This window comes from Triplophysa dalaica, chromosome 8, assembly GCF_015846415.1.
Source record: "Triplophysa dalaica isolate WHDGS20190420 chromosome 8, ASM1584641v1, whole genome shotgun sequence".
Taxonomy (NCBI): domain Eukaryota; kingdom Metazoa; phylum Chordata; class Actinopteri; order Cypriniformes; family Nemacheilidae; genus Triplophysa; species Triplophysa dalaica.
The window spans coordinates 5,185,914-5,307,809 of NC_079549.1; the positions used below are offsets into that span (position 1 = coordinate 5,185,914).

At 38.8% G+C, this 121,896-nt stretch overlaps 2 protein-coding genes across 2 annotated transcripts; one reads left to right on the forward strand and one right to left on the reverse strand.

The window, feature by feature from the left end:
- The first annotated feature begins 46,351 nt into the window (after positions 1-46,351).
- st6gal2a (ST6 beta-galactosamide alpha-2,6-sialyltranferase 2a) lies at positions 46,352-93,942 on the forward strand. The gene is made up of 7 exons (XM_056754522.1): positions 46,352-46,756; positions 74,222-74,277; positions 76,807-77,772; positions 82,068-82,165; positions 83,522-83,623; positions 85,708-85,882; positions 91,135-93,942. Exons 3-7 carry the CDS (start codon positions 76,875-76,877, stop codon positions 91,380-91,382), a joined length of 1,521 nt encoding a protein of 506 aa, XP_056610500.1. The 5' UTR covers positions 46,352-46,756; positions 74,222-74,277; positions 76,807-76,874; the 3' UTR covers positions 91,383-93,942.
- On the reverse strand, positions 86,588-111,468 carry tmtops2b (teleost multiple tissue opsin 2b). Its single transcript, XM_056754524.1, has 4 exons — positions 110,679-111,468; positions 103,381-103,706; positions 94,590-94,823; positions 86,588-89,735 (listed from the first exon to the last, which is right to left on the reverse strand). The coding sequence occupies exons 1-4, from the start codon at positions 111,022-111,024 to the stop codon at positions 89,520-89,522; spliced, it is 1,122 nt and encodes a 373-aa protein (XP_056610502.1). The 5' UTR covers positions 111,025-111,468; the 3' UTR covers positions 86,588-89,519.
- Between the last annotated feature and the right edge of the window lie 10,428 nt (positions 111,469-121,896).

Consider the following 121,896-nt stretch of genomic DNA (forward strand, 5'->3'; position numbering starts at 1 on the left):
ACAGGACGACCACGCCTAGGTAGTGTACTATGAATGTTTACATGTTGTGTTCAATAAAAACATGAAAACGTATAATGTTTGTGCGGTATTAGTTTAAGCAGATTGTGTTTCTCTATTGTTGTGACTTAGATGAAGATCAGAACACATTTTATGACCAATTTATGAAGAAATCCAAGTAAGCCCAAAGGGTTCACATACTTTTTCTTTCAACTGTATTGTACAGAATTTGTACATGTTTATAAAATGCAGTTAAAATGTGAATATATAGACATAGAATGTAAATTTACATTTGTTTAAATTCGAATATACAATCACCTGAACAACAGGCCAAGTTCTTTATGGCACCCCAGCTTGAATTTGACCTATTTTATTAAAGTGTATGGTTTACACAAAACTGTAATAAAAAAATGTTGGTTTAAAGATTTAAGAAGGGCAAATACTTTTTTGGTGTTGGACAGAGACTTTGTATCTCCAAAACCGCTATACTTTTACGGTGAAAAAAAACAGTAAAATGTATTAAACACTGTGTTGACAAGGTTGAAAAGCACTTTGAAATACTTTTCATTGAATCAGTATTCGCAAAACCCACAGACTTACATTAAGGGTGACCAACAGTAATTAAAAAAAGTTATTCAAAATGCTAAAACAGATAGTTATATATATGAACCATTTAAAGCAGTTGTAAAAGTGATATACAGATGCATGAAATGCATCCAGAGTCAAGCTAATATATTACTTGTTGGGAACATTTTTTATTGCAACTACTATAAAATTAATAGATATTCCTATGTGACTCTGTATATATTTAGAATTACTGTTTTTCTGGTATTAAATTTATAAATTTGATCTACAGTATGTGATTGTTATTGATGGCCCGAGGCAGAGGCTGGTGCTGGATTTGATTAGCAAGTTATGATACTTGACATTGATTAGTGCATATTTGGTTTCTACATTGTTAAAAATAAAGTTTGGGCTGTATGGTTTACCCAGAATCATTCTGTCGATGAAAAGGTTCTTGCATGGAAAAATAGGTATAAGAACCAGTGACTAACAGGATCTTTAGGGAACCAAAAATCCTTCTTCTATGTCATGGTGCATGGTACTAAAACAAGACTAATAACTTCTTTTACATTTGTTTTCTAGACTCTTCTCCTTACAGCCTTTGACAAATTGTGTATAGTTTTGTTTTCCACATTTGTTAGTCACTTTGCATTAAAACAACTCAGAATGATTAAAAATGCAAATTTAAATGCAAAAATACTGAAATCACAACCTTAAATTTATAAAACACTGTGTTGTCAAAATTGAAAAGCTCTTTGAAATACTTTTCATTGAATAAATATGTGCTAAACCCGCAGAATAATATAAATGGTGAACAACAGTTATTAAAAAAGTTATTCAAAATGCTAAAACAGATAGTTATAAATTAACAATTTAAAGGTGTTGTAAAAGTGACATATAGATGCATGAAATGCATCCAGTGTAAAGCTAATAAATTATATTACTTGGTGGTAACACCATTTATTGCAGCTATTATAAAATGTATAGATATTCATATGTGACTATGTAAATATTTAAAAACCATCCGTGTCTTTTTAATATGGCTAGTGCTGCCATTTTACAAAGATAATAAGCATTGAAAAACTTACAGTGGGAAAATAACTAAAACACCCTATATTTCTGGTGATCTGGAGATTTTAGCGGCACCTAGCAGTGAGGTTGCGAATTTTAACCAACGGCTCACTTCCCCCCTCTCTTTCGAAGCTTTACGGTAGCTGGCACAGGACTAAAATGTCGTCACATTTTCGTTACCTTGCCAACTCAGATAACATATTTATAAAATGCGCTCTGTGGAGTAGTTTGACCGTTTTAGGGCTACTGTAGAAACAATATGGGGAATTCCATGTAAGGGGACCTGTGCTGAATGTAGATAGACATAGCTCACTCTATGGTAATAAAAACATAACGCTTCATTATGTTAGGTCCTTATAAATCTCTGAACACATGTATATTATATTGCATTTCAGTCAATAGATCACAGGAAAACACAGGAAAACCCGCTGCAAAGAAACCACTTTCTTCTTTTGGACCATTTTATTAATATAGTGGAGTAAAAAGTATGATATTTGTCTTTACAGAAGTTAAAGTTAAAGTACTCAGTACTTTACAGATACTCAAACGTGTACTTGAGTACAGTACTCAGGACCTTTAATTCAGCACCTTTCATAAACATTTTATCAGTAAGCAACATTTTTTCTTAAAAATGATCCATAAGTGAAGAGTTCATTTACAAAATTTTTTATATCTTTCTTTGATTTGAAAATTATCACGACTGATGTGCAGGTACAGCTGCAGTACAAGGAATGTGATGGAGGACATATTGAGGCAGAGAACACTATTACAATCTGTCAAACAGCTACACCAAACCCAGAGCGATTGGGCTATAGATAGAGAGAGTGTGTGTGTTGTAAGGGTCTGCTATTGTTTTACACGTCACAAAAATAAAACAGTCCCGGGGGCTGACACTTCAGAGCTTCATCAATGCCGGGTGGGTGGAGAATCCTACACTTGGTCTCTATCCCTCAGGCTGTGCAAAAGGAGGAGGAGACATTTCAATCTGCTTGTTTGTGGTAATTGGAAAGCCAAATGGGTCTTGTAAATTCTTTAAGATGCCTTTAAGATGCCTGCTGCTTTCTGAGGGAAGAGAATATAGAGTAGACAAGACTGAGTCCTTGTAAGCAAAGTGTAGATTGTGTGGTTTCAATGGAGATCTGCAGTAGAATTACAGTTTTTCTGGAATTACTTTTATAATTTGATCTACAGGAGATTGTTATTGGTGGCCCGAGGCAAAGGTTGGTGCTGGATTTAAAATTCAGGTAGTGATACTTTGCATATGGTTTCTGTGTCTACATTGTTAAAAACAAAGGTTTGTTTGGCCGTATGGTTTACACAGAATCTTTCTGTGGCTGATCAGTGTTTTTACATGGAAAAATAAAGTATAAGAACCAGTGACTAACAAGATCTTTAGGGGACCAACAATCCTTCTTCTATGTCATGGTGCATGGTACTAACACAAGGCTAATGTCTTCTCTGTATTTTAGTTCTGACTTTTAATATATTAGTAAAGCAACACTGCAGAATTTATAGTTTTAAATAGTTTTTCCTTACAGCCTTTGACAAATATGGACAAACGTATGGTTTTGTTTTCCACATTTGTTAGTCACTTTGCATTAAAACAACTCAGAATGATTAAATGTAAATTTAAATGCAAAAACACTTTTTCTGTATAACCATAACTTTACCAGACAACAAGGCCATAACTAGCGCAGGATGCAGGAGGGGCAGGAAGCTCCCGGCGGTTGGGCTGTTTTATGATGTTTTACATAGGGTTGCATCATAGTTGGGACAATTACAGAGCCAAACCTTAATGTTAGATTGTGGAGAGATGTAGAGAGAGAGAGAGAGAGAGAGAGAGAGAGAGAGAGAGAGAGAGAGAGAGAGAGAGAGAGAGATACTTATCTGATCCATAATTCCATGCCTGTCATGCAAACTTTCAGTTTGAAGATTCAAAAAGTTTTATCTAAACGTTAGTCTAAACTGCTGTGTTTTACAGCAGAATTGTCGGCATGGAAATCCCATGAAAATCATGGGTAGATACATTTATAAGCAGATGTTCCTATACTGGTCAGCAGAACCACAATTTTAACAAACAACAACGCCATAACTAGAAACGGATGCAGGAGGGGCAGGGATCTCCAGGCGCTTGGGCTCTTTTATGCTGTTTTACAAAGGTTGGATCATAGTTGTCTGCAATTACAGAACCAAACCTTAAAATTATAACTTTGCCTAGCCATGCATTCATCTCATAACACATTATAATTGAGAGAGAGAGCACTGCGGTGTTAGAAATAAAGGGTGTCAGAAAGGCACTGAAGGTGAGAGAATTCAGAGTAGATTCCAGAACACCCTTGCGTCATTATCACTCACTAAATCCCTTTAATTATCAGATACACAGCACCTGATGTTTTTAAACCAGAAGCACTGAAACATCTAATAAATTGCTGCTGTGATTCCGGACATGATCATGACTGAGCATAAAAACACACTTTTGGGGTTTGTGTAAAATGTCACAAAACTACACCAATTTAATAGTGCCACAATGAATAGATCCTATATTATGAAAATCTGAAAATAATGATATAATCTTACGGTGTCCCCAGGAAGTATCATCACACAGATGTATTGATGACATTAATGCAATGAAAAACACTTTATTAAAATCATGATAAAGAGCAACTAGAGAGCATCTTAGCAAATCATTGTTTAATGATTAATAGCTTAACATTACATTAATACTGTACTTAAAATGTAAGCTTCAATTAAGCCAAGATTTGAATATTTCTTTTCTCACACAGTGTAATGTAATGACGTTCAAACCCCCAATGTGCAACACAATGTCATAATAACTTGCCATGGTTCCATAACAAACCTTTAACGTCCAATTAATTGTGCTCAAAGGATTCTTTTTAGTGAAAATATGTTCTAATGACTATAAAAATTAACAAAGAAACAGGTCTTTAAGAAAACTTTCTCTAAATACAGCCGTGGTAAAAGAAAGAATCCATTTCAAAATCCGTTTTTTATTTTATGTTAAGGTAAAATATGTTTACCAACTTTCAAATATATATATAAATAAAAAACTGGAGAAACAGGCCAAAATAACACAAAAGATGCTCTTTTTTTTCAGACCTCAAACACTGCAAGGAAAGCAAGTTAATATTTACGTTTAAGCGATACAACAGTAATATTTGTAATTTTTGGGGGAAACAAATTCAAATGAAATACATTTGAGTTTTTATGTAACCTTGATTTGAATCACAATTTTCATGTGTCGTTTCATCCATTTTTCACATTGCTGTTGAATGACTTTGGATGTCACTCCTGATGGTTTTATATTAAATTATTTATTTATTTATTTTGAGGTGGAAAAATTACTTGCTTAGAACATTTATTCATGGACTTTAAATATAATTGAATGTTCAAAGAATGGTCATATACAGAGAAGACCATAACATCACAGGGACACTTGCATGTTTGGTATCATTTCACCACAGTAACTAGCCACTGAACAACTCTAGGCTTGTAGAATTTTCTCAGTGGAAATTGTGGTCTCTTTCTCCCTTTTTCTTTTCTGTCATATGGTAACTCCATGTAACGTAAGTACCTTTATCAGAAACAGCCCAATCCATTTCAGTTCATATTATGTGATGTTCACCAGTTACTTGTGTCATTTGATTTAGCAACAGCAGATCCTAAATGTATGTGTAAGTCATTTCACATACAAGAAGGTTTTTGGAAAACTTGGTTGGTCTAGTTATTGTTGCATATTGAGCTGTAAAACCAGTTTGCAATCATGATATTATGGGCATACAGTATAGCCTATTATCGCAGATGTGTGGATATACATAAATATGAAACATTTTCACATTCTCTTATTATTTCGTTTGAAAACAAAATTAAAAAAATAATCTCAGCACCAGGAAGAGATTTGCTGACGTTTATCTGGGAGTTTATTGGGAGGCTTTCTGCTCAGAACTGTTCAACTCCTAGTGATGGTTTAGACCAAGCACTCATCTCGTTTTAAGCCATATCACTTAACCTTTGCCCATCTATGTGTCTCTCACTCTCCTCCAGATGTTGAGCGATTAGGAATGATGCTGAGCGATTTAACTAATGCTTCCTCTGGTTTAGAAGCATGGCACAACTCAAATTTATCCACGCTGATCAACAAACAAAATTGAATAAAAGAATGAAACTATAACTGAGAAATTATTTTTAGATGGTTGGATGTTCTTATCGCCTTTCGAAAAACAATCTTTCAAAATGGATCTCCTCTGGACGTTATTTTCCGTACATTTTACTTTCCATTTATTTCAGTGTTTTAATTATAAATGGCTTTTAGATCATTTTTTTGAAATGGTCACACTACACTATTCCATTCAGAGATAAAACATGTGAAGCATGTCATGTTCTCACTAACAGACAAGACCCAGGAGTCCAGATCCTGACAACAAGGACAAAACCAAAGTCAGGACCCAACCATCATGCTCTATAACTCAAGACACGATACTCCCACAAACCTGTCACAAGAGACTACACACTGCAGGGCTGACAGGATCATGACATCTCACACAGTGCTCTCCTCTGTTTTATCATGTTCTATGTGGGAGCATGGAATCTGGATTCTTCAAGACTGGCATTAGTTGGAATCTTGACATATGCTCCAAGAGTTGCGTTTGTTCGCGTTCCAGTATGGTGTTGAGATCAATAATCATGTGTCTTGGTTCAGTGTAAACAAAGCACACAGACGTAAACAGTAACAGAGTTAAATTCCATGAGAAATTACTATGGAGAGTCAATGGGGGCAAATTTTGAAGTGAACTAATACAACTGAAATGTGAGCTACTCAGTGTATTCAGTAGGTTGCTTCAGAGGCATAAGGTATACGACAATAAAAGAATGCACAAGTGTCATAAAGAAAAATGTACTTTTAATACTTGAGTACTTTTAAAAGCAAAAGCTATTTGCACTCTCCCTGATTGGATTTCCAAATGTACACATGTGAAGCTGAAAATGAAGTCCAGGATTTATTCTTCCCAATGGCATAAACTTCAGGAGAAAGCCGAGTTTGCAGAGATTAAACCGACAGATTTCACCTGTGATGAATTTTGTGTCTTACGCTGTAGGACATACTGAACATCTCAGACATATAGAGTTTAATGAGGAACCTGCTTTAAGACAGTGTGGAAGACCCTATACCAAAAAGCATTTTGGTGAGTCCTGCGAAAAGGCGAAAGAGAACTGTAGACTTTGTATACGTGTGGGAAACTCTCGCTTACTTTATGGCGATAACCATAATGGCTTGAAATCTGCAGGGGTCATATACCCAATTATAGGACAAAATTATTGGCCTTCATTTTGGAGGGACAGACTCTATCAGCCTCTCCATCAGTAGCAATATTTTCTTCTTCCCTGTTTCCCAACATTCTGTCTGCTCAGCCCAATACATTTCCGTTACTTGCTCTCTCTCGATCTCTCTCTCTCAAACATAAGCCTCAGCAGTTTTTTGGACAGCATATATACTGAGGACAAAAAATTAATGGTTAGTAATTACACTTTCACTGGATGGACTGTAGCCATTTTTTATCACTATGGCATCTGATCCTGTACTTTTAAAGAGCTCATATACATTTTTCTATAATAATATCAAAAACATTAAAATATATACATGATTTTGCAATAGGTCCACTAATTGTGGTAAAAATGATATTATCATGTTTTTGCAACCCAACCGGTCACAATAGTTTCCAACTTTCTCTGACCTTTTCCCCTTGAAAGTTTTACTGTTGTAAAGTAAAAAAGCAATGTGGGGTTTTAGCGACATCTAGGGGTCAGGTTGCGAATTGCAACCAACAACTTCCCCCCTTCCCCCCTTCGGGGTACTACGTCGGGTCTCACACAACAAAGATGTTGTTATGTTTTCCGTTCTTTGCCAAATGAGATAACGTATTTATGAATAGCGCTCTGTAGAGCAGTTTGTTCGTTTAGGGCTACTGTAGAAACAACATGGCAAATTCCATATAGGGGGACCTTGGTGTATGTATATAGAAATAACTCATAATAAGATAATAAAAACATTACACTTCATTACTAACGCTTCATGTAAGGTCTTTATAAACCACTGAATAAATAGTTATGAATATCATATTGCATTTCTGTTAATAGATCCTCAAATAATTACAAACTGGACCTAAGCCTCCTACACAAACTATTCCCTTTGCTGCGTTTTATCGACAAGCTGTATGGTTTGCCTGCTTGTGTTATCCTACTGAGCAAAACATGTTTCTAGATCACAATATTTGAATCCTGAACAGCCCTTTCAATTAACCATGTACATTTAGGGCCCTATTTTAACGATCTGAAACGCAAGTGTCAAAGCGCGAAGCGCAAGTAACTTTGTGGGCGGGTCTCGGCGCTGTTGCTATTTTCCCGGCGGGATAAATGGCTCTTGCGCCCGGCTCTTCGTGGCAAACCACAATGAATCCGTCATCTCATGTGTTAATATTTTTTTAGTTTAACAATTTATGATTTGCAAAAATAACTGTTGCATCTGTGTAGATTACATGAGCAAAGTGTATGCGCGTTGTGCACGCTATACATTATGGTCAAGCATGCGCCCTTAAAATAGCATAATGAACAACGCGCAACGCGCCACTGACTTTAGACTAGGTTTTTTCTGGTCAGTGGCGCAATTGTTTAATGGAACAGCAAAATAGCACCAGGGATTGTTTGCGCCGGAACACGCCTCCTTTTTTGCGCTGAACCGCCCCGGGAGCGCAAGTTCATTCACTAGTTTAGCGACGTGCTTCTGTGGAGGGAAAAGCGCGCTCTGCGCGGGTGCAAAATAGGAATGACACATGCGTCGGTGTACAAAGTCAATTGCGCTGGGTGCAAGATAGGGCCCTTAGGGTTCATATAGGATTAGAACTGGGTTACTGTAGAGGCCTTTACTATAAGTAAACGTTGTGACGCGTTTTGTGGGCGGAGCTTAGATGGAGGCAGAAAGATGGAACTGCATTACTAATGCTAGGTAGCACGTTTTTTTGCCTGCTTCTTGAAAGTGACTAAAAAAATCCATTTAAATTTAAACACATAAGGTCACTGACTGTCAAAAAGTTTAACGCAAGAACCTGGCCAGGGACGAACTGACAGGACTACATCCAGTTAAGTGGCCTGGCATCTGTCGTTACACCTACCAGACAGAGATACCAAGCGTGCATAGTAAAGATGAACTGAGAGCGTATACATCTATAATGTTAGATGCCTGCGTGTATTAATAGCGGTAGAGATTAGCAAATTCATTAAAGTTATTTGAACACAAACCTGACACATAACATGAGCCTTCTTGCTGTTCCCTCTCCCTTTATACTAATGCCCCATTTTCTGATTTAGGCATACTTGAGATATTTTGAGACACATACCCAAATCATTGTCCACACCAAATCATTGTCTTGAGTGTTATAACGTGAAACGCGAGCATTTTGGATGACCGTTTGTGTTCAGTCCGCTCGTTTTATTTTGTTTAACTACAGCTGTCGTCAGTGTTTTGGTTTGGCAATGGAAGCCGGTAGTGTTAAAATATAAAATTGGAGACTGTGTTCTCTCGATGGTGGCACTAAACAACACAACAAGAGGATATTTTAAACTCGTTATGTAGCCGAATCTGTGCTGGTCTGTACTGGCCGCCTCCAGTTTTCTCTTTGTTGTGCCTCCAGCTAATGCCGCGACGAAAGCATTGACCAGGTTTTATATCGAGTCCAATAAGTTTTAACATTATGTTTGCAAAGGCAGAATGACACAGTGACAAGTTCACAAAATAAAATGTGCCGAACTGAACTGCACAATTTTTGTAGTGAAATCGGAATGAAATGTTTAGGTACTTTCCTGCTCATTGTGAATGCTGACTTTCCCATTTTTTACCCTTATGATTCATAAAAACACCATAGATCCTGCTTCCTCTTTATTGTCTGTCTGATTGGGTCACTGTTCTGAACCAAACAGACATTGTTAACATGCAAAAGGGAGTGGTCATGCATTCACATCTAACTGAGATCTTAAAAATGCAGAACAAGCTCATTTTTCAGCTCAGCTTTAAAGATGTGCTAAATTTTGACCTGGTAGGAATAAATAATAAATGTGTTGCTGCGATCAGTTAAATTTAAGACTATGGCAGAATTTGCTGATTATGAGTTTTACTTCTGTGTTGTAAACCCAAACAGCTCTTGTTACGTTTTATTCACTTTTAAGTGTTTTTGCACTAACTGTAATTGCACAGTTTTAACCTTTTCACCAAGCCTGACTACGTCAGACTTCCTATTTCCGCTCAATTTCTTTTCTGTTTGCTTTTGGCAGAGTTTGGTATTATCAGGCTACCTTTCACCTGCATGTGTTCTGTTTTTGCGGTCCTTCAAATGCTGGTATGTGTCATGGCCTGCTGTCTCCGGCTTCGAGGAAGAGAGAAACAGACAGTGCCTCGCCAGCCCTTTTTTTGCTGCATCAGGAAATATCACAAAGACATTACTCCAATACACATGCATTTTAAAGGGTTAGTTCACTCAGAAATGACAAGTCTGTCATCGTTTAGTTTCCTTTACTTACTCTCATGTTGCTTTCAGACCCATATGACTTTCTTTGTTACTATGGAACATGATATTTATAAAGCGCAAAGAACGATGACCTAAGCTTCAGACACAAAAGCACCATTAAAGTATCAGGAAAATGATTTATTGTATATAGATTATGTGCTGTATTTAGAGTCTGCTGATGTCGAACAGTAGCTTTTATGAGGAATGCTGATGTGTCCAATGGAAGAACTAATGTAATATGGGTGAAAATGAAAAATAACAATAATAGTAAATAAAAATGAATTACTTTAAAGGTATAGGTTACCCCTAAATTAAAATACTTTTATTATTTACTCACTCTCATGTCCTTTCAAACCGGTTGGATTTTCTTCTGCCGAACATAGAAGTAGATATTTTGAAGAATGTTGGTAACCAAACAAGATTGGCCCTCTCTGACTTTTATTGTATGGACAAAAAAACAAAAATTGAAATTGTGCTGTATTGCACAGAAGTCATGTAAAGGTTTTGAATGACATAAAGTTTTATAAATGATGAATGTTTGGGTGAACTGGTTTATGTTTGGACTATCAAAAAATCACACATAGCCAAGACATCTGTCTTGACATACACAAATAAACATTTGGGTATGACCTTCCTGCTTTGCATGGTCTTTTAATGCGTGTGTGTGTGGACGTGTGTGTGTGTGCGTGTGTGTGTGTGTGTGTGTGCTTGTGTGTGTCCAGACAGTAGATGATTTCAGGACCCAGTGAAATTCCAAACAGGAAGCTTGGGGTGGAGGGCATCTTCCATGTGAACAGTCACAAACAGTCTCTTCCCAATACAACTACAACTGACCTATACATTTTGTTGGTGGAAATTAAATTATGACTTTTTGTGATCAGAGCCATTTGCTGTTCCCAATGAGGTTACATAGAGATATTATTTCTCAGATTGGATGACCTCAGGGGTCAGACTGCAGTCAGTATTGTACGCTAAATGGTTGTGTGTACCAATTGTCTTGAAATGTGACAGAAAAGTCTGTGTTTTGAAATAGTGCTGTGCCATGATAAATATCATTGCCATACAATCTATGCAAACACAGTTCCTTTCTGTGCAAATTAGATATAGGCCTATAGATTTACATTAGCAATTAGTCATTTAGCAGATCCTTTCATCCAAAGCGACTTACAAAGAGTTTAGGGAGCAATAAGCGATTTGTCATACAGTAGCAATAATACAACAGGTGCCAATACAAAGTTACTGGTTCCAACAAAAGCTAAGACCCTTACCTGTTGAGAGATAGAGAGAGGGTTATTTTTTTTCATTTGTCTGTCAAGTAAACACAGTAGAGATGGGTTTTAGGTCATTTTTTTAATGTTGCGAGAGATGTGGTTGACCAGACCGAGTTAGGAAGAATGTTCCACAAGGAAGGAGTTGTGAAGGAAAATGAGCAGGGAAGCGAATTACTGCCCTTATGAGAAGGAAATACAAGACACCATTGGTTTGCTGAACGCAGGGATCTTGATGGGGTGTAGGAATGTATGAGGATATGAAAGTATGCCGAACCAGACCCTGTGATAGTCCTGTAGACAAGCATTAGTCACTTGATTCTGATACGGGCTTCAACGGGTAGCTAGTGGAGAGAGATGAAAATAGGTGTCACATGAGTGCTTTTGGGCTGTTGGAAGACGAGGCGTTCTGCTGGGTTCTGAACCAGTTGGAGCAGTTTAAAGCCATTGTAGGAAGACCAGCAAGGAGTGCATTGCAGTAGTCCAACCTTACCAGGGCCTGGACAACGAATGTGGCACATGCTCAGTGAGATAGGGTCTGACATTTCTCATGAATAACCTTACTTGAATAAAGCATACCGACATGACTGTATTTTCTTTGCAATGTGATCATTGAAGGACAGCTGTTCATCAAATATGACAGCGGAGTGATTTTGGTATTGCCAAGTTCGTGATGAGGTCGTGTTCCACCGTGGGGCGTGCCAGTAATACAAGTAGTTCTGTCTTGGCTGGGTTAAGCTGGCGGTGATGCTCTTTCATCCAAGCTGAGATGTCTTCAAGGAATGCTGTAATGCAAGCTGCTACAGTGGTGTCGTCTGGGTGAAACAAGATGCATATCTGGGTGACATCAGCATAACAGTTATACCAGAAGCCATGTGCCCGTATGATGGGTCCCAAAGATGTGGTGTAGATGGAAAAAAGCAGTGGTCCAAGCACCGATCCCTGAGAGACCACAGTGAACATGTGGTGAGCAGGGGACACCGAGCCCCTCCATGAAACCCTGAAGGATCTGCCGGAGAGGTAGGATTTGAACCAACGGAGAGGAGAGCCTGAGATTCCTAGAGATGACAGGATTGCTAACAGTATCCGGTGATTGACAATGCCAAACGCTGCAGATAGGTCTAGAAGAATCAGGACCGAGGATGTAGATTCCGCCTTGGCTAGCCGGAGTGCTTCTATGACCGATAGCAGTACAGTCTCAGTGGAGTTGTTTGTTTTGAAGCCAGACTGCTTGTCATCCAGTAGTTTGTTCTGGGATATGTAGGAAGACACCTGGCTTTCAAGTATTTTCATTGTGCGAAGCCGGAAAAAACTCTATGGTTTGATTGTCGGACAAATGGCGAATAGCAGGGGGGGCATATAATAGCGCCGTTATGATTGGTCCGGTCGCCTTTCAATCAAACTCCACTTGAAGGGTCAATTATTCAGTAAATTGTATTTTTGAATGTTTGTCACTGGCAACTTCTTAATGCAATCTTTTGTTTTAATTATTACAATGATTTAAATCCAAATGTTGATTTTGTCTCCATGTAAGTTAAATTCAGGTAAATTGGCATACTTTTTTACTATGAGATAACTATCAAAAAGTCACATCAATGAACCTTATTTCTTTATTTACATAGTATTTTTTTAATTTTCATTCATTTGTATAATTTTATATAATTATTAATTTATCTATTAATCAACAAAATATACTTCAAATGCTTATACTCACTTTTATTACACTTTTCATGCTTTATACATACTTTATATTTATCAGACTATACAGACTTTATCATTATCATGTACCTTAGTGACGTAAATTGGTACCTTATGAAAATTCCAGTTCATACTTTAATCTTCCTACATGATTCCATTTAGATTTTTTAAAGTCTGCCGCCTCCGTCGAATGTCCTGCTGCCTCAGACTCTCCCCAAAATTATGTTGGGTGTCTTCACAGGAAACATCAATGACGTACATCATTGTAATGTCTTTTGCTGTGTAGTTGGGATGGTTGAATCAACGTTTACTGTACACAGCGAGATTGCCAGTAGAAACGCACATTGCTTTCAGAACGACTCACACATGAATTACTCATTTGAACTGTTTCATTTTCAGTCACTAGCATAGACTGTATAAAATATGGACGTAGTGTCTGTGACGTCACCCGTAGGTGTGATTTATTATCATTGAAGGTTTAAAACAAAATTACAGGGGGGACAACGAACATCACAAATACTCCGCAAAGCCATAAAAATCAATAAAACATATCAACATAGTTATAAAAATGAAATAAAATCAAGATACAACAGACCCAAGAATGTTACATGTTATAGACTTATCCATAGGTTTGTGAAGATTACAAATGTTACAAGATAACATCTTGTCATCGCGCGTCACTGACATGAACGTGTGGTGAGACATGGACAGACGACCCAGGTCCAGACAGGGGGTAAGGGGTTATCAAGACTTTAATAATAAAATAAAACAAAGGCAAATCAAAAACCCACAAGGGGTAAAACAAGAACAAGGGTATAACAGGACACGAGAACAGGAACAAGGACTAACTACACCTAACAAGACTAAAGATAAAATTTACCATTTTATAAAATTAACTAGAAAAGACAGAGACAGGAACTAACCCACATGAAACAAATGACAATGAACCAGCACAGGACAGAAAACACAGGGGCATTAAGCAATGGGACAAATCAGGAGGGGACAGCTCTGGTGCATGAAATCATAATGAGAACTAACAAGGAAACAAGAGGGCAGGAACAAAGACGAGAGCGGAGAGAGAGTATGGCGAGCCATAAGTGCAAAAATAGTCCCTCTCCGCATAAAACATGGGGTTCTGTCATGATCCCACCACTAGGTCAAGAGAAACATGAAATGATGCGGCAAAGTCATGACAGTCACTCCCGGATAATCAAAAATGGGCAAAAAGGCGGGACGTGGTTAGGGCTGAGGCGCCTGGTTTGCTGAAACCACTTGTCACTCTAGTGGCCAAGCACCAAATCTGTAAAATAAAGGCTTGATAAAAGTTAAACAGGTGAGTTATAAAAACATGGGGATGGCCTCATTTTGAGCAGGTAATACCCTGATTGTTGTGTTTATTTTTAACACTAACAGGAGTTATGCTCCTAATTGTGTTCTATACAGAGCTATACAATGACATTGAGTTTCATTGCAATATATTTTACATGCAAATCAATCAAATATTTCCCATTACATGATTTTTTTAGAGCACCTATAATTAGAATATACCACCCACTATATGATAATATACCTTTAGTGATTTTCAACAACATGCTTGACTTTAAAACTCAGATTTTACACCATTCGTATCATACAAATGAGTCATTTGACATGACACGTTGAAAAATGTAAAATAAACCCATGAACAACAGCAGAAAGTGCAAGTGTTACCCATATTTTACAAAGAGGTCTTTTCTACATTAAATATACAGAAGTCATGATGTAGTGCTCTTTTCCCCTTTAAAAAGTTGATATGCTTTGTTTCGCTATCATCTCTATGTAAAATAATCTGGTTAGTCATATTTAATTATTATTTGAATTTTTCCATAGAAGTGAAATGACAAGAACTTCAAGCCTATCTCTTCTCTGTGTTTGTATTAGAATGCTTGATCCCAGTTTGTATGTAGAGGTCCCAGTTAACACAGACAGATATAAGTAGAAACATTTTCACTCTAATGTCTGCCAAATTAATAAATGTAAACGTAATTTCATCTTTGTTTTAAGTCCTTGAGTGCAAATTTTAGATCTACACTGCTCTCTAAAATTGCTAGGTTATTTTCAACCCAGTGTTGGGGCAAAAAGGGACGAACCAAGCCGTTGGTTTAAATTACTCCCAGATAATGATAAGATTTGATCCAACAAGGAGTTAAAAAAAAACCCAGCATAGGTTAATACAACCCAATGAATGGGTTCATCCCTTTTTGATCAAAAGCATTTTTATGATGTTGAAAATAATCTTCATTGTTAAGTTTGCCTTTGTGTTGATGTTTTTACTAAACCATGACTAAATTGAATACTATTGAGTTGAAGGATTTCATTAAAACACCCTGCAGCAAAAAGAGCATGTGTCTTTTATTTCAAGTTTGTGTGTGTGTGTGTTTATTAGCAATACATTTTTAAATTCACCCGTATATTTTGTAATGAGTTACTTTCATGTCACTACAAACCAGTGTAACATTCTTGCTTTCTTGAAATAGTTAAAGCTTAATAGAATGTTTTTCGTACAATGATGGTGGGTGGTAATGATTAACAGATGACATGCATAATGAGCACCATTAAAAACATCACAAAGAGTGTATAGTAACATATGAATGTTAATCAATTAACATAGGTTCGGGAGCAGGACCACACCTCTCTCTACCAATACATCCAGTCACCTCTCGCAATATCTTACTTATACCGACAATACCCTTTAGCACGGTTCATCTCAACAATTAGAATTTTCAAAAACTATAGTATAAGTATACTGTCAGGATCCTAGTCTTTGTCATGGTCTTGTGTGTGTTTTGTCTTTTCGTGGAGAATCGTTCTATCATCCTCCACGTGTTTGGTGTCTACGTCACTGGCCCCGCCCCCTGTGTCTCCTCATCAGGCTTTCCCCTCACCGGGTTTCCATCACCTCATCACCCACACTCCTGTAGCTTGTCCCCATTAGTACTCTCCCCTGGTTTCTCATTATTGTTGTCTTATTATTGTTTTCCGCTGATAGTTCCCCTCTATTTAAATCCCTCTTGTGCTCTCGTCCAGCGTCAGACCATTGCGTGTTATATGCCAGTTCTGATTGCCTCAGTCTAGCGTGTCTAGCACTGTTAAAGTCTTGTTAAATTATCTTAGTTACTCTATAGTTCCGCTTCTCGAATTCGTCACAGCTCCAGTGTTTTTGTCTCGTTATTATTTCTAGCTATACCTCCTAGTGTTCTCTGGCGCTCCGGATCTCCGTTCTTCCCACTACCAGCACCTCTCCACTAAAGGCGTCAGGCGGGGCTGGATTCATCCGGCGGGTCGAGACTCCTCCCCGCTGAGCGTTTGCTCCTGGAGGACTCAAGAGATCCAGTTCGGATTATTCTCAGATTCTTACCGTGAGTGCCGGTGGGTAGAGGCTTCTCCCCACGCACTCACGAAGAGACACAGTCCTAGATTCTCCTCTTCTTTCTTTGTGGACTGTACCAAATAAACAGATTTCCAGCAATTGAGTCTCCGACCCTCTGTTTTCACTACAAGTCATGACAGAACGGTCTGACCATAATAGAGACTCAGTGGAAATGGACCCGTTACGCAATGCCTTACAGCAGCAAGGAGTCGCCCTTGGACAGCAGGTTACTCGGCTCAACACCACCGCCAGGATGTGGGGATTCTCGCAACCCAGGTTACTGACCTCACCAATCTCGTTACCGCGCTTCGCAGGGAACTCGCGGGGAGCCGGATTTCTTCCAACGCCTCCGCCCGAGGAGATTCTGTCCATGCAGAGCCTCACGTCAATAGCCCCCCGGTTTATGACGGAAATCCTAACGCCTGCCGTCCTTTTCTTTCCCAGTGTGAACTGGTGTTTTCCCTTCAACCACGCCGTTACGCCTCAGAGGAAGTTAGGGTGGCATTTGTTTTAACCCTATTGACAGGCCGTGCACGTGAATGGGGAACAGCTGTGTGGGATTCTCAAGCGCCCTGTTGCTACTCTTTTGCGACCTTTTGTGCTGAGATGACGAGACTTTTCGACAGAACTGTTCAAGGAGAGCAGGCAGCCACTCAACTCTCACGCCTCACTCAGGGTCGTAATTCGATCACAGACTATTCTATAAGGTTCCAAACCCTGGCGGCCGCTTGCTCATGGAACGAGGAGGCGTTGCGTGCTCGTTTTCTGGACGGAGTGAATTCCTCGATTGCTGACGAGATCGCTACTCTCGAAACACCACATGATTTGAATGCACTCACCAACCTTTGTCTTCACGTTGAGACCCGTATGAACAATCGCCGGCGCCGGCAGCCTTCACCCACCTCTTGGCGAGCCCGAGATGCCAGCGCTTCCACTAAAGCCACCAGAGCTGCAGAGGAGGAGCCTATATGCTTCTATTGCGGGAAGTCCGGTCACCAAGTGGTTCAGTGCCCGTTAAAAGATCCCGCCCACCCGTAGAGTGGAGAGTCCGGGTGGGCGCCATTTCTGTATCCTCTCCTGTTTCCCGTCCTGTAGTTCTGTTTCGCATCCTGTTCGACGGACGTAGTCATGTGGGCAGGCTCTTCTCGACTCGGGTGCTGAAGGAAGCTTTCTTGATGCCGCCACTGCAACCCGCAACCAAGCTTCTCGCTCATCCCATCCGTGTCCAGACACTAGGAGGCCTTTGCTTTGCTACTATAACCCAAATCACCCCTCACGTAAGGCTTTTTATTTCGAAAAATCATTATGAGTGTATTGAGCTGTACATCCTCGATTCACCCAATACTTCCCTCATTTTGGGGCATCCTTGGTTGTTGCAGCACAATCCTCAAATTGATTGGGTTAAAAATTCTGTATTGGCCTGGAGCACATCTTGTCACGTGCCTTGTCTTGGTTCGGCTCTGAGTCCCGTCTCTGTGTCTCCTGTGTTGCAGGTCAAGGCCATTGATCTGTCTGGGGTGCCGGAAGAATATCACGATCTTCGCGCCGTGTTCAGCAAGTCACGAGCCGCCTCCCTTCCTCCGCATCGTCCCTACAACTGCCCCATAGATCTCCTCCCAGGCACTTCTCCGCCCAAGGGGCATCTTTACTCTCTGTCCGCTCCTAAAAGAGAGGCCATGGACACATATATTAATGAATGTTTACAGAGTAAGCTCATTCGCCATTCCTCCTCCCCGGCCGGTGCTGGGTTCTTCTTCGTTCAGAAGAAGGACGGCTCCCTGCGTCCCTGTATTGATTACCGAGGTTTGAATGAGATTACTATTAAGAATAAATTCCCCTTGCCTCTCATGTCTACCGCCTTCGAACTTTTGCAGGGAGCCCAGGTCTTTACTAAACTAGACCTTCGTAATGCTTATCACCTGGTCCGCATCCGGGAGGGGGATGAGTGGAAGACGGCATTTAACACTCCTTCGGGGCACTATGAGTATTTGGTCCTCCCGTTCGGTTTGACCAATGCTCCTGCCGTTTTCCAGGGCCTCATAAACGCCGTGTTGGGAGACATGATTAACCGATTTGTCTTTGTGTACCTGGATGATATCCTTATTTTTTCCCCCTCTCTCCAGGAACACACCCGACACGTCAGGGAGATTCTTCAGCGACTATCAGAGAATCAACTTTTTTTCCCTGACACCCGTAAAGCCCTCCAGCGGTTCCTGAATTTCGCCAACTTCTACCGGCGATTTATCCGGGGTTTCGGCCAAATAGCCGTACCACTCACCGCATTAACCTCCACCAAGATCCCGTTCAGGTGGAATTCCCAGGTGGAATAGCCTTTGATAATCTTAAGCCCGCTTTGTCTCTGCTCCTGTGCTTTGTTTTCCAGAACCCGAACGACAGTTTATTGTTGAGGTCGATGCATCCGATGTTGGGATAGGTGCAGTTTTGTCTCAGCGCTCTAGTCAGGATGGGAAGGTGCACCCCTGCGCTTTCTATTCTCATCGCCTCAGCCCTGCTGAACGGAACTATGACATTGGTAACCGAGAGCTGTTGGCGGTTCGCCTGGCTTTGGGTGAGTGGCGTCACTGGTTGGAGGAAGCAGTGCTGCCTTTCTTGGTCTGGACGGATCACAAGAATCTCGAATACATCCGTTCAGCCAAGAGACTCAACTCGTGACAAGCCCGTTGGGCACTCTTTTTCGGACCGTTTAATTTCACCCTCTCATACCGACTGTGTTCCAAGAATGTCAAGCCTGACGCTCTCTCTCGTCTCTTCGAGGTCTCCGAGGGGGCTGCCGTCTGGGATCTCGAGGGACGGGTAGAGCAGGCCGGTCGAGGGGTGCAAGTACCGAAGGAGTGTCCAGGGGGCAGGCTGTTTGTCTCTGTTGCACTGCGTCCCGAGGTCCTGCGGTGGGGTCACTCTTTCAGGTTGGTCAGCCATCCAGGTGACCGGGGAACCCTGGCTTCCATCCGCCAGCGGTTTTGGTGGCCATCTGTGGTCTCAGGTGTTAGTCAGTTTGTGTTGGCTTGCCCGATCTGCGCCCAATGTAAAACCTCTAACCACCCTCCCACTGGTCTGCTTCGCCCACTTCCCATTCCCTCCCGCCCATGGTCACATATTGCCTTAGATTTCGTCACTGGCCTACCTCCCTCTGGCGGCAACACCGTAATTCTCACGGTGGTGGACCGTTTCTCCAAGGCGGTTCATTTCCGCTCGGGGGCCATCCCAACTGAGGGTGGACCACGTCTTTAGAGTAACTAATTTACAGTAACTAATGTGTGTCCATTTAGTCTTGCCTAATTATTTCACTGCAGAAGGTGTAACCAGTAAGACTACAAAAGGACCATCCCATCTTGGTTCTAAGCCTGAATGCTGCAGCTTCTTTACATAGACCAGTTGCCCTGGCACAACACTATGCCTCCCCTCTTGGGGCATTTTCCAAGCTTCCTGAACCTGTTTTGAGCCTTTTGTATAGCCCCTGTCAAAGTCATGCAGTACATTAAAAGTGAATCCGACATCAAATGCACATCAGTGTCAGCAAGATCCTCGACATTTTCATTAGCTTTTCGTTTCCATCTGCTAATCTCATTCCAGTCAACCTTTTGCTGTTGTGCTTTGCTGCACTACATCTTAAGCCTTTTCCATCCTTCTATCTCTGATCTAGGGTTTGCCATGCCCTCATCATACAAAACATCACCAAGTGCTTTCTTCACATTCCTTATATCTGCGGCTGACAGATCTTTTCTCACATCCCCAACCTTCTTTGACCATTTAAACACGTCTTTGGCGTTTGCAGGCACATAGTTGTAATGGACTTCATCACGACCCTGAATCTCACTATCCATTAACACGTTTCCGTCCTTTGTTTTCTGAATATAAACTTCAGTTTTCTTTTGGCCTCTTTTAACATCAACCCTCAAGTGTCTGAGTCTTGCCTTTGCTCCCTAAAATTCATCAGAATCAGTGTCTCTGTCATAATCAGTATCACAGGATTTAAGGATTTTCCGTTCTCTTACAGAAGGAGATTTTTGCTTCTCGTTCCCATTTTTACCCTGTTCAAATTGAATTTCGAACTCCTTACACCCGTCCTGTAGAGTTATTATTTCTACAGTCATAACTTCCTTCTATACGTTACAGTTTTCCACCTGGGATTTTAAATCATCACACCTATCTTGTAATCCCCTCAGTTTGCTTTCCATAACATCTTTCTCCCTGTTATGGTTATCTTGGTCTATTTTCATTTCCCATTTCCTGCATTTAGACAAGGTAACAAGAGTCCAAGGAACCTGCCTTGAATCTCTTTTCCTCATTCTCTCCATTTTTTCCATACTGCTCTAATGTCATTAGGCTCCCAAATGCCACCTTTCTGAGTTTTGATCTTAAATTTTTCAACTATTACTGCCTCTGTTTGTTTAGTGTCAAAACATTCAGATAATTTATCTGACAATTCCCCAGCTATTTTGTGTAGTTTAATCTCTGCATCACCCTTAGTTTCAGACATCTTATCGTCTATAGTTTTGTTTTCTGACATTGCCATACCCATAATGAACAATTAGAATCAATCCCCTAACACACACAGTGTTAAACAACGGTACCGATTTACTTTTGATTCTTTAGAACAGCAGGCAGGAGACGAAGTGATGTTAAATAGACAGAGAAATGATTTATTGAATAATCTCTGTTGTGCGTTGATGCTCAGTCAAGCTCTGTCAAACTTCGTCTGACTAGAAACAGATTAAATATAATGTTTATAATCATTCAAGATTACAGTATCAAAACACTGTCTCATGACATTATTATGAACCTTGAGATGGAGACCAACGGATACTCATATCAGTATAAGACACAATACAACTCCCAATGAGGTTAAACAACAGGAAAGTAAGGAACAAATAATATGAATAGAAGTGAATATTAATAATAAATGAATGAATACATATGATGAATATTGTAATAAATGGGATAAATGAAATAGAATAATAAAATGAAATAAACAAGAAACAAGTGTATGTTTCTATCCAGATCTATCATTATTTTTGCAAAGTTCCCTTTAGGTGCTGTGTACAAATTCAATCCATCATCTGAAAAGTCTGACATTTACAATTTCGCAAAGAGAGGGTGATACAATTGTTTGTCGGGTCGAGATTCACGTCAGACTATGTAAAATGTGTGGCCTCATATTCCACATCATCTATTTTCACTGATGACAGGCAGGAAAATTAAATATTAAAATATGTTAATATGAACAGATTTGCAGCAGTCTCCAAGCAGCATCTCCTTTACTTCATTCCATATTGAGATGATGCTTGCGAATTTATGCTGCATACAAATCATCCACTACAAACTGAAATTACTTGAAAAGTGAAAATGTTGAGCAGAAGTGACCCAGTTCTTTTTGACCTGAATGAAACAGGTTTCAGAAATAAACATTTGTACACAATGATGCCAGTGCAATTGCTCCATAGGTTTATATCTCTACCAAACTGTTGATATGATTATTACTGTAGAGAGAAAGTATAACATTTCAATGGTATTGATAAAAAATTAAAGTCCTCATTGTATTGTGGTATCATCTATTTTAAATAATCCCGCCCATTTACAGCACAACGAAAATAAACTCTGATTGTTTGGATTACATGAGAACACTGTAAATGATGTACAGTAAAACAGTACGATTTGTAAAATTACCAATTACCAGCATATGTACCACTATACCAAATCACAGTATATCATGATTATAATGTATATTAAATGGGAGGTCTGATGGAATTTCACTTCTTTAAATTTAGTTAGTGAACTGTTCGAGCATAAACAACATCTGCCATAAGTAAGATATTTCTTTAATAGAAATCACTTTTTAAAGAATACAATGAACTGCTCGTTGAGACTACAACATACGTTTTCCTGGGTAATGGACATCATGAATTCCAAACTTCACATAGACCAATCACAAGAGACTGGCTCAGCATCAGATCAATCGAAGCGTTTCGGAAGGAAGGACTTTAAAGAATCAGGAACTCAACAGCCGGACCACACCGGGGTTGGTAATCGTGCACATTTATCGTCGACATTTAATGGCTCGAAAATAAACAAAGGACGTCAATGTGAGTGTGCACACCGACGTGCAAGACAGCAGGCGTAAAATAATCATTAAAAAAAAACGTCTCAGGCCATTATTTTTGTTTTATGCAGCGCGTTAAAAACTGGCCTACCAATTTTATTGGCGGTTTTGTTCATGTGCCTGGAGCTACTGAAGTTACAGTAAAACAAGACTTGGGGGTGCTCAAGCACAAAACGGTCTTGCTGAGCACACATTGACGAAGAGCGAGCAAGATGAATTCTTCTGTGTGACAAGCGACTGTCAGAAGCATGAAGTTGCGCAGCGTTACTTTGTGTGCCGGAGTATTTCTGGTTTTCATTAAGTGCCATCTATGAATGAATTTGCACGTTCACTCGGCTAATCAGCAGTGAAAATGGCTTGGGTATGAACGTTGAAAAACGTGAATATCGTCAAGGTGTGTACAAGTCTTTAGAATCGAGATGACAGTGTTTAACACAGATAAAATATATAATATATAAAGCTTTTTTTTTGAAACATGAACAACTATTGTTTATCACATCATAAACATAATAAAGATATCACTTTAAATCAATTAATTTTTCATTATCAGAGACATTAGCTTTGTGTTTTACAAAAGAAAGCCATATGGGCTTTGAACAAACCTTTCCTTTATCCGACAGCTCTCCTCTTCTCATCATATATATCTTGATCTCTTTGATCACTTACCAAAAAATCTGCAAAGGCACAAGTCCCTGTATGATCTCTGTTCTAGCTGTTTAAATAGGACATTGAGTTTGGGAAAATGTTATCTCAAGGACGTTCCGTCTTTTGAACACCCTGTGTGAGCCTGGCACCTTCCCGAAGAGCAGTCAATGAAACGGGGTGAGCTCCATTCTCTGGCCCCTCACACACGGATGAGCAAACACAGAGCCTCTTATCCCCCTGCTGTCTCACTTTCTGTAATGGAGCCTAAAGGGGAAAATCTTTTACTGGAAGGCAGTCAGGTGGATAATAGATAAGAAACATCCGCTGCGTCTGGGGATCTGTGCTAAACATGTTAGCCTTATTACACACAGAGGACAAGGTCTAACGGGTCAAACATTCATTCAATCAGTCGTTCCCTATGCCTATATAAGTTTATGTACCATACACATGTTGTTTGGTGTCATTTTTTGCATTGTCAAATAGAGAGTTGACAGAAGGTGCAAAAACCTTATTGTTTAACCCGTAACCCAGTTTAAACAGGTATCATTTGCACTCTGTGCCATCTTGAAATTATATTGTGATTAATTAAAAAAATAGGCCTGCTATGCATATAAGAAAGTGCCCTATAGACAGAACTGACACATACTGTGATCAACCAAATGTATAGCCCCCGGTTCACAGTCGATAGTCAAGCTGTCTCGTGTTTTGTTGAGTTTGTGCCTGTACCTCACCTACAAAATGTACCCAGTGAATCGGTAGCTAAGTCAACGTGACTGTGCATAGAAATAAACTACCACCACCATTTCTACACTTGCAGCGCAGCTTACAGTAAATGTGTTTATGTACATAAATAGGATGTTTAGCTTAAGCTCTGTAGATTTAATTGGATTGCTTGACCTTGCATTACTCAGATTAACTAGAGTCACTTCAGGTAGCTGCAAAGACACGGCTTGACTAATCTAAGAACAAGGTCAGACCTGTAGACGGTTTGTTTTGTTCCCAAACAGGGATTACAAGATTTTTACAGTGTTGCTTTCACATGGCAATTTCTAAATATTTCTAAATTAACCAAAATTTGTCATCTCTCACTGGTCACAGTACTCCAAGTATCAGAAATGATCATCCTGATAGTACTCAAGTCTTGGATTTCTTTGTAGCTGCAATTCTATGCAAATGTCAACCTAGAGATGAACCAAAGGTTTTGACTATACTGATAGGTCAGATGTCAACATATGGTGTTTAAAATAAAAATGTGGAGTCTCTGTATTTTGTTTTTAAAGCATAGTTTTTCATAGTCCAGTAAGAGAATTGTCACATCCATAAGGCTCCATGTTCCTCTTAAATAAGTACATTAAATAAAGGATAATTGTTCGATGAAGAGATTTGTTTTGTTTTGGTTCTGGATTGAACAGTTCAATTCACGAAACAATCTTGTATTTACTGTATATTGCCTCACAAAGAATGTTTTTGTCACATCCATAACGCATGAATTAATCTCTCTTTTAAAAGACATAATTTATGCTTATGGCCTTTTTCTTTTAGATTGATGTCTAGACTATAAATGAGCCAGGTGTGAAAACACTCGAAAGCTCCAGAGAGAGAAAGAAAGTGGGAATCACTATTGGAATATTGTAGTTATAAAAGGACAGCATAAGATGTGAATTTTCCATACCATATTCTATCATCTATTTCTATTATCATATGTAATGTGGTCAGCCTGGATTTTAGCTCACATGTTATTGCAATTAACATTTCTAACCTCGGTTGTAAAAACTAAACTGTAATACTTTGTTTTGTTTTGCAGCAGGTTTGCTAGAAACTTACAGCATATTTAGTTACTTTCCTATTAGTACTTTTTTTCAATTTGAGTTAAACTTTGACTTTTGAGATTCAAAAGAGACTTGTAATAGCACAGCAACATTGCAAAATATAATATTCTTCCTGACATCGTATCTACAACAGACGCGAACGATGCCCCACAAAAAAAGGAGATTAGAGACGCTTTAGAACCCACTATAATTTAATGTTAATATATTCGCGTCCGGTGTAAGCATAAATGAACAGTGACTAGGCCTGTTTCAGGAAAAAAATGTTTTAAACACATGAAAAATGCATATTGCATTGTAAGAACATGGTTACATTTCAATTGAATTTAAAACGTATATTTTTGATGTGCCAATACAATAGCCATAGTTTTACAAAAATAGCTCCTGCATACTAATTATCCAGACTCATATAATATAACCACAGCAATAGAAACAGAGCAAAGTTAAAGAGATTACCAAAATGTAATGGGCTCGAGCGCTAGGCTGGGAAGTAAATTTTCAAGTGGAAAAGGAGGTGGACTTTGTTGGTCCATGAGGGACGAAAATCCCTGAGATGACAAAACTGGGAGATTATCAACAGTTCTTAGCACGCTCAGCCAGTCAGTGGGAGGGCCACCAAATAGGCACTGGAGACCAGCGTACGTTAAGGACAATCTGTGGTGGGGAAGACAGCAAGTCTCCACCGAAGGGAAAGTCCCAAATTCAATGTCCACTCAAGGTAAGAATCCAAAAGACAAGGCACTCTTGAAAAGGTACATTCCACTTTGTTGAAACACTTGTTGCACGGTAAGAATCCAGAGGGCAGAAAAATACTTCCGCAACAGGAATACTTCCTCTAGGCCGATAACACACAAGACACCAGAAATATAGCTCTAGCGCAAGTTCTGCCGGGAAGACTCAATCTTGCATCATTCACTATCAATCAATACCTAACCAATCACCTTTCAACATGGAACTTAAAAGATCAGCACTTTCCCCTTCTTTGCGTTCGCAGACGAAACAGAAGTGATTCGCAGTAATCCAACAGCGACAGACTTCCGCAAAGTCACAGTCCGCTAATGCATTCGGTGAGAATACAGATTTCGATGAGGAATTCATCCCTCCGTCTCCCGTCAACGTGAGGCGTAGTTCGAGAATCCAATGTCGCATTTCTCCATGGGCTCAGTGGCCGTTGGAACTGATCTCCAGCAAATTTGATGCAGCGGGCATTCCAGCCGATCCCGATCTATCCAGGGATGATCTGCTTCTGCTGGCCTTCAACAACTTGGGCGTCCCTCCCGCTACGGCGACGGATCACTGATGACATCAGCGCTACCAACCCAGCCCAAACAAGCCGGTAGGAAGCGAACCGGCAAATCCTTACCACCTTGTCAATCCAGAAGGTGCCCGCAGCCCACAAGCATCTGCTCTCCCCCGCACGCATCCTGTGACATCAATGATCAGCTGCTCCCGGTTGTTCAATCCATTTCCGCCACCGTCCAAGGCCTATGATAGAAAATGGCGGATTTCGAGACGGCTCTCAGCAACCCAGGATCTACCTTCCGGAAACGCTTTTACCCCTTACCTGTAGTACAAAATCCAGCATGCAATCTGTCCAATCTGTGTATGAAAAATAGATATAAAGCTAATTACAATTTAAAATCAAGCTAGTTCATACCCTTGCAGAGACGACCTCTATTTCTCACTTGCTTTGTGTCAGAAAATAAAGCCTATAATCAATAGACACTCAAAAACATAACATACGAAAAAGAGGAGGATAAAATAAAGAAAAAATGAATCAATGGATACTTTGTGCACGTACATTTACATTACATTTAGCAGACGCTTTTATTCAATGCGACTTACAAAGAGTTCAGGGAGCAATAACACAATAGGTGCAAATAGTTTACTAGTTTCAACATAACCTAGACCACTACCTGTCGAAAGAAAGAGAGGGTTCGTTTTTTTTCATTCATCTGTCAAGTATTCACAGAAGAGATGGGTTTTAAGTAGTTTTTTGAATGTTGTGAGAGATGTGGTTGACCGGACCAAATTCTGAAGATTTTTCCACCAGGAAGGAGTTGTGAAGGATAATAAGCGGGAAAGCGATTAACTGCCCTTATGAGAAGGAAATACAAGACGCTGCTCGTTTGCTGAACGCAGGGTTCTTGATGGGCATGTAGAAGTGTAGTAGGATGTGAAACTACGCCTGTGAAGATCCAGTGATAGTCCTGTAGGAAAGCATTAGTGACTTGAATATTACCAGGGCCTTGACAAGGAGTTGTGCCGCATGCTCAGTGAGATATGTTCTAACCTTTCTAATGTTGAATAAGGCATTTTGGCATTACCCCGTTGTCTTTGCAATGTGATGATTGAAGGACAGCTGCTCATCAAATATGACTCAGAGGTTCCTGGCTGTTTCGGAAGGAGTGATTGTGGTATTGCCAAGTTGGATGGTGAGATCGTGTTGAAACTGTGGGGTGTGCCGGAAACACAAGTAGTTCTGTCTTGGCAGGGTTCAGCTGGAGGTAATCCAGTCATCCAAGCTGAGATGTCTTCTAGGCAGGCTGTAATGCGAGCTCCTACAGTGCTATCATCTGGGTGAAATGAGATGTAGATCTGGTTGTCGTCAGCAGAACAGTGATATGAGAAGCCGTAACCCAACGATGTTGTGTTGATGGAAAAAAGCAGCGGTCCAAGCACCAATCCCTGAGGGACCCCAGTGATCAGCCCCTCCATGACACCCTGGAAGATCTGCCAGTAGGGTTACCGGCAGCGGAGAGGAGAGCCAGAGATTCCTAGAGATGAGTGGATTGCTAGCAGTATCTGGTGATTACCAGCGTCAAACGCTGCAAATAGGTCTAGCAGAATAAGGACAGAGGATTTAGATACCGCCTTGGCTAGCTGCAGTGCTTCTATGACCGATAGCAGTGAAGCCTCAGTTGAGTGGTTTGTTTTGAAACCAGACTGCTTGTCATCCAGTAGTTTGTTCTGGGATAGGTAGGAAGACACCTAGTTAAAAACTGCCACTTCAAGTGTTTTTGCAATATATGGGAGGAGAGAGACACGTCTGTAACTGTCGGTTGTAGAGGGGTCCAAAGCAGGGCATTGTCCAGGGAGGTGTTGATGATGTGTGTGAGTGCAGGTGTAAGTTTGCTGGATATGGCCTAAAGGAGATGGGAGGGGATTTGGTCAAGGGGGACAGGTTGTGGGGGTGCTGAAGAGAAGTCTGATGACTTTGGTGTCAGTCAGTGGGGGGAAAGAGTAGAGTTTGATGTTTGAATTGAGGACTGTGTGTACCAAGGTCTGACGTGCTGAGATTTGTTTGCTGATGGATGATGTTTTCTCAGTGAAAAATACAGCAAAGTCCTCCGCAGTCAAAAATGAAGTGGATCGGGGAGGAGGAGGTCAAAGAAGAAAGTTAAATGCTTTGAAAAGCTACAGAGTTTTAGGTGCATTACTCACCTTGATGGTATAGAGAGACGTTTTAGATGTGGTTCTACTAGCAGATAAAGACTGAAAGTGACTTATTTGTCAGATATGGTGACCCATACACAAAATGTAACCTCTTCATCTAACCTAAAACCATGAATATACCCCACTTTGCTACTTTGCTTTGCTTCAAAGAAAGAGTCTGGAAGAGCTTGATTGACAAGCGTTTTTTTCTCGTGGCCGGGCGCTTGTCTGAAGATTAAAATCATTGGAATGCCCGTAAGCCAATCACATAACGTTTGGTTATCACATATGTTATGGGCCGGCTCAACATATACCTGAGTGATAATGGCTGTGAACAACTTTTGCAAATTATGTGAATTAAATCTACACATCCACGGTATAATTAGTGCATCTAAACTAATATTTGTAGAGACAGTAGAGACAAACAAGAAAATCTTTGCAGCCAGATGTCAAGTTAGGATTACTTCCATTAAACACAGGTCTTCGTTCATTTGAGTCTGTCGGAAATGCTGTAACGAAATTGCAAGATTACAGCATGACATGGCAATATTCAAGGACTGGAAAAGAAAGTAGACACTGACCTGTCAAAAGGGTGCAGTTGAGAGTTGATGAATTAAACTTTTCCAAAAACCTGTCGAGAGTAGGGCCACAACATATCACCTCCATTCAAAATGTGAACCAAACACTCTTCTTGTTCAGGCTTCAGTTGGCAAATGCCGGCAATATTCTCCGGAACAGAGCGAATGCCTGCCGTGTCTCCATCGTTTTAGATTTCCCTTACTACAATCTTAATTTCGGCACTTAGCGTCTAGGTCACGGCTCTCAGCCCGCCCTCTGATCACTGGTTGCTCAGCTTGTATGGAGCCGGAGATGAACGGGGAGCTATCACTGCAGTGCCCGGGGGGCAAGGTACCTTGCTTAAGGGCACCTCTGTCGTTATCTGTCGGCCCTGAGAAATGAACCGGCAATCTTCTGGTCACAAGTCAGACATACTAACCATTAGACCATAAAGCGGTTTAACAGCACAAGTTCCCCTCAAAACAGGCCTCGCCATGGTCGATCAAAGAAGTTGATTGCACATGCTCAGCATCATATCTAGAGGTTGTCTTTGGGAAATAGACATTTGTTTGATGCCAGTATTGCTGCAGAGGTTGAAGGGGTGGGGGGTCAGCCTGTCAGTACTCAGACAATACGCCACATACTGCATCAAATTGGTCTGCATGGCTGTCGTCCCAGAAGGAAGCCTCTTCTAAAGATGGTGTCATTCATCACCCTCTGGCTGGTGGAACTTTGTATTTTGAATTGTAACGCGGCATGATTTCAGTCTCTGACCTAAAGGTCCGAGGCTATTGGCCCCGCCCAGTTCGCTTTAAGCCCCCAGTGTTGCCAGGGCCATGGTTTTCCAGCACAATTGGGCTATTTTGAAAATGCAATTGCGAGAAAATTTTTGGAGCCGCGGATTACGGGTTTATGGGCTACTTTAATAATGTACTCCGGTCGCCCAAATGTATATTTGTATTCTAAGGATAAATGTTAATTGATGAGATTCTTAATGTGTATTCATACTCAGATGAATACCTGGCAATTCCAGGACCGGACCTGTTTTTAAAGTGTGGGGAGCGAGCGTCTGACAGGCAGGCTAAAGTACATGGAGGGACGTGGGAGTTCAGCTCAACCAAAGAGGAAAATGTAGCGGTGGAGTTAGACAATACATCCGAATTATGCTTTTACCATTGTTTCGTAAGGTGCATGTCACGTTGCGCAATGAAAGAAATCATCTTGAGTGTATAACATGTTTGAGTAGCGCTATACACAGTCTAGAACAACTAAAACAATGATGTGCTTTTACACATTATATATACATGTTTCTTAAGCAAGTTATTGCATGTTTTATGAAGAGAAAACACGTTTCTCGTCCATTTCCCTGCTTGGCCTCAAGCACACATGGGATCTTTCTTAAAGTGACTCTCCACCCACAAATGAAAATTCTGTTATGGATTTCTCAACCTAGAGTTGTTCCAAACCTGTATACATTTCTTTGTTTGGTTGAACACAAAGATATTTGGTAGAATGTTAGCAACTGAAAATTATTTGGCATCATTGACTAGCAGAAAAAATAATAATGGTAGTCAAACGTCTTTTGTGTTCAACAGAACAAAAAATATATACAATACCTGGGAAACCATTCAGATAAGTAAATATAGCAATAGAAACGTATTTTGGCTGTTATTAATTGGTTTTTATTCCTTTTGGGCGGGTTTTGAGAGATCATTGGGCTGCTTTCAAGAAGCTTGTAAACAAGATCCCTGTGACCAGCAGCAATGACAAGGTAAGCTAACGTTTACTTGATGATGTATTTAAATACCTTTGAAAAAAAATAATTGTATTTTGTATTTAAATGTGTTTAATATTAGTATTTTGGTATTTTCAAGCTAAAATACTTTTTGCCAATCAACCTCCGTATTAGACTGCAGGGATGGGCAGTGTTTCAAATACATCCATTTGAAATACAAAATACAATTTTTTGTAATAGTTTTTGGTATTTAAATGCATTTAACTCAAGAAATCACAAAAACCTGTGATTCCACTTCACTGAATCTTAAATTATTATTTTTCTAATCCTGAAAAGGAAGAGATGGGGTTATGAACTAGTTGAGCCTTAAATCTCTTTTAAGGGGTCCCGTGTAGAAGAAGCTTTACCTGTGGAAGTATGACTTTTGGCAGAAGGCTTGCTTGCATTTTAAAAGTGTTTAAAATGTTTATTTTATGTCATTGTGTTCAATGTAAATATTCAAATGATGATATGCATGATTTAGTGAAAGCACTGACAGCATTCAAATAAATGCATGGTTATTATTTGTGAATTAGTGGAACTGAGGTAACAAAACAGGTGAAATAAACAAGAAGAAAATAAAACTATACAGATTATTTTCAGAATAGCAGGGAATTACTAGAGATGTTAAATGTTTGTTGATTCAGCAAGGGAAACACAATTTTATTCATGGAGCCATTATAATTGTATCATTTTATTTTATGAGACAAAAGGGCAATATTAGAAAAACCTCCAGAGTGAATTTAACATCAAACTGATACATTCAGTATAACCTTATAATGGGTTTGTGTTGAGCTCTAACAAAATTAACCAGCCTAATATGGTGTGCCAGTCTTATTGGGTTTAAGATGGTCTTCTAAGCAAGGCAAGATGATGTTTAGTTTGTTCGACGTATCTTATCAGCAAGCTAGTTTCTCTGGCTGACCATCTTAAAATACTTCTTATCAAACCAACCTAATAAGTATCCCTAACATGACCAAAATATATGGGAATATACTGCAAAATATAAGGCGATATATTACGTAATACATTTCCATATATTGAAAGCTGGTGCTAATAATATTCAACGTACAGCAATATATGCAATTAACAATATGGATACATATTGGACATATAAATATATTTAGAAATAAATCCAATATTCATCACACTTGATCTTTTATTGAGTATAGATTGTACATAGATGTTATCATATACATTAAATGTGATTGTATAGAATATACACATATATGGACACATTCACAGAATGAGTTAATACAGATTTCTAATTCCCAGCATGCGTTGCTTTTGACTGCTAAATGAGAGTAAAATTGTTAAATTTAGTTTTTTAATTTTAATTTTAGTCTTTTTGCTGAATATGAATTGCAGACGGAGATCTGTAAGTGTTTGTTGTTGTATAACTTTGAAATTTAGAAGGGTTTCTAATATTTGTAAATATGTTGGGTAACCGTGGTGTACAGGAGTAGACTCTGTGGCTGGGATAAGGATTGACCAAACATCATTAAGATTACATGTAACTTTATTTAAGAAGTAACTGTGTGCTTTTCATTGCAGTGATTGTCTGATCACTGGGTGCTTTTCATTTACATTTATGCATTTGACAGATGCTTTTATCCAAAGCGACTTCCATTGCACTGACCTATACATTTATACATAGGTATGTGCAATACCCTTGGGTTGAACCCACAACCTTGCGTTGTTGATGCAATGCTCTAACCACTGAGCTACAGGAAAGCTTTAGTATGACCAAGTGTGCTTATGCAATTACGTGTATTGTCAATGGTTGATAAATATAAGAAATATATTTCCATATGTGTGTTTGTATATTTGGCATGAGTAAATATTTAATGGTCATTTTTACACACCCAGTACCATATCTTTTCACATGTACATCAATATATTACATGTCATGTTCCTGATTATAAAATTACAAATATTGTGACACATAAGTAAATATGTTGTCATATATTTTTCAATATATGAAAAGCGGCATTTTCTTATGTATTTTTCAATATATTGTAATATATTTACACAATATATTATTCTGTATATTTTCTGATATACCATTATGTCATTTAACATATTTTTAATCCATATATTAGGAAATATATTTTATTTCCCTAAGGGATGGCAGACCAGCTAACACAAGGCTAGTTTAAGTATTTTTGCTAGCAGTAAAGCTGTTGAATTACAGCTATACATTACACGATGATGATGGTTATGATCTTTCAATAAATGTCTTTATATTATAATGACTACCCATTTTAATTTACTAGAAATCTTCATATTTAAATTTTCTGGAATATGTCAGCCGGAGATGTCGGGGTTGTAAAATGATCTGCCTGGCTGAAGACACACTTACTTTGAGCAGAGCGTGTGTTATTGGTGTATAGGGCCGGAGAGAACGTCTCTGCTGAGCTCCGGTGAGTGCAGTAGACTGTAGGACAGCGAGGTTAATGGTTAGCGCATGCATATTTCATGCCCATATGAACTCCAGCAAAGAAGACAGTGGAGGTGCAGTGCTTTTCTGTCTTACTCACTCTTTGTGCTTGGCATTTATTATGCTTATATTATATTCATTATACCTGATGAGGCACTTTCTATGAAAATGCAGGGTACAAAGCAAGGGCTGCAATTTCTTTCACAATAAACAGTATATGAATGAATTGAAATTGTTTGCAACCCTTATGTAAAAAAAATGTTACAAAAAGTGATACATGATAATGAGAGGTCCTGATTCTATTCTTGAAGCAATTTAGCGAGATCAGAATATAGAAGATTTTGAACTTCCTTGGACATGGTAATTGTTCTGGCCTTGCTAAATAATAGCAGCAGTTCTCAATTACTCTCCTAAATTGTAGCTATTTTTATTATTTCCTGTCTGGATGCAATTTAAGTCTCCCTATACTGTAGCACAGCGTCAGTCATTTGGAGGTTGTTAAAGGAAAATGCACTGGATGTCCTCAACTTACTGAGTTGAAATGAGAATTGAAATGGTGGTCGTTGAAAACATGCTTTGACTGCATCCACTGGTTATTGTTGTGGTGGTGAAAGGGTTTCACACTTTTGGGTTCGTTTCATCATTTGCTATTTTTGGCTTTATTTTTTACTGCGCATGCAAGGCAGCACAGTATTGTGATGGCTCAAACAGTAGGGCTATTTCCAAATCCCAAAGTATGTCTGCAATTTATTCAGCTCTAAATGCTCAATACACTATTACAAAGAAACTTTGTGGATCATTTCAGCCTTGGGCAAACGGGAATACCACATTCTCGGTTTATGTATATTATACAGTAAAAACTGATGTCATAATGATTTTTGCAAACAGAACTGTAATTGCTTTGGTGTTCCTCTATTGATTTTGACTGAAAATGAAAATGTGCTGATGGTCACGACAACGTTTTGATGCATCATTGCGTCCTGAAATCTAAACTCACCAACACTCAGAACACTATTCCTTTGCTATCTTGCAAGCGCTGGTATTTTATACAGTAAAAGCAGATTTAATATCTCGATTTTTTTAAAGATGACTTTTCTACTAGATTTCAATATTGCAAGTTTATATGCAATGGCTGTTCAAATATAGAGAAAGAAATGGCAAAACATCTGCTCTCTCACAGAAACAAATGCTGGTATAATATTTATTCACAAAGGTGTTTCATTTACAATCACATTGTATTTAAAAAGCTGGGAAACTGACAAATGGGAAACACAATTTGCATTTCTGTGTGAACAACCATAATGTTTTGTAGATAATTACCATGTAAATGGTTGCCATTCACTCAAAACAGATGTGCATAGCTGTTAACGGATGGGGGATGGGTGGAACAAGATATAGTGAAAAAAGAACAGAAGATTGTATCTTTTCTATGCTGAAATACCTGCACAGTTCCCCACTTGCATTTAAATACAAGCATAAACAAAACCATAAAAAAGCGGCTATGATACAATGTGTTCATTTCAGTTCATTCCGTACTTTCACGCTGGACGAATTTATACAATTAGATGAGCGTGTGGGAGAGTGTGGCACGATGTTTAGATTGCAGGATTATTCACTTCCCCATCCTCATTGGGATTCCACTCAAGGCCACTTTCATGTTGGACCAGCGCACATAACGCACGCAGCCGTGTCCGTCACTGCCTTTGTCGCCATGGTAACAACCTAGTTCCCGTTGGTTAAGGGGAGAGCGAGCTGGCTCGTCTAATCACTGAGAACTTAACATACTGTCCGAGAGCTCTGAAAAAGGAAGGAAGGTGTTACACTACAGCAATTCACAGAGTCCTCTTCAGTATGCAGAATATGTTTATGGATAAACTAATCAGATCTTCTGTAGCCGAAGCTTTAATCCATGAAGGCTGAATTCTCCTGATAAACAATTTAGCCTGCTGGGCTGCTATTCTTTTGCATTTTTATTTTGCAACACAGCATCCGCACGCTAGAGATAAGAACAATTGGTGAATGTACTGCGAAAAAATATGGGCTGGGTATAAATAATTGCTAAAGCATTAGTAGTGTGTCTACACCAAAGACATAACGCTTCCTTTGTAAACCCATTATTTAAAAGCGATTAATCTGGCAGTGTTGGTTTGATATAACATTACCATAGAGCAGGCTGATAAGTAAATGAGACGGATCTGACGCACTGGGCATTCAAAGATTGATGCAGAGACAAGTGGATCACGATGGAGCGCCTTATCTAATAAGATAAGACATTGTAGTAGACATTTGGATTAAACTGCATTATATCCTGCTAAATATCGTATTGGCTCAGATTATTATTTTAGACAGAGAAAGACAGACAACATTGCGAATGTAACGTGAGATTAATATGCAGTGAACTGCAAGAGCAAATGGAAGATTGGAAGCACCAACCTCGTCAAATCACATTATGGTCTTTATGTAATTTTCACGTTATGCAACGAGAGCAAATTAATATAAAATATATGCAAATGCATATTCTTCAAGGTACCCCCTCATTGTCTAAAGAACATTTCTGTATACATTCTCTTAATATGTTCTCATGAGCTGGATGCAGGAAAGTTTTGCAGGAAAAAAGGAATTGATTTCTCTATTAGAAGGTGTTCCTTCATTTTTTTAACTACTAACTTAAATATGATTAAAAAAAATTGTCATAAATAAATAACAAGCATTTAAAGTCCCCATGAAATATTAAAAATAAAACAATTGTAAATATTGACGGTTTTTAGCTTTTAGATAGATTTTAGATAGCCTTTGTGCTATAGGCCGGTCACAATAAACAATTTTCATCACATTAATCATGGTCACAAGAATCCACTGAAAGTTATCATGATATATATTTAATTGTTAAACTCATGAGTGTGTTCTCCTTTTGTCGGCCGACACTTAAAATAGGGATTAGAGAGAGAATTTGTACCCATTGGGGCACTCAAGGCAAAACTTTAACAGGTGCTGAATTATGATTTGCATGTCAATAATTATCTTTTTTTTAAATCAAAGTGATTGTCAACACTGGTATATTGTGACAACCTTACATGGATGATTCTAGTGAAAATCTTGGATTCAAGATGTCAAACAGTATTTTATTATAAACACTCGCATAATTTCCTTTTAATTCATTAAAAAGAAGGTATGACATATTTAAAAGCATTAATTTCTAAACATTTACTGCCAGTTTAACACAATTTAGATTTTTTTACAAAAAAGGACTTACTCCACAACTTGAGTCAAAAATACTCATTACCGTAACACTACATGTATTGGTAATGTAAATTAAAAAGTAATTTGTTAACCTGGTATCTATTTGATAGGTACTGACAGATGCGTTCCTTCACATAAAATCTAACTTAATGTAAAAATCTCAGTCTGTGAGCTAAACCAAATGTAAAATATTAGTTGTTTTAGGAGTGGGAGGGGTCACTCAAGTGTCCCACCATGACTTCCTGTTTCAAATCAAGTTTTTTGACTGATAGTGTGTGTTTAAGGGGTAAACACAAGGTGTGTGATATCACATGAAAGTATGTAAAGTCATACTTTCCGCCGTAATTACAATTTCCTGAACACTTTGTGAGCACAAAAGCTCTCACTCAGAAATTAGAGCTTATCTCAGTGCCATGTGTTATGTTTCCTGTTCCCGGCATCGCATGTTTACGTTAAGAGAAGCACTCTGCGCCAGTTTATGCTGGTTCTGCCAAATATCTCAATCTAGAGACAGCAGGAAGAGGCTGTTGGGGCCCAGTGGGAGGCTGCTTAGGAGCTGCAGAGCTCAGCTGGCGATCTGTTAACTGTAGGATAGCTATCCACCAGCAACACAATACAACCAACACCATTTGGCTGTGTCTGAATCACCTTTATAAACCCCAGTGAGACTCAACAGCAAGCAGAAAGTGAGAGGTTTCTAGCCGTGCTATTATTCTCACTTCACCGTCCCTGCAGCAACATTTAAAAGAAACCTTTTGAAAAGCACACGCGGGAAAATTAACCATTTAATTCACCTTTTCACAGAAGCCACACATACGCCAACGGTTTGAAAAGGCATGTCAAGACTGGGGTTAAAAGCTGTTCATGAACACTGCTTTAAAATTAGCTGACCCACATAAAATTCAATCAGAGGACGTCGATCACTGCAGATGGCTGAAATGTGTTTTTATTGTCGCCCAAAAAACCTAGAGCCTCTCTGTCCCTATGGTAACTGTTAATCGTTTGGCACACTAACTGCCCTCATTATCATCCGTAAACGCAACAAACAGAAATAAATCAGGGCAGATGTTAGGGGAAACATTACTAAAACAACTTTCGTTTTCCGAGGCATGCATGTATGAATGGTAAACATTCAGTATGCAGTATTCAGTAAGTATACAGATGCAGAATACTGTAGAGTGTTCTGGAGATGATTACAAGGATGATAATGTAAATGGTGATAATGAAGCTCATTGGACAGCCACTGGTGGCTCTGATAGTGATGAGAATGTGTTCTTGGTAACAATAATGTTATTCCTTTTATAGAAGAGAGAGAGAGAGAGAGAGAGAGGGTCTCACGAGAAAACAAAAGTATTCTACTGTATGTGTTGGAGGAGCAGAAAAACATTGCTCAAGAACAGGAGTGACAAATAACAACAGCTTAAAGGGGTCATTTGACTCGGCTAAAAAGAATAGTATTGTTTGCTTTAGATGTTATACAATGTGTATACCTGATTAAGGTTAAAAAACGTTGTATTTTCCAAATACAGTACATGTTTGTATCTCCTCTTTGCTCCGCCTCTCTGAAACGTGCTGATATTTTACAAAGCTCATCACTCTGAAAAGCGAGATGTGCTATGATTGGCTAGGTCACTACGAGCTGACGTCAAGTTCAGGGGGTGTGGTTACACGAGGCGTTTCAGGCAGGTCTGAGTGAGCATTCGCTTCTAGATAAAATACATCTTTTGTTCCGACACTAACATTTTTGCAATTTCACGTGTCTAATACATGCATGGGAAACTTATAATACACAAAAGACAAAGAAAAACACGTGACTACTTTAATAAGACAAAACCCAAAAAACTGTGAAGCATGAGAAACTGCATGGCTGACATCCAGGAATTGTGGGTAAATTCTTTGATCCAAGTTCGCAAGTCTGTGCTAATGCTGATTGTGGAAAGGACCGAACAAGAATAAGCTACAAATAAATTATACACCCAGCCGTTATATTGCAGGATCATTTACCCTGAGTTGGCTAGTGTCGATAAACAACACTTGGACACCCAGAGAAAAATCTCATTAATGGCTCTTTTTAAGTCCCGCTACATAATACGCCGTCTGCACAAGTGCTGAGACTTTATAGCGTGCATCTTTGATGTGAGTACAAAGATGGAAAATAGCTTGAGCAGTTACATTTCAAAGATACAGGATTCAGGAGCCCAATAGATTTGAAAGGTAATGAGGTGGAAAACCGAGAAGAAGCAGCCACAACGTTGTTCTGTTACCAACAAGTCGGCCCAGTGAGACATGAGAAACATAGAGGAAAGGAGGTTTTGACTAATGAGGGATTACTGTGGTGGGGAGGGAGGAAAGGAAATTTCAGCCTTTAAAGGGGGACTGAATATTCAGTGGAGAGTCCAGACCTGGTTTTAACCCAGAAAAATCAAACTGGGTCAAAAATATCAAAGCCTTCAGTTTGGTGGAGTATAAGGATGGATACTTCTTCAGTGCACCCTACACACTCACAGAACATTTCTGCCTTGAGCTATAAGAATAAAATAAATGGATGGAGTTAAAACATTTATATAGACTTACATTGATATGCTTGTTATACAATCTAGCCATAGTTGTGTTGTCCACAGCTAATGCATGTGGTTCATTTTATCACATCACCTGAAGGTGCAATTGTACACTAGCAAACAAAAAACCCACCACCAAAAACAACCTATGTGGTGTAGTCAGTGTTTTGTCTACTTGTAGACAGAGGTTACATTAGCATACATCAGGCAGTGCAAGGAATCCTGCAAATTTTGACGTGACCATAAACAGTCACTTTTGGTCAATTTTCAAACAAGAATCGTTCTGTTGATTATTTTTGTGAAGCACAGCACACATTTAAAATGGGGAAGTAATCCAAATTCGTCATTTCCACTTAAGAAAATAATATTTTTGTTATAGAGCTGTTCCGCTCTACACAACGGGCAGTCAGGATCAAGATAGAACTATGTATCAACATGATGAATAAAGTAAAACCTTATCTGGCAAACTTTAAGATCAAACTGCATTATCTCTCTCTGAAGGGCCATCACTAAATTTCATACTAGCTCAGATGCTTTTAGACAGACAGAGATGTTTAATTGAATTGAGTGCAAATGCATTTTATCATGGGAAAAACAAATTTTCCATTGTATTTCATTGTTTTTATACTCAGAAACATTTCCAAACATTAATATTTCTGCAAGAGAGTTACTAACCTTTGCATGGAGTTAGTGTCAACAGGGGTTCTTATCTGTGATTTCATTTCCTGTCAGGTGTGGTCATGCTCAGAATTAACAAATTTGTTTTTAAATGGTGGTTACACCACCTTGACACTACATGAATTTGACTTGACTCACATGATTCCCCAAATAAATTATAATAATATGAACAATTCTGTTCCATTTACTTGTATTTACTATTAAATAGCACTAATGTCAGATTATGCCAAACTAGTAGATGTGGTGTATTAATGAGAATTTCACCTCATTTAAAAAATATCAATTATTTGGTATCAAGTTTTTGCCGTTAAACCACATTGACATTTTTGTAATCATTGTACGTTATTTAAGGTTTTATTAAGGATGTTAGATTAAAATAGTGGAACTAAAGGCTTGTCCCTTTTAATGAATTTATGTTGCAGCCATAAAGGACGTTTAACTAAAAAGATTTCACACAACAGCATATGACTACTTGCAGAATAACTTGTTATAATATGATAACACAATCAAAACATTTTCATTTTTTTTCTCTGTTTTGCAAATAAACACTTTATTTGAACAATTGGAAAAACTCACGTCCAATCAGATTTAAAGACTGAAACTGTAAATAGGGATACATGTATAATCCCTGAAATTACTTGTCCAAGACAAGTCGTAAAACAAGGATAAGGCATCATTAAGGTGTCCTTAAAATGTTTTAGAATGACTGCTTTATTGGCAGCCCAATAACATTGCTTCAGTAGAATTCAGCATGTATGCGTTATTTCAATGTAAAGGTCAATGGCGGAGAGAGATGTACAATCTTAAAAAATAGGTGCTTCAAAAGGTTTTTGGATGCCATAGAAGAACCTCTTGGTTCCATAAAAAAAGGTTCTTCAGATTATACAAAAGTAACAAAGAGATTGTTCTTTAAAGAACCTTTGACTGAATGGTTCTTTGTGGAACCAAAAATAGTTATTCTATGGCATCACTGTGCAGAAGCTTTTAAGTACCTCTATTTTTAAGAGCGCATATGACCATATGCTTTAGATGTGGATGGACTGTTCAGTTGCATCTAAAGGTGATGTGACAAAAGAACCAATTTTATGAGATTACAAGTGTATGAAAAAATAAGATTGTATTACAAGTAGCCTATGTCAATATATATGTAAGGCTATATTTCAGTGTATCCAGCTGCATTATGTTCACCCCCCTGCCTTTTACTCTAATAGCTGAGGGGAGAAATATTATGTCCATTACAGTATGCATTTAGAGCGTTCACTGAAGAAGCATCAATGTGCTTATGTGGAAAGTATGCATCCATACTTCACCAAACCTAACGCTAGACAAATCATACAAGCAAGAATGTTTTATTTTGCTGAATATTAACAGCAGTTGTGCAGTGAAAATTGATGTTGTAGATAAGTCGTCATATTATTTCATTAGTTACTGTGGAGGAATGATACAAAAAAGTAAATGGTATCAGTGTTGTTCTGGTCCTATACTGTATTAAATGCTCTTGGAAAGTCTATTGTCCTATTGTCCAAATGCTTTCCTGCATTTGAGTCCCTTCTGGTCTCGAGACACCAATCAGGTTCGAGAACCAGAAATAATTTTTAGTAAGTGTATCCCTGCGTCGAAAAAAGCAGTATGACAGTACAGGCTGAATAAAATGAAGTATCTGGGCATATCCGTGAAAGTGTCCACCTTACCACTAAAAAAAGTATTTTTGTTTTTACTATGGTCACAGCAAAGATTTTAACATTTGGTGGTTCAAACACCCATGTGAGATCTTGCAAATTTGTAATGCATTTGTTTTATTTTTAGTGCATGCATTTTCAGGATTGTCATATCCATAAATCTACATATTACTCATAAATGGACACATGAAAATGAATATAAAGTAATTATTTGATGTTCTATAAAGAGGGATACTGTCACGAAACGTGTGGGGATAGAACCCAAATGCAAGCAGCGGTACGAGGTAACAAAATATTTTAATAAACACAAAACAAAAACCCACAATGGGGTAAAATACAGGGGATAAACAAAGACAGCCAAACAGGAACGTAAAACTCACGGAGGGAAAACCAACTGCAACAAAATCAACAAGGATAACAAAGCAGGAACAGGACGCTGGAATTGAACGCTGGGACACAGCGTATAGATAAATCCTTGGTATCAGAATACAGACCAGCAAGCAGAGACAAAGTTACAAGTAACAAACGAGCACAAGACAGAGAATACCAGGGCATTAAATGGGGAGACGAACAAAGGATAATGACAATAGGCAGGTGTGGGTAATAAAACACTCAAGGGAAGCTAACGAGGAGACGAGAGGGGCGGGGCCATAGACGAGACACGAGAAGGCGCATGACAGCCAAAATCTAAGCCATGCCATGTCCTTCTCACACAAAACCCTAGACTTAGTCATGACTCCGCTGCAAGAATAAGAATAAACATGACATGATAGCGGAATCATGACATAAGCCCCCCCTCAAATGAACACCTCCAGGTGTTCACCAAGGGGTAACTAACAAGACAAGACAGACTGGGTAACAGACAAAAACCAACAGAACATTGAAAACATGATTAGGGGCATACAAGAAATAATCACAAACGGGTTGGGGTGAGACAATAAAAATAACAAACAAGGGAGGGGGGGTGGGGGCAAACAAGAGTACCTAGGGGGCAGTCCAAAAGGGTATGGATCTGGTAGGACAGTCTTAGGGGGAATCATAGTCCGGGGTGGCGCTCTGGAGCGCGAAGCCCCAGGGGGATTGACTGGGGAAGTCCAGTGGGGAACAGGGGCAGGCTTTGCTTTCGGCTGGAAGGCCGGCTGGGCGGGGCTTGACACCGGCTGGAAGACCGGCAGGAACACTGACCGGATTGCCGGCTGGGCAGCACTCTCTGGCTTCTGGGCCGGACTCGGGACCACCGGACTCGGGACCACCGGACTCGGGACCACCGGACTCGGGACCACCGGACTCGGGACCACCGGACTCGGGACCCCCTGGGTCTTAGCCACCTTCCGTTGCCTCTTCTTCAACCGAGCCACCCGTCTGGTGGTTGGCTGAAGGGACGAGGTGAATGGGATGGGGGGCTCGGGATTGGAGGTCTCGGTCGAGGACCGCCAGGATTCCCGTCTCCCCCGCTTGCCAGTGAGACCGGGTGCTTGTGGAGAGGCTGCAGAGGCTGAGGTGGGAGTCGTGGCGATGCCCACAACCTCGATCTGCAGAGGACCACTCTCTGGTGACGTGACCAGCGGAGATGAGTAGCTGGTAAGTGATGTGGTCGCGGACTCCTCACGAGCTGCGGCAGCAAACCACACGGCGTCGAAGTCCAACGGCCACAACGCTCTCATCTCCGATCGAGAGAGTGGATCTCTGAGACCGGTGTTTAACAGCACCGCCAGCTCCTCCTCCCCGAAGACGTCTAGTCCAGCGATGTCGAGGAACCTCTCCACAAACTCATGCACCGTCTCACTCCCCTGGCGAAGACTGCAAAGGCGACGGGCAACACCACGATGGCCAGTGTTCATGGCTGCTTGCTGGGTTCAGTTTTGGCTCGTTTGTTCTGTCACGAAACGTGTGGGGATAGAACCCAAATGCAAGCAGCGGTACGAGGTAACAAAATATTTTAATAAACACAAAACAAAAACCCACAATGGGGTAAAATACAGGGGATAAACAAAGACAGCCAAACAGGAACGTAAAACTCACGGAGGGAAAACCAACTGCAACAAAATCAACAAGGATAACAAAGCAGGAACAGGACGCTGGAATTGAACGCTGGGACACAGCGTATAGATAAATCCTTGGTATCAGAATACAGACCAGCAAGCAGAGACAAAGTTACAAGTAACAAACGAGCACAAGACAGAGAATACCAGGGCATTAAATGGGGAGACGAACAAAGGATAATGACAATAGGCAGGTGTGGGTAATAAAACACTCAAGGGAAGCTAACGAGGAGACGAGAGGGGCGGGGCCATAGACGAGACACGAGAAGGCGCATGACAGCCAAAATCTAAGCCATGCCATGTCCTTCTCACACAAAACCCTAGACTTAGTCATGACTCCGCTGCAAGAATAAGAATAAACATGACATGATAGCGGAATCATGACAGATACTCTCTCCATTTATTGGGTATTATTTCTTCAGGAATGTCCATTTTATTTTAAAGAAATCCTACAAAGTTTATCGTCTCCCAAAAACCGCATCCTTTTTTCGTCACATCCATAACGCATCTTTATTTCCCTTTTTTTAAATATATATATTTTTCATAGACTGAATTTTTTTGATTTACATATAAACAGATGGTTCAATAAAATCCTAACAAATTCATTCTCTGTGCGTTTTTATGTCACGTCCATAACACAAAATGTCACATCCACAATGCTGGAATTGCCCATCTACGGTACTTCTTAACCGTGAAATAAATTCTACTTAGTACACATGGGTGTTGTGTGCAAACATCCTGAATAAACAACATCTCCCAGTTGATTGTCATGTGTCATGTATGTTCTTTCATGACATACTAAGGATAACTGTAAAATTGTTAAAATTTCCGACTGTAATACCGGAGGCCCCAATTCCAGGTCCTGCACTTTTGGGACTGCAAAACCACTTTTGAGTTTATAACACCCAAATACTACTTTATTTCTGACACTTAAACCTTATTGCTAACAGTTTAATGTTGAGTTATCATTGTCACTAAAGTGAAATTATAGTCGTGCGTAGGACATAAAGCCGGATTTTTAGTTCTGTGTGGGACCTACGCCGTAGCCTCTAGCCGTTTTCATTTACAGGTCTGTGTCGATGTCCGCCTCGACATGCAATGACCACTAGGCGAACGCAGCACTGCGTACCATACGCCGTAGCCTGACGCGCACCTCTCCAAAAATGTGACAACGCGTCAATCGAAAGCCAACAGTATCACAATTCGCGGGCGGGATCGCCGTATTAATATTAATACGCCGATTTCTTAACGCCGCCAGGCGTTAAATAAGCGCCGTCTGGCGCTAAATTAACGTCATACGCCGCCACACGTTTAAGTAACGCAGGGCCTTGATCGACGTTAAGTTAACGTCACACGTTAAAGAAAATCACATAACTAATGCAGTATGTTACAGTAAGTTATGTATAAAATGTGTAATATGTCAAATTAAGTCAAGTCATGATTAAAAGAACGTTAGTTCTCCCCAAAAACGAAATTTCTGTCATCATTTACCAATGGTCCCGATTGACTTCTATTGTATGAAGAAAAGTCAATGAGGACGAACGGTTTTCTGTTACTAACTTTCTTTTTTGGGTGGGAACTACGGTACCTTCAATCATGACTTGACTTAAATTGACATATTACACATTTTACACATAGCTTACTGTAACATACAGCTTTAGTTATGTGATTTTCTTTTCAGCGGGTGTTTCTTTCAATTCTTTCCATTTTTTGTTTTTCCACAAGGTTAAGCTGGATATGGATTTGAGATGACAGGGCCTCCGACTTGCCGTAAAGCGCGCAAAAGAGGAGGGGCTATGCATATTAGGTAATACGTTTGCATTTTGAGTGACGTGTGAAGTTAACTTAACGATGATCAGCGACCGACGTTACTTAAACGCGTGGCGGCGTATGACGTTAATTTAGCACCAGACGGCGCTTGCTTAACGCCTGGCGACGTTAAGAAATCGGCGTTTTAATATTAATACGGCGATCCAAAGCACGCGAATTGTGATACTGTTGGCTTTCGATACGCCTCAACTCAAATGGGACCCTTAGCGGACCGCAAGCGCTGTGATTGGTCTGTTTGAACCCCTCACACTTCACCCCTCAAACTTCATTATATTAACCAACTTCATTAATGGTGTTTTCATCGACTCATAAGAGAGATAAAAGCTTAGAGAGAAAGAGAGGGAAGTGAACGAAATAATGAACATTCAGTTGAAAATGTTCAACTCTCTAATTCTATATTTCATATTTAAAAGATCTTAGTGACCACTACCACAAACCAGCATCAAAACATACCTACATTTACATTTACATTTATGCATTTGGCAGACTCTTTTATCCAAAGCGACTTACATTGCTTTTATCCTATACATTTTACATAGGTAATTGCAATCCCCTGGGATCGAACCCACAACCTGTTAACGCAATGCTCTTACCACTGACCTACCTTGACCCAGCATATGCTGTTTTTTAAACAGGCAGAGCTCTGTCCTTGAAATCATTTCATTCAGACTACACATGTACATGACCAAATCTAGCACGTGGTGTTTTAACAGTCAATTATTATTTATTATAATTAACAAGGTTTCACAATAAAAGGGCTACATATTGTGCTGGCTAGGCCTAGGACTAATAATCATCCCATAGTCACTAAATCAACATAAACTTGCCAGTCGTGCTACTGTTTCGTCAAACGAATATAATAACAAATCGTTTAACATATTTACAGCATTAGAAGCTTATATAGTGGCTATATCGACTATTTAGGAACTCACAATCAACTCACTTCGGCTACATTCATTTTCCAATGACATTTTTCACAATTATTTTTATGTTAAACGAAAACGGTGCACTCGTCGCTTCCGTTGTCGCGGAAGGGTCCTAGAAATACGGCCATGAAACGGTTAGCCTCCGGGTTTGCAGCGGGCACCACTTGGAAAATGCTACTCCCCTATACAAAACTCAGCTCCGCCCCCCCGTCCACGCTAAACTCACTCATGAAACAACGAGACGAGAGGCGAGGATTCAGACATCCGACTTCACGGTCGTGCTTTACCGCTGGAGCATCACCACCGTTCATGCAACACGCCTGCAGAGCTCTCTTTATCAAAATAGCGCAAACAGTTGCGATTAGTGGGGCTTGAGAGGAACACATTAGTGTCTCGAGCGAACAATGAACGCGGGCTGATTTCTCAGGTAAGCCCCGTTTCTCATTCAGTTATACGAAGACCGTTTGCAATCCTAAAATTAAATTACCTCTTCATGATTGAAATGGCAAGACGCGTTTGTTCAGCGGTTTGTTTGTTTTCTAAAACATATGAACGAGCCGCCGTGGACTCCACGCTGTTGTGTTGCCTCAGTGAATCGGTCTCTCATAACACAATCTGAGACAAAAACCGACGCGCTATTAAGTCAGTTGAGCGCCTGCACGGTCTGCGCAGATGTGCGTGCACTGATACATTGCATTCGATTAAATTTGTGTTTTTATTTTAAATCACGTGCGTGTGTTGAAAACAAGCGCAGTGTGTCGAGTGCGCGTTTAACCATGCCCCTCATTCGCTGCCACTTCGTATGTTATGCATGTTTGAAGTTGCATGAAATATATTGAAACTGCATTGAGGTGACATACAGTCTAATGCAGTGGTTTGTACTGTCCCGTTACTTGCAAAGGTGAGAAGGCTTATGGGAAAAAAATATTTCAGGTGGGCAGCAGGGCTTGAAGTTTTAATGTGCTGGATAATAGCTCAACGTGTGGGAACCTATGAGGGTACAATTTCAAAGGAAATTGCATTTGGAAAGTTGGAAATTAATGGTTTGTCCACACAGGATAGGCCTATACCAATAGCTCTTAATTGACTTACAATTGGCCAAATGATGCTTAATTAATCTTGGTGTCTGTAAGGGATAACGGGAAGCTCTTTAAAACAAGGTTTCCAGAAGGTTTGATGTCGGAATGTTTGGTTCCTTAAGAACCTTCACAACACCTTTCTGTTGGACAAAATGTCAGAAATTCGAAGAACCTTTGGGTAAAATGTTGTTTGGGGATTTTGTGGCATTGTTTAGAATAATCAATTTAAGGGAGTGCAGGGTATAGTAAACTTTAAAAATATTCTGAATCATCATATTATTATTCATTATAAATCAACCTTTAGAGTATTATTGGTGGTTTGTATTGGCATAAATGATGTGTAAATTTTGTGTGTGCGTGCTTTTGTGTGTGTGTGTGTTTGTGTGCGCGTATGGCGCAGTCTGTGAAATCCAGGCAATTTTCCAGTATGACAAAAACAACAAATGCTGTGACAGACTCAATCCAGATGAATTCAAAAGAACAAGGGGAGCTTTCTTAAATAGGGAAATGAGTAACAGTGACAATCCAAAATTACGGATGTGCTTCAAAACAATACTGATGCAGAAGATAAAGAACATACACAAAGCCAACATTGTGTAGAATGCAATATTGACACACACTGCAGACCAATGAACTAAATGAAGTTCAGATTCATTTATTTAAGAAGTAAAGTGTATGTCTATTTAGTTAATGATGTTTGACTGTTTGCTCTGTTTATGTTTGTTGGCAAATCGTGTTACTTATATAAGTCATCACTGTTGTAATTCCATGGAAGCAGATTGGGTAATGTCAAAATTATGCAGTTAATCCTATATAACCCTATATTAAAGTAGAAGGGCACAGATTGAACGGCCAGAAACCGGAATCGGCGATGACCGGCTGGTCAGCATCACGTCTTGCGGATCGAATCCGATCGTATGTTGCCAGCGACGAGGGCAAAAACGTCACCGCTGTCAGTATACTCAACGACGCAAGTAAACATGTAAACCTCCGTTCGCGACGGCTGTCTTTCACGTCTCATCACTCGTGACTGAGTGGTTCCACCAAACTGCGTGAGTCTCCGCGCGTGCGCACGCACACATGTAGCGCACAGACAGAGAAATGCCCAATTTTTGACTGTCTTGTAGTTTATCTTTCGTTGCTCCGTCTATTTTGGGTATGAACTACATGCTAACTGTGATGCAAAACTCTGACACATGCTAAACTCATGTTGAAGTTGTTCACTATGTGTTAATAAATGTAAATTCCGTTCAACCCGATTGATTGTCTTATGTTAAAACTATGGTATACTTCACTGAGGTAAATTACATTCAACACGAGTTCTACTTGTTTTAAAGATTGTTTTAAACAATTTTTGTGATATATATCTGATATAGAAGTTGTTTACTAACACAAAAAGGTCAAATACATAAACATGTTTAGAGTAGAATTGATATTTCTTTTTCTTATAATTGAATTTGCAGCTAAAATCAACCCACTTCTTTTAATACTACAGACCCAATATATAGACAAGTTATTTTACATTTCAGAAAAAATAAAAGAAAGCAATGTTAGTTTCATAAACAGAATCCGACAAGAACAAAGTTGAAGTATTTTATTGTTATCTTAGACTTTTTTGAGATGAGCACAACAAAAAAAAGGTTGATAAAGTGACATGTTTAGTTATATTTTATTATTTATACTTATTTTCAGTCACAGAGTTCTTCAATTTAAGAGTTATTTGGGCAAGACAAGATTCAATAATTAATGTAATGAAAATAAAAAAAAAGATTATGAAAAAATGTGCATTAAAGAAAAGTTAATGTTTTTATATACTGTCAATTATGGTTTGTGGACACAAAATCGTAATCGTCAGGTTTCACTTATAACAAAATAGAAATCGGCAAAAAAAATTTCAGTCAGTGCATCTCTTATAAAAGGGTTATGTTAAGAGTGGTTATCAGTTTATGAGTGTAAATTACAGTGGCTTGACAAACAGACATGCATTAACTTGGATTATAGATCTGTAGAGATTCAGGTGCCAGACCATCATTTTAAACCAGCTAATGGCCCCTCGGAGGAGGAAAACATGATCCGCATATGAAAACATACACAATAGATGTTGGAGGCTGTTGTTCAAATTTTATTTTAGAATGTAATATGACACATATAGACTGCATTATCACATATGGCTTTTACACGTTGACACTTGCACTTCTTGATCGATGCTAGTGTTTAAATTTGCCTCTCCAATATTTAGACAATATATTTAGACTGCGATACCTATTTTAACCATTAGATGTCCCATACGGTTTCTTTAAATGTGACAAAAGTACAGGACCCATTCAAAACATGTTTATTTAATACAATTAGCATACTTTATAATAATAAAAAAAAATTCATGCATTAAACAATATAAATAGTTATATAATTAGACTTTAGCCAGATCGATAAACAAACATAGACTGGAAGTCAGTTGCAGTGCATGAGTGTCTCATGATACCAGTATCAGCTATGTACTTCACAAATTCGTGTCCAAGTCAGCACAACCTTTTTGTGTCACTCAGAACATCTTTCAATATACTATACTATACTATACTATTTTTATATTAAATATCTACATATTTATAACCTGATATTAGGGGAAGTAGCAAATTTTTTATGTTTTTCAGCGTTTTTCACAGTTAAAAGAGAAAACACCAGTGGTGCTGTCCGAGCAAGTTGAACTTTAGCACTGCTGAGGAATTTGAAAAATGAATCAAACATAAGTCATTACATCCCAATGTAAACAAAGAGTATCAGGCAAATGTTATTATCAAACGATGACCTCATTAACCTTAAACAACTCCAAATTATTTATATAATACAAGGACATTTCAGAAGGACAAAGAACAGGCAGAGTAATTTACATTACTGCACGTTTTGAAAAGTGAAAGTGAGTGAAAGTTATGTGAAGTTAGGCCAAGTATCGTGTTCCATACTCGGAATTTGTGCTCTGCATTTACCCATCCAAGTGCACACACACACAACAGTGAGTAACACACACACCGTGAACACACACCCAGAGCATTGAGCAGATATTGGTACAGCGCCCAGGGAGCAGTTGGGGGGAACTTCCGGTGCCTTGCTCAAGAGTCAAACCTCAGCCATGCTAAAACTGTTTGGTCTGCTACAAAACTTTAAACCTCAAAAAAAGTGCTACAACTGTTTGGTCTGCTACAAAACTTTAAACGGCAAAAAAAATGCCACAACTGTTTGGTCTGCTACAAAACTTTAAACTGCAAAAAAAGTTAATGTACAGCCCTTTATATCCACACTCTTTTACGTTTTTTGTAACATAACCTAATCATTTGTGGCAACAGTCTGTTTTTGTGAATTTTTCTTTGAACATTAAAATGCTGCCCAACATGCCATAATTAATAACATGAACATTGTAATGTAGGTGGGATTACCACTGAACAAAGAAACAAGTCAAGTGTGCACGTTCTGATCTATGAACTCTCTAAAAAATGCTGGGTTATTTTCAACCCATTGTTGGGACAAACCCAACAAATGAGTTTTAAATAAACCTTTGCTGGGATGCCTTTACCTTTTGTTTAAGCCAGCTGATGTTGGCGATCAAGTGAATTAGGCTAAACTAATCATGGAACATTATGGCACATGGTTTAAATGGCCATTCTTTTTTTTAAAGACCAATACTCTTTTATTTCTTTGTCATCCAATGTGACTTACTGTATGCTAATTTATATGAACTGTCCCTCCGGAGCAGCCTGTGTATTTCTCTGTGGTACAGTACAGGAATGGGCACGATTTTTGTCACATTAACTTAATTTCCTGGGTGATATTACTCGGGAATAGACTAGGGCTGTTCCAAATAAATTGTTTTGAGCTTCGAAGCTTCGGAAGTAATCAACATTGAATATTCGAAGCTTCAGAGGGAGAGGGCTGAACACATTTTTCTCTCTAATAATTGCAGGAATATCTGTCAGTCTGTCTGCATTTTTATAACGTCGAGAACCGTTCATCCACTCAACTTCACGCGTGGCGGGTGTGTTACTGCGGACCCAATGGAGTGGAGTGTCACATTTTGGTGCATCATAATTAATAAACTTTTAATACACTACAGGCACTACCGGAATATTCCATTATTCGACTATTCTGGTACAGCCCTTGAATTGAGATAAAAGTTCAATTCTTCTTAAGACTACTACCTTCTTGGCCCACCATAAGAGAAAAAACGATCTGTAATTACATGTGTCTGAACTCTTGATTTGTTTTTAATTGGCTTCTTGCTAGTAATGTTCTTTTCATAAATACGTGCTGGCTAACATGCCTAGACAATTTTAGAGGCTGAGCACATCTAAAAGATTAAACTAGGTTAAAGAGCTCTTTATGCAAGCAGATCTTTGCATATTGGCAATGTTGTCTGTGCTTTTGTAAAGTTTATAGTTTTATGGTTGCTTATTTTCTTGATCAAACTGATGACAATCTGATTCAGGCTTGCACTTTAAACTGTATGCCACCCGGCTGTTTTAGACACTGAATTATATTCTCTCTGGTTTATGCAAGAAACGAGTCTGGCAATCATTTCAGAGCTTTACAACATCATCGGTTCTTTTATATAATTTTTATCATCGCCGGGAGGGACAGTAATTTAGAATGTTGGAATGACGGTTATCCTTAAAGTGTTTGTGATTTTAAAAGCGTGATGAACTGGCCTTGTTTATTGTTTTATACTGTTGTATTAGGTCTAGTTATGATGTCTGCGTGATTTTTATATTCAAAAACATAAAAATCAAGAAGTAATAGGCTATTTTCTACACGGTTTTGAGGTCAGCTCTGCAAACGCTTGGTTTTAATGGGCGTGCCGCATTGAAGACTTTATAAGTAAACGTCCACTGCTTTGATTGGATAGCAGTTTGTGTAGTTGGAGCCTTCTGTGAATTTGGTTAAAGAAGTAACTTTTGGTTACACATTAGCATCATTCACAGTTTTCACACAGCATTAGAATTATCTGGAGACGTCTTCTTATTTATAAATGACCTCCCCTCATCAGTATTTCATGTGACGCGGGATGATTTTACTCAAATTTACAGACTTATTTCCCGGATGTGATGGCAAGGCTTTGCGTATAGTTTGTATAGCCTATTGTTCTTTTGCTTTTAATGGTTTATGACCGTACCTATCAGCATTTGAATGCTTAAATAAAAAATTTAAAGACGAAAAATCAAAATAAATAATTACAATTACAAGGGGAATAATGGACAAATTTTTGTCATAATCGTGGAGCCCTACCCATAGCCCAGGGTTTCCGTGGGTGGTGGAGCATGAAGCTGCCAAGCCGTCCATTATAGCGACTGGCGAGGGACGGATGCCTCACAGACAGCCCATTGTGCCACTAAACCGCACTGCTTTACACAACTCTCTGTGGTGCTGTCTAATGGGATGTCAGGTGTCAGGGGCAGCCGCTGCATAACGTCAGCCAGACTCTGGCCCAGGGGAGATGGGAGAGTGTCCTTTTAGATGACAGATAAACACTAAAGTTCTGGGTCAGACCTCCAAGAGATCAATTTATCAATTTATCTGGATTGGCTCTAGACCTCAATGAAGCTGAATGAACTTCAATTAGACGTACACAAAGCAAGAGTTATTTAGTTTTAGAAAGTGTGTAAACCCCTGAGCTTTGGTGTGAGTAGGTCATTGCCGATTCTTTTGGGCAGGAAATCCTCCATTTGAAAAAAAGCAGCAAGGGAGACCTTACACAGTGTTGATCTCTGATAAATGATCCAGAGTTTGTAATTCCAAATGCCATGGTCGGGATTTTATTACACTGCTACTTTGTTTTATGCATTGATAAATTAATAATTTGTGAATGTTATTCCTTGGGTTGCGCGTGTACTGATACATTTACGCATTTGACTTATGCTTTTATCCAAAATGACTTGCATTGCATTATCCTATACATTATATTTGTTTCCAAGTATGTGCAATCCCCTGCGATCGAACCCACGACCTTGGCGTTGTTAGCGCCATTCTCTTACCAGTGAGATACAGGAATAACTGATGATTGCTCCTCTATGCGGAAGCTTTTGTTATCGTCATTTGCCGGAAAGCAAGCATCAGAGTGCGCGCAGACCGAGCGATAACGGAAGCTAGACATTAACGTTAATAGCGCTGTCAATATGGATTTTTCCTTTAAACAACTGCATCTATTCGCTTCAGAAAACCTTTTTTAAGACCACAGAACCGTGTCGAACAGTTCTATGATCGATGGAAGCACTTTTTGGACCTTCAAAAAGTCAACCACCATCCTCTCCCATTCTACCGCTTGGAAGTAAAATGATACATGGGATTATAACAACGACTGCATTGTTCTTCCAGAAGAAAATCATTTTATTAATTTTGATTCAGGGATGAAAAATCCCTTTTAAAACTGATTCGGTTATGTGATCTAGGCAAACATGGATATATTAATGATAGAATGATCAATGTTGGATGAATTTACCCCTTTAATCCTAATTACCTGCTTACCATAGTTTCTATGTTTGAAAGTAGATGAAGAGCCTGCTTCTCTTTGCTGGAAAACTGCATAATCTTAGCCTTAAAGACAGGCAACCATTTCTTTTGAGTGAGGATTCAAAATTGAGGATCCTGGGATTTCAAGAGTACAAGAAGATACAGCCAATAACAATCAAACTGAACTTCAAATTTAAACCCACCATGCCCGGAGGCAGACGTGGATACTACCTTGACTTGGTGGCCACGCAGTCATTGAACAACTCTTTCTACGTCCACAGTTGACAGTCACACATGCACAATTAAAACATTGTTAGAGGTTTGTATAGCACTTTACATTAGGGCCGGGCTGATAAAAGATATCATATCGAATCGCGATAGAATTTGTTTCAGAAACGATGATCGATATGGATTATTTTACAGTCTAACAGACAGCACAAATAAACGCAACAACAGTCCCTCATCGTACAGTTTTTAGCATGCGCGTAAAAGTACAAAGTCCATTCCATACCGCACTTGGCAAAGATAACTCGACATGAGGAGGAAAACATGACCGGAAGCGTAAACGAAAGTGAAACTAACCTCAAGTTGTCATCACGCGGTTTATCAAGTGTGTTTTTTCCTTCGCAATAGGCGGTTAAACAAAACAAACTCGATGCGCAATTTTAAGCGAGTTATCGTGATATTCAACGATAACATATCAGCTAACATGAGCTGGTGCATCTGAAACAGACCAGCGCAGCCCTGTACAGATTAGAGATGTAATGAAGTGAGTTTGTTTGCACATTTAAAGATTGATCCTTGTATCTAAGATGCTTATATGATTTAATAAATGTACTACAGTTTATGCGAGATGTCATTTTGAAAGAATCCTACTACTCGAGCAAGACATTATTAAAGAGCAATATCGTGCGCAGGTGCTGAGCCAATTGCTTTCGAATGCACACAGATACGGAGTCTTTCATTGGTTGAATGTACTGAATAAACACTTTACTTAACAATTCAAATGAGACTGAATGAACTGGTACATGTTCTTTATGGCCTAATATCCCCACTTTTTTCAATGAATTATATATTGAAATAAATATTGTTATCGATCAATATAGAAAAAAACTATAGAGTTTACATTTTTGCCATATCGGCCAGCCCTACTTTACATTATTACCTCCCTAAGATCTCTTCAACTTTGGTTTCTCCTGGGTTGTCTGATGAACTTGGATTTGGTTTCCTTCTATAGAGCCTTTTGCATACATTACAAAGGCTCTACTCCAAGAAGCCTGTGGAGGTCTGTGAATTCGACCCAGACAGGATTATAAAATCCTGTTTTCTAATCTGAAATGGAATGCTATTCTGCTGGGCAGACACACTAAATATCTACATTTTTAGGTGCATTAACAAGTTATTAAATTTAATTATTAGTTAGTTTAATAACCAAAGTTTATCACACTGTACTCCCATTGCCTTTGCCTAGTACTTAATTAAGACAGTCCTTAAGGCACAGAAACTGTTCAACTCTTTTGTACCTGCAGAATGACTAAAGGCAACCAAAGTATTGCACTTTATCAATTAAAAATGCAGTGCATCATAATTTATTCAGAATGGTGTTACTGACCAACTCGTTTGTTCATGTTTTGCAAGTCGTAAAGTAACCTAAAGTACTGTTACGCTGGATTCACAAACGGCGTCAGCATCAACGCTTGGCGGAGGGCGTGTCTGAAGTGTGGCAGACGTGTTCACCATAGTGACAACAGCCAGTCAAACTGTTCTCCGGTCTTGCATGAACACAGTTGGCTAGCGCCTGCACTAGGTTATTTGCAAACCTTGTTATTTGATTGGCTGGCGCCTGCGTTGTCGCTTGAAAACTTATCTGCATCAAAACACTTTGACACTCCTTGATCTGATTTATCAAGGAGAAGTGTAGAAAACGGCAGTCGTGAATAAGAAACGTTAATGGGTTTAAGCTTAGGCATTGTGGTTTGCTTTAAACCAGGTTTACTTGAATAAGTCAAGTAAATAGCCACTGAACTCTGTTAAGAAATATACTCGGGGTAAACAAATAATGTTCGATACGTTGAATGTACAACTACACGAAAACTGTAAAGTATGGTTCTGACAGAAAACTATCAGGTCGGCAAGCCCCACTTCACCATATCAGTAACACCAATTATAACAAACAATTTATGATACATCCAAACATATCTAAACATACAGTATAAATAGAAGATTAACAAATACTTATTTTAAAGGAAATTACCCACCCTTTAACAGCCGCATGGACAAACTCGAGATGTTGGGTTTCAGACAGTTGCCAACCCACATTTGGGTCTAATGGCAGAGTTTCCATAACCATCGGTCTCAACCCAGCATATAGGTTAAAAAAGAACCCAGCAGTTTTCAATATGCACCCTGCAGTAGCTGTTTTAACTATCAATAACGATCAGTTGCATATTATTTTAAGTTGTGTGATATAAAGGATGTGGTCATGCATTTCTGTTTTAAGTCGTGCATGCATAAGGTCATGCACCCGGCTCACTTGTTTGTTCTTGTTTTTGACATAAACAGTACTGTTTCCGGTGGTTTTGTAGTGTTTCTCATGTTTTTGGAGTGTTTCTCCTGTACATGTTTTTAGAGTTTTTAGAAATCTTTTCTGTAAACATTAGTCACTGTTTCTAGGAGCCTTAGATTTTATATGCTGATTCTGTTATTTATTTGTAACCATTTAATAATTTCACCATTAAAACATATTTTTGTTTGTCGTGTTGTTAATATAAAATGGCTGATTTTCAATAGATTTGGAATATTTTTCCCTTAAATTGCTTATATATATATCTGGATAACGTGCATAAAAATGGATAAAAAGGCTTAAATTCCTGATTTCTTTATGTTTATTAACCCAAGAAGAAAATGCCATATCCAAGCTGGATCAACATTACCCTCGCTTTTTATGAATGAGATTTGACAGATATGAGAGTGTTTTTGTTTTTTCACCTGGAAATATCTGGGTGAATCTGCTGTGTGCTGGCTTGTTGACAGTGTTTGCTGAGCAGAGACCTTGCTGTTCGCAGGAATCTCTTCAGAGGTCTCGGCCCTGCTGTGAGCGGAGGTAGAAGGTTGTCTTTGAGATGCAGAGCTCGAAGTAATTTGTCATAGAGAGCTGCAGAGGAGGTTTTGGTTACCTGAAACTTTTTTTGAGCCCTGTGGATTTGACACAAGCTCTTACTTCATTTATGTCTACATCCCAGTTACATCCTACTTCTCAGCCTTTGGAAATACCTCAATCTTAATAAGATTAAGCCTATACATGTCTGCTACGAATATAGGTTAATTCTTCTTAAATTGTATAGAAATTCTGTCAAAAAGTTTGTGGCTGCCCTTGGTTAACGCAAATGAATTTTGTTTTATATTTCTTTATATTTGTTTTAAAGAAGTGGATGGTTTAAGAGTTGTTTTTAAAATAAATTATTTATTTATTTTAAATGAAAAATTATTTGTGCTATGTAAAATATTTTGGTCTCTGAGGTAATAGCCCCTGCATTTAGTCTAATGTTCTAAAATGTATGTCACTGCCTGAGATAACGCTAATTCCCATGTTTCCCATTTTTTATAATGTAATGAATAGGGATGGGTACCGAAACCCGGTACTTAATCGGTCCCGGGGCAAAATTATAAAAGACCGCAGTATCGATAAGCTCTGACGTCTGCTGTCGGTACTGGAGAAATTAAGAAAAACATTTCCTATTTATTATTGATAAATAGACGGTTACTAGCATATTTTAACTGACCAACCATTTCTAATTTGCGATACTATTAAAGACAATTACCTGCATTTTCGTTATTCGCAATCTCACACGCGAAATGTCCGTCTATCCCACACCACACAGAGCTCGCGCGGACACAACACGAGAGCTCGCGCTTAATGGAGTGATGATCGCGGAGACAATCAAACGGTCTAAAGTATGGTTACATTTCACTTGAGTGGATGCAGACAATGCTCGTTTCAACAAGTGCAACAAGATTTTTGCTTGTAAGAGCGGAAACACAAGCAATCTGGCAAAACATCTTTCAAAAGTGCTTAATGTGCAGACAGAGAAATGCAAAGTTTTCGACTGCCTAGCTACTAGTTCATCATCCACGTCCTCATGTACGTGTATACTAGCCTAGAAGTCTTCCTAAATAACACCGACAAAAACATTGCATAAGGTTTCTTTAAATTAGTATGTAATCATTTAATAAACACACATCACATTAAAAAATAGCCTACATATAAATCTTTATAGTATTTTTTTCTGCAGTAGCCTAATTAAATCTTAAACATTAAAAATGCTTTCACACTACTGCATTTAAAATGGATGAATAATAATAAATTATGCTTAAGAAATTATAAAGCATTACCTAAAAAATTATTTGTATTGATGAAATACATAAACTTTTTTGTGTTTGTACTTTGCAATTTCTGTGAAATTGTCTTGATTTCTTAAATATTGACCCTGTAAGGCCATTTTTAAGATTAATGTCAATGTTCAGGATGCCATCTAACAATGTTTTGTGAAAATAATGCAATGTAGTTTCAATAGCATGATTAATTTCAGTTAAATTTAATTTAAAATAATCTATTTCAATTAGAGATGCATGTATATTAGAGAATATATCGGCCAATAATCTGTATCTGTCAATAAATGCAATTATTTACAATGACAAATGGTTTAAATATATTCTGTCAGACAAAAGAGGACAGGCAACTTCCTGTCAGCAAAACACATGTCCTTTAAACAGGCTCCAATACAGGATTCCGGTCAAAGGGATCTTTACATCCTTTTGTACATCTGTTATGGCCAGTGCCATCATCTTTACCATGGTATTTTGGCAGTGCCATCATCTTTACTGTGGTATTTTGATACAGCAGCTTGAGTGAGCACGTTGGACTTCCATAGCACGTTGGACGCAATTGCTGAATAGAGATTACTTTCCAGTCTATACACTTTCATACAGAATGAATACCATTCTTTACTTGGCATACAGCTCAGACAAAGGAGCACATTCAAGACAAACTGATTGCATGATGCATGAAAACATACAAGAAGTCTTTTGTTCGAGCAGCCTTTGGGTTGTCCAATAAAGTCTTGAGTTAAATATGCAAAAATCTGTCGGACTAGCTTTTTTTTTGCTGTTCACACCTTGAAGTACAACATTGTACAGTACATTTATCATTATCGGTTATGACCGCCTCTTATCTTATGAAGTCAAATATTTGTCTCGGGCTTGGTTGGCAAAAAGTATGTGGTTTTTATTGACAGAATCATTCTGTGTTCCACAGAAGGAAGTCATATACAGGGTTTTAAATAACATGAGAGTTAATAAATGATGACGGATGATTTACCGGTTTAACTATTTTATGGTAGTGGACTGTGTTGTATTTGTGGGCTGTTATTTGGGTGCGATTGCCAATAGTCAAGTATGTGACAATTGGCCTCTGTTCATAAGAACAGTTGGGAGGCTGTCTGTGCACTCCTGTTTTAATACTGAACGTCATCCTTTGCCCAGGTACATAGCAGGGTTCTGGAGCACTGTTCTCAAGGTCAAAGTTCGATCATGTTTCCTGTGGAACAGATGGAGCCTGGTATGAGTGCAGGTATGTGTGTAGACCTGTGACTCCCTGCGTCTTTTCCCACCTGAATAAGCACTGCTCTATGAAAATTAAAAGCCAAGTTAGAAAACCGCCTCAGGGTAATCTCTTATTAAGGTTTAGCTGGGATGAATCTTTTCATTTTAGGTTATTAAAAAAGGTCAGTTGGCATGATGTTGGAACTATGTTTTTTTCAGAGTTGATTTAATTTTGTTGTTGCAAAATGGGAAGAAGGAATTGGTGTTTTGGTCATTCTTAAACTGAGAATTCTTAGAAGAGAATTCATGACGATTAACTAAAAGCTGAATTCTAAAATTATGTAAGGTTCACATCATAAACTCATGATGCCCGGTTTGTAAACCGGTCTGTAACTGAAGGGGCATTTTCCACACACCTAAATATGACTGCACAAGATGAAATGTGATTGGAATGGAATGGTTCCCAGACCTTCAGTATGATCATTTGACTTAACCAGAGATATTGCCTAGAGGCAAAAGTTACAGGCTTTCTTCATATACTCTACATTTTTGTTTCTTCATGGTAATTGTATTCATTACCTTAAAATTTGATCATTTCTTGTGATTTTGTATGCAGAACTATTTATTTTCTGATTTAATTTGATATTTGTCTGCCCCTTTCTGCCTTAAAGGTCCAGTGTGTAAATTTTTGGAGGATCTATTGACAGAAATGCAATATAATATACATAACTATGTCTTCAGATGTGTATAAAGAGTAGTGGTCGACCGATTATCGAATTGGCCGATTATCGGCGTCGATATTAAGGATTTAGCCGATAATCGATATCGATCATTTTCAAAGCCGATTTGCCGATAAAGTCATTTTTGTTTGTCATTCAGTGTTGCTTGTGGTTTACAAAATGTTCACAGAATTCTTCTGGGTGCTCCCTTCTTTCTTTTGTTATTATTAATATAAGTGTTATGATTAAGATTTCTAAGTCAGAATTAAAAATGTTTCAAATGTTTCAGAGCCTGTGTTCTTAATTTCTATATAAATTTACGTTTTTTACCATATATATATATATCGGTTCAAAATATCGGTTATCAGTCTAATTCACATGGAAATAATCGGTATCGGCCTGAAAAACGCATATCAGTCGACCTCTAATAAAGAGCTTACTCAATGAAGTGTTATGTTTATATTACCTTAAAATGAGCTATTTTTATCTACAAACTAGGGGTGGGTGAAAAAATCTATTCACATATGAATCGCGATTCAGTCATTTCACACATTTCCAAAAATCTATTTTCTACTTCATACAACTGTTGATGTTATCGAGAAAAAAAGGTGATTTTTTTTGCGAGAGCGGTACAGCACCCATACGGTCAACCTCTACGGTTAGCTCAGCAACGGCGATGGCAGGGCTAAAAGAAAAACACCCCGTCCAGTTTTTAGCGAGGGCAGGTTTTTGGAAATACCTTGGATTTGATCAACTCTATAGTAAGAAGGAGCTTGACAAGACGTATGCAATAAGGAAAGTTTGTAAAGCGAAGATGAAGTGTTTTGAGAACACTAAACGTAAAGACTCAAATCAAACGCCATCATTACAGCAAAATGAAATAAAATCTAAACATATAACGCATCGAAGTTTGAGGAAGAATCGTTATTAGAAATTGAAAAATCGTGACCCCAAGAATCGTGAGGTACCTTTAGATTCCCACCCCTACTACAAACATTACACCGCGGGTCCCCTTGCATATAATTTGCCATGTTATGTTAGCCGTCAGTGTTTCGACCACGAGGGGGAGGGGTGGAGTGAGCAGTTGGTTGCAATTCGCAACCTTGTATCTAGATTTCACTGACTGGAGCTATAAGTTATTTGCAAATGAATTTGGAACAATCAAGAATGTTTCTTTTTCATTTAAAAAGTCACATGATATTTATTATTGCTGTGAGCTTCATTTGTTCAGTGTACAGCATTTTTGGTGGAACAGTTATTAATCTGAATCTTAATTAGGATCTTTGAGAGAGACACAGCTGAAGTGTCAAGACCAGTCTCAGCAGGTGAAGCTGTTCTAGCTGGGAACCCAAAGATTGCCAATGGGGGGATGGTTTTCTGTTTTTGTGCTCTGACATGGTCCGAAGATGTTTGCTTTCTTGCCTCCTGGATTGTTGCAGTGCATCATAGTATGTGAATGACATCTTGGGTGATGGTTGGAATGAGGACTAAAGCAGCTGACTGCAGGGTGAAGGCGATACCTTGTGTTGAGCACCAGCTCAGCACACACACATACACAGTAAAACAACAACAGTTTAATGTTGCTTCTTATAAAACATAATTGCATTTTTATATTAATGTAAAATGTGTTTCAAATTGTCATTACTTTGTTGTTTTCTCACTACCTAGAGTAGGTTCATCAATGTGATGCGAATCTTTTCAAAGTTCGAAAGTGGTTTCATGGAATGATCGGGATTTTGGTAACCTAGCAACCAGCAGTAAATAAAATAAGACCTGGAAACTGGAAAGACTTCATTCATTGAAACATTCAATTAGTCATGTCATGTGGATTTAAAGCTCCAGTATGTAATAATTTTGTAATAAAATTTCAGAAAATAACTTGCACAGTGTGATATATTTCCTCCAGTTGTGTACTTACAATATTTCAAAAGTCTCTAAAGATTTTTTATTTCAGAGAAATTCCGATTTTAAATAACTGGCCGTCCCGGAAAAGAAATGTCGCCTCTCAGTGACGCAATGTCCGCTCTATACTTTGTTCCGGTGTAGACCAGAATATCACATGGTCAAATGCGGAAGTGGTTGTTATGGATCACGATTACTCTTTGGCGAGTATTGAAGTGCCAGTAAAACGGAAGCGTCCATATTTGGATACACGCAGACTGTGTGACAAACGGAGGAATAAAACCAGGATAAATATCGGCCAGGCGTTTTCGAGATGGAGAGAGCTGCGCGACAATCTTGGACTTGACAGAGACTCTGCTCTCGCGAGTGTATTGATAGACAGGTAAGCAAATCAATTATTTATTTTAGTTTAATTTAGGGTTGCAGTTTTACTTTAGTAATCTAGTATTCTACAGATTTTTCCATCGATTAATCGGGTATTCAAATAATAAATATATTTTCTTTATTAAAGAGCAGAACTTAATATACAAGAGAAAATGAAAGTAATGTTTCCTTTTTAGAATTTTTTTTATTGCTGAAATTGCATACATTAATATATCTGAAACGTTAACCCATTTAATACATTACATTGCCATATTACATTCTAAATGCAATATAATACACATGTATAGATAAGAAACATTAATAAATATAGAAAGAATAATTTCAAAGGTAAACCACTTATTTCAGCTGATGCATGATCTAAATTAGTTTTAGTTTCTTGTTTTTCTATTAAATAGTAATATATTTGTCCACATAAAATACAGAGTTAACCAGACATTTATTTTGGCAGGTAGTCCGAAGATGCTTAACTTTTAGTCTGTCTCTTCACTCAAACAATTAAATGTTCGTGAAATAAACTTTCAGAGCAACTCCAGAGATGAAGTTCATGTGTTCATGTCCCCATAAAGCGCAGACACAGACAAATTCATGAGCATCACCCATGTAGCACGTTTAACTGTCTAGTAACGTTTAACTGTCTAAAACGTCCAGTTTGGTTGTGTTCATACTGCGTGGAATTTCTGTAAATACAGTTGTCACTACAACTTTTTCGGGAGTTAATTCGGTAATAGAATGCGGAGTGTACCAACGTTGCTTTTTCCGAATTTGCCGTTACTATAACTCTGATGTGATGCTTTAAAATGCGCCTAAAACAGGACGATGGAAACACTGCTAATGTCAGCTGACTGATGTTTTTATGTCCTTCAGAGTGGAACGGCTTTGCTTGGTTTGCATCTGACACTTGCACCTGCATGCCACACAACATGGAAAATCCCCTGAATTAAATCGTTATATTGTCCTCTAGGGCTGGGCCATCTTCCCAAAAAGCATATCACGATCTTCATAACAAAGAATCTCGATCCACGATCTGAATTGAAAAACAGGGTTGTACACTAAGTTTTTTGCACAAAGCACTGGTGCTACAAAGGTTTGAAGTTTTTAAGCCAGGCCAAACAGTTGTACAGGAGAACAAAATAAAATGTCTTTTATCATCTTTAAAAAACACAAATGCACAGATCATCACATAAATAGACTGGTTAATAACAAAGGACGTGTTTGTCCACATATAGATATTGAAGTAGCCTATACTATAGTATTTACTAGGCCTATGGTAAACTTCAGTAAAATTCCTAGATAATATATTGTGTTTGAACCCTACTATAGTAAATATTAAAGTATATTTCTATTTCTACAGTTGACTAATTTACAACAAGACTACCACAGTTTGCTATATCAAATACTATAGAACTCTACAGTATTTTTTCATTAGAGCGTTTAGGTTAACCTGTGTTTTATTTTGAGGGGTCGTCAAGACGCTCACACTGAAAGTCAAGTGTCTATTGTTGAAGTAGTGACGAATGAAAACAGTCAAATGCACCTACAATATACTCTCAGGACAACTCTGGACATGATGTTCATGTGTTTATGTCCTTATAGATTGAGACACAGACAAATCCATGAGCGTTAAGGACCGCGAGACCTCTAAGCTCGGTGAAAGTGATCCGAAAGCATGCAAAGCTCTCTGCCCTCGCGCTGCTTCAATGTCATACGCCAATGGGTCTGTGCAGCGCTTAATGTTGTCGAGCACAATTCTTGTTTTAGAAGACAGACCAGATCACGATCCTCGCAATTCTGTTGAAAAGTGGATAGAGGACGCCTTCAAGATCAATCTCGATTTAAGATCGTAAGATCACCCACCCCTATTGTCCTCTACAATAAACAAAATGCTGAAACACTCTCTTTTCTCAGAGTGGGTTTGTCGAGCTTTGTATGTTACTTATAACTTTTACCTTTAGGTCAAGGTGCTGTTTACATGGAATATAACAGCACTTCTGTAGATATTCAACATGAAGGTCATAGGCAAAGATCTCATTCATGTGTCATCATGATTCAGTCCTCATCTAGAATAGTGTTGAAACCGGATCTCTCTCGCTCTCATGCACGCTGAAAGAAGGCTGGGAGATCTGAAGGCTTCACAGCTGACCATATGTGCTGTGTTTAAAGTCCTTTGACTCGACTTCACAGGGGTCCTGTCCCTGCCCCTCTTCTTTCCAGAGCCGCTGTGGTTAGACAGCACTGAGGGTAACACTGAGCCACATGTGTATGGTGTGGAGTGAGCGAGTTGGTCGAAAATAATTTAATGAAGCTGCCACTTAAATGGTTTAATCCATGTTGTAAATGCACCTGCAAGACGCACGTTGAAAACCATTAACTCTAGTGAGAGGTGCTTTCTGTTATCAAGTTGTTTTTTCCATCACATTTTATGGTGTTAAATTACGCAGAACAAGAATCAAGCCCCGTTCGAGGGTTCTCTAGTGACAGCATGTGCAATTATAAGTTGCCTCTCATGTTGCACCGGGTCCTGGAAGATGGAAGGGGGCACGCGCTGAGATTTTCAATTGCGGTGAATCTTGACGACAGTGATTGCGCTCATCATCATCCTGGTCCTCTACACTTAGGTGGTGACTCAAACAAGAAAAAAGATGATCCTCTACCTCGTTTTTATTTAGCAATGTGCTGCCAAATTGATTGCTTTCCTCTCACATTTCTCGTTTTTCAACGGGCTATCGAATAGCTCGGGCGTTTGGATCATTTTGACTCTAATTTGAAGGCGCTCGCATTTCCGCGTTATAAACTGCAGACAGATCAATATGTGGTATGAATTACAGCTCTCTAATGAAAGTGTTGCTGTTATAGTGCTGCGTGAGATGTCCGCAGTGATGTCCCGCTCTAGTCGTTTGTTATACGCTCGTATCTTTGAAAAACTTTTCGTTTTGTTGCAATTGGGTGGTGTCTTGATTTGCATCTTAGTGAATGTTTGATATATTAGTATTGCTTGCGGAAGCCTTTAACATTAAGGTTGTTTATGCATTAGTTAACGCGAATGAACTGAGAATCAGGAGTCAAACATATTTGAAGGCACAATACGCCTTTTGCATTAAAGGAGCTAGTTTTTGCTGTTTTTGAGGCTTTGATTATGTTTTTTTGGGGTGTTTAACAATGGATGTGGTTATGTTTCTAATTTCAAAAAACGCTTTATATTTCACATATTTCAAGTCTATGTTTCACCACTGTCCCTCTTCTAACGAAACGACTGGATTTCTTCCGGGCTATATAAAGTCCCTCCTTACGAAACGCTCTGATTGGAAAAGCTGACCAGGTCTGTCGTGATTGGTTCCCCCTAGATTGTGTGTGTGATGTCCCACCCATACTTATCAGCGAGCTTCCCCTTTAAGGCTGCTGTTGTGATGCATTTTTGAAGAAACCTACCAAAATCTACGAAGTGATTAAAAAACAAACAATGAAGATAGAAGAATACGGTTTCTTTTCTTTAAAAGCTGAGACTATGTTCTTTCATTTGACATATTGTTTGTCCATATATTCTTTACAGAAATGTACTGTGACCCATTAAAATTGGGTGAAAATGTTAAAAAACGCTGGCGTAGGCTGGCAACTTTTCAGATTAAAGTCATATCACAAAGAAAACAAGTTTTGTCTGTTTGTGGAGTTTTTACCAGGTGTAGGACTGTGAAGAAAGTGGAAGTAGTTAAGCGGCTCTTCTTTTTCTCTAAGAACTGCCCCTTTTTGGTGTATCCTTTTGGGCGGAGGTTATTAAAAGCCCTTGTAATATTGACTTCATGTAACCCGGAAATAGAGGGCTGTAGTCCGGTTCCAGCCGTTCTCTGTATGCCTTGGAAGGAGAATTCTGTTAAAGAAAATTTCTGGCTTGGCACTGAACTTTGAGTTTTATCATTTTGCAGGTATTATTTATGTTCTAACAGCAACACTACACACTAACTAAAGGTTGAAAATGGGTTCCCTGGGAATGGGACCGTTAAATTATCCACAATAACTAACACAGTGTTCTGTATTTTGATCATTGTACATTGAATGTTTCCGACGTTTGAATGCAGGGAAATTCATACTTTAAACCAGTTTTACGCTCTTCTTCATTGAATTGCGTATCAATGGAATCCGTGTTATTCTGTTTTTCTGCTTTTACAGTTAATAGAAGTCATTTGCATATGTTATCAAAGTATTGTGATTTGTCCTGGCAAAGTTAACTTCCAGTCGTTTATAATTAATAAATATTAATCGATGTTAATATTTTGATGTATACGTATTGCATTAAATTGTATAAAATATCATGCTTTATCAGAAATTTAAATATGTAATTATTTTTATTCATAAATTACTTAACTTCCAGACTTCTGGAAAACTATTTTTTGTCTTGAATTTTTGTAAGCATGGATAAATTGTTTCGGCGTTTTCCATGAAAATAGCCTTTGTTGCTTGTATGGCATCAAAGACTAAATAAATAATCAATATTTATTTTAAGCCTAGCCAACCATGGGTTAAACAACCAGCTGTCTAAAGGGCACTTAAACTATTCAAGGCAGATTTTTCTTGAAATTGTAAATCACGGTTTACAAAACATTGATCTTTTATTTGAGCCTCAGGCCAGCTTGACAAAGAGGACAATGACTATGATAACTTGCACCCCCAGTAATGCGATTATTTCCAATTATCAGGGACTTAATCGCAGTAACATGTTTACATGACATGAGAACATGTCTTTGCTTCGGTGCTGTAATGAATAAAGAAGTATGTTGGTTCTACAACGGTGGTGTATACTGTCAACACATTTGCGTTGTTTTGTGTGAAGATAAGGAACAGAGACTACTGACAATGAGTTGTGTTTACTGTAAAACTTCAGACTTGTCATGTTTACCATGAATTTGTGCTCAATTTGCATGACACCTTCTTATGGATTAGTCAAAGGCAAATCAGCCAAGAAGTGCCCAGTTTACCTTGAAACTGTGTATAAAGCTTTCCAGGTGGCATCCTGTTAGATGTGGTTAAGAGACCTCCTAGGGAGTGCTGTTCTAGTTTCCTAGTGATGAGGGAAAATGGGTCTACTATGAAGAAGCGGAAATATAAGACTTGAATATAATGATTTGGTCACCACATACAGCGAGGTTTCTAGTATTTAAAGGGAGTCACAATACTTGGATTTAATCTCTTAAATTATATGTGAACCTTCATCATAGGGTTTTGTTTGAAATGTAGGTAGCCCATGCCAGCTTGAAGGCATGCTGATATTAAAGAAACTGAGAGCAACACAACTATGATCAAATTATATACTTTTCACTCAGATTGCTTTACGTATGATTTAATTTGCAAAAGTGTCTTAAATTAGAAATAAACACGGGTAGAAGCATTGGCACTAGTGATCTTTTGGAGCCTTCATGTTTCCATTCGTGTTACTTAGGTTTGATATACTTTCTTATAATTATGTGCATAATTTTGTGCTTATGTCTTAAGTATAATTAAGAAAGAAAAATCTTAATCTCTAGACATCAAATAGTTTGAGTGGAGGGCAAAGGATCTCCTGCATCTCTGATATATATTTCCTGAGAAGAGACCAACAAATCTGACAAATGTAGTTTTAGAAGAGATCTCCATAATGTTTTAAACAAGACTCAGATTTGCAGTTAATAATTATTGTTATTGAAAAAAAATTTTTTCGCGAAATGTATCCATGTTAAGGCTATCAAACGATTAATAATGATTAATTTCTTCTAAAAAGAAAAGTTTGTGTTTACATAATATACTGTGTACTGTGCATATTAATATTGTATTTGTAAACTCATTCATGTATACATGTTTAGGAAATGTTGAATGTATTTATTAATACAAAAATGTAATTCAGTGTAATAATCTTGTCAGGCATATTTACACGTACTTTCACCCCAAATGCTAATTCTTTTTTTTTTTTTTTTTTTTATATGTGCCACGATCCTAGGTATTGCACATTTTTCCATACAATTTACTCATTTAAAGCACGATAAAATGTAAAAAGCTCCCTTATTCTTTTAAACATTTTAAGATGTACTAGTCCGAATAAGCATGCTGTTTAAATTTGTACATAAATATTGTGTTACACTGAATGTCAATGTAACATTTATTCAACTAAATTTGGACATTCTATTCTCCAAAACCTTTTACTTAAATTTAATGTGCTCTCTATCGACATTAAATAAAAAAAATAAATTTCTTTTCATGGGGACATCTTAACATCTTTGACCCACACACAACTTTTATTCCGCATGCGATTAATCGTTGGACAGCCCAAATCCTGTTGATTTACCTATAAATCATTCACTTTACAGATCCGTACCCTTGTAGTTTAACAATCGTCTCATTTGTTTGTTTTCATTTTTAAAAGCAATTGATTAAGCAGTTGATAATTAAATCAACTCAAATCTCCTCATCTATGAAGGGTTTCTGGTAAAACCTGCCAGATGAGGGACTTCATTCTTGTTCTTAATTTGTCTCCTGAAACTGTCTTGACTCCATATGGGGTGTTCTCAAGATCCCAGAAAAAGATTAATGTCTGTGTGTGCCAAAACCTTTTTCTGTGCATCTGACATGTTGTGCACTTTCTGCGTGGCAAATCTGATTCTAGGTAGTTTGATGTAACATCTGTTTTTTTACTCCATTTAGGTTATTTGAAGCTGTTAAGTCACATTTATGCAGACAGGCTGGCATCTACGGACCTCTTTTAACCTTGACTTAGCAAGGGTTGTAGGAGGGCTGTCTTGTCGCTTATGAATATTTCAGGCGTGTTTTAAAAAACATGGTTGGCTTCTGGGAACTTTAAGTGGTACAAACAGCACAGAATAGTGTGATCATTTGTCTTACTTCTCGACTGCCTGCATTTATATATATGTGTGGTAAGTATTAGCCAAACATAGTTTACTTGGAATTGGATTTTATGAAGTTGTTTGGCAAAGTGTCAAGAGATCAGTCATTCAAAACAGTGGCCTTTAAAACGTGTTGCAATTCATTTTGTTAGTGTTGCGCAACCTTATTATTCCCTATTATACAAGATGTGCTAGTGGGTTGAATTCAATGCCTGTAAATAAGTACGACTTCTCATAAAGTGGTCCCGTCCAACTGAGATCCATTACATTGTAAATACGCAAGCCAACTCATGAAGGACCGCAGTGAAAATGAGATCCATTACATTTCATCTGGATGCTCATTTCTCAAGGTCAACGTCCGTTTAAGAATCCAGGTATTGCTGTTATATAATCTGATTGCTCGTAGCCTCATTCCTTCAGAGAGCGCTTTCTAATTACCTTCTAAAAGAAAATATGATGTTTACGCCCCTGGCAGCCTAGAACCCTCATCTCATGCGCTGTTTCCATCTCTGAAAAAGTCTGCAAGCCAGGCTCGCAGATTAGCTATTCAAATGGATGCGTCACAGTTCTGACAAAATGGATGAAGAGCAATATTCTCACATATGGTCTCCGAAGCGATGCGCAGCCTTTAAGCATAGGTGTAAATATATGATTTGTCATCTTACTTGGTAGCTGTTTAGCGTTTGCCAAAACAAGAGATGTATATTTCCTTCTCGGAGCTTCTATTATTATTTCATATTAGTGTAGATTATAACGTTAAACGTTCAGAGGCGTACGAGACACGAATGGATTAATAATAGATGGATAGGAATGTGGCTTGTTGCTAAGGGAGGTGTGAATTCAATCCTAACTTTTGCAAGCTGGCCTCTTCCCATCATTTCAAATGAACACTTCACGCCTTCATATCAACAGATTTTCTCTTTTCCTATTTTGTGAAATGTAAAAACTCATAAGCATGTGCCTGACTGTCACAGTGCACACTAACAATGCTAGTGAGATTTCACTGCTTAACACACCAATTTCGATTACACAACATGCTGTTGAATACAAATGATTCAATTAAGATGTATGTTTTATATGAAAGTTATCTTGCACCATATCAGATGTATATGACTGCCTTTCTTCATCAGAACATAAATTATAATTTTTATTAAAAATGCTGTCACACTGTCGTCTTATGTGGGTCAACATGGAAAAGCACCTAAAAACACATCCATCCATCGTTCAGGTAATCCAAACTGTAGTTGGCTAATAAATAACAAATTCTGTAATCATGGACTCAACCTCAAGTCGTTTCAAACCTTTATACATTTCTTTGTTACTTTGAAAACGAAAGAAGATATTGTAAAGAATGTGGGAAACTAAACAGTTCTGAGGCACCATTGACTACCAAAGTAGCTTTTTTTCCTACTATAGTAGTCATTTGTGCCAATACTACTTCTTAATTACAAGCATGTATGGATTTAATTATGTGATGTGATTCCAGCCGGTTGAGATATTATTTGAATTGCAATTCATGTTTTGAGCAGTAGGGGCCACTGTGTTTACTGCAAAATTGGATGCGTTTTTTCATATTGGCATCTCATTTGTACGGACTCTCTGAATTGTTATAAATGGCTATTAGAAATGCTTGATGGATGGGAAAAATGCAGAACATCGATCCCAGTCTGATTATTTAATGACGGACGAAAATATCGGAGGCAGTGTGTAAATGTGATTGATTAATTAATTATTATTAATTAATTAATTTTTTATTTTATTTCAGACTCAATGTGCAATGGGCTTTAGTTTGTTTATATTGAAGAGATTTCTGTATTAATCATTTTTCCATTGATTTAGAATTCAACTTGAAGTTAGTTTTCTTTCACAAAGAAACGTGCAGCATTTAAGAAATAATAAGAATGCAGTTGTTCATTAATACGAACATTCTTTCAAATGTCTTTCTTTGTGTTCATCAGAACAAAGAAATGCATACAGAACAACTTAAGGGTGAGTCAATAATGACAGAAATTTTAATTTGGGGTGAACTATCCCTCAAACAAATCGTATCAATTAAGTTAAATTAGATTTGTAAAATGATCACAATTATTTTCACTTAACAGTAGTAAAAATGTGTTTCCTTCCTTTTGGTGTTATTGGTTGTGTAGAATATTAGGAACATACAGTAACAGACTTTGTCAAGACTGTAAGGCTACATTAACACTGCATGTGATTTGTTTGTGAATTCTGAAATAGCTGTCTGTTAGTCAGATACCACAGAGGCACCAAATTGACTCTGTACTTGGTACAGAGTATGTAAAGTGATATCTTTATTTATTTTTAGTGTTAATTTGCTACCGGCGCTTTTGACATCACTAATGCCGCCACAGCCGGTAGCGTTACAGACCATCAACACCTTTTTTCCTTTGTCCATCCCTCCACTGTTCTTTCTCATGGACGTGGTGCAGATGGTGGCTTTATATCTTGTTGCTGGTTTAATCTGCGTTGGTTTATTTAAGACATTTTCCCAGCTGGATGGAGGCAGCACATTTGTACGGCTCACATCCATGTGTGCAGTGCTGAACGGTTGCCAAATCAGAGGTGCCTGAAAGACCAAGCTGGTCTTCTTGGACCGATCAGAAACAGACCTTTAGAGATGCTAAAACCGAGCTTTCGAATCCTGCTGGGCCCGTGTAAAAAGTTTGCCAGTGGATTGGTTTACTGTAGTGCATTAGCAATGTAGATGAAGGGTTCAGGTTAATGGGTTCAGTGTGCGACAGCTAGCATGTGTTTGCTCATCAATCTGCTCACTCCATTTTCCTCGTACATGCAGTCAAATGACCTCGGAGCTGTTTTCCTCACATCTCTGCACTGCGGCGGGGAGTCTTTCACAGGGCATTGCCTGGTCATCCATAATGGGCAGAGGTGTAAATGCAAAACGGGGTCATCCGGAAACGAACTGGATTGAGACCAGCACTCTCAAGGTTGTCAGCTCAAAAATCTCTTGCTTATCTCTCATGTGCTGAATTCTGCGTCTCTTCTTGTATATTGATTGCCCTCCACAAGGACAGAACAAGCCTCGGGTGCAAACGTTTGTCTTTGGTGTAATTGATGAAACGATTGTGGGTTTGTCAGCATGGCAGAAAAAACCTTCCAGACAGAGCCACCAAGAGCTTTGAGGTTTAGTGTCGATATACTGCTTGCTCCTGTAGAAGTCTCTAGTCGGTATAAATTTCATTTCAGAAACAAAGTTGTGTTTATTTGCTGAAATCCTGATGAACTACACTACCCGTAATCCTGTAGCAACTAGCAAGCTCCACCAATCACAGGATTTGTTTTTTTACTAGGGGCGTTGTAGCCCCTGACTTCATTTTAGCAGCACCAGTTTAATGCGCTTAAACGGACAAATTCACACACGAAGTAGGTCAACATGCTCCTCTTGTCAAGTCTATCAAGAAACATAGTAGGTTATGCCTTAAGTAAACGGACGATAAACAACACATGTGTACAGTATCAGTGTACTGAATCTGTTTCATTCCTCTTAAAGCGACAGCAGCATATTTCTGCTGTCTGTTAAAAGTCAAGGAAATCACTCACTTAAAAGCTTCTGTAACTTCAATAATGATTTGACATAAGTAGTACATATGCAATGTTATGTTTTATTTGATTAATTTAATCCATTTATACCTTATAAGACACACAGTATCTTATTTTATCCTTTACTCTGTTGTTTTATTGGTGCTAATACTTGTAGCTTGATTATTTGTTCTTTGGGTAGGTTTATGCTCTTAGAATGTGTGTGCGTGTCTGTAGATTTTATCCCACCTCAGTGGAAGGAAATAGTTATGATGGTTACTTATCATGTTCTTGTCGTTGTCTGCAGTCAGCAACAAAATACAGACTGATATAGTGCTGGGTAAGTTAACTTGCCAGTAAACTGTCATGCCAGGTGTTCACCAAAGTGTTTATTTTTTTCTTGAGGTCAGCATAGTTTTTCATTTATTTGCAATGCAAGAACAGCAGCTGGGATTTTATTCTACACTCAATGCTGCTTTCATAGTGAAGGTGTGGCGAGACATGTACAACATCTGATAACGGCACATGCTACTTAGATATAGATAATAAAGTCACATAATAAAATCATTCTAATTTATTTTAGTGTGTGACCTGTTCTTCAAATCTAGAAAGTCTAGCAAGACTAGAATTTGATAAGGGCACCCTGTTATAAAACAAAACAGATAAGAATGGTTTCCATTACAAATACCACCATGAAACATCAGCTGTTTAGAATTAAATAATTAGAAAATACCTTTATGGTGTCCTTTCGGGTTTCGGTCTTAAGATGTAATGGTGTTCTGTTGGTTTCTATCCCACCAGTGGGACCCATCATATTACCAGAGCACTAACTATAAAGACCATTATTGTCTCCATTAAAACCAATACAATTCTTATTATAATCTTTAAATTCCATTTAGAATTTGTGTGATGTTTTTTCCACCCTCATTACCTTTACTTGGGTATTTGACTATTTGTCCTAGCACTGTTGTCTTCTAATTGCTTTAGCGGTGACAAAACTGCTTAATTTCTATGTATGGGTAAGCGAGAGTATCAAAGTACAGGAAGAACTTTAATCTGTTTACTGAAAATTGTTGTACTGTTTACTTCGTGTACTGAGGTGGGTTGTTGAATCCACATTGTTCCTTCTTACAACGAAAAGCTTTCAGCCAAATGTGCAAATAACAAACATCATGTGCTTTGGAATCGTAGAAAGGGTGTTAACTGTTAAGAAGCTTATGAAGTGGCATAACCTGCTTTTCTTTTAGTTCAGAAGGCTGTTATTTTCTCTTATTGGTGTCTTTTTGTCTTTCAGGGATTGAAAAACTCTTGGAGAATAAATGGAGTCAAGGATATAGGGAACTGAAAGAGGTAAGCGTGTGTTTGGTTTTTGGTTTCGGTTCTGTCATGCAGTGTAGAAGTATTTCAGTTTCTGAACACGAAACAGATGACTGAAAGAACATTATGAAGGCAAAGGTTTTCATATCTCAATTGAGATTAGCAGGTAAAGAATAGAACAACGAGAATGTGACGAGCAAGGCTGGATGAGAGCAGTGAGGGAACGACGCGGGGAGATCGGAAACATAAAAGGAGGAGCGACAGGGGTGTACGACGAGAGAGGACCAGGCCTGTTTGTGTTTTTGTGGGCGGCAGTCGACCGTGAGGTGGCAGCCAGCATTTTACTTCCGTTTTGTTGTTTGTTTATTTTAATTTAAGTTGTTCGATGTTCGCCGGTCCCCGCCTCCTTCCTTCCTGAACTGTATTACATAGAACTGAAGGTGTTTTGGAGAAAGTGGGGTCTCAAGGGACACAGCCTTCTCTCATAGGAAAGAGAACTGAAAACATTCTTGTATTTAAGTAGAGACCCAATGAGATACTCTCCTGATGCGTTGACTGAGTGACTGATTTTTTAATCACTTGTGTCAGCATTTCAATCTAAATTGTCCGTTTATAGTGGACCCGACATTGATGCAAAATGTTTATGTAACAGAGAAATTATTTGGAATTGACATATTTATTGGTATTCATATATCCAATTCATTTTTAACACAACCTGCTTTTTCTGTTTTTAAAATGAAATGAATGTGAATTTATTTGCATGACACCTAAATTGTCAGTATTGACATTCTATGGAAAGATGGAAAAGTGTTTTGGAAACATTTTTAATTTTAAATCCAAGTATATGTTGAATTTCTCCTGTTGAAATGAAAGTTAGCGGCATCTAGCGGTGAGGTTGCAAATTGCAATCAACGGCTCCCTCCACGACTCACTTCTGGAGCACGATGTCGGCTGACACAGAACTAAGATGTCGTCACGTTTTCACTTCTATGAAGAAGTAGATAAACTTACGAAACACGCTCTGTATAGCAGTTTGTCTGTTTAGAGCTACTGTAGAAACAAAATGGCGAATTCCATGTAAGGGGTCGATAGAAGTCGATAGAAATGGCTTATTTTAAGGTAATAAAAACATAACCCTACATCATGTAAGGTCTTTATACACCTCTAAAGATATAGTTATGTATATTACATTGTGGGACTTACAAAAAGGGTGCTAGACTTGACTCAAAGCTAAACGCGCCAGTCCCAAAACGAAAAGGCTTTGATGCGTTGCTTTAAATGACTCAAATTGCAAGTTTTCAACTTTTGCAAAAAGAAAGTTTTAACCACAAACAGTCAAGGAGCTGAAGATCAGCAAGCTGTCAACATGCTTATTTGAGCACTAGCACAAAAATTTCAAGACTAATCTCAAAAAATCTCACTAATAAATTTAGCTGTATGATGACTAGTCTGTAGATTAAATGATTGATGAATTGGCATGACCAGTCCCGGCATACTGCTTTGTGTAAAATGTGATTGGCAAATTTACTTGAAAGAGTTCTGTTAGGTGACTTAGTTTGATTGGTCTCACGATGACAGAGACTCGGAGGCCATCCACACGAAGATACGGTTAGCTGTATACTTAAAGATTTTTATTGTATCGGCGATACAAGTTTAATTTCAATATATCGCATTTCTGTCAATAGATCTCACTTTTTTCTATTACACAGTGAACCTTTAACGTTTATTTCAATTAGGGGTGTCATAATATATGGGCATTGTCAATAACCGTTATACTAATACAGCAAATTTGATATCGCTAATTCAAATTAATTCCTATTAATTCCAAAATCCATTATAACATTTTTAACATGGTTACAAACTCTCTCTGCCTCCCTACACATCATATGTTGAGTGTGTTTCATTGAAAAAATAAGAAAAAGCACAAAATTGACAAAATGAATGATGATTGATTTGATGGCATTTATTTATTTATGTAACATTTCAATGATTATTACAATAATATAGTTCTCGTAAAAACGCAATAACACAATAAGCATGCAATAAAAATCTGATATTGTGACAGCCCCAATTTCAATTTTACCAAATATTAAAATATATTAACATATTTTTAGTAATAGTAATAAACTAACAGAAACAGACAATTGTTTAACAACATTTAATGAAGACTTTTGTTTTTTTTGTTCTTCAGTTTTATATCTGTCAATGTTATTAAAACAGACTTAAAAAGCATCCTTTGATTATAATTTCTTAATATTTTTTCTTAATAAGCTTTCTTCCTCAAATATAAGTCTTATTCAAAATGTAATTATCTATGTAAACAGTACATCTAATGTGCAATTATATTGTCATATAATTGAACACAATATTAAACATAACGTTGAAATTGCACAAAAAAATGAAATGGAACTTTTTATTAAAAGTATCTTCTCTTCATCATAAGAAATTCAAAGTCAAATCTTTGTGGAATGAAAGTGTTGCTTTTTTTAAAACTAGTTGAAAACTATTGTGAGATGTATTTGTATCTCAACAAAGAGGTTAACCTATTGTGTCCTGTAACAGGCCTCCTGCTGGCCCCTTTCACTAGGGTCTGGAGCGCAGCGCCGAGTGGCCGAGTGGACTGCTGGGAAATGAAGTCCAGTCTGAAACAATGGTGGCGAATAGCCCTCGGCCTAATGCTGGCCTGGGTGCTGTTGTTTCTGGGTCTCCTCTCTTACTTTATGGAGTCCCGTGTGGACGAGCTGCGATCGCCGGCCGCTCTGTCCTACACGGACACCCGCCGCCTGACCTCGCTGCAGGGCAACCCCCGCACCGTTATGTCCATGCATCTGGGTCTCTCCTCTACCCCATCTGGCTCCAATAACACTCGGCAGGGGCAAAGTCGAGAGGAAGACCCCAGCATCGATCCCCAACCTAGTCCACTTAGCCAGGAGGCCTATCCCTATCCAGACCCTCAGAGCCTGGCGGCCTGGTCTGCATTTGGCACCCAGGACGTGGGCTCGAGATCGGCCGCACTGAGTCGCAATCGCGAGAGGCTGGAGAACAGCCAGTATTCACATCAGCAGGATGAAGATGAGGAGGAGGAGGTGTTGGTGGGAGGAGAAGAAGACAAGGAAATGAGGAGGAGGATAATGAAGAAGGCATCTACACGCGGCAGGTCGGACCCAGATTATAACGATATTCCAAAACCTGTATCTCACAGCCTTTGGAGAGGAAGTTTGTCGGTGGACATGCTCAGTCCACGTCTCAAGAGGGCTATGAAAGACTACCTTAATAATAATAAACACGGCGTGGCCTACACAGGATACCGAAAGGCGCAACAGAGCAGCAAACAAGTGTTGTGTGAGCTGAAGAGGAGGGTGAAGGTTAGAACTTTAGATGGAGTTGAGATGCCTTTCTCCACCCTAGACTGGGACAAGATCGTTCCTGCCTTACCCTTGAATAAACTCTTTGGGGGTGGCTTCAAAACCTGTGCCGTGGTTTCCTCTGCTGGAGCCATGCTCTACTCGAGGCTTGGCAAAGAGATTGGTGAGTGAGTTTTTCTCTTTAAAACTCTTTAAACGCCTTTGAAAACAATTTTGCTCTAAAGATTTACCAGATAATGGTAGATGAGAGGGTTTGGTTTACTTTGGCCTGGAAGTTTTATCCAAAGCATGTCACAGCTAAGGCCGGTATAAATGTATAGCGGGTGGCAACAGCCAAATAATGTGATTTCTTTTACTTTATGCCAGTAATATGCCAAAATTACCAAAAAGTAAATGCAAATAGATATTTTTTTACCGCAAGTTGTACAGAGGCTTCTGTTGTGGCTCATCCAATCAGATTGCAGTCACAATGATTAAGTAAAGCGGCCCTGCAACGATTTGTCATGCATTCTAACTTCTTTACAATGTTAAACGTCCTGTCTTCTCATGCTTAAGATGGTCAATTTGTCAAAAGACGAGTTGGCCGTATTACATGGTATCTCTGTATTCAATACACTCACCCAGTGATCGTACAGGTTTCGGAAGGTTTTTTTTCAAACATATAAACCATTTCAAAACAACTTAGTCCCTTATTGGACAATTCTTCGGGAAAATAAAATCTTCTGTTGAACTCAAAAAATATGTTTTGAAGAATTTTTTCCTACTATGGCAGTCAATGGGGTCCAATAACAGTTTTGTTATATGAATTCTTCCAAATATCTTTCTCGGTGTTCAACAGAACAAAGAAATGTATACAGATTTGGAACAACTTGAAGGTGGATAAATGATGACAGCATTTTGGGTGAACCATCCCTTTGAACATTATTATTCACCATCAAAATCTGTTTCATCATGTTTGCTCATTTTGAGAGATTTTGCTTTCCTCCATGATTCTCTCATCTTGGATCCAAACCAGAATAGCTCTGAATGGTCTTTTAAGGGAAGTGATGCTAGTGTTATTCATCAATACGAAATGCTTGGTTTAGTTAGATTCTAATTTCTTGGGGATTTTGGTTTCCTCGGTGATGCCACTTCCTCTGAATGGGTCAGTGGGAAACTGATGCCCTTTACGGTTACATAATCTGCAGGATCACGGGGTAGACAAAGAGCCCAAATTCTTCCGGCACTGGCATCTGTGGTGGTGGTAGTCGGCACAGGAAGAAGTTTCCATTCCATTGATGGCACAGCTTTCATTATTCTTCAGACAATGGGGACTGTGCCAGAGACGGCAGGCAGACAAGTTGAATCATAGATTATAGATGTACTCATACATCTCTCATGTATTTTTTATCAAGATTATAATTAGATCTGAAGCTGTCACTCTCTTTCATAAGTGCAGTAAATGCTCCTGAATTCCTTTGTGGGGGCTGGTCTCTGAGATTTAAACCTTGTTTTATTTTTGTAACATTATTAGAAATATTGTTAAGTCTGAAGTATGTGTTGTTATTAGTTAGGGGACAAGGACTGTGTAGTCTTTGTTCTGACAGATTTTTCTGACTGGAAGTGTTTGGCATCGTGGTAAGGGTGGGTCCAAAAAATCCTCTGACCAACATCTTCCATTCAGTCTTGCCACATTACCAACTGCTCAACTATTACCTCCACTTTCAGTACGTGTAGAAACATATTTCTCCTCAACCATATTGAATTTCCCACTCATCAAAATTGACCAAACAGGTTAGTGAAAACTAGAAATTTGTTTCCCAGTTGATTTAAAAGCACCTGGTGGACGTCATTGCCCCTTTGTTAGTAGTTTCCCATTATAGTTTAGTAACAGCACCACTAAGAACTCAAAATTATAATCATTATAACATTCTAATTACAAGGCTTAAGCTCTCACTTACTTGACCGTGTAGATGACTGTGCACGATGTCAAATCACTTTCCCCTGTTTTCAATGATGTTACTATGAATTCTTTCTTCTAGCTTGACTACTATTACCAAACACGGCTCAAATTTCAGGCCAATCCAAACAAACCTTTGAAGCGTATGAGAATTTGCCACATCTGTGGATGGTGTTACTCAGGATGGATCTGTGTTTGAAACCCTTATTTGAAAAGAGCTGTTGAGTGCCATTCTTCGTCTGCTTTTCACTGTTCGTGCTTGAACTTGGTGCTATTTGTATTTATTGTATTGTACAGTATTAATAGCTCCCAAAATAGATTTTAGTCTAAACGGAAGTCTGCTTTGAGCAGGTGTTTTTTTCGTTCTCTGAAGCCTCTTTATCCTGTCTATTATATTCTGCTTGTCTTGTCTAAACATTTCCCGTCAGCTGTGTCAACCTAGTGTGTCCTTTAAAAATGTTCAAGGACAAGCAAGACAGCCAGGAATACCACAGCGCAGCCAGGAGTACATCTGCCAGAACTGTTGAATGGAAATTTGTCAAAATACTGTCATTGAAATTTGTGTGCTATGAAAGGTAAAAAGGTTAAGTTCAGATAATTATGAGCCATAATTAAATGACATGTTAGAGATCAATTGTAAGATTTTACAACCTTATAATACAGTTTTTACGTAGAGATAGCCTTGGTGGGCATAGTCTTAATATTCTTGAAAATACTATTCTTTAAAAGCTGCATCATAAATGAAAACACGATATGTCCATGATATGAATGGAGTCATCTGCTTCTTTGTGCACCGAAGTCTGGGATTACTGTGATCATAATGATTAACACAATAATACGCTTTGACAAACATCATCTCTTAGCAATATTTAGACTGTGTCCCTAGAGTCTCCGCAGACTCCGGAGGGGAGTTTCACTGTGGAACTGGTTCACTGTTAAACACTTCATGAGATTTACTTAATCGGCTTATCACACAAAATATAAACATGACCTTTGTCATTTTGGTGATGTACTATATTGTCTTGTATATATGCGTATTTATTCTCTTGTCTTTAAGATTTTAGCCGATCCTGTTGCCTCTGTGTCTGTTTTCTGTTGTGGAGACAGGGACACACACAAACAAAGGAGGAACATTAGTCAAAGCGAGCGCTGACAAAAGCGGAAGATGGGGGTAGAGGTGTGTTTGTTTTGGTGATTTGAACATCAACAACCGCTATGAGAAATCTGACATCCCGCCTTTAAAATCTACCTACAGATCTGTCCTAGTTGTCAGTGTTCATGTGCCACCTAGTGTTAACACAGTGTAAATACACACACAGCATGTTTACCTTGCTTCTTTTTTTGAAGAATAATTACTGAAGACTGTGTTTTAGAATTGTATTATGAAAAACGAAGAGACATTTTCACATACAAATTCAGAACAGATCCACTCCTGTTGTGCGATTCATTTGTGATATTCTTTCAGGGCTTTCAGTTGGGTTGCCATTGTGCCTTTTCACATCCCGTGACTAATTTCCTGCTTTCTATCCCGCTTACTCTGTTTGTTTCCTTGTGTGATTTATGTTCTCTCGAGAGATCGATGTGTCTGTCAGAATTGTTGGGACACGTTCAATGTCAAGCTCACATTCACAGCTTTAAAAAATTGCTAGTTGATGAATGCCAATAACGGGTCGTGAACTGAGAGATGGATGGGGCTGCCCGGGGTTTTTAAGATCATTGTCACACACATCCATGGGAATAGTCTATTTGTCATGTGCTTTCATTTCTCTTCGTTTGCTCTGTTTGTTTGTATGCACGTGTGGAGAATGAAACATTGAATTGCAGTAAACAAATCATTCACTAGAGAGCACTGTCGTTTTACACCACAGATTGATAGGAAATAAAAGGTTCCTAAACAGTTAGAGAGGCTGGACGGTTTCATCAAGATCATTTAGCAGATTTATCCAAGAAGCTTTTACATCCTTTAGTCTACACACTATTAAAAGTGAGACGTTTTAATATCCTACGAATTGAAGGGTTGTTGCAAGTATGTAGCCCAGTTGGTAAAGCATTATTGTGTTCGCAACCCAAAGGTTGTGGGTTCAGTTTCCAGGGAACGCATTTACTGACGAAATATAACTTGACTGCATTGTAACTGCTTGGAAGTGAAGCGTCTTCCAGATGTAAATGAAGAAGAGGTTTATTACATTTATTGATTTCCTGGTCTCTGCCCTCACTGTTCCAGGAATTTATAATGTTGGGCCTGCACTCGTGCATTATTAAGGTATGGGCCATTGTAGTTGCAATAAGTCACGACTGACATCATCACAATCCTTCATATGGAAAAATGCGTTTCGCTGTCTCCTTACGTTGTTTTGATCATGTTTGAAGTATAAAGCCTTTGTTCTTCTTACCAGGACATGTTTGTTTTGCATTATTCTTCTCTGAAGTCAGGGAATTTTCTTTTTGATCAGATATGTTCTCAATGTAGTCCAGTCCTGGTCTTTACCTCATTAAAGTCTCAATTTGTGTAATTTCAGACTCCCATGATGCAGTTCTGCGGTTCAATTCAGCTCCCACCAACGGTTTTGAGAGAGATGTTGGGAATAAAACCACCATACGCATCATCAACTCTCAGGTGAGTGCTGTTTGATGTTTGCACCGAGGTAAAACTGAGGCTATGTTGTGTATTAGCCACATCGTTGAACAGCATTACAATTGGCTTGTGCACTTCGTGGCTGTGTGTGGTTTTCTAATTCGAGCTGTGACTCATTATGTCCAGGTGGACAGATGCACGCTGGGTTAAATAAATCAGCGCTTTGTTACGCGGTTCATGATCGAGTTGTGAGATACACTAAGATCATTACGTGATAATTGATTCGAATTCATGACAGGGTGTTTGTCACGTCTGTGTAAACAAGAGTAGGAAAGAAACAGATCTACTTGAGTGAAATGCAGGGTTGCCAGATCTTCATTAAAAACTATCCCAATGGCCTAACAGTGTAATTCATTACACCAGATTTCTTCGGTCACTGTGTTATTGGATTCATAAACGTCTTCTGATTTTATAAATGATATGATCTTACTGTAAGTTTAACAGCGGATGAATGAAATCCATTGAAATGGTTCCCTAGGGTTTGTTCTTTCTGAACCACTTGGGTGAAAATGTAATTAAATTTGTTTATACGTCTGTGTGGTGTTTTCAATATGCTGTAAGACAAATCATGTCAAAATTTTGTTATGAGTATTTTTTCCTTAAAACTTCAACTTTCTGCAATCTCAAAATCATGGTTTGAAAACCGCCATTATATAATGTACATCAAGAAGGTTGTAACCAATCACGTCACACTATGCGTTAAAAGCCTAAACCCACAAACGTTTTCGTTAACTTTTGACACCTTCATGAATGCAAATAAGTCTCTTAATGTGGGGACATTTCCACGCCCCTTAATATGAAACGAAACCAAACTAAATATCATTGGCTGACTGTCTGGGATTAATTTGTATATTTATAAATACACATACTAACATTTTCAAAGGAAAGGTTTTAGAGCTATTTTAATGCATGAGAACAACACTATTAAAAATGTATCATTTTGATCATCACAATTTTTAGGCATATAAATTTTAACTAAAGGTGGACTTTAAAAAAAAAGGGAGGATATATAGCGGACTTGGCAACCCTGTTGAAGTGCCTAAAAAAAGCAACAGCAGTTCACCCAAATTACTCACCTTTTTGTGATTCTAAACCTGTTTGATTAAACAGAAGGTGATTGTTCTCACATTTTAGTCATGCATTTCGACCTCTATAGACAGGTTTAAAAAAACAATGTTTAGGATGGATCATCTTATCGTAAATCACCTGTAGACGTTTGTTACGCCTTACGCTGTCCTAACAAGACATTTCAAAAGAGGGAGGCGACATCTGATAGACTTTAATGGATTATTTATTTCTTGTTTCAGTGTAACTAACATGTCCTCTGTTTCTGTGCAGATTCTGGCTGATCCCAAGCATCAGTTCAACACAAGTTCATTGTATAAGAATATAACACTAGTTGCCTGGGACCCTGCGCCATACACCCTCAACTTGGAAAAAGTATGTACTCAATGCACCGATTTAAACATCCGTTTCCTTTTGTAAATTGCTAATTTTACTTTAACACAGGCACATTTCTGAGATTGTCAAAGGATGACCACATTCATTTATATTTGTGCCCACGCGTGCAGAGGTAGCAGGTGATGTGGCACATTTGCGATATAGATGAGCAGTGTGGCTTATGTGTGGAACACACTGAAAGGTTGTTCATGATTGATTGTTTTTTGTGCCCTTACCTCATCTTTTGTGTTCCCAATCCCATCATGCCCTGCTCTCGTTGTTGTAGACACGGTTTACAACCCCTCCTAGAATAATTGCATGTCCTTGACATGGTATAGAAGTGTGATGAATGCATGTGGATTGTGCCTTTGTTTATTTTGAGGTGGTCTTTTGAAAACTGGAAAGACCACTAGGAAGCCAATCAGAGTACAGGGTTTTTAACTCCACTGTCTAAAGAGAAGAGGGAAGATTATCACAAGGGTCATGAAGTTAATTTTATTTCCTACCAATTTCATTTCTCCAACGCTGTCGTGGTGTAAAATGTTTTCCACTATATTCAAGAATACAATAGTGTCACCCCATTTCATCTAGCATGAAAAGAATTTAGTGCAAGTGTCAAAGTTTATGTTCCTCTAGAGGCACAAAAATATAGAGAATAATTTAGAAGTCCTGACATGTTTACTTTGTATTTATAATAGCTGCCAGTGTTAACGTGCAAAAGAAATGGTAACGCAATGGACGCAACATCCGTCTATTTTGTCATCCTTTGTCTAGTGCAACATCATATAATCACACTCTTATTCATGTTAACGCCTTTAAATCATTTAAGCGTGATTTGAAACGGTGGCTTTGACACATTCAGTATAGATTGACAGCTTCTAGCTGTGGGACGCAGCACCGTGCAACGCGACAGGGGGCCAGTCTAGTGTATACAGACACGGGCTAAAGGCCTCGTCAGTGAATCTCTGCCAGAATCTGTCAGACAGCGCAGTATTAAGTTCTCTTTCGTGCTTGAATGAACCAAAACAGACAAGATTATGTCAGAAAGCCTGTTTTGTCTAGCATTTTCATAAACACAGATTTCAGTGTGTTGAATTAAATGCAAAGAGTTGTGAAAATGGGAAAGAGCGTCAGAGCATTCTTAAACCTGCTGTTGTGACTCCTGTCATTAAGATTTGTAAAAATCTGAAAAATAAAAAATTTGGAATGGAATGTTGCTGTGCATCCTGAAATGAACATCTTATTTATTTATATTATTATACTTTATTTGAATTAATGTGTCCGCATAATCTTTCATCACATACATGAACTTCCACTCCCCCCTCCAAATAACATTTCTTTTCTACATGACACATGTCTCAGCCTGGTGATGGACTGTACTGACCGTCTTTTGGCCAGGCTTCCAACCTCCAACTGTCCAATCAAAGGACGTAATCGAAGCCGTTTCACTCAGATGTACGTCACAAATTCAGTTTCATGCAGACAAAAACATTTCATTGGGTGTCTATCGGAGATGAGTGGTGGTGTAGTAAAGCATCAGTCCAGGACCTGCATGCTCCTCTACACTCAAACAGCTATCTAATGAATTATGCAATGGTCCACACTGACTCGAAGGACAGAAACGATATAAGATATATTTTTAGAGATTGTGGTGTGAATGTGGAAAGGTGAAGCCTCAAAATAGGGTCCAAATTTGCCTAATGCTGTCTAGTCGCTAATGGGGACGTGGAGTTATGGAGAAATTCATTCATTTCGTGGTTTTATTGGACTATAAATCTCTAGAAAGACATTTCCTAATCTACAATTTTTATTGTAAGGAACCAGTACGGTCTAGAGCAGTGCTTCTCAAATGTTGTAGTTTGCATTGCTTTGCAGCACCGCAAATAAAGATTTATAATCTTACACTTATACTTTTAATTAAACCAAAAACATGTTCAGTTATACAATGCTGGAACATCAATTCTTTTGGTTATTTTTGCACAAAATACCCCTCAGTTTGAGAATCACTGGTCTAGACTCATGTGTCGGTGGTTCTTAAAGAATGATGTTGCTCATCGACTCATTTTTGTTGTGTTCATTTGTAGTGGTACATCAATCCAGATTACAACCTGTTCGCACCATATGTGGAGCACAGGACTCACTTTCCAGCTCAGCCTTTCTATATCCTCCACCCTAAATACATCTGGCAGTTATGGGATGTGATCCAGGGGAACAATGTGGAGAACATTCAGCCCAACCCACCCTCCTCAGGGTTCATAGGTAAGACGTGCCTTTAAACATTTGCAGCAGAAGTGCCACCAAATTAAATTCCAACATGACTGTGTCTAAACAATTGTAAGACCGCTGTGCCTGTCAGTACGTTACATTGGTTGATTTCTGCAGGTACACCCAGGTTGCTTTCATATCTGAACTCTGATTGTGGACTTGCTTAAAAATGTTTAGTGTTAAAACACTGTGAGTTTAGACAGTGACGTGCAGCGATTGAGATGGCCTGATGGGTATGACTTCTGCCAATTTGTGTGGTGGTTGTGGGGGGTAGCAGATGGACACTCTAGGCTTTAATTACAAAATGGAGCCATAGACCCCTGGAAAATCTGACACATGGACCACTGACAAAATCATCCTAACCTTAGCTAAAAAATACAGAGTATGTTTTTATGTTTATTTGTATGTTAATGTCAACTTTGGACAGCGGACAGTTGCTGTAACTTAAAAACAGGTTGAAATTGCTTAAATTAAAAAAGTTCTAAAAAAAAAGGGTGAAATTAGTGGGGTTGTGTTTAAAAATATATAAGAGAATGTAAGAATGAACATTCAAAGCCGCAATCCACATCTTGCCTCTCTATTGCCATCTCTGTTTAAAATATAAATTGGAGGTTTCTTCACTCTTAAAAATAAAGGTGCCTAAAAGGTTCTTTACAGTGATGGCATAGAAGAACCATTTTTGGTTTCACAAAGAATCATTCAGCCTAACATTCTATGAAGTTAAGTAAAGAATTATGGTAAAGTAGAGGCTTGTCCACACCGCATAATCGACGTTTAAACGCCTCGTGACTAAGCAAAGGGCGCCAATGTGAATGCAAAACAGCAGACGTAGAAGCATCAGTTTTAAAAACATCGCATCAGCCTCATTTTGGGGGGTTTGACGCGACTCGTTAAAAACTTGCCGAGCAATGATGTTGCCGTTTTTGTTCATGTGCCTGGAGCTTCTGAAGATATAGAAAAGCATGACTTGGTGGCTCGTAGCCAGTCAAAATCGCTTGGGTATGAACGTCTAAAATTGCTGGCGATAAGCTTGTTTGATTACCGTCCAGGTGTGTACAAGTCTTATTGAGACAGTTTCCAACACTGATATTTTTATGTATAGCTGCGGAAAAATTTCAATTTAATCAGAATTTTTTGATGTATTGTGGCCATCAGTGTTTGAGGTCTGAAAGAATACGGAGCATTTAAATCTGTTATTTGGACCTGTTTCCGCAGTTTCCTTTTTTTGCAAATAAATGCAGATAGACACAAGATTCTCAGTTGACATTTGAGCGAAATATTTTAAGTAGTTCACAGAATGAAACAAAAATAATAATTTTACCTTAACATATATTTGTAAATGGTCAATTTAGAAAAACGTTATATGTAAGTTTAAATTCACTCATCTACCATCACTGCTCTCAAATCAAATACGTTGCATTCATGCAAGATTGTTTTCCAAGGTTTGTGAAGGGAGAGCATTATCAGTGAATAATGACTTTTAAATGTAGGATAAATGTACATATCATATGGCTACGGAATATACAGTGCCTTGCAAAAATATTCACCCCCTTTCATTTAATTCATCAATAAAAGGTGCAACAGCTGAAAATGCATATCAAAGTAAAAACCAAGACATGAGGTCAAATGAACTTCCAGTAGATCTGGGGAAGACTTCTGAAAAGAATCTGCTGTATTGAAGGTTCACAGAAGCATCTAGCCTCCATCTTTAATGAAAGAGGTTTGGAACCACAAGATCTCTTACTTGAGATGACCTCCTGTCCAAACTGAGCCATCGATGGAGAAGGGTGACCAAGAAGCTGAGGATCACTCTGGATGAGCTCCATGATCATATATGGAGATGGGAGAAACTTACAGAAGGACAAACATCATTGTAACACTCCACCGATCTGGGCTTTATGGTAGAGTGGCCAGACTCAAGCCTTTGCTCAGGGAAGACACATAAAAACCTTTAAATACGTTAATATATGCAGTATGTTGCAAAGTACAGCCCTGTGACAAATCGACAGACAAATATTAATATTGGCACAACAATTACAATTGGATTGGACACAGACAAACCCAGAAATGCTCACATTGTCCTCTTCGCATGTTTGGCACTTCTTCTTACACAATCAATGTTTTTCCTTTGAGATGAGCGTGATTATTGAGGAGCTTGAGCAGTTTCTTTAGGGACTATTGAAATTTCAAAAGGAAATCTTCTTTTGTTCTCTTGGAAGTCTCTGGAAAATTCACTGCACTAGATCCCAAGTGAAATCAATTTATAATGCATCAGGCATCTTTTGAAATGAACGGTTTCCCCTCTGGAGAGAGTTTTTTACTTGCTGCATTGTAGCTGTAACACTGTTGTCTTCACGGCGGTCCAGTGCACTGGAATAAATGGCAGTGTAGAGGTTTTTTTACTCTGTTAAAGAGTGGATTTCTTTACTTTAATGGCTCCGACAAATAAAACATAACTGACAAATGTTGGAACAATTTATATTTGTTGCACAACTCTTGTTGCAATTATTTAAAACGTTTTTTTATTGCAAATAAACATAACCATTGTGATTAGGCGTTAAAAAAGCTACATTTGTTTTCTTGTTAAGCCCCAAAACAGTTACGTCACACATGGGGTTGCTTTAAATGTAATATTTACTACAAAAAAATTGACCCAAGACATGCGATTACTCAAAACCTAAAACTGAGCTCATTTTAAACTGTTGCTGTGGGTTGTTTTTCGCAGGTTAAGAGTGAACGGATTTTGTCATTTAGCTGTCAATCCTAAAAAGACTAAAAAGTCTGTGAACAAAAGCAATCTGACTGCATTTGCAACTAGTTATAGAGCTTGTTAATTGAGGTCACGTCGCGTTGAATCTTGCCCTATCTTGGGAGGATGGCTGCTACTACTTTCAATGCAGTGTTTTGTTTTTCTTGTTTGATAAGGAAATGTATAAATGACTGTGCCAGTGTATGTTGCTGTGTCTTTGTTGCTTGGCAACCACTTTGTTGTTTCCGTTTCTGAGGAACTACGTTGTTTGACAGAGTTCACTTACATTTACACTGTGTCTCCAACGGGCGGGGACACAAACAGTCAAGCCACTGTGGACAAAATATAAAATTACAGTGTGTTCTAATGGGATCTTTTGACGTGACGCGCTCCGTCCAGTGTAACATTGATTTTATAACAGCTTCACGTCATGCCTAACAATAGCCCTTAGCTGTTATAAAATCACTGTATACCATGGGTCTCTCTGGCTTATTGCTTAATTTGATCATTTAGTCATTTACATTGTTACATTTGCTAGATGCTTTAACTTAGATACGCATTTTCTCAGTTTGTGTTGGCTTCAAAACGAATCGACCACCTCTTGTAGCAAGCAAGCTCATAGTAAAGGAACAGAGAGGCACAGTAAGGATAAACTGTGTCAATAAAAGGTTAACCGTGAATTACTAAACAATGACATAACCATGACACAGTCATGAACAAAGACACAACAGAATAAGATTCAACTGCTACATTCAATAAAGCGCAGTGGGGTTGACAATAATGCACGGTGTCCACATAATGTGATGAGATTTCAACATCATGGCAGAGGTCACAGTATATGCAGCAGACAGCAGCGAGTGTTTTGGAGCAGGATTGCTGGGCTCAGGTGGTGACCTGTGGTGGGTTTGTTCTCTCCGTCAGAGGAGTGCTGCACTCATGATTGTGGATTCCAGTGGAGATGTGTGCCGTGCAGGCTACCGTGTTACTGTAGACTCTGCGGTGGAGCTGAATGACTGTGGTCTTTGAGGGCATAATGGAGTGACCGTTCTGCACCGACACTTTCCGACAGCAAAACAAGAGTCGGAAGCAATTGTAGAACTGTAGAGAAAGAAAAATGCTTTTGTGATCAAAATGCATTGGCTTGCTCCATCCTTAAAAAAGTATTTTCGCGTGATGTCACCCATTCTTTTTATTTTTCATCCTAACCTTCAATGGTGGAAAAAATCTGATCTACTATGGAAAACAGAACACAATCTGATATTGTTTTCTAATGCTTTGGATATCTTTTTAGAGTAAAAGAGGTTCCATGGAGGTTAAATGCTTAATTGAGTAAACGCATCCTTTAGCAACTTGTTTCTCTGGGAGGTAAAACTCTTCTTCCAATAGAGCTTGTTAATCGACGTCACGCTGCGCAGAAAGTTGCGCCATCTTTGGAGGATGGCTGCTAGTGCATTCAATGCAGCGTTTTATTTTTCTTCTTTGATTAGGAAATATAACTACGTATGCTAGGTCGGTCTTGTTGTTTAAAAACTGCAATAGCATTACGCAGAGTCGTTCAGGAAAAGCCCATGGTTCTTTCACTTTCGATTTCTCCATATATCAAACAAAACAAGTAAAGGTACATATAAAAATAATAATAGCAGTGGAGTATTAACCTCCATAGATGGAGGTGCCACTGCAACATGCAACAGAGGCCGTGACATCAGCTCCACATTCTCTATAACATAAATGAGAGGTTTATTAAACTTGCTAGTCACCAAAAGCACTTTTAATCATATTTATAGAAAAACGTTTTCTGGGATTTATAAAGCTTTGAGACAATGCAAAATTTTATATATGAAAAAAGAACATAGCCTCTAAAAAGACCCTTTAAACCAAAAAAGCCTACATTTACGTTTTTACCAACACTTCTCGAATCATCTGGATAAGTTTTATTAAATACAAAACAATTTAACAAAAAGCTGAGAAAGTTTTGAGAATATGCCGAATTAAATTTATGAAAAAAGAACAGCACCCCTGAAAGGAACATATGAGCCAAAAAAGGCCAAATTTATCTTTTGAATCAACACTTCTCAAATCATGTGGATACGTTTTATCAAATGGCAAAAAACAAAAAGCTATAAATATATATATTCTATAAAAGAGAATACAATTTAATATTTAAAAAAAGAACATAAAACTTTAAACCAATAAAGCCAAAATTCAACAACAAATCAACATTTCTCAAATCATGTGGATTAGTTTTAATAAATTCAAAAACTTGATTCTTTCTTATGATGTGCAACAGTGCTTCCTACCTTATAACAGTGGAAAGATGGAAAGCCTGATAATGGTAATATAGCAAATATACGCAAAAAAATGCATAGTAAAAAATTGTTTGCAACATTTATTATAAAAAAGTAAATAAGTCACATATTGACTGATAGTTTGCCATGTCTATATAAACAAGGATATATGTGGCCTGGTTTGGTGATCTCCTGTTTTGTTTGCATTTCAGGTATCCTAATGATGATATCTTTATGTGAAGAGGTCAACGTGTATGAATACATTCCTTCACTACGACAGACCGACCTGTGCCACTATCACGAGCGATACTACGACGCGGCCTGCACTCTGGGCGCATACCACCCCCTGCTATATGAGAAGATACTCATCCAGCGCATGAACGAAGGCACTGAGAACGATCTCAAAAAGAAAGGCAAAGTCACACTCCCCGGTTTCAAGAAGATCAGCTGTGAGCCCTGAGCGCAGAGACACAAAAACTGGGTAAAGCATAGGACATCTGCAGACCAACGCAGGACTGCGCAGGGACTTGCCAGCGGTCCGGACCGTGCTTGTATAGACTAGAGATGGTGTTCTGCGGACCAAAACCACCTGATGTTGGGCACTTACAATTGCATTTCCTGAGCCTATGCTTGAATAAAGATTGTTAAAATAGCAATAGAGGTGTAATGAGAAGCTTTTATAGATCTTTGATCTTTTTGGTTTAAAAAGCCATCAGAAAACAGTTTGGTTTTTTTTTTTATTTAGAATTTAAGGTAACAGCAGTCGTGCACACTGAAATCAACATGAGAACAATATAACATAAGCACCTACTCACTTTTGTTAAATTCCTTTTTGGAGATTTAAAGCTGTTTGCCATACGTTTGTGTTTTTTTGGAAACTTGATCTCTTTTACTGCTGTAATAGACATTGTCCCACATTGACAAGCCTTTAAAACAAATTGTTGGCGCTTCCAGAACTTATCGCTTAACTGTGGTAGAGGAACATGAGTAGTAGAGTAATGGTTTTCTTTCCACTCTGCTTAAACGTTCCTCCATTTTTAATAACAAAAGCAGATTTTGCTCACGTTGTATAGTCCTCTTATTGAACAAGATGTTAAAATCGGAGGGAAAAAAAGATGAGAGTGTTTTTTCTCAATTGTAATTCTTGTCATTTTATACTTTGTAGAACCTGGTGGGTTACAGTAGAATAATGCAGAATAAGGATTGGTTGATTTTAGTTTATAGGGGACTTTAAAACTGCTGCTTGGCAATATAAGTACAGTTGTGGTATTTGTTTAATGTAAACCGAGGTAGCCGGGTCTTTTTTAATGTCCTGTAACCACTAAATTGGTTTCTCAGCTCCCGTGGGAGTTTTCTTCAAAGCGAATGACTGGCAACGCATCCCTGCGTTGTCTTCTATGTACAGCTGTTTATTTCAATCGTTTCACTGTTTTTTCACGGATGTTGAAATTGACATTTGCTTGTGTACACTGTTTCAATGTGTGTCATTGAAAAGCGTTCACGAGCTGATTGTCATTCCCTGTAGATATAGTGAGTCAAGCTCTAGTTTGACTGCTCATGTATATTGTAGAAGTAAAACAGTATTTCTTTCTTTCACTCAGGAGCTTATGATACTCTCGACCAGGGTGAAATATTTCGATGTCCCTGTAGACTTATGATAAGCCGAGTTGTGTAAAGCTAATATTTGAACTTCACTCTAGCAAGTTTCCCCATGTTGGGGGATTTAAGACATGTAGGCCTTTTTTTTTTTACTGTGTGATGCTTAACATGTTAGATTGAATTTAATGTAACAGGCTTGAAGCAAATATTATTACATAATACTGAACCTACTGTGTGTTTACTGAAGATGACTCGCTGGTGCTCAGTCTGGCCTGTCTGTGCGCTTCAGACGTTATGATTCCAATCAGTGTCTGTGGTGTTCAGATAATTGTCTTTGGCCTTGTTGCCACTTTATTGACTGGCTTTTTATTGAGGGTACTAGAGAGCAGAAGGAAATTTATTGGAAAAAGAGAGAGCAATGAGAATTGGAGAAAAAACGACACGAACCAGACTCGAACCCGTGTCCCCTGCGTTATCACTGGTGCTCAGTGTACGGAGGGCAGGGCTATGTTTTTCAACCTGTGTCGGACAAACTTTTGTGTGTTTACTGACCTATTGACAGACTTAAACTCTGCTTTCTCTTTTTTGATTGTAAGTATATCCGAGTCCTTCTGTGAATGTCTTTTCATGAGCCTTTATCGAAAGGTATCTTAGTATCAACCTGTCAGATGTCTAACAGACAGAAGATAATTTTACAGAATTATTTCAAGTGTTTATTGTAAAATTTAACTTTTGTTTAATTTCAAATGTCATGGCGGGATATTCTTGGCTATGGGGATCTTGAGGGCAGCAAGAAATGTACATCGAGCATGTGATGAAAAGCAGAGCTTGTTAGTATTTATGGTAAATATATTACCATCCAAGTCATGGAGGATTGAATCGTTGTTTGTAACGGGAAATTGATTTTGGTCTCTTTAAACGGTTCATGCTTATGGGAATTAAAAGGAATTACAGGTAATTTTACTGGTGAACTTCAATATAGTGTCCTAAATGCACAGTAGATTCCTGAGAACTGTGCCAAATGTGTATCTGTGGTGCTGTGCATCTGTGCCAACGTTCTTTCTCTGTACTGTACATTTCAGCACATTTTCTTTCATATATCTGCATTGCTTTTTCTTTCCCTACATTTCCTTTTTCTAATAATCTTTCTGTAGCTCTGATTCACATGGCCTTTCAATGTTTTTTTTTCTTTATCATATCTGTGAGAATTTATGTGCGAGTTGCTCTTTAGACTGTAAATATCTAAGATTTTCAATAACAAACCATGTCAAATTTAAATGCCATTGGATGTTTTATAATGTTTATTTCTCCATATGTTAATATGCATTTATCACTGAATTCATTTTAAAACTGCTAAATGTGTTTAAGTGTATTCTTTTGACCACTGTTTCTAAAATAAAGCCTTGACCGTTGACTTGTAAGTTCGTATTCGGGTGACATTTCTTCTCTCTTTCAAGTGTTTTTTTCCCCCAAACTTTACAACAAATGAATATGCGTTATGTTAGATCTTTATCTACCTTTCTTTCATTATCAGCTTAACTACTGTGCAGTATGAAGGCAAGTTTGCATCAATGGGCCTTCAGGCAAAATTACAGTAGTTGTTTCATACTTTGTTATTTAAATGGATGTATTGTTTTTTTACAATTACACTTGTATCCTCTTCTGCTATCTTTTACTTTTTTATTTAAGAATAAACAAAAATCCATTTTTGAGCAGGTTCACAGAGCAAGTTCCATCGGACACACACGCCTGCCATGAAGTTTACTTCCGGTCTGTGTTTGGTTATAATATAATTTATTTTGTTTAATTTATTTTAATATTATTTTATAATATATAATGTTAATATTAACACTATATTATAAAATATTAATATATATGTATATGCATACTATTCATATTCTGTTAAATTAAATGATAGATTTTTTTGCAGAGGTCTACTGGAATTTACTAGGCCACATGATGTTTATTTTTTACCGCTGAAAAAAAACATATAAAACGCATAAAACTCTAAACAAAGATGGCAAGAAAGAGACAAAACTTACACAAAACAGCTTTAAGGAATTGTTACCTGTTTGTTCATGAGGATGTATATTAGCGGGTTAATGACTGTGCTGCTCTTGGCGAGGAGAGAGGGCACCACGCTGGCAACGGGTGAGATGATTCCCGCCCGGCCAAATGTAGCCATCATGGCCACGATGCCGTAGGGCATCCAGCACAGAAGGTAGCACACCACAGTGGCGATGACCATAAATAAAACATGGTATTCCCTTTTACGAGCTGCCGTCTTGCGAATCTTTCCAACCTGAGACAGACAGAGAGTTTGTGTGAAGTGTTCAGGTTTTGTCTGTAGTGTGGAGTTTGTGGAAAGAATGATTGGAATTTTTTAAATGGCAAAACTAATAGATGCAAAAAAATTATACAATTTCACAAATCAATTTATTCCTGATGGGTAAAATAAGATACTCACTCCTTGTGTGTCTCCGAATGTTTTTCCTTTTACTCAAATAGTTTGAATTATGACAGAGAAGGGGGATGTCTTCAAAAATGAATGAATACTTCTGCTAAACAGATGGGATCTTCCTTGATGTAACATACATGATCAATTTTCATGTCTTCCATGGATGGGAAATATTATTCATTGTGAGATGCATAATTGTGATGGCCAGGTAGTAGGAGCATTGAACCACTGCTCAATACCATGACTGTTTTTCCAACACCGTCTCACAGGAATTTGTGAAATTGTCACGAACCGTAATCTATTGATTATAGGTCATCAACATGAATTTCCCCCTTTTTTCGTGTCAGTCAGCACTACTTTCCATCAAAAGTAATTCAATGCCTGATCTTTCATACGTATAAATATATATCAACGCAATCTGATGGGAATTCATAACTATTTTACAAGGTGCCTCGTTCGTGTGAATTCCTATTTCATACAATCTTATTCGTATGTTTTGTTATGATATGACTTTCCGCCTGTGACGTGAGGTTTAGAGGCGGGGTTAAGGGAGCCATTTATCATTGCTTTGCCACCTTGTGAAACTAGCATTTTTAGCTAAATAAGCCTTGCTAAAGTATTTGCGACTTCTTTTGATATCAGGTTAGAAATATATAAATGTACATACACACGCGGTCTGTGTAATGAAAAATTGTTGTGCTGGTGAAATGAAAAACTGTCGTGCTGAGACAAGATAAAAGTGGAAATTCGTGTTGATGAACAAAAATTAATAGATTATATTATGTGACAATTTTACGAATTCCCTTGAGATTGGTTTGTTTTTTCACCCATGCCATTACAATCATTGAGTCACTGTGGTGTTGGAAAACACACATTCTTTGTGTTTTTGAGGTTATGCCTTCATGATAACACATGACTCACAACCTTTAAATGATAAGAGCATTGTACCATTTAAAATGCAATGGGGTGATTTGACTGCTTTAACCTATATAATGGCGAACAGAGCATGTGGCGTCCAGCAGAGATCGATAGTATTCATAGGAAATATGTATATAAATGTAAATTTACCTTTTTTCTCAGTAGAATCCTAATTTACTTTGTTATTGTTAATTGACCCAATAATAAAAATGTTGAATTATTTATATGAAGATTTAAATTGATAATTTAGCTTAGAGTTATTGAATTTGCCTAGAGTTAACAGATCCGGTTATTCTATGTTCTGGTGCAAAATAGATCCTTCCTGAACTATAAAAATCCATTATTTTATCTTCAATGGACTCTAGCAAACTGCATCAAACATCAAATAGAGAAACTAGATAAAAGTCTACCCAGTTCTTACAACAATGTGCCTCTTACAGCTTCTAAAGAAATATGAGACAGAAGTGGCATGTTTTTGTGAAATGCTTCTTTTGCACATTTTTTCAGAAAAACAACTGTAGTTACACATGCCGTGCAGTAATTTGTGCAGCTATGACAAAATCAGTCCTTTTCTTCCATGTGATTGCCTCCCACAACCAAAAGACATAAAACACCTCCCTTGAGCTATATTGATCTGAGCTGTCAGAGGCAGAATAATGAACAGAAGGAATGTGTGAAAACTAAATGAGTCTGAATGGATCAGCCCCATTCCTCAGAGAGTCTGTAGGACACTAAGGAGACAGCTCTGGAGTATTCTAATAGGTTAAATACTGTATCTTTCAATCCACATAAAGCAGCACATTTACTTCTGTGTTCATGTTATGATGGAAGGGCTGAATTAAACACCACTTCGCAAGATGAAAACTGGTCCAGGGGCACTTCCGGTTTCATTAAATCTTGCACATAACAAACCTTAAATGGATTAAACATAACATTTTGATTTTAGTGTATAAATGTTTTATTGGTGTTTTGTGTGGTTTTCAAACGTTTGTGTTTCGTTATATCAATGTAGCTCAAGTGAGGTGATTTATGTCTTTTTGTTGTGGGAGGCAATCTCATGGAAGTAATGGACCGCTTTTGTCAAAGCTGCAAAGAAATTGAAAGACTAATTATTTCCTTCTTTTAAATGCTAATAAAACAGAAATATTACTTATCTGGCCAAAGACACGTTAGCAAAATATTTTGAATTATAACCTGCAAATTGAAGGCTGCACTGTTACTCCAACAAATACAGTTAAAGATATATTAGACAGCAACCTATCATTTGGAAATCAAATCTCAAATGTCACAAAAACAGCCTTCTTCCACCTTAGAAATGTTGCCAAATTACGAATTATTCTATGTGTTGCACAAAAGCTTATTCATGCATTTGTGACCTCAAGAATTGACTACTGTAATGTACTGCTTAGTGATTGTCCCGCTAACTACAACAAAAACTGTCCCGCTAAACTACAGTTAGTTCAGAATGCAGCTGCCAGAATTCTAACCAGGTCCAGAAAATACGTTCACATAACCCCAATGTTATCAACTTTCTTTAAATCACTTATAAAGCCTTAAATGGTTTAGCACCTACCTACATAACAGAGCTTCTATCACATTACAACCCATCACGCTCTCTAAGATCTCAAAACTCAGGACTTTTGATAACACCTAGAATAACTTAATACACCAAAGGGGGTAGAGCTTTCTCATACGTCGGACCTAAACTCTGGAATAGCCTTCCTGATACTATTCATGGATCAGACACACTCTCCAAATTTAAAACTAGATTAAAGACATATTTTCAGCCAAGCATTCACTTAATGCATAATATCCTAAATTAACCAACGGGAGACTGCATTTATTAGAATTTATGTACTAGAAATTATGTTTAATTAACAAAGTTTGGGTTCAACCGGAGCACATAATCAGCCGGCTGGTCTTTAATCAGCAATCACCGCGTATAGACAATCAGTCCTAGCGAGCTCGCTAATAAATAGGGAAACCATCTTACCTGCTCCATCTCCTTAAATTTAGCATCAACGTTTATTTTGACGCTATGTCCGAGACCCCCGTCATCTACGACTTATCTGCAAACTGCAATCGTTCAGTGCCGTTGAGCGCATCCCATCGTTCCAGCTCAGGATCGGACTCATTAATTGATTCTCCGGCTTCATCAAGGGTCCGGCAGTGCCAGTTCCGCACCTTGAAAGGCTAAATCCAGAGGTAGCTCTTCATCACCTGGCCCAGAGAGACGTCCACAGCCTTCTCCGGCTTCTTCTTACACCTCTACTCACAACACGATCCCAGCCATCCAGAAATGGACTGTCCGGGGCCTACGACTGGCTCTGTCCAATGCGGACATCCAATTCCACAGGCGGAGACCGCCTCACCGAAGTTCGCTCCGCAAATTACCACTGGCAAGCCTGCACAGTAGGCCATGAACCCAACGGTTGAGTGCTTCCAGCAACTCGTCACTCTCGCCGTAGGCCAGCTTCAACCTCCAGCCAAAGCCCCGCCAGCAGTTAACACTGCGGGCCGCCCACGAAACGTTAGCTCGCCAGCACTTGGAACTCCGGTACTTTCTCAACCATTCCCCACCCCTGGCTCTTTGCCCACGGCGCCTCCGTCGGCCGGTTCTCAACCATTTCCCTGCCCCCTTAGAAGCCGCTGCTAGGGCGAGCAGGACTCCGATAGCCGCTCAGGTGGCTGCCATCCCCTCCCTTTTCTCTCTTCCGCAGAGCCGATCGAACTTCTCATTGGCCATGGCGACAGCAATGCCAGTGCCGATTAACGCACCAGCCTTGGAACCGCCTCCAGTTTCGTGAAACATAAGATCTCAGATCTTGACAGGTGCGGACACAGACCTTTATTTTCTCCTCTCACCTTTATCACCCCTGTCAACCGAGCGGCAGATCACTTACGGCGATCTATCGCTCACATTTAAAAATCAGTCACCCAACCACACCCGCACGTTGTCTTTCCCCAAAATTTACAATCGCATTTTCCTGCTTCATTGATGTGATTTGCACTACGTTCCCTCATAGGACACACGTGCTGGGTGATTACCTCGCCATCTTGGCAGAGTTTGCTCTCCTATGGGGGCGCGCATTTCTATACATATCACAATCTTTTTTTCTGCCAAATGTGCCATTCGTGGGGCTCCGTGGAACCAATTCCCCTACTAAAAATTACCTCTCGACTCCTGTGAACATTTCTTGTTTGTCTTTCGAATTTTCCTCGCACCCTGTTCACTGACTATCTTCTGACCGGTCTCTCGAACGGCTCCGACCCCGGCGTTATCAATCTTCAATCACACAGCTTAATTTACCCTAACCTCCAGTCTTCGCTTGCCAATCGATCTCCTCATAAAAAAGGAGATAATTTCATTATCGGCCCCTTCAACGCTCTCCCTTTTACTGCTTTTCGCATCAGTCCCCTTGGCGTAGGGGTCCATATTCAATCTCTTTTCACCACAAGGGTCTGCATTTCCTAGCATTAATAGCCTCATTCCGATCGAGGAATTTTCCCTGCACTTTCACAACATCAATCAAGCCATCACTTTAATATAACATGCCGGTCGTGGCGCTAGGCTAGCTAAAGTCGACATCACATCCGCAATAAAAGTCATGCCAATCCACCCAGACATCTGGCACCTTTTCGGCATTCGATGGCGCAATAAATTCAACACATTCCTGGATCAAAAAATCAGATTGCTGACGCTCTTTCACGTTTTGCCTTCCAGAAGTTCAGGCTGCTGGCGCCCAAAGCAGACCCTTGGCCAACACTGGTACCTTCCTATTTGGAGCTGATATTCCGTTTAACCATCCCCTTAAAACCCTCCTCGATGCCTATCTAAAATCCATCATCCAAGCAGTCTCCCTTAGGACCCTCCAATCTTATCTCACTGCATGGAAAAGCTTCAAGTCTTTTCAACAGGCGTTCAACATTCCCTTTCCCGATTTTTCTGTCCTCACCATCACCTCCTCCATCTCCTTCCTAAACTCTTCAAAAAACCTCCAAGCCAGCTCAATTAAAGGTTTCATGAGTGGAGTCCAGTTCTTCCACAAGCACATATTCAACTCGCCATCTGAATCCATAGCCAGCTCCCAAACATCTATGCTCATCGATTCAACCTTATCAGACCCTCCTAGCCTACCATCACTTCAGGAAATCCCAGACCAAAACCACATCGGATCCTCTCTTCGTCGATGAATCTAACCGCCCAGCTACAAGCTTCTGGTTCCAAAAGCACCTCAAAGCCATCCTGCTCCTGTCGGGCATCCCCGCAGACCACTTTTCCGCCCACTCCTTCCGGCCACAGGTCAGATCGCTCCATCATCAGGGAAGCCGATCGAACCCTCATTTCCCGAATCATCCTTCACCCGCATGGGCCAGAATTTCCTCCATGTCAGCCTTCATCTCCCTAGCAGGAGACCTCACCACCGTAGCAACCGCCTCAGGAATCACTATGGATTTCATTCTAGACCCGTCGTTCCAGACCGCTTCCGCAAGGGCCAGTGCCCACGTCTCGGGCTCTACAGCAGCAGACTCTACAGCAGAACCCAACATCGCAGCAGCAACCGCTGTATGCACCACTCCCAGCTGCTCATGGATTCCAACTTCTCATCGCTCCAGCAGGCACCCTCATTTCATTTTCTCAGTCTCAACCATCCTCGGAGGAACCCCTACCCCATTCTTGTCTCATCATGAACCACATCTCCTAAGGAGCCCTCATCCTCTTGTCTCTACCCAAACGCAGGCCAACGCCTCCGCAGGGCTCAGCATCACGTTGGGGGGTATGCGTACTCCGGGGGCTGTCCCACTTTCTCACTTTATAGGGGTGTACTCTGGGCTCAGACCGGTTCCGAGCTCGGCGAACTCGCCTCAACTAAGGTAGAGTGTTTCGGGTTCAGATCTGGCGAGCTCAGAGCCTGCATCCCAGAAAGCACGCCAAATACGCATAACCTTCATAACCAAGCTCTATCATTATCCCTATCAACATCACTATTATCTGCGCAGGTGAACTTGTGAAATGATGTTTAATTAACAAAGTTCGGGAGGTGCATATAATCAGCTGGCTGGTCTATAATCAGCAATCACCGCGTATACACAATCAGCCCTAGCGAGCTCGCTAATAAATAGGGAAACCATTTTAAGTGCTCCATCTCCTAAGATTAAGCATCCCTCCTCCATCCCGGCTCCTCTCCCAAGCTCATTATCCCGCAGGAACCCCGGGGGGTGTGTTTTCTGGGCTCATACCGGTTCCGAGCTTGGCGCACTGGCCCCGACCAAGGTAGAGTGTTTTGGGTTTGGATAGATCTGGCGAGCTCGGAGCCAGCTTCCCAGACAGCATGCCAAATATGCATTACCTTCATAACCAAGCGCTATCATTATCCCTATCAGCATCACTGTTATCAGCGCAGGTGAACTTGTGAATGGTCTTGTTCTAGAAACACCATGCACTGTGCTCTGTTTCACCTTTTTGTGTTTTTCTTATCTTCTCCTGTAAAGCTGCTTTGGAACAATGCACATTGTGAAAACCACTATATAAATCAAATTGAATTGTTAAAAACTGATACAGGAAATTCTTCTGGACCAGCCTGCATCCCAGAAAGTGGTCTGGTTCTAAAGTTGTGTCATTTTTTTAAATAATTGTGTGTTAAATAAATAAAATAAATGATAAGAAGCGGAGTTAAAAGTAACAAAAAATGTGTAAAATAATATTTACATTGTTGTGTACATTAAGGGACTTTTTAAAAAAGTTTTTAGAAAAAAAGGTTTCATCTACAAAAATCAAATGGATTGCAAAAACTTTGAAGCTCAAAATCTCATAACTGCTCAGAATACAGATGAAACTGTCAGGATTGTGTGCAGAACCCAGGCGCAGACAGTTTAGACTTAAATAAAAAATACTTTTGTTAAGAAAAAAAGAAAATCTTCCCTCTAGGGGCCAAAACAAGAACAAAAACTGATACTTAACAATGCTTACGAAATCCCAGAGACAAGGCAGGACCAAGACAAGCGAGGTCAGGGGATGAATCAAAACGAACCAGCACAGGACAGCAAACACAGGGCATTAAATAAGGGAACTAACAAAAAAGATAACAGCGGGGAAATGTGGATAAGTCACAGGCGGGATGCTAATCGAGGAAACTAGAAGGGCGGGGCCAAAGACGAGACCTGAGAGAATGCATATTATATTGTGACCGACAATAATATTTTTCTCTCCACACAAAACCTGAGGTTCTGTCATGATCCTGCCACTAGACCAAGAAAGACATGACATGAAGAGGCAGAACCATGAATTCAAATCTTAAACAGTAATTCCAAGACAACAATTTGCTGAATATGTTTCTAGGCAGACGAAATCAGACTGAGCATTGAAATCAGTCTTTTTAATTTATTCTACATCACTTCATTCACTGCATGATGTTTCTTTTTCCTTCCATCTCTGTATCTCCCTCATGGTTGAACAGAAGTGTTAACGGAGCTGACTGTATTATATAAAGCTTTGATTTGATTTAGATTTAGTTTTTTTGATGAACTTGATGAGCTATATCAAACAAACATGACTGTGATAAATGTCTGGATCCATAATGCAAACTCTGAAATTTTAACCAGCTGAACCCCAAAACACTCCACTGAGAGTGACGCACACAACATCCAAATTTAATCATACTTTGGCATTTACACAACTGAGATTTTGATATACTCTCAACAGGTTACACTAAAATAAATGTTTGGATTCACCGCATCAGCTCTGGTCAGCATGGTAACAGATTTGTGACTCACAAGTTGGCAATAAATTAATCAGAACAGAAAACTGTTTTTCTGATATGTAGAATTAAGCTCTTGTCAACATGGCTTATAAAGACATGGAACCACGGCTTATGAAGATATGGAAGCAAACTCTCTTGAGAATAGGTCTTATTCAATTTTTTTCTGTCACCATGGCAACACAACACTTTTATGCCTTTAGTCATGTTACAGGTTTTTTCATTGCCCATCTATTGCTTTCCGTACTCCGAGATATTGATGTTTACAGGTATGGACAATAACCATGATCCTTAAGTAATAGTTCACCCAAAAATGAAGATTCTGTCATCATTTACTCACTACCTAGTCATTTCAAAACTGTATGACTTTCTTCGGCAGATCAAAAAAGAAGATTTTTTGAAGAATGTTGTTAACCGAATAGCAATGGCACCTTTCACTTTCATTGGAATTGAACACGTATACAGAAATGAATGAGTGCTCTTATGTGTGGTTTCCAACATCCTTGAAATTATCTTCTTTTGTTTTCTGCAGAGTAATGAAAGTCATAAAGGTTTGACAAGAGGATGAGGTGAGTTCTGAATGAACACCATAGTGCTCCTGTCATGAAGGTTCTAGTTTAACATAGAGGTTTTTGGGGCTGGGGCACAGTGTTATACATTTGTCCTGTGCCACATTAAAGTGTTCATTGTGGACTCTTTGCAGTATCTATACCCCGGTTTCTTACCTGCTTGACAGCGTAAAGCAGTCTCCCATAGCAGTAGACCATGATGAGGACTGGAATGCCCAGGCAGAATATAAACAGGCAGATGATGTAGGCATGAGACTGTGCGGTGCGCTGGGTCCATGATACAGAACAGCTGGTTCCTGCTCCCTCTAGCCCATAACTGCTCCAGCCCAGAAGGGGGGGCACAGTCCAGATCAACGAGTACAGCCAGGAACCTCCTACCGCCAGCAAGGGTTTACGATAATCTGGACCGTGTTTATGGTATACTGTTAATGTCCTGTAGCGGTCGTAGGACAAAACCACCAAGGAAATCAGAGACACGATGCCTGGGAGAGACAGAAAAAACAATGCTTGATTGGACTTTGCTAGACTAGAGTCACAACACCAGGTTCAAATGCATGTCTCTGTCTGAAAAGAAGAGCTTTGTGTTCACGTCTTTTCATAAAAAAGGGCACACATGTGAGGTGAGCTGTCATTGCATTGCCTTGCTTGACCACTGCAAAGATCATTTTCAGCAGTATTTTGTGACCTCATAGGCCTTCTGTACACAAACAATGTCTCCCCATGACATCTTTCCTTATTTTCCTTATTGTTCCATTCTTTAGTCACATGAAGCTTCAGGACTCATCAACCCTACTACAAAACTCAAATAAATGAAAGCATGAAGTAGTAGTGCTAGGTTGTTGTCAGACTTCCTTAGTTCGACCTCCTCTTAAAGATAAAACTATTTCAATTTTCTATATAATGAAAAAATAATGAGGAGGGCATCCCAGTATGAACCTCTCCAGTTCACAATGATTGGTTCAGAAATTGGTACGCTAGAGGATGTATGATGGCCCTCTTATTTCCATAATGATGTGCTACAGTATTAAAATGATTGACGAGCTTATCATCAGCGGCAGAGCGTGAGATGTGCCCTTTCTGTCCCATTTGGAGCTGATTACTAACATGTTTCACTACCTATAGTAGGACGAACACGTTACTGCTTCTGATGCATTTCCACGCAGAAAGGGTTTCTGTCCAAAATTATTCTTTCTGAACAGGCTGTCAGTTTCAAATTACTGGATTACCAATAAGATTCATAATGGAACTAACAGGAATGCATTACGGTAAAATGCACGAAGAGGATGCCTGGAATGAGTCTTGATAAGGAAGGAGAAAAATCTAAAGAGATATGGAGGGTGTAAAATATCTATTATAACGGAAAACTTTTTATGTGTTTTTGCCTGTTCGATTTTCCATGACATCTATGCGGACTGAAAACGCAAACTTTTGTAAGAGGCTTTCAATGGGCAAGTTCTTGAAAACAATGACGTTGTCGAATCCATGTTAACAAAGATGCGAAACGAGGACGTGATGCTACTGGACTGGCATCCGTAAAGGGCCGTTCACATTTCAATGATAAGGACAACTATAAAAAATTAAAGATCGAAAAATGTTCTTCATTCAGGAGAATAGCCAAGTTCATGTCAAAACTACAAAAATAAAGATTTAGAGAACGATGTCGTTGGCATCACTTTCAGTAAAAAAAAAATCTGCCAGTGAACAATAAAACATACTGTCAAACAGTCTCTGGTGGATCTCAAATGTTTAGCTACATTAATTAATGTTTACATTTAACTACACCTCACGATCGACTGCCGGCTCCAAGAACAAAAACACAAACTTAAACGTGTCCGGGCCCGGTCCTCTCTCATCCGTAGTCCTGTCGCTCGTCCTCTTATGCTCCCGATCTCCTCCTTGAAATATGCGGGACCGGTGTGCACACGGCTGATTCCCATAATCACTCACTATTTGTCTATGTCTATTTTAACATAAAACTGTGCGGCATGTATGCGGCGTCCGTCAAAAATAGACTAGGTTCGTATCTTTAACGAGGTGGCACGGACAGCTGCTTCTGGGAGGATTCAGTAACAGTTAAGTAGGTATAAACAAAAGCATTGACTAGAGTGGCCGTGATCAGCTCCGGTGGCCGCAGTCACTATAATGAATGTTCTGCACATGACCTGCTGCTTATGCTTTCGTTTTCATTCCCTAACATCTTCTCTCCCAAATATGACCGCAAAGGCTTAATGTCCAGCAGGATTTTAGAGTATTAAATGCCATCACTGCTCTTCCTGAGCAGTTCTTAAGGCCATGTCTGGTAAAACAGACATAAGCAACACTTAATTTGTTTTAGTTATTTGCCTGAGAGACAAACAAATACCCTATTGTGGGCCTGAACTTTCCATTACATTTTTTTCTTTGTTAGTACATTATCACAGCAATCTAACACGCAGTGAAAATTGCGTGTCATAAAGGTGTTTATATATGCAACCAGCAGATAATGCACTGCAAACAAACAACAACAAACCCCAATAATCTGCAAGAGGTTTTTTTTGTTCCTTGGTTCTCTCTCTCTCTCTCTCTCTCTCTCTCTCCGTCACCACCTTTTCTCTCTTGTAATTGTTATGAGATGTAATCAAAACCCATTTGCTTTTAGTCTTAATACAGCTGCATTCTTCATTAATCACCATCAGTGAACAACAATAGTGACAGGAGAACATAATGAAGTCTTTGACGCAAGGGAGGGGGACGGATTTCAATTTAGAGTTCAAGATTTTCTTCTTTTCTCTAATCCTATTAGAATGACATGCATTGCAAGGTTTATTTGACCAGCTAGCACACGAGTTATTCAAGTAGAAAGAACACATTCTTTAATTAATTTAGGTTCTGTTCTTGTTGAATTATAATGAATTCTTAATGGATAATAACTGTGCACAATTACCAAGTTTACCGATAAATACAATAATTTGGCATTGCATGCATTTATTTAATTAACAATTAATGATCTCTTAGTAAAGAGATGATGAGAGAATACATTTTTGTCATTTTTACTCAATAAAGTGTCGTTGAAATCCCAAATGGCTTTTTGTCTTTTCAAAACCAAAACTGAGAGTTGTATGTTTACAATTGCATAGTTTGCAATAACATACAAATATCAGACCATGACTAATTTGATTTGAGATACTAGTGGAGTTTTACAAAGGCAGCACTTATCGAAACATTACTGGGTGGGAAATGTGCTCTATCCCACCTAACCCGTGTCCACTGGAGTGGACTTCGCATTATTTGTTATTAAGAAGAAAATCAGGTCTGGTAATCGCCAGCTGTTCATCTTATTGTTTTGTGTAAATACTTTTCTGTGCACTGCCAAATGGCACTTGCCGGTGGTCAAGATCAAAGTTGGCATCACTGCCGTTATTCAGTTGTTTTTAGAGCATGTGAGTTGTAAATGCAAACCGTTGCTGTATTTAAACCAGAACGGTCTGATCCAAGATTGATTAATAAGATATTTAAACGAAAGCTGTGACATTTGTCAAAAATCATTTGAGCTGCACCTTCAACAGAACACGATACAGAAGTGACATATTGACCCCTAACATTTTCAAAAACCTGCTACGACATGGACACCTGCCTCTGGTTTTGGTCAAACTTAACTCATCTGCTCATTCTAAAATGTTGTTTAAATGCTGTGTGGTGTCAAACAGAGAACAACTGAGTGAAGGATGCAGGGAGGAGGATGAAAGCGGAGCAAAGAAAATACACATTTTTAAACTAAATGAAATAAAAAAAGGCACACAAACAAGAGAAGAATGGGGAAATGTTTCATGTCTCAATTCTATCAGACACGACCCCCAAAATCTAAAATACTTTTACACATATCTGTGTAAAGTCTTGTTGTTACAGACAATCTAGGTAAAAAATATCAGATATGTCAGATATATCCGACAAAAAAAGACGTTTATAATACTTTTTAAAAAATATTTTCTTAGAATTGCATAATTCTCTACCACCTGCACATGCCCTAAGGGTCTACCTTCTGTACTTCAGATATAAACACTGTCCTTTGTATTGCTAAAGTTCATTTGCTGGTTGGTCTCCCTTTAAAAAAGTCATCTAGCACTGTTAATGGAGAACATGGTCTCAAACTGAAAGCGTAGAAAGTAAAGATAAAGAATGTCAGAATGTTTTCTCAGTGTTGCTCTCATATGTCTTATAGACAGCTCAAAAGTGCAGTCAGCATTTTTGGTTCAATTTAAAGGTCCAATGTATGGAATATAGCGGCATATAGCAATGAGGTTGCCAACTGCAAGGAAAGGATCATTTCAGCCCTCCGCTCTTCCTTTCCAAACACTACGGCGGCTGACACAGAACTAAGATGTTGTCACATTTTCACTTTTTTGCCGAAGGTGAATACTAGTTTTCGAAACGTGCTCTTGTAGAGCGGTTTGTCCGTTAAAGGCTACTGTAGAACAATATTGCATGTAATCCATGCAAGGGGACATGTGGTGTGTGTAGATACAGAAACAGCTCATTGTAAGGTAATAAAAGCATAGCGCTTCATTATGTAAGGTCATAACACACCTCTAAAGACATAGTTATGTATATAATATTACATTTCTGTCAATAGATCAATCCAAAAATTACACACAGCGCCTTTAAACAAATAAGCAAATACGTACAAAACGGTCACCAGCATTAACAAAATTGTGAATCAGAGTATGCAATGCGAATGTGTCAATAAATGAACACTGTAAACAAAGAATAAATCTGCATAAATCCACAGCCAAAGTGGTGTTTCATGTTTTTATGCATACAATATTTATTCAACTTCCATTTTCAGAATAGATGAAACGGCATTTTCTGAATATTTCAATGGAGGCATGCTTCACTTTCTATGCATGGCTAATGCTGCCATTCAGGAAGGAGACATTTATAACAAGAAATGTTTATTCACTATTGACTAGCAGCCATATCACTCTGTATGCCCAAGACTGGTTGCTCACTAAAGCTAAGCAGGGCTGAGCCTGGTCAGTACTTGGATTGGAGACCTCCTGGGAAAGCTAGGTTGCTGCTGGAAGAGGTGTTAGTGAGGCCAGCAGTGGGCACTCACCTTGTAGTCTGTGTGGGTCCTAATGCCCCAGTATAGTGATGGGGACACTATACTGAAATAAAGTGCCGTCCTTCGGATGAGACGTTTAAATGATGTCCTTGTGGTCATTTAAAATCTCATTGCACTTCTTGTTAAGAGTAGGGGTGTAACCCTGGTGTCCTGGCCAGATTCCCTCCAATGGCCCTTGTCAATCATGGCCTTCTAATATTCCCACCCTCTGAATTGGCACTATCTCTCTCTCTCTCTCTCCACCGATAGATGGTGTGTGATGAGCGCACTGGCGCCGTTGTACTGTGGCCGCCATCACATCATCCAAGTGAATGCTGGAGACTGGTGGTGGGTGAGGAGAGACCCCGAACAAATGATTGTAAAGCGCTTTGGGTGTACAGCAGTACACATTAAAGCGCTATATGAAAGCCTCATTTATCTGGCAAAGCTTTGGCAAAGGCACTAAAGCTGGACCCAAAACCGCACTGTATATCATAACTACTGGGTTGTCTAAATGACCTGGTTCTTTTGGCTTAACACACCAACTGTAAGACAGAGCTGCTGGTGGCACCTGCATGTTTTATCCTGAGAGGTGGAAAATCCATGCCAACAAGAAGAGAAGCTCAAAGAAGAAAGACAGAGAACTGCTGAAATGTTCCTTATCTCTATAGCCTCAGGTGAGTTGTTGACTAAATTATATCCTTCCTGCTTTTGTGTGGATATGGTAAGATTGTCGTTCAATTTACAATCATCTGGGCTTTGAAATATGCGTGAGCTTGTATATATTAAGCACTAATACTATTAAATATGAGTGAACCTTTAAAACTGGCATCCATTTCAAACCCCTGCAAACGTTCCACCATTAATATTAACATTAACACATCACTTGTGTAGAATTTCAGATGGTAATCCTCACACAGCAAATTGACATAGAAACAGTCTGAATCTATTAAAAAGGCATCAATGTGTGATAATTCATAGCATCCTACTTGTTTGATCTATTCGCTGTCTGATAAAATAAACTAAAATAGCAATTATAGCTAAATACACTGATTTCTAAATGTTGAGGCTTTTCTAAACAAAATATTGGTTACCCTTTAGCAAAATGAACCAAGAGAAATTGGAGATGGTGGTCTAGTGGGTTAAACCACTGAACTGGTAAATCAAAAAGGTTGCTGGTTCGATCCCAGCAGCCACCACCAGTGTGTCCTTGAGCAAGACACTTTACTCCATGTTGCTCCAGGGAGATTGTCCCTGTAATAAGTGCACTGTAAATCGCTTTGGATAAAAGCGTCTGCCAAATGACTAAATGTAAATGTAAATGTAAATTAAACTAATGTGGTCAATAAAATAGGAAAAGGGGCTGGCAGACTGCCAAATATGTAAGCCCTGGCATTCAACATGCAATGGCATTTTTCTCTCCCATTGTAGAGCATGCAGCAAGTCTTCTTCCACTAAACATTTCTAGTCTTTGTCACTTTAGTAACATTTTCATCAAATGGCAATTATTGAGCACTTTCTCAATGCAGTATAGCCAATACAAATTTCCTTGAGGTCAGTGTGAAGTCTAATACATTTTGTCTGATTGGTCTTGTCTCACAATTTGCATGCAAACTGACCTTTGATCTTAGAACCCTACTGCATTGTCTTCAAACAGGACACTGCAAAACATTCTGATGATCAATAACTCTTATAAGATATCACCTCAGTTTAACAAACTTATAATGATTGATATATTGGCTGACATTTGGAAACTTTCAATTAATCATTAGCAGCAAATATCTTTGCCCACTTGACCGATACACTGATGTAAATTCTTCAATCATGTCGAAACCTATTCCGACAACCTCCTCAGTGGATAGTGTACTGTGTGACAATCAAGAGTCAATAAGAGTAATTGCATTAGCTCTGGCCATTAAAAAAAAAAACTTGTCCTAAATGTTCTGTCAAGTAACATAAATAATATGTAATTGACATGATAACATTTATATTACAGTAGCTGGCGTCACTGAGTCACATAGTCTATATTATTAAAATCGACAATATAAAATAAAAAACTCAAAATAGTCAGATCTCATCATTAAAAAAGTAATATGTCCATGTATTCTCTGTTGACTTCTGTGTAATCTTAGGTAATTTAAATAAACCCTTATTTTATATAAAATGGTTAAATTAGCAAACAGCAGCCTTTTTTAAGCGTAAGCAAGAAGCAATACTGTACGTGCATCAGCTGAAGGTGTAAACAAGCATAGCTCTGCTTAAAAATCGACTCACGTTTATTTTTTACTTAAAGACCTCAAACGAATGTGGTAGAACGTAACTCAATATTTTAATACTAGATAAGAGATATCGTGAGTGAGGTAAGACCACGTACCGAAGCAGGAGTTGATGAAACCGTACCACATGCACCCGCGTCGCCCGAGCAGCCACCGTCCGCGCACACTGGACGCGAAGCTCAGACTCGTCCCGAACACACACACCAGCATGTCGCTTACGCTGATGTTTAACAAAAGAAAGTTCACCGGAGTCCGAAGCGTTTTAAACTTACAGAAGAGAACTAAGACGATGGAGTTATTCAAGAAGCCGAAAGTCATGATGAATCCCAGCACCACGGACAGCGCGATGAATCCCGACCGAGATAGCGTCTCCACCGGTGAGTCGCGCCACTCATCGTACGGAAAAGTTAACGGGTCTTCTCCGCTCGTGTTCATCGAAAACATATTTAAAATAGTAAGAAATTACTGCTGGATTTCTTCAGGCAAGACTCACATGATCTTCAGTGAACGCCTCACTTCAGCCCTTTGCGTCATTATGTTATTGACAGTATAACCGACTTAAAGCGCACTGCTGCCACTGTCAAATAAGACAGATGTGCTTCACGCTGGTTAAACATGTCACTATTTAGTCACATTTACTTTCTAGAAACAGAGGTTATCTGAATTAGAAAGATATAGCCTAAGTTCTTTCACTCTGCTATTTAGTGCGCGCCACGCAACAACCTAAACAGATAATTATAAAGACACAGAAAGAAAGAAAAGTGGTTTTGCTGTTAATCCTGTGAAGTCCGTTTAAAGGCTATACTTGATTTTTCCTTTTTTTAACTTGATCGAATTGGAAAGGCAAAAATATCCATGTCTCATTCGCATCACATCTGTTACCTCAGGATTCCCTCCGAGTGCGCGAGCTCCGCTGCCTGAGCAACAGGCATAATATAAAGCTGTTATGACGTCACATGAAAGCCTGGTTATGACGACCTGAGACCTTTTTACTCGCTATTCTCACAAATCAGTTCAAAGCCCTCACATACCTACATCCCAGATACGCATGCCTTCACATTCGACATCATTTAATTGCATTATCCAGCAGATTGCTGAGAATTGAGGCTGTTTGTGTTTGGTAATAAGAAATATTGCATTTTTTATGTTTCAAAGTGACCTTTCTGGTGCTGACAGCCATGCAGGATTGTATCCTTTTTTCTTATTTATTTTTAATTGTTGCCTCTCTATCCCAGAAGTGACTGCAAGTTATGTTGTTCATAATTTCATTAGAATGTTGATGGTACCTCCAGGAAATCATTGTATAATTTTCTGCAACTTGGCATCATAAGTTGCTTGAATGGCTGTGCTGACATGGGGACTAATGCACTTCTGCTAACATAAAATACATATTTTCTTTCTTCTTTCTATTTTTTTCTTTCTTTCTTTCTTTCTTTCTTTCTGTCTTTCTTTTTTTCTTTCTTATACCTAACATATAAGCAAATTGTTGTTGACTGTGCAATATCATTATTTAAGGATGGTTAGTGACTCGTCAGTGCCTCCATAAAAGCAGTCTCCTTGTTCCTAGCATACATTGCTTTGGCTTTTCAACTAAAGCGTTTAAGCCATATGTGGTGAGCATCAAATGATTGAAGGAGACCTCTGTTACCTTCATAAACAGAACAAACATGACCTCAGAAGACATATGCAGTGTAAATCCTCAGACAGACTAAATGTTAATTACCCTCTTCTGCAAAAAAATAAGCAGGAAAAGCAGAAAACAGGAAAAGTACTGCTTTTTTGTATGTTTTTGTGTATTCGTTCGTGTGTGCATGCATGTGTGTATCCACCTACGATGCTGAGAGAGGATCTAGCACTCCTCTGACAGAGGACAAGTGAGTTTAGAGGATAGACTGTAACTTAATATACCCACCTATCATGGAGAAGCAAATTTTCAAAACATACAGAGGCAAGATATTCAGCCCCTACATGTGATAGCTTTCTTAAAAAAGCTATCGCATTTTCTTAAATTCGCTTTCTTTATACGGCCATCACGAAAGGTGGCCCTTTTCACTTTACAATATATTATTTTCCGCAGCAGTTCTCGGCGATGAAGAAGCCTGCCAGATCCTTACGCTCTGCAAACGAACGATGTCTTGAAGTGCCATCCCAAAAAGGTAAAAAATCTCTCTCACGCACCTTCTCCGGATCGGTTCCACCTAGGTGGAATGATCTGCCTGCTGCTATAAGATCTGCTGATTCTGTAGCCATCTTTAAAAATCTCTTCCGTCAACATCTGTCTGAGCAGTTCTGACTTCTATTCCTTCTCTACTCTTTATAAAAAATAAATAAAAAAAACACTAACTTAGCTCTGTATACTGTGTGTTGTGGGTTCGCCTCAATTTGTTTATTAGTTTATTACCTGCACCTGTCCCTGTTGATTTTGACCCCTTTAAGAGTCCTCATGTTCTTTTTGTCCTGGTCAGTCATTGTATGTCTTACCTTGTGTTGTAGCTGTACCTGTTAGCTCTTGTTAAAGTATCCCTGTACGTTTGATCTTGTTCCTGTCAAGTAAGTCTAGTTTAGTTAGTGTGTTTATATTCAAGTGTTTGTTTTTGTAGTCTTAGTTTAGTCAGTGTTCTTGTTTTTGTTAATAGTTATTCCAGTCCTGTTTTCCCCCTCTTGGGTTTTTGTTTTGTCATTTTGTAGTGTTCTTTGTTTAATAAACTCCTGCACCGTGCTTGCCTGCAATTGGGTTCTCCTGCCTCGTCTCTCATGTCAGTTCATGAAACTGTGTTAGGTTATATGAGATTTCTTCTTTATTTGATTGCATTTATGCTTTGTACTTATCCTGTCCCAATTGCTTCTATTGCTTTCCCCACCTGTAAGTCGCTTTGGATAAAAGCGTCTGCAAAATGACTAAATGTAAATGTAAATGTAGCAGACGGAGGCCTTCAAACACATCTTGCCCCTCCACGAGCCAGCCGCCATTCAGGCCGTGTAGGTTCTGAGTGCGTCTGCTCAATGCTTTGGCAATCGACCTGAAGGACACGTATTTTCATGTCTCGATTTTCCTGCATCACCTGCCGTTTTCGCAGTTTGTTTTCCAGGGCCAGGCATATCCGTACAAGATCCTGCACTTCGGTCTGGCCCGTTCTCCTCACGTCTTTACCAAGGTTGCAGAAGCTGCCCTAGCAGGGCGTGCATATTCTCAATTATCTCCTCTAGAACTGTCTCATCTTGGCAAGCTTGTGAGAGGTGTTGTGTACACACAAAGACCTCATCAGACTTAACATTCTCTTAACTGTAAGTTACATCATCACAACTGTTTCCTGGACCATCAGAGCTCTATTGCATACCAGTAAAAAGTTTTTTTTGACCCCATTGACTACAACGTTAGGAACAATTACAATGGTATAGTCAAAAGTGCACCAGAACTTTTTGCTGTCCTACATTCTTCAAAATATCATCTTTTGTGTTCAACAGAAAGTAAACTGACTATTTATTGACTATGGTAGTCAATAGGTTCAATTTGGTTATAATAATTTTGTTCTGTTGTGTTCTGCAGACCAAAGAAATTATGCAGGTTTGGAAAAAGTCGAAGGTGAGTCAATGATGACAGAATTTTTGTTATAGGGTGAACTATCCCTTCAATTCTGGCTCCACTTTATGACACTGAATGCAAAATATTACCGTAGGTCAAGATTAACTGGGAATAATCTCCAAGGTGAAAAAAGTTATTATCGGATTTAGGGATAGAAAGTATGCTGGAAGGAACTCCATTATTATCCTTTCATGTGCAGCAAACCATTCCCTAAAAGTGTTGGTTCGGTGGAAACTGACATACTAGATAATAGCCTTAAATTTCGTTTTGGTACATTCTCAGGTCACAATTGAAATTCTCAAAACGACTTCTTAAACCTCCCCATTGTAACGGAATGTCCTCAGGAACACAAACATAGGTATTTCCAAAGAACTTTTGAATAATCACAAAGGGAATCAGGCGAGAACAACAATCCCTAAAACATTACATTTTAGACTTGACAAAGAACATGAAAACAGGGTGAGTATAAATAGTGTTTGCTGGGTGATTGCTGGCAAGTAAGGGTGATTGCAGTACAGAAACAGGTGCGGGAGCGTGGGTGATGAAGTCCAAGTAGAAAATACGGGTAGAGACAGAGGGAAACTGTGACGCCCATCCACCCATGCCTTTACAATTTGCATTTCCATTGCATCAAAGCACTGGTACAAGAAAACAATTTTCATAAACTGGACCTTTGAAAGCAATGTTCCAGTATTGGAACAGACAGTCAGACAGAAAGACAGATGCAAATTCCTTACATGCCCTTTTTTATATCCTTTTCGTTTTCATATCACAGCATTTTTGTAAACTGAAACATAATTCTTCTGAGCTGATTGCCTAGTATAAAAACATTTTTTTCAAAACTTTGTGAAAAGAGACATTTTGTTTCAAAAAGATAGGATGGATATCTGGCATGAGAGTATGAGAATGTAAGACGTTTAGTAACAAGGTTTTTGAGATTATATTTTAACATTTATTGTTGCCTCGTTTATCTCAATTATTTTTACAAATAAAAAAAACAGAAGCCCATTTGGACAATTTTTTTATTTCAATTCACAATCCACTTTTATCTCTATTTAGTGAATTTTTTAACTAATATAAAACAAAGGTGCCCAGTTCAATTGAAATGATATCTTATGACCAATTACATATTTTTTCAAATTTTTGGGGCCAAAATTGGTGGTGGCAGTAATGTAATAATCCAGCATGTTGTCTCTAATTCCCCTGCATTCCGTTCTGCCAGGAACTCTTTCTTCTTATCACATTGCACTGAGAATCTGGTTTATGATGTAAAAAGCATGCAGAACAAACAAAAACATTTGCCTACAGTGAAATATATGAAATGTTTGGTTCCAAAACACTATAAGTCCATTTTGAGTAAAGTGTGTTTTATTTACAAAGAAAATGGCAAGATGAAAACTACTATTTTCGGTTTTAACGTTTCACATATCTTTAGGTTCTAGTAACCTAAAAAATTCTAATCCAGAGTTGGATTTTAAAATATTATTATAAAATCCCCAAAATGCAATAAATCCATTGAATCAATATAAAAGTATTTTTCATATTGAAAGTGTTGAAAATACACAATAAAGTGAGTTGATCTACATATGACTGCCTCTGAATTCAATACAATACTAATATTACATACAGGCACTGGACTAAAAATACATTCAATCAGTCATAGCTCCTAAAATTAATTCAACTCTTCATCTTTTTAATGCTATAAATTAGTGCCTCATCTTCTTAATCTCCTCACGTAAACGATTAGATTTCGATGGCTTACGTTTCTTCCCCACCATAGAAACCAGCACAGGTTCATAAATGCCGTCAAAATTATTCATTTTTGTTTGTTTGTTGAACACAAACAACAAAGTAGATCAGAGAAACTACGAAGCCGACCGTATTCAGAGCGCCGCCTACTGTTTTACAATGCGTGGAATGGTGTTCTGTGATTGGTTGAGCGGATATATCGAATTCTGCAAAGTGAGACTGATGTATATTGTCGTTAGGAAAGAAAGTGAGAAAACATGACTGATTAACACGGCGGATATGGCATTTTGTGTAAAATTAAAAAAGACTTTTCAATACCGATCTGATGCAATACTGATTTTAGCAGAAACTATTTTTTTTTAAATGCCATATTGAAACCATACTCTTCATTTATTGATATTTAACAAATCATTTTAATGTCAAGATCCATAAATTTGGTAATCCAAAAGCCTTATGTTCAAACTCACAGCATGTGATCACATGAGTGTACAGTTCTTCCAACAAAATCCACCGTTAGAACATCACATCTACTTAAAGCCACGTTACTTGTAGGGATACAAAATTTAAGATTTTGTTGGTACAATTATAGTCTGACGAATAATAAGGGTTACAAGATTATGACGGTTACTATGCATTCACTGATTTCTACATTTTTACTGGCCCTGCCTAAATGTGTATTTGCCCTGCCACATAAAAGTAATTAGTTAATAATATTGTAGTTATTAGTTTATTTTCATATATGTAACCTAAATAAATAAGGTTATACTATTATTAAACTACTAGTAACTACTAGTAACTACTAGTACTACTAGTAAAATACAGTCAATCCACAAGAAATACAATAAAAACAAATGATCAAATTATGATAGCACAAATAAATATAATTAAGCAAACACACAAATTAAATTAACAGGGTTTTCAGTGCTTCCGGTTGGTCTGGTCTTGTTATTGTAACTAAACCTGCACAAGCGCTGAAGACACATCCTGCATCAGCTCTCGTTCACCGTCCTTCTCGCTCACTTTCCCCAGCCTTCCGATAACACCCTCACCTGCGCCTTGTTTATGTACAGCATCTAACTCTACCGTTCTGCCCATGTTAGTGTTAAGTCTGGTTGTTGTATCACACATGCTGTCCGTGTGAGTATTAACATTATGGGTTTGGATTATTTACTCAAATCTATCTACTGGGGAACTTTACCGGAATTTTTGGATTACTACCGAAGTTGTTAGTTTCTGGAATATTACCTATACATTTGGACATTTATCTTTATTTTTTATTGTGACGTGTATTATCCTTCTTGCATTCTATTAACCCTTCTGTTTTCCCAGAAATCCCTGTGGTGTGTACTCTGATCCGCCCTGCAGTGTGACAGAAGACTGACCAAAAACATGACCGCACCACAGGAATCCACTGGAATTTCCTCTGAGCTGCATCCTCAGACCCCTTTACAGAACTCACCCATACATCACCCTCTCCGTGACTGTCATTGGCGATCAAATCCAGTCCCATGGCCCTTCCCAACCACTATTCCGGGTCACTAGAGGACTGTAGCGGCATTTACTTACAATTTGAGCTTTATATGCTACAACAACCCGACCAGTTTACTACAGATGTATCCAAAATTTCTTTCATTATTTCATTATATTGGGCCGAATGCATCTGGGTGGCTGGAGGTTCCCTAACGTCTACGCTAAGATTGTTCCTCGAACACTTCAGAGGGGCCTTTGGCGTGAAAACGGACTTTCGTCAAGGCCGCTCCTCCGTTGCTGATAATGCTATTCAGTTCCAAACCCTGGTGGCAACCAGTAGATGGAAAGCCTGCCCTCATTTCTGTATACCAACAGGGATCAGAGAACTCCATGAGTGTCCACCTCGCCATCTATGAGGACACTATCGGCTTGGAAGCACTTAGTCAACGATAAGTATGCATTGTTCAACGCCTAGCCGCTTCTGCACCGCTACAGCTCCTCCACACTTCTCTACCTATACCAGATCAGCCCCTCCAGAGCCTGAAGCCATTCAGGTGTATCAGTACAGTCTTCAAAAGTTTCCAGAAGAACAAAGATGAAACCTCAATTCGTGCCTCTATTGTGGAGGGTCCAGTCATTGGTGTCTACCCTGTACGTCTGAGCTGACCCGCGTTGAGTACTGTCCATACACCTGGCTCTGTTAACTAGCGAAAACCTTGATTGACTCAGAAGTTGCTGGGAATTTCATCTCCTCGAGGCTGTGCACTCACTGTTCTGGAAAGTTCTAGCATAGTGCAACGATAAAAGTGTTTCCCAAAATCATCGTTCCAACAATCGATCGCAAGCAGCATCACAGTGTAACCTTATGCGTTAGGATTATTTACCCAAATCGATCTACTGAGGAATTTACCGGAACATTTGGATTACTACCTGAGTTGACCATTTATGGAATATTACCTGGACATTTGGATTATTATCTGGACATTTGGATTATTTTGGCATTTTCTTTTGTGTTTGATTGTATTATCCTTCTGGCATTTATTAAACCCTTTTGTTTTCCCTGAAATCCCTGTGGTGCGTTCTCTGATCCGCCCTGCAGTGTGACAGTTATCAGGTACAGAAACTGAAGAAAGGAGCCAAATGTTAAATAACACTTTGTATAAATCAAACCATATTTCAGTTAAGCGGGAGCGGTGAGTATTTGTCTTTGTTTTTTTGTTGTTTAATGAGCATTAAAACTGAGATGTGAATTATGCTGCTATCCTTTTAAGACCTATCACGTTTTGCTACCATTTTCGTTCACAGAAAACAAAGGACTTATTAACGTGATATAGAGCCTATTTGCTAAATAACATTAAAAGCTCAGTAATTGTTTAATAAAAAAACCATCAAATTAATTGGTTTAACTTGCATCAGGAGTAGACTTTGAGCTTGCGCTAGGCCTGTAGCGACGCGTCGATGTCAAAATTTTGTCAACGTCATATTTTTGCGTCGACGCTTCGCACCAGCTCGCCACACACACGTGGGAGACCAAAACATGGGTATGAGAATACTTCAAAACTATTCCCAAACGTAAAGGTGTCGTTATTTGCGCTCTTTGCCAAATGGAGTTGGCATTCCACGCCAGAACAACAACAATGTTGGAGCATCTGAAACGGAAGCACCCCAGATAAACTAATCATAGCATAGCACTAAAATGAGGTTAAGAGTAGATCTAAAATACCCCACAGTCTTAGCTGTTGTTCTAATATGCATTGCTTTCATGTTTTCTAGGCGAAAGCAAAGAACCTTGGCGTCCTGTCCTGAGAAAGAGATGCAATGTATGCAAAATATACCAAAAAACAGGAATTTTATATTGTGTTAAACACAGCAGTGTTTTTTTTTTGCACTACAACTTTAGATTTTTTTGAACAAGAGAGTTATGCTGGTACTGTAAAGAGTAAACAGGCTGGTCTTTCATTTTGTATAACAGTAAAATAATTTTATTTTATTTTGTGTAAAGAAGAATATTTTTTGCTGTGCATAACTGTTGTTTAATAAAGTATATTATTAAGATTTTTGTTGGTATTTCTTTGAGATACATTATGGTTTTTACTAATCGAGCAACAGAAAAATAAGCGATTAGTCGACTAATCGATAAAATAATCACTAGATTAATCGTTTCATAAATAATCGTTTACCCCCAGCCCTAATGCGCACACAGTATGTAAGCATTCTGTTGGCTGTCATCGTGACAGCTTCTTTTTTTCCCTCATTTTTCTATCAAGTATTCACAAAAGAATGTGGGCTCTTTAAGCTGTCGCACCCATCGCTGGTGTAACTTTGTTTTCATTTTCTCCAAGTTGCATCAGTTCCTTTTTGTGAACCATAAACACGCGGTGTAACAGCCTTTACGATTAATTAACAGTGACTTTCAAGTGCGGTTAATAATATTTGGTAATCGCTGCATCCCTAGTACTTGTAATTATTTGGTGTCGCCTCAGGAGCCAAAGCTATGCAGATGCTTACTACACAATCAATGTAAATTTGATATGTAATTCTGTAAAGGGACGCAGTTTTAATAAAATCCCAATGTTATGACATTCTTTGCTTCACAGTGAAAAGCTTAATCCAGCCGAGCTGACACTACGGGACTGTGAGACTACTTGAATTGCTATTGCGCTTATACTACACAACAAGGTTTCTTGTCATCCTTCATCTTGTTGTAACAGCACGCACAATACACAACTCAACTCAGACAAAGACCACTAACAACAAGGTCGAGGACAAAACAGTGAAAACACATCCCACATCATGAACTCGTATGCTCTGCGTTCCATTCAGAAGTGATCATCCCTGTGCCCTACTCCATTCGAATAGTAAAGCTCTTAATGTGTAAACTCTAGAGAGAAAACGCAATTGTATCTCTTAATGTGTTTTTTTATTCACTTGGAAAAAGGTGAATAAAAATGTTCTCTTTATTTGGACTGAGGTTTTGTTTGGTGTCCCCTTCCCTAAGGGCCCTTCGGAGGGCGATAAGCGAGTTGCTGGTGCGATTACACCATCCACTGGAATGGAGCATGAATCATTGAAGTATTATTAAAGTGTTTTCTATATTCCATTATGCAGATTTGTTGCTTTAGAATAGTTTAAAGTAGGTTTGTGTCTGTTATACTAGCCATTTAACATCCTCTGTAATGTTTATTAATACATGCCAGCAGTTTTTAATTTCTACACGCAAAATTTCACACAAAACTTCTGCGCTGTGATTCGCTGGATTAGTTCAACAGTGACACTGTAGTAGAGTAGGCGGGGCGAGACCGTGGTTCGAGTCCGGTGAGTAATTGTGAATTAGCGCCAGCTGTGCGCACACCGGGCTCGAATCACGTAGGAGATGGGAGCATAAAAGGAACGAGCGACCGGACCGTCGAAGAGAGAGGACCGGGCCCGAACTTATGTTATGTTTGTATTTATATTATGTTTTGTTCGCCGGCGGTCGTCCGTGAGGGGCCGCCGGCTGTTATATTACTTTATTAAATGTTTAAATGTTTGCCGGTTCCCGCCTCCTTCCTTCCCTTTTATTGAGATTTGTTACATTCCTACGTGATTCGAGCCCGGTGTGCGCACAGCTGGCGCTAATTCACAATTACTCACCGGACTCGAACCACGGTCTCGCCCCGCCTACTCTACTACAGACACAAACAAGAATTTCACTTTGCGATAATATCAAACAGGTTTGCAAATATTGTAGCGTTTGGAATAGCTCGAGACAGTTCCAGACGCTTACCCGCTTTACTTAACAAGCTTAGGCGACCAAAACAAGCGCCGATTTGGTCGCAATCCGGAGTTTTGTCGCAGACCTTGAAAATCTCTCCGCAACATTAAAATGAATCCATCCATTATCGAACTTAACACATCTGCTAGAAACAAAATTGTACAAATGTTTGCTCTCCATTTGGTTTTCAGACTGATTGATACTGCAGACCAACCTAACAGTCGTAGCTTACAAACACACAGACATGCTTGCATGGACAGCCACTTGCTTTTTCAATCAGTTGTTCATTCTTTTGCACTGCATGTGGCAAAACATAGCAAGCATTTATGTTCATGCTCCATGAAAGTCTTTTAGTCACACTGCAGTCCTGCTGAGGGCATTTCACCCCGAGTTTAAAGGATTGAATCACAGTCATGTCTGAGTGTCGCACTTCGTGACCACACCTCAAAGCTTTCATAGACTTTAATAAAGTGTCCGGGAAAACAAAGCACGAAAAATCCACAAAAGCAGGTCTTGACTAGAACAGGAATCAGACACACGTAAAAGAACAAGATTAACTTCAATTCTCAACAAAGAACAAGACAAAACACAGGGTATAAATAGTGTCCCGGGAATGATCATCAGGTGTGGGTGCAACAAATGAGGTGGAGGTAAGGGATCGTTCTTGGCAAAATATAGTCCAAGGGTAAAAACAGAGAAAACTAAACAGGGAAACAGACATAAATGTGACACTGAGATGACTAACCTTTGGCTGTCCCTT

What these genes read in the sequence shown, in the direction of transcription:
- st6gal2a (XM_056754522.1), top strand. Translation starts at nt 76,875, where the DNA reads ATGAAGTCCAGTCTGAAACAATGGTGGCGAATAGCCCTCGGCCTAATG. An exon ending in TACGCATCATCAACTCTCAG is followed by an intron (nt 82,166 to 83,521) that starts GTGAGTGCTGTT and finishes GTTTCTGTGCAG; the next exon opens with ATTCTGGCTGATCCCAAGCA. An exon ending in ACACCCTCAACTTGGAAAAA is followed by an intron (nt 83,624 to 85,707) that starts GTATGTACTCAA and finishes GTTCATTTGTAG; the next exon opens with TGGTACATCAATCCAGATTA.
- tmtops2b (XM_056754524.1), bottom strand. Translation starts at nt 111,024, where the DNA reads ATGTTTTCGATGAACACGAGCGGAGAAGACCCGTTAACTTTTCCGTAC. An exon ending in TTTCATCAACTCCTGCTTCG is followed by an intron (nt 103,707 to 110,678) that starts GTACGTGGTCTT and finishes TGTCTCTCCCAG; the next exon opens with GCATCGTGTCTCTGATTTCC. An exon ending in ACATCCTCATGAACAAACAG is followed by an intron (nt 89,736 to 94,589) that starts GTAACAATTCCT and finishes CTTTCTCTACAG; the next exon opens with TTCTACAATTGCTTCCGACT.